The 122929-nt window shown below is 49.2% G+C and overlaps 3 protein-coding genes across 13 annotated transcripts; 1 reads left to right on the top strand and 2 right to left on the bottom strand.

The window, feature by feature from the left end:
- The first annotated feature begins 26920 nt into the window (after nt 1–26920).
- Nucleotides 26921–42672, top strand: LOC111857035 (PDZ domain-containing protein 4-like). 2 transcript variants are annotated; one of them, XM_023837482.2, is made up of 8 exons: nt 26921–28053; nt 28210–29595; nt 36896–37167; nt 37642–37732; nt 37959–38057; nt 38299–38361; nt 38567–38668; nt 40082–42672. In XM_023837482.2, exons 2-8 carry the CDS (start codon nt 29536–29538, stop codon nt 41759–41761), a joined length of 2367 nt encoding a protein of 788 aa, XP_023693250.2. In that variant the 5' UTR covers nt 26921–28053; nt 28210–29535; the 3' UTR covers nt 41762–42672. The 2 variants fall into 2 exon arrangements, with proteins under 2 accessions (XP_023693250.2, XP_023693251.2); XM_023837483.2 differs by having other exon boundaries at nt 26921–29595; nt 37959–38006.
- Nucleotides 42673–42752: 80 nt separating this feature from the next.
- Nucleotides 42753–57791, bottom strand: kdm5c (lysine demethylase 5C). Of its 3 annotated transcripts, XM_072715216.1 has the most exons (28): nt 57116–57786; nt 55613–55760; nt 55071–55148; nt 54876–54998; nt 54379–54549; nt 54085–54222; nt 51380–51436; nt 50315–50438; nt 50033–50235; nt 49768–49926; nt 49568–49687; nt 49326–49484; nt 49063–49244; nt 48811–48973; nt 48615–48734; nt 48208–48402; nt 47590–47771; nt 47385–47509; nt 47106–47253; nt 46947–47031; nt 46339–46736; nt 45584–45722; nt 45325–45504; nt 45133–45234; nt 44238–44889; nt 43951–44150; nt 43678–43830; nt 42753–43572 (listed from the first exon to the last, which is right to left on the bottom strand). In XM_072715216.1, the coding sequence occupies exons 2-28, from the start codon at nt 55754–55756 to the stop codon at nt 43564–43566; spliced, it is 4509 nt and encodes a 1502-aa protein (XP_072571317.1). In that variant the 5' UTR covers nt 55757–55760; nt 57116–57786; the 3' UTR covers nt 42753–43563. The 3 variants fall into 3 exon arrangements, with proteins under 3 accessions (XP_072571317.1, XP_023693248.2, XP_072571318.1); XM_023837480.2 differs by having other exon boundaries at nt 45133–45504; nt 57116–57791; XM_072715217.1 differs by lacking the exon at nt 51380–51436.
- A 1624-nt stretch (nt 57792–59415) lies between these two features.
- Nucleotides 59416–109521, bottom strand: iqsec2b (IQ motif and Sec7 domain ArfGEF 2b). Of its 8 annotated transcripts, none has more exons than XM_023837479.2 (17): nt 108332–109521; nt 106607–107697; nt 88974–89162; nt 85739–85810; nt 70622–70892; nt 70168–70536; nt 68934–69982; nt 68154–68315; nt 67507–67629; nt 67239–67405; nt 66961–67100; nt 66556–66681; nt 66343–66442; nt 65847–66008; nt 65249–65455; nt 63631–63680; nt 59416–63093 (listed from the first exon to the last, which is right to left on the bottom strand). In XM_023837479.2, exons 2-17 carry the CDS (start codon nt 107014–107016, stop codon nt 61906–61908), a joined length of 4785 nt encoding a protein of 1594 aa, XP_023693247.2. In that variant the 5' UTR covers nt 107017–107697; nt 108332–109521; the 3' UTR covers nt 59416–61905. The 8 variants fall into 8 exon arrangements, with proteins under 8 accessions (XP_023693247.2, XP_072571310.1, XP_072571311.1 ...); XM_072715209.1 differs by having other exon boundaries at nt 109334–109521; XM_072715210.1 differs by lacking the exon at nt 85739–85810.
- Between the last annotated feature and the right edge of the window lie 13408 nt (nt 109522–122929).

Below are 122929 nucleotides of genomic sequence, written 5' to 3'. Positions count from 1 at the left end.
AGAATAGCAGATAGCCGGCTTGTACCCTGAATTCGCCAAGCTTCAGGTATTTGCACTTTGTGATGATCTGAGGAGACTTAATTCTAACAGCGAGGTCTGACTGACTGGTTCCTTTAGAATGTCTGACCGCAGATTGTGCCGTTACAGTAATGGTGTCATAGGTGTTGTTCAAGGGAAATTTTCATAAATCTTTCGTAAAAGCCATTATTCCGAATCGGCCACAAAACTATGTGGAGCTCCCAAAACGGTCAGGTGGAACATATGTAATGCAGACTTGAGTTATCAGATATATTTTTTCTTCTGTTGAAAATAATTAATAATAATCAAAAGGTAATTATTATTTGGTCATATCAATGTACAATTTAACCAAATGTTTATGTGATCGATTTAAAAATATATATTTATGTATAACTAGGTTCTCAGTGAAATCACAAGATTGCATTTTCCAATATAGAATGATACACTCAGTGGCCACTTTATTAGATACACCTGCTCATTAATGCAAATAGACATGGGTGTAAATTATGGGGGCATATCCCCCAATATTTGGAACCAGCCAATACAACAATACAACCCCCTGCTCAGCCCAAAGTTATGCCCTTGCAAACAGAGAATCGTGCGGCTACAGTTTAACATATATACAGCACACAGATGGGGTCAAGAGGTTCAGTTACTGTGCAGCTAGGAATTAGAACGGCTAAGACACATGATCTAAGTGATTTTAAATGTGGTGTGAGTATTAGTGCCAGACACAGAGTTCCTGCTGCTCAGACACAGCCACCCACCTGAGAATCTCACTTACTACAGTGTACAGAATTTACAGAGAATGGTACAATTTACAAAAACATCCAGTCAGCCTCAGGTTTGTAGCTGAAAAGCACCTTGTTATTAAAAGGGATGATAGGAGGAAGCCCAGACTCATTTAAACTAACAGAAAGGCCACAAGTGCAAGGATAGCAGCTTGGTGTAACAGTGGTGTGCAGAAAGGCTTCTCTGAATGCACATGTTTACTTTTGAAGTAATTCTGGAGACAAACGTTGGTCCTATGTGGTACATCATAGGAGAACCTAATAATGTGGCTACTGAGTGTACAGCAGACTGTAAAAAATACAACTAACAATTATAGCAGAGGAGAAAATAAAATAACAAAGAGAAAATAAAATACCAGATTGTTCACCATGGCCTTAAACTGTCAAACGAAGGAGCGGGATTTGTACTCGAGACTGCTTAAGAGATTTGTCTGCAGTACGGCCCGGATGACCAGGAAAATGGTGACAAATGGGGACAGTACGAGCACTGTGGGATTCGTGAGTCCTGGAGACACATTCTTCTGATTCTCTTTGGCTTTCTGACCGATTTCCAAAATGAGGAGATGAACTCTGAGTAGGAGAGGCGAAGATGACATGTGGAACAACGGAAAATGAACTTTCGCCGAACTCTAAGAGAACTGGACTCGAGCTGAGAAGGAAGAGCGCACAGTCCGCTTGGAACAGCTCTGGGGGCTGGAGGGGGAGGGGGTGTCATTTTTTATTTTATTATTTCCAGAGGATTGAAGGCAGAGAAGTGGCCAGGTAGTAGATGTTGGACTGTGGAGAATAGGTTTGGGGATTGGGGTTTTTAACAGGGTGGGTAGAGGGGGAGCCATGTTTTGGGGTGTTTAATACAAACAGCCTGATTTTGTAAACAAAAGAATAATGTTTCTTCAGGCATACTATGTTTTGTAAATTCTCTGTGACCTCTGTACTATCTAATGTGCATCAGATGGACGGACTGCTTCTGAAAATCACTATGTTTTTTTCATGCATGCATGTGTGTGTGTGTGTGTATGTGTGTGCGTGCACGCGCATGTGTGCGTGTGGGGAAAAATGACATGATGAAAAGGGTTGTTTTAAAGGGGGCTGTTGAGATAAATGGAGAGGATGTTTAAGGAAAGATGGGCCACAGACACACGAGCCTGAAAAATGTCCCTCCTATGGCTGAATCATAATTTAAAGCTTTTTAATGGAGGATTATCCCACCCTCCCTCTGAACAGTATTTACACATGCATTGGAAACAGTTGTGTCACACCCTGAGATTTGAAAGCCATCATCCATCATCAACATTATTCAGACATAAAGTCATTCCTTGCTGATCCGGTGCCCCCTCACTGCCATGTGACTGGAATTATCATGAACTTACGCTGAATTCACAATTCATGTGCATGCCATTCTGGGAACAGGGGGTGGGGGGGTTCGGTCTGTAAAATATTAGCTTGTTTATCCGAAAGCAAGTGCAGTTCATCAGTTAAATGTACCTGTCAAGTTCCTCGACACTTCCTGGGGTGGCTGTGTGAAATGTGAAGACCAAACTGAGGTCAAGTTAAAATACAAAAAAAAAATGTGTTTCTTCAGTTATTACAACCAGGAGCTACATTTTTCATGGTTTCACGTTTGTGGTTTGCTAAAGCTGTCAAACTGAGTAACACCGAAGCCACACGACGTATGACAGTGTGTAAAGTGGAAGCTCTTGTATTTTAGGTTGAGTGCTTTTTTTTTTCTGTACATCTAAAGGTGGATTTTTACCACTTGACAATAAAAATCTACTTTTGATGCATTTTTGACAAGATTTCTATGTTGTTTGTTATGAAAGCGGTAGTCACAGGTTCAAACTATTTTAGAACTTCACTCGACAAATCGAAACGACGCTTAACTGACATTCAGCCTGAAGAAGAAAAGCCCAACCCAAGGCTTACAAGATGACAGAAATGATACCCAAGAAAAAAGAAGAGAAACATTCTTTATGTAGCATTTTTACGAGGCGTTTCCGCCCCACATACTATAGTGTTACCCTGTGAGCAGAGGCACAGCGGGAGTCAACCTGGGACCTTTGATCACTGAAGGTATGGGGATTGTCAGAGAGGGAATCAGGTGGGAAATGGGGGAAGAAAAAATGTCCTATCCTCCTGGAAAAAATGGGAACTGAAGTGGACTTCATCAAACGCATTCCCTTTATTCTGGGGAGGGCAACAGCTGCTTTTCCAAAGAAGGGTTTGTAGACTGGGGTCCCCATCTTCAGCTTCATGGCCGCTGTGGATATGAGCGTTAAAATGGACATAATTCCCTGCTGACTTACAGAATTTTTGCTTCACAGAGTGGTTTCTCTGATGCCATTGGGAACTTTGTCACTGACTGCCTGTTGAAGCTGAAACTTGGAAAGTTAGTTTATGGAATGCAGCTTGTTTTTTTACAGCTGTTATTTTCAAACAGCACTTCCTGAACTAGTAGGCCTATGTGTAGAAGAGACTGGACACCGATCCAAAGTGTTACGAAGTGGAATATGGCCCCGAATTCTGACTTCCACTCAAATTAGAGTACACTACAGCCCCCCACACACACACACACACACACACACACACACAAAATCAGAGGTCATGTCACAGGTTATCGCCTCCATAATGTCTCTGAGGGTCACATTTAACTTATCAATGCCCATTAATCTGGCTAAGACACTTGTCAGTGGAGAGGATTCAAAAGCAGAAAAACAGGCGACACGTACGATTTGCTTTGCAAATTCATAATCCAGATCAGGCCTCCATACCTGGTTTTAGGATAAATACTTAATACATCTGTTAGGAAATATCCAGCAAAAAATTGTAAATATGTATAATTTATTAATATTAGCAAGGTCATCCAAACTGATTAGGGTCTGATTAACTGCAGGGATGGAGCCTGAGGTCCTGCTGGGATTTGGAGAAGTGCGACCATATCTCCATTCCCAAAGCTGGGTAATTCAGGTCCAGAGAGTTAAAATCCAGACCAAGATTTTGATGTAACCAACCAGCTGAGCATAAAGAGTCACAGCCACAGAGTACTCAACTGGTTTTTTTAAATAAAATCCCAGTCTGGACTTTTACTCTCTGGACCTGAATTACCCAACGCTGTCCATTCCACAGGAGATCCTGACGTGACAGTGAGGTGCCTGACCTCAATTCCTCATTAGTCTCAGCCTTCTTTATGGTTGGTGCCTTTAACACAGATCTTCACAATGCCAGTGGCACCAACATGCACACTGTTCCGAAAAGTCATTATGAAGTATCATGCCCCAAAAAAACCGAACCAAGAACATTGCTGTTGACACCATGCTGGCGATAGAGCACTTTACTCTGTATTCACTGGCATGATTAAGGGTGACCAAACATGCAACAGTGTGGGGACTGTCAAACGGTACAATCTGGAATTTTATAGACAAACTTATCCACAGTCAACTGGCAGACAAACTCACGTTTACAAATCAGCGCTCGCACAAAGGCACCGTTCAAAGCGCTTGACATGACATATTAGTGAAAATTGAGGTCTCCATTGCAGTACACAAACACAAAAGATCAACAGTGAATAAGTTTTAAATAAGCACTGTGTTTTTATCAGCGGGTGGCAGCGATTTTCCAGAACGATGTTCGATTGGAAAGCTGGAGCAGAGCTAACGGGATTGTTGCTAGGATACCAGCCTAAGTGCATTTTCTCTGTCTCTGTTTACCAGTGCTCCATGATGGATGTAGAGAACCAGCAATTGCACAAATTTATATTAGAATTGTAAACATCTTAACACTTTCAGATTCTACATAAAATCTGAGATGAGTATGAGTAGCCTCTTAAATTTATTATCTGTTTACTGTTTGTCAAACAAACAACAGATGGGTGCTGCATTCTACGACGACACTAGCTAGCAGCTACTTAGCACCAGTACACGCAGGGCCAGCCCTTAGGTGACAACCTGGGGTCTAATGTCTTTGGCCCACTGTGACCTGCCGTAGGTAATCCAAATGATATCTAAGAAAACCCTTCAAGAGGCGCAGGGATGCTAAAGTGGTTAGTGCTTATTTTTGCTGGTGAAGTAGGACTTAGGTATCACCCATCCTTTATATACTGCTCTTCAATTATGATATGTGTTCCCCCTATTTCATGAGTATTTAACATGGGTGGGCAGTTTGTCCCTATGGCCTGAATGAGGACCATGTTTAAGAAGAGCTTCAGTAGTCAAAAGCATACAATGCCTATTTAAAGCTTGGACACACCAAGCCGCCTACAAAGGAGAGTGATGGACTGTCGCATCACATGACCTGGCCACATGACCTAAGCACATTTGAAATGGTTTTGGAGCTTGACCAGAGAGTGAAGGAAAAGCAGTTAATGAGTGCTCAGCAGCTCTCTCCAGAACAATGCACGGCATGCGGGTCTCTCCAGAACCGTGCACGTCATGCAGCTCTCTCCAGATCCATACACAGCATGCAGCTCTCTCCAGAACCGTGCACGGCATGCAGATCTCTCTAGAACCGTGCACGTCATGCAGCTCTCTCCAGAACCGTGCACGTCATGCAGCTCTCTCCAGATCCATACACGGCATGCAGCTCTCTCCAGAACCGTGCACGTCATGCAGCTCTCTCCAGATCCATACAGGCATGCAGTTCTCTCCAGAACCGTGCACGGCATGCAGGTCTCTCCAGAACCGTGCACGTCATGCAGCTCTCTCCAGATCCATACAGGCATGCAGCTCTCTCCAGGACCGTGCACGTCATGCAGCGCTCTCCAGATCCATACAGGCATGCAGCTCTCTCCAGGACCGTGCACGTCATGCAGCTCTCTCCAGATCCATACAGGCATGCAGCTCTCTCCAGGACCGTGCACGTCATGCAGCTCTCTCCAGATCCATACAGGCATGCAGCTCTCTGTACACCCTGCTGTTACTTCTCTGCATGTTCATTTGATAGTAATGGAAGGGTGTAAAGCCAGTTTGTAGGGGGGCTGAGTTCTTCCTCATTTACCCTCAAAACAACTTTTATACAGGTGCTTCTAGCAGATAAAACATATAATACCTGTGATCCACAAAGTAAACTTTTATCAGTAGAACGCGATTCTGATGACAAATATGAAAGGATGGGCTTACATGTAAGTACTGAAATTATCAAAAACCTCTGTAAACATTACCCAACAAGAAAGACTCATGAATTACAACTGTTTCTTAGTAATGGTTTCTTTTACACACCAACCTCAAGGAGTAAAAATGCACGATACATTGGTGAACATCAATTTTGCCTGGTTTTTGTTAAAAATCAGGATATTTGAATCAGTCCCATGTCTTGATCTTGGCTATTGCTGGTGTTATGACAATTTGTCCCGCCCTTTAGAATTTGTGCTTATCTACTGTCAGGTCTATCGAATCATGCTACTGTAACAGGAACATGCTACCACTTCAATAATAATGGGTAGGATATTTTTATAGCCATATAACCACGCATTCAATGCAGGTTGTAGGGCTAGTCCATCCATGTTTTCCTTTTATCCAGTACAGCGGTGCAGTTCTGTGTGCTATTTTTCTTGAGAAAGCTCTAAGCCTTTAAGCTTTTTTTGTGACAACAGCAAACACAGCTCACTGTCTGTGCGCAGGTGACCTCCAAGGCTAACAGTCGAACATATTCACCTTAGATCTATAGGAGTATGGCATTTGCACACTTTAGTCATGTTTGGAGAAAAAGCTGGACTTGGATTAAAAGGCAGCCATGGACATTTGCCCATACAGGTCCACCATATATACCTACGATAAAATTTACAAAATTTTTCTTAGCTGGGGGGTGAGGGTGGTACCCCACAAAAAAATTTGCCCACCCACAACCCCATCGACCCACCAGGAAAATGCCCAGTATGCCAGATGGCCATTACCTCATTAGGTCGGATGATGTCACAAGGCAGGACCCAGTAAATATGAAGGAAAGATCCACAGTTTAAATCTCAATGCAAGCTTTGATATGGAGTAATAAGAGACAGTTATAATGAAAAGGCGTGGACGTCAATCATCTCCTTCCTCAGGAACAAAAATCAGAATGAAACACTTAGCATCTCTGTTACATTTTAACTGCAACACAGGACAAGAACAGGAGACTGCCCTTCTCAGCTGAACGACAGTCACTTTATATAATCAATAAAAGTGTGAGATCAGCCAACTTCTCAAGCTTAAAGGTCCATCAGCTCTGGAGGGAGCGGTTCATCTGCCTTGGTCGGTTCCAGGGCAACCTCACGTAGTGTGAGCATGGCTACTGTGCAGCCACCCAGTGAGCTCACCTTCACGGCAGCCATTGGTGTCCTCTCCTAATCCCTTATCGGGGTGTAGGCCAGGATTAGAAGCCAGCACCTCTTCACCTACTGTACTGGTAAAGTCTCGCTTCTCTGCGCTCCTCCATGCACACACCAAGGCCTAAATTTTCACAGACTTCCATTTGTTTGCCATATCAGCAAATCCTGCCTAGCTACAGAACCAACCCCCCCCCCCCCCCCCCATTTAATTAGATTGGTACCATCTAATTAAAGGAAACTATTTATGAATTCGTTGAAGCTGTCAGGGAATTCATGCTGTATTTAGGTTTGTACCCCAAAGGCGCGACACTGCACACCTGCTCCGCGTTGTCTTGGCAACCAGGCGACAACCTAATGTTGGCGAATTCAGGGCTAACCTGTTACATTTTTAATGGTACAGGAACAAACCTCGCGATATTATGCCGAACCCGAAACCTTCTCCATCGGCGTCCGTCGGTATCTACCACAAATAAACAGAGAATTCTGGGAAATAAAGCGAGACAACACGGTCTACCCAGCCACCTTTATATAAGCGGGTCTATCCGACGCTGAAGGAGAGCGTCCAAGTCTCTCTTGCGTTTAAAATTCGCATGATAAAATTTTATAATTTGAAATGAGATAAGATTAACATCACACGTCAGCCTGTAGTTTGCACACGTTGACACTAGGTGTCACTGTTGTCTTTGTATATAATGAACGAACACCGAAGCTTTTGGTTGGAGTCCCTTTGAGAAGCCTTAAGAATACAGAGCTACACTTAATATGGCGATTTGAATAACTAAGAAAGTGTTGTTTTACACCAACAGCCTTGATGGTGGGCGAGTCAGTCATTTTCTAATATAGTTTTCATACGTTACAGAGTATGTGTATTTTATAGAGTAGCCTATATATTTGTACACATAGCCTATGTCATTTTTTCTAATGTATGAATATTTCAAATTTCAAATATTGAAATGCAGATCAGGGACCTCCTTCACCCGCTGATCTGCAGTCTATGTGTTTTATTCTATTACTGTGTGTATTTTTATCTCTACCATTATTTTTCGAGCTACTGGATGCCTAAATTTCCTTCTGAATGAATAAAGTATCTATCTATCTATCTATCTATCTATCTATCTACCTATCTATATTTAAAAGGATCTAGGAGATTCCTTTGAACGTGGTAAAATTGGGAATGTGTGGAATTACTGCATTTGTGGGTAGTGGGGACAGGGTGATGACACAAATCTGTGCCTTGTGCTACCCGGGATAGGCTCCAGGCCCCCTGTACTGGATCAGCAGTGGGAAGATGAATGGACGATGATCCAGAAATACTTGGTCTATAATTAGTCTATAGCTGTCCTGTGATTACACAGAATATGGGAGCCAGTTCTTCAGCCCGCGGATATACAGGGAAAATTACATAGACTAATTGTGTCGTTCTTGCACGATTTGTTATTATTGAACGAATATTTTAAACGATCGAAATGATTTCGCTTATTTCACGGACTCATTCAATTCGTTCACTGAGTTCACAACCAAGATTCTCTTTCGCCACCCGCTGGTCTAACAACGGACAGACATTTGAAAGAATCAGTATGACGACTGATGTGAAATTCTATAAGGTCTATAAAATCCATCCATTTTCGGTAACCGCTTGTCCTATCCAGGGTAGCGGGGGATCCGGAGCACAAGGCAGGGAACAACCCACGATGGGGCGCCAACCCATCACGGGACACACGTACACCCACGGACAATTTGGTAACTCAAAAACATGCATACTCCATGCATATGGAACCCGGACGGAGACTCAAACCCTGGTCCCAGAGTTGTAAGGCAACAGTGCTAACCACTGCGCGACTGTGCCGCCCTGGCCTATAAAATATATAGGCCTATTATTTCGAGTTATACATTACTTAAAAGTACACCGTTATTAACACATTTTTAATAATACACTGAAAAGAATGGTCATTTCCATCTCGGTTTCTGCGACATTAATACACAATCCCGCGCTGCATTAGCGCCGCCTAGAGGCATGTGGTCATACGGCTGTTACATGACTTCAGTTAATAGCGAATAATTAATTACAATTGGACTATGGTCCTGTTTAGACAAAAGCTTTCCAAAAAGAAAGGCTCTGCGAAATAAGGGCAGATTAGTGGCAACAATTCACTGAGAGGGGACTGTGTGTGTGGTTAATTGGTTGGGCTGGCTTATTTCCCTATCCGTGTTCATTTTTCTGTATCCTTTGTGTATCTACCTGCCTCTTTCCGGCGAGGATGTTTTTTTCTACATCAGGGACTGGGTTTGATATTGGTACCAGTATTGAGAGCAGGCTGGCTCGATGCGCTGGTGTTTCCCTATCACTGCGCGTCGCTCCTTTGCTTATATCAGCATTATATTAATAATGCGGGCGTCGAGACCCCTACCCGCGCCTGGGTTTGCGCTGAACCTGCCCCTGTTTTATCCCTGTTTGATACCATCCCCGAGCGTCTCTGTGTGTCTGCACTCCTCTACCTCTCCTGACATCGGTGCTTTAAAGTCAGCGTTTAAACGCTCCTACAATACGGTTTCTGCTTGTTCCCGTCTGCATGGAAAAGCCCGTCTTACTGTCTCCAAACGAGCTTTCAGCCGATCGTCTTCATTTCGTCACTCCCTTTGTTACCTTTCGCATTCGTGTCCCGCAAGTTCGTGACTGTTCACCGAACATGCTGTCACTTCATTTCATCAACTTTGATCTTTAAACATTTCACCAAAACAGAATGATTAATAACAGCTAGGTCCGATTAACGTGTGAATTTAATGATTAATTTACGCATGTAAAAATAACCTTAGGATACTACTACGCCGTCGTACCACACCATAGGCGCTGAATTTTATTTTGCTATACGTACCGGTGTGTCTATCGTTTATACTATCATACTATGCCATTTACATGATGTAATTAATCATTTATGGATGGTTATTAATTTAAAACGGTGGAATCTTTAATCACACCTAATACTTAACAGGCGAAGAATGATGTTAAGCGTTATCTTTTGCCGTAATTGTCAGACAGTCAGGACTGAAGATTAGGGACACTTACAAATGCTTATATTCAAACCTACTGGTTAAAAAAGTCTTTGCTAAGCTTGTTGTGTTGGGCACTATGTAAACTAAAGTTAAATGAAATACAATTTTTCCATTTGTGGGAGAATTTTTAAATCAGGGGCAAATGATTAGAGAGTGAAAATGGGTTGTGGTCTGTCCCCTGTGGTAAAAGGTGTGAATTCTCCGTGCTCTGGAGCATATAATGAGGAGCAGAGCACTGACGGTCCCAATTTAATGGAGCAGTGTGTGTCGACTGCGCCCCCTTTCACAGCACAGCAGAGGACACCCTGCAACCCCCACCCCGTTTCATTTCCTTCATGTGTCATTTTTTGCCAAATACTTTAAAATTCAGAGTGAAATCCATAATGAAGCTGGTGATCTTTGTGCTTTTCCATCATGCCAGTCTCCAGCCTCTCCTAGTTGTCAGGTTTCTGCCCCCCCATCCTTGATTGGCATCCCCCCCCCCCCCCCAGCATCACCTAGCACCGAGCCACAAGGCAAGCCACCTGTCACACCATCTCATCATATTCCTTCAGCTTTAGGCAATCCCCCCCCCATCAGTATCCCCCTACCTGCCGACTCTGCTCCCCCTGCATTTATCGAGGGAAGCTGGTGTTATCATTGTTTCCCCTGACTTCAGCAGGCTGTCTGGCTGCTGCTCATCTGCTCCAGCGATAAGCCAGTGTCTGCCACCTCCGTCCTCAAAGCTACGCACCGCGGGGGCCCCTCGCTCTCCCTCTCCTTTCTGTGTAAATCTTCCTGGAGATGAAAATCACACGGGTCACTTTCAGCTTGGTAGTGCCATTAGCTTCTCTACACTGTTTTCTTTTGGTTTTGGTTAATGCTTCCTCTAACCCTATCCAGGTGTTAAGCTGACATCTACGGTATTACTGCTGTATAATAACGCTGTTCCTTTTAAAATCACAGGCCTCCTGCAGATTTTGGTCTGGGTCTATGAAAGCGGGACTCGAGCTTTCAGTTCTCTCTACATATTTTCCCTGTCTTCTTTCTCCCCAAGAGCCTTATGCAGCTGTGGGTCACATGACCACTGGTGTGATTCTGTCTGTGTGACCTTGCTGTATTGTCCGCCCCATGGTTTGAATGTGGGGCTCTATATATACACCACACTCTGTGGCCCTAGGTCCGTAGTTTTTCCCTTTCCCTAACATATAGTCTCTCTTCCCGTTGGACCCCTTTGTTCTAACACGGTGTCTCCATGTGTAACATGTCAATCAGGACATAGATCTGTTTCCCAGACCTGCTCGAAAGCTGTCTCTCCAGGCCAGGCCTGTGCAGCTACCTTTCTGACAGTAATGATTGCTTTTTGTCCGCCATTGCCGTGAAGCTGGTGTTTTCCCGACTTCCTGCACCATTTCCTGTAAATATTTGATGTTCTGCATGTCTGCTGGGCAGAGACCGAGAACCATTCACACTTTGCAAAGTTAATTCAATTCACTGGCTCCACCCAGTCAGGAAGTGTTTGAAGAAATGGCCCACAGCCAAAGAACATGGTGCAGTCTCCAGTTTAGCTCTCTGTACCCCGCAGGTGTAATAAAAAGGTTTTTTTGTTGGCTGAGGCCTGTGGCCCGTCTCTGACTTCCAGCCCTTTCTATTCGTTAACTTCCAAATCACTGAGATTCAGCAGTTATACGTGTCTGTGAGGGATGGCAGCTTAAAACCACAGGGGTAGCGGAGCTGGCTCGCAGAAAGCACGTGTCTGGCCGGATCGGCACGGTCCGCCATCTGTTATGCCCATGGCCAAATGCATGCTGGGATATAATGGTGAGTTTGGGGAAAGAGCAGAATACGGGAGGAAATGGGCAAAGCCTTATGCCTTTCATAAAATGTTAGCCAAGAGCATTAGGGTTCGTCTTAACAGCTGTAACAGGTGGCTCTTCTCGAAAAGAGATACGTATAGTTTTTAACATGTAAATTTGAATGTCTTGGGTTTGGTGTAGAATCACCTGCTAATTAATATTCCATCCAAGTAAGCTGTTATAAGGAGACTTCTTGTCAGGTGGCCGGGGCGTGTCCCTCTGCGAATGTAGACCAGCTACAGGCGGATACAGTCGCACAGTGTGTTGGTTACAATTATGCTGACAGAATGTGCAGACAGAAACGCAAGAGCTGCTTGGCTGTGTAGCTGGCTGTCAGGGGGGGGGGGGGGGGGGGGAGGAGGAGCTCCAGCAGATCAATACCCCATTACGCAGCCTCTCTCGCAGTAACTCCCCGTCATGCCCTGCACCTCCACCCGACTCTGCATCAGGCTAGCGGCCGCACCTCCCACCCCCCCCCCTTTCCCTTTTTATCCACCTTTGCCGCTCTGCTTTTATAGCGTGTGCAAATTGTCATTTTCCCTCCACCTCGTCCCTTATCTCTCTCCATCTTTCCAGGCTTGTCTTTCCGCACATCTGCGAGTCGGGGTATTAAGCAGTCCGAGGAGGGGACGTGTCGTGAGGACAGCCAAGGCGAGGAGTAGGATTTTGTCCGTGTAATCGAGGTGGAGCTGGAGATGGAGGGAGGAGGAGGGTGGGGGGAAGACTGGGGGAGGGGAGAGGAGCTGAAATGGTTTTCTAATGGTGCTGTGTTGGCTCAGAGCCGCTCAGCACGTTACGTTGACAATGCCACCACGAGCACCCCTATGATTGGCCAGCGCTGGGCCCACTCCCCAGACAGCAGGGGCTAGGTACTGTGATGGTCTGAAGCCAGCAAAAGTGGGCTAATGATCAGGCTCCTGGCTGTGTGTGTAGGAACGCGGCCTTGTGGATGACCGAGTGGCGGCATGTTCTGTACGACTCAGCCACGTAGCACAAGAGACCTTTAACGAACCCAATTACGCGTACCGGTCAATGGAGGCGCATGCCTTCCAAGTGCGGCGACGTGGGCAATTAATCGCAGCCGAATAATTATATGTTTTCTAAGCTTCGGTGACCTGAATGCAGCATTGTGTGAAAAATGGCTCGATGGATGGACAAGACTGGAGGACAAGTATCTCTGCCCTCTGACCTCCTTACTGTTGAGCTCTTGGTGGGGATGGGTGGGGAGTGGGAGGTGGTGCTCCAGAAACCTTGAGGGGGGAAAACGAGAAGGGTGATGCCCGTCATGTCCAGTTTATTTATTTATTTATTTTATTTTTTTTTGGGGGGGGGGGGGGGGGGCATACTCGCCCTGGAGGCCTACTGTAAGCGCACAAGCCCGGACCGGTCTATCTATCGAGTGACGAAACCCTCAGGTTTTTAAAGTAGCCCCTCACCTTGAACTGTAATAAAGGCAGGGGGACAGAGGAGGGGGCTGTGGGCGGTGGAGGGGGGGGGGGGGGCACATATGGCACCGTGTCACCTTCCAGAGAGCAGAAGGGCTGCAGCACGGGGCGGCGGTACCAGAAAGCCGCCTTGTCAGAAGGCGGACGGACCTCCCGAGATGCTGAATTAATTCGGGCTCTGAATCGGCAGCACTGATGGGGAGGATCCAGAGCTCCTGACTGAGTCATTTTCACCTCTGCATTCTGAAGAACGGCCATGTGAGCTGGAAGGTTTTTCTTTAGTGAGCCCTGAACAGGCTGGATGCCACAGCAGGCAGTGAAGGGCCCAGCCAAGCAGGCAGTGAAGGGCCCAGCCAAGCAGGCAGTGAAGGGCCCAGCCAAGCAGGCAGTGAAGGGCCCAGCCAAGCAGGCAGTGTCGCTTCGGCCTTAATCGGGGCTGTCTAAATTTAATTACTTGTGTGATGTGTCGTGAAGGGCCCTGAAAATGACTGAACTGCATCAAACGCAAAGCCTTTGCAAGAATACAGTCTTCAGCTTTATGTATAATTGTTTCGCGGTGGTGAAAGTGGCTAATTAGCAAGCTAATTAATACCTGCATCTGCGGTATAATTGTGTTAAACTCGCTGGTGGGGCTCGTTCATGGTTCGTGCATTCTTAAACACCGTTTCCCTTTTTCCAAACAGAAAATACCGGCATATGGAAAAGAGTTGGGTCAGCTTCTTTAAGAGTGCAGTGTATATAAATGACTCATTAATGTGTGTTGGGCTCGATCTGGATGTTTTTCTGACTCGTGCAGTTGGCTGCAGGAGAAAATTGTAAGGGAGCAAATTAGCTGTTTCCTTAAGCAGGGGGGAGGAGGACTGGGCGGCAGTGCAGAACATTAAAGGAGTCAAGGAGGCTGTGACTTACCCTCTATGGGGGGGTAAACAGTATAGATGGAGGAAGAGATGGAGTCAGCAGAGAGTGTCGGGTGGGGGTCATGTCTGCATGGCTGAGAAAGTCGACCTGGTGGGGTTAGGGTTAGGAAAAGGGGGGGGGGGGGGGGGGGGTTGGGTTTTGTGGGGGTGTGGAGACTGAACACAGGAAATACAGTAGGAGAAGTTCAGTATGGGAGAACAGAGCCGGCCAGCAGTCAATGAGCGTGATGAACAGAGCTGAGGAAGAGGAGGATGAGGAGTCTCTGGAGGCACCATCCACAGCTGTTAAGCAGAAGGTGAGCTGAAGCCTTAAAGCTGTTTTAACTTCTGGAGCAGGGCCTGCAGAGAAGGAGGGTTTAGTATCGGCACCAAGCAGTGCCGACACCAGCTTAACATGCAGACTCTTTATTGCTCTACAGCTACTCTATTACAACTGCATGGTGTGTTGAATGCAAAGAACTTCAGGTCAAGCCCATTCAGTCACACTCATAACCCTTACTTTACATTCAGTGCTGCAGTTCTGCTCTTCAGAGATGGAAAGCTCCCAGATTGGGAAACTGACCATGCAAAAGATCACTGGGATTAAGCAGTGAACTGAAGCTGGTTCAATGAAGGCAATCTTAGGGCTGGAGTGCTGTGCTGTGCGGAGAGAGAGTGAAATCCATCAGGCTCCCTCACCGCATTCATTTGTGTGCATCAGATGAGAAAACGTTCTCACTCCATTAAGGTTCAGCGAAGTTTAACGGCAGAACGACCTGGTACTGGGATGGGGGTCCTATGAGGATCAGCGGATTATTCTTTTGCCTTCAAATAAGCAAGCCTGCAAGCCAAGGTGGCCGTTCTGTGTAAGAGGCGACTATCTGTGTCATTAACAGAGCATTCTTACCCAGGACTGGGGGCGTCAGTTTGGTTTGTTATGCTCAGAAATCATGTCACCATGTGATCTCAGAATGTTTTTTTCCGTTTGTTAAAATTTCATACTCTGCTGTATTGCACCTCTGTGCCCAGAGCCCCCAGCTGCCGATGTGGTAATGCAGGAGTGGGGGGTGAGGGTGGGGGGCCTGCTTTCCCTCTGTTTTCCTCTCCATTTATAATTTAGCGGGCTTTATGGCCACAGATAGGCGATTAAGTTACACCAGAGGGTTTACATCCCTTATGCAAATGACAATTGCACAGTAATCCCTCAGTTACCCTCTGCTACAGAACATGTGAACACGCTAGTACCTCAGTTACCTTCTGCTACAGAACATGTGAACACGCTAGTTCCTCAGTTACCTTCTGCTACAGAACATGTGAACACGCACGCTAGTTCCTCGGTTACCCTCTCTGCTACAGCACACATGAACATGCTAGTACCTCAGTTACCCTCTCTGCTACAGCACACATGAACACGCTAGTCCCTCAGTTACCCTCTCCTACAGAACACGTGAACACGCTAGTTCCTCGGTTACCCTCTCTGCTACAGCACCCATGAACATGCTAGTACCTCAGTTACCTTCTGCTACAGAACACATGAACACGCTAGTCCCTCAGTTACCCTCTCCTACAGAACACGTGAACATGCTAGTTCCTCGGTTACCCTCTCTGCTACAGCACACATGAACATGCTAGTACCTCAGTTACCTTCTGCTACAGAACACATGAACATGCTAGTACCTCAGTTACCTTCTGCTACAGAACACACGAACACGCTAGTCCCTCAGTTACCCTCTGCTACAGAACACGTGAACACGCTAGTTCCTCGGTTACCCTCTCTGCTACAGCACACATGAACATGCTAGTCCCTCAGTTACCCTCTCCTACAGAACACGTGAACACGCTGGTTCCTCGGTTACCCTCCCTGCTACAGCACCCATGAACATGCTAGTACCTCAGTTACCTTCTGCTACAGAACACATGAACACGCTAGTCCCTCAGTTACCCTCTGCTACAGAACATGTGAACACGCTAGTTCCTTGGTTACCCTCTCTGCTACAGCACACATGAACATGCTAGTACCTCAGTTACCTTCTGCTACAGAACACATGAACACGCTAGTCCCTCAGTTACCCTCTCCTACAGAACACGTGAACATGCTAGTTCCTCGGTTACCCTCTCTGCTACAGAACACATGAACATGCTAGTCCCTCAGTTACCCTCTGTGCTACAGAACACATGAACACGCTAGTCTCTCAGTTACTCTCTGTGCTACAGAACACATGAACACGCTAGTCCCTCAGTTACCCTCTCTGCTACAGAACACGTGAACATTCTAGTCCTTCAGTTACCCTCTATGCTGTGGCACACAAGAACATGCTATTTTTTTACCCTAATCCCAACCATGACACTCTTTACCCCTACCCAGCCCTAACCTTAACTATAAGTAACCAATCTAAATACAAGACTTTTGGCTATTTTAGTTTTTTGATTGTACAGTGGTACCTCAGTTCTCAAACTCATTAGAACTCGAATTTCTTAAAAGTCGAACCAACCAGTTCGAAAAAAAAATTACCTAGCTAGGACTCTCAGCGGAAACAAAGGGTAACTCTTCAGTCTCAGCCTCGCATTCGCTGTGATAGCATCGTGCATGTTTACACTAGCTGAATACATATGTCACGATCCGCTCCGTTCGATCCCGATGTGTGCCACGCCCACCTCGTTACCTCATGTGATTACCGATTGTGATCACCTGTGTCCTGTTATTTCTGCCTAGTCTTTTGTATTTAGTCCTTGTCTCAGTCTGTCTACCCAGATCCGTCATTGTAGTGTCAGTGGATGTACGTGCCTGTCTACCCTCCGTGGCTATTAAACCCTGTTTGTCCGACTTCACGGCTCCATTCGCCTGCTTTCCTGCTCGCCCGCCCCACAGTCCTGACAACATATAGACAGTAGAAATACATTTAGATAATGATAGACAGTAACAGTAGTTATTATTATATAATAAAATACATAAAAAAATAAACATTTCTTATTAATTATTTTAATATTAATAATAAACCATTAATACATTTAATCATAATAATATTGTCTTGCCGAGCAGGGACGGAACGGGGACAAAGGCGCAGACGTCAGGGTACGGGGAATATGGGGTTTAATTACAGGTAAGGCAGGCAAAACGCAGACGGACAATACAGTGACCGGACAGGGGAAACAAACTGAAACACGGACGAAATACAGAGGACTAATGACAACAACCAGAAACAGCTGATCACACTGCGATCCCACACGAGGATAACGAGGGGGCGTGGCACACGGAAGGAGCAGTAGGGGCAGGACACATTGTTTGGATACATTTATTTTCTTACTTTACAAATTACTGTTTTGATAAATGTGCTTCGATGTGTTTAGTACAGTATATGCTCTTCTTGTTTTATCCGGTTCATTTTGTGTTTACATGCTAAAAAAAAAAACATATTAAGGTGTAATTTTTTGTGGCCGGGAATGTCACGCCCTGCTCCGTCCGCTCCTGATGTGTGCCACGCCCCCTCCTTATCCACGTGTGCTTTCCCGATCGTGCCCAGCTGTTCCTTGTTAGTTTGGCTTGTCTGCTGTATTTAGTCCGCGTCTGAGTCTGTTACCCCAGATCCGTCATTGATGTTTGTTGGTGTCTCTACCCTGTTGTCCGGAATAAACCCCGTTTGCCTGCACTCTCGGCTTGCTTCGCCTGCTTCCCGGTTCGCTTGCTCACCTACCACAACAGAATGACGGATCTCCCCAACGCACCTCCGCTGGTCGAGGACCTACACATCGACCTGCTCCAGGAGGTGCTCTACTGGCTCCACCAGCCGGAGGTCCGGGAGGACTCCGGACTACTGGACTTAGCCAGCAAAAGCGGGACCCTCCTTCAGGAGGTAACCCCGCTCACGGCGGCGCCTGTCATGGCGGAGGTTCGCGAGAACCTCCGACAGCTCGTCAACAGGGTGACGGAGAAGCGGCTTCGGCCGCTCGCCCTCTCCGAGACGACCCCGCCGCCATCGTCATGCCCCAGCCGCAAAAAGAAAAAGAAGCGGAAGGGGAAAGGAGAAGCAGCCGCCCCGACGCTCTTCTTGGGGGCTTGCTCCTTACTCCCCGCCTGGGATGACACCGCCGCTGCACCGCCTGCAGCAACAGCGCCTGCTGATGCTGACGCCGCACTGCCCGCGGCTGCGCTGGCTGCTGCAGCTGCCGCCGAGCTGCCCGCGGCTGCGCTGCCTGCAGCTGCCGCCTCTCTGCCCGCGGCTGCGCTGCCTGCAGCTGCCGCCTCTCTGCCCGCGGCTGCGCTGCCTGCAGCTGCCGCCTCTCTGCCCGCGGCTGCGCTGCCTGCTGCCGCCGCCGATCCGCCCGCAGCTGCTGCTGCTGTTGCCGCCGATCTGCCCGTGGCTGCACTGCCTGCTGCCGCCGCCGATCTGCCCACGGCTGCGCTGCCAGCTGCCGCCCCCGATCTGCCCGTGGCTGCACTGCCTGCTGCCGCCGCCGATCTGCCTGCAGCACCCCTTGACCCGCCTGTCCAGCCCGACCCGCCTGTCCTGCTTGACTCGCTTGTCCTGCTCGACCCACCTGACCCGCCTGTCCTGCCTGCTCTGCCTGCAGTCCCTGCAGCTGCCACCACTCTGGCTGCGGCACCCGCCGCGGTGCCCCCTGCTGGCCGCGTGCTGGCGGCGCCTGCTGCGGCGCCCCCTGCTGGCCAAACGACTGCAGCGCCTGACGAGGCGCCCCCTGCTGGCCGCACACCCAAGGTGCCCCTTGCTGGCCACATGACGGCGGCGCCCGTCCTGCCGGCACCTGAACTGCCTGACTTACCCGTCCTGCCCTGCTCGCCAGCAGCCACACCCGCGGCGCCCCCTGCTGGCCGCGTGACGGCGGCGCCCCCTGCAGCGCCCCCTGCTGGCCGCACGCCCGAGGTGCCCGCAGAGGCGCCCCTTGCTGGCCGCACGCCCGAGGTGCCCGCAGAGGCGTCCCCTGCTGGCCGCATGCCCAAGCCCGTCTCGCCTGACCTGCCCGTCCAGTCCGGCCAGCCCTGCTCGCTGGTCCTGCCCGTCTCGCCTGTCCTGTCCGGCCAGCCCTGCTCGCCGGTCCTGCTCGTCTCGCCTGTCCTGTCCGGCCAGCCCTGCTCGCCGGTCCTGCCTGTCTCGCCTGTCCAGTCCGGCCAGCCGTGCTCGCCCACAGCGCCCCTTGCTGTCCACTCGCCTGTCCTGTCCGGCCAGCCCTGCTCGCCGGTCCTGCCCGTCTCGCCTGTCCTGTCCGGCCAGCCCTGCTCGCCGGTCCTGCCCGTCTCGCCTGTCCTGCCCGGCCAGCCCTGCTCGCCGGTCCTGCCCGTCTCGCCTGTCCTGCCCGGCCAGCCCTGCTCGCCGGAACTACCTGTCTTGCCTGTCCTGCCCGGCCAGCCCTGCTCGCCGGAACTACCTGTCTTACCTGTCCTGCCGGCACCTGAACTGCCTGTCCTGCCGGCTCTCGACCTGCCTGTCTCGTCCGTCCTGCCGGCTCCTGAACTGCCTGTCCTGCCGGCTCTTGGCCTGCCTGTCTCGCCCGTCCTGCCCTGCTCGCCTGACTTGCCCGTCCTGCCCTGCTCGCCTGACCTGCCCGTCCTGCCCTGCTCACCAGCAGCCACGCCCGCTGCGGCGCCCCCTGCTGGCCGTGTGATGGCGGCGCCCGCTGCGGCGCCCCCTACTGACCGCATGCTCGAGGCGCCTGCAGTGGCCCCTGCTCTGCCTGCGGTGCCCCCTGCTGACCGCTCGCCCGTCCCGCCTGTCTCGCCCGTCTCGCCTGTCTTGCCTCCGGCTGCATCGCCGGCTGCTACCGCTGCTCTGCCCGCGGCAGCCCCTGTTGGCAGCTCGCCGGTCCAGCCCTGCTTGCCTGTCCAGCCCTGCTCGCCTGCGGCTCCGCCGGCTGCAACGGCCACGCCCGGGGTCCCGCCTGAGACTCTGACTCCTGTCCCCGTGGGGGACCTTGAGTGGGACCCAGGTGGGCACCGGTCTCCTACACCGGTGCCCCCGAGAGGAGAAGCCCGGCAGGCCCGCCTGTCTGTGTCCAGCAAAGGGAGGGGACACAAACGTCGGGTCCGGGTCCCGCCCTCCCTGCCCCCTGGCTCGCCCTTGCGCCCCCTGGCCGTGGCTCGGTGGCTGCCTGCGGGTCCTGCGGCTCCGGCTCGGCTGTCGCCTCCGGGTCCCCCTCCGGTGCCTCGTCGCCCGCCTGCGGTCCCTCCGTCGGCGCCTCGTCGGCCGCCTCCGGGCCCCCCCGCTTCGGCTGGGCGTCGGACGGCGCCTTCCCTGGCTCCGGCTGTGCCTCCGCCTGCTGCGGCTTCCCCCTTTTGCCTGCCTGCGCCGGTGTTCCCTCCTGCTCCCTCCTCGTTTCCTTTGTCGGTCCCTCCGTCTGTCTCCTTGTCCCCTGTGTGGTCCCCTCCTGCTCCGGCCTCCCTTCCGCCTGCGGCCCCTGCGGCTGCCTTCCCTCGCCCGCCTGGGTTCCCTTGGGCTCCCCTGCTTCCTCCTCCCTTTCCTTCCGTCCCGCCTGTTTCTGCTCCTCGTCCCTCTGTGTCTCCTCCGTTCCCTTCTGGTCCCTTTGTCCCGCCTGTCTTTGCTCCTCGTCCCTCGGTGTCTCCTGTGTTCACTCCTCGCCCTGTTGTTCCTCCGTTTTCTGTCCCCTCTGGGTCTCCTTTCTCTGTCTGCCTGTCCGCGTTTCCTGTTCTTTGTCGGGTCCTGTCTTTAGTTTCGTCCTTGTTTTTGTTCTGTGTTTCGGTCTTGTTCCCTGTTCTTCGTTGATGGTTTTTGGTTTTGTCTTTCAGGTCCTGTTCCCCGGTCTCGTCTCGTCCGTCGCCTCCTCTCTGGCGCGCCCGGAGTGCGCGCCTTTGGGGGGGGGTTCTGTCACGCCCTGCTCCGTCCGCTCCTGATGTGTGCCACGCCCCCTCCTTATCCACGTGTGCTTTCCCGATCGTGCCCAGCTGTTCCTTGTTAGTTTGGCTTGTCTGCTGTATTTAGTCCGCATCTGAGTCTGTTACCCCAGATCCGTCATTGATGTTTGTTGGTGTCTCTACCCTGTTGTTGGGAATAAACCCCGTTTGCCTGCACTCTCGGCTTGCTTCGTCTGCTTCCCGGTTCGCTTGCTCACCTACCACAACAGGGAACCAATTAATTGATTTTGCATTATTTCTTATGGGGAAAATTTGATCACAACTCGAACTTTTTAGGATTCGATCCGGAGTTCTGAACGGATTAATTTCGAGTTCTGAGGTACCACTGTATTCACAGATTTTTATTAAATTGAGGTTATTCTTGTGGGGACTAAAAAAAATGTCCCTACAAGATAAAAAGGTTTTTATCACTTTGTGGGAAAACTTGCTGTGAGAATTGAGAGCCCAAGCCCCCCCCCCCCCCCTCTGGAATATCATCAAGGAAACACCGTCAGCTGGCCAGGATGTAGGTTCCCGTCCCAGAAGGTGCATCGCTGTACCTTTAATTGTGGTACGTACCCCTCTTAAGAAAGGCTTCAGTAGAGACCGACCCAGCAAAGTACACTGTTCCATCCCCTGCAGATGGCTTCCGCCTGCCTCCCATTAGTGACTGACGAACGTGGACAAAATGCATGACGCTGTCACCCCCCCCCCCCCGCACCAAGCCCACACGGTCGTACTGCAGATCGATCCTGGCCTTCCAACGAGTAAATTAATAATGACCCGTGCCCAACACCAACAGAATTTTAACAGTGTTTACCTCTATTTCATGCTGGGATTTGGGTCGAAGCAGAGAAAACAGGTGAGGACCTCACAGCAGCATCCTGCTTGAAGTAATGTCCCTTAATCTCTTTTAATTGCATGGCCTGCCACTCCGTGTTCACCCCTGAGACACTCATGCTTGTTGTTCTCTCCCCCAGGGAAGCTCTTCTCGCCTTCCTGAGAATGGCCATTTTCTGTCTCGCCTCACTCTGCTTGTCCTGCACGCGTGAGGGCAGCACCCCCGCACCCAAGACCGGGCCTTGTCGCTCCCAGACCCCCACATCCTTCAGCTCCTGCCGTCTCGCTCCGTTTCGGTTCGTCACCCTGTTCGCCCTCATCTTCCTTTTTTTTCCGTATCCTTTTGTCCACTGCTATTTTTAAAAGACTGAGTCAGGATCCATTTCGCTACAGATTCTCACTGCTGCAGTCGTCAAATGAGCAGAGAACCTGAAAACACCCACACGCAGAACCTGACAGCTTCAGCGAGACGCGCCGGGTCGATGAGCACCGACTGACGGCGTCACCCCGGACACCTCCTCTGCTTTGCCCTAATAATCAGTACGCTGCTCAGTGCTTTTAAGCTGTGGTTTAAATGTAGATGTCCCCACCTTGCCCCCCCCCATATGTGTATTTTGAAACCTTGAGCACTGAGGGAGGTGTGTAACTGTCATAGTATTCTGGAACTTTCTGATTCAGAACACGTGGCTTAATGGTTAGGGAAGTGCACTTGTAATTGAAAGATTGTTGGTTCAAATCCCCGACCAGCAACACACCATTGAGGTACCCTGAGCAAGGTACTGTCACCAAGCACTGCTCCCCGGGCACTGAATTAGCTGCCCCCTGTGATGTCACATATGGGTTAAATGCAGAGGACACATTTTGTTGTGGCGTGTCAACAGTGATCACTGATCTTCAAATTCAGTTATTATCATTCCAACCATACAGCGCTACACATATGGCAGAATGAAAAGGTGTGTCAGGTGTTTAAGTGATTTATTAATGATGCACATGGCCGTAATGAATGTCTTTTCACTCCACCATATGTGTAACGATGTATGGTTGGAATGACAATGAAGCCAAATCGGAAACTTTCTTTGTGGTACAGATGACTGGGAAATGCCGTCACCAGCACCTATTAGCAGGTGGGAGGGGCGGCTCACCAGTCTGAAGACCCGCAGCCCTCATGGGATCTCAGGGAACGCTGGTGGAGCAGGGCCTTGGAAAACAGATCCAGAGACACACAGTGATTTACGCAGCTTGTTTGTCTGTTGAAGAAGCAATGATAAAAAGGTACAACAGAAGTTCCCTTTGTCCCTCTGACCTCACTGAATCCTGTCCAAGGGAATGTGACTTAAATCCTGGATGTAAAACCACAGCTTGTTAGAGTTTCTGTGTTTTTGATGTGACTGGCTTTCTGTGAGATCACGGCACTGTGTGTGTGTGTGTGTGTGTGTGTGTGTGTGCGGGGGGATTATGTTTATATTACACTGTGGGGACCAAATTGTTGGGACCATTTTTCAGGTTCACAAAAAGATCTGTAAATGCAATCAAAAAACTAAAAATGGCAAAAGTCTCACATTTTGTTTGGTTAATTATGGTTAAGGTTAGGGCTGGGTAGGGGTTAAGGTCGTCATGCTGGGATTAGGGTTTTCCCTATAGAAATGAATGGAGAGTCCCCACAAAGATATAATTACAAACCTGTGTGTGTGTATGTGTGTGATGGTCTTGCCTCCTGGACCTTAAGAGCTCTTAGTGACGTTATAGATCTGGTTCTGAAGGTCGCTTCACTCAAATTAAACAAGACTTATTCCTCTCATTGTCTCTGTCTGGGTCCTAGAATTAATGTCATTACTGGCTTCGCTATGTGACACTGCCAACCATACTCTAGTCATCACTCCTCCCAGGAATCTGTCATGTCATCTTCAAGGTAGCTGACATGCTAGCGTTGTGTGACGCCTTCGCTGGATCGCCTGTCAAACGCGCCTCTGTGGTTGGGCCCCCTGCTGAGAGTCAAACAGGCAGACACGCACGCTGGCAGAGTGCTCCTCAGGACACATTAACCTGCTTTGCATGCTGTTCACACACGGTATCGGCGCCAGTCACGCTCTGTAGGTTAAAAATATGCTGCGTGCTGCTCGCGCTGAGTGCGCTGGCTGCGTCTGGCCCACAGTCAGAGGGGGAGAGAGAGAGAGAGAGAAAGGAGGGCCCGAGGGAGAGAGGAGGGCCCGAGGGAGAGGAGGAGGGCCCGAGGGAGAGGAGGAGGGCCCGAGAGAGAGAGGAGGGCCCGAGGGAGAGAGGAGGGCCCGAGGGAGAGGAGGAGGGCCCGAGAGAGAGAGGAGGGCCCGAGGGAGAGGAGGAGGGCCCGAGGGAGAGAGGAGGGCCCGAGGGAGAGAGGAGGGCCCGAGGGAGAGGAGGAGGGCCCGAGGGAGAGAGGAGGGTCCGAAGGAGAGAGGAGGGTCCGAGGGAGAGAGAGAAGGGCCCGAGGGAGAGAGGAGGGTCCGAGGGAGAGAGAGGAGGGCCCGAGAGAGAGAGGAGGGCCCGAGAAAGAAAGAGGAGGGCCCGAGGGAGAGAGGAGGGCCCGAGAGAGAGAGAGGAGGGCCCGAGGGAGAGAGGAGGGCCCGAGAGAGAGAGAGGAGGGCCCGAGAGAGAGAGGAGGGCCCGAGAGAGAGGAGGGCCCGAGGGAGAGAGGAGGGCCCGAGGGCTCCCAGCACCTGGCAGGATGCGCTGCTGTCCCACATCGTCAAACAGTGCAGAGTCTCTATATTAGTGTTTCCCAATCCGGTCCTTGGAGACCCGCAGACAGTCCACGTTTTTGCTCCCTCCCCGCTCCGAGGGAGCTTGGAGGGAGCAAAAATATGGATTGGCTGTAGGTCCCCGAGGACCGGATTGGGAAACACTGCTCTAAATGCAGACAAGCTTCTGGCTAAACACAGCTGGACGTGAGGCTCAGCGATCCCTGAATGTGTGCGGTATGAACACCACACGCCGAGCTCACTATGCTGAACTACATGTCCTACCACTGAATAGACGCTTTGATCGTACAGCTGCCTGCCTGGGAGAGTGGGTTGGTATGCGTCAGCATGGTTAGCGCCAGCAGTTAACAGGTTAAATGCGATACCGCATCGTGGCACTTTGACTAATGTGAATCTGCAGTGCTGACATGCGTGAGCGCTGCAGCAGACCGCTGACGGATTGGCTGTTAGCGCAGCACGGGCCCCTGCCAGCATCAGTACTGGCTATGCTTCCCAGAGCCAGTCTGTTTGTGCTTTACATCTCAAAGTGCTGTTTCAGGAGCTGAAAACGGTCTATTTGCTTAATGTGAGAAGGAGCCAGGGAATGAAATCTGTCTACGTCCAACGCACCTTTCATGAGCAGAAATTTAATACTGCCCACTTGAGCTGAGTTTGTAAACTAGAGGTAGATATCAGGTTAGTTTCCATTTCTCGCCTGAGGAACGGAGACCTCGTCAGATCCTGCGGATTCTGAGATACGGCAGCAAAACGGAGTGTTTTAGCAGAAGGGCTACGAATGCAGGAAGAGCAGTAGACAGCCTAAGCTGGGCCTTCTGGTGCCACTGGGACGGGATCAAAGAGCATCTCTGGGATCCCTGGGAGTGTTTTAATGGGCCGTGCCGATGTGCCGAGGAGCTGAAACGGTGGCGCAGAGGCGAAGCCTCGCTTGATGTCTGATCCACTGAGTGGCCGAGAGGTGTGCTTTTGAACTGCCCTGCTCATTTTTAACAACGTCTCTGAGCTGGGGGTGGGGGGGGGGGGGGGGGGGGGCGAGGGCTCATGCTTTTTATTAAACCGTGAAAACATATGGAAAGTGAAGGAGGAGCTAAGTCGAAAAAATGGGAAATTTAAAGCAGTAAAAGTCGTGTAAAAGCATTCAGACACAGACGGGAGGATGGTGTGGCTGGGAAGGGCATAGCCAGAGCTCAGGGGTCAGGGATCACCGCGGCCAAACAGGCCTGCTCTCACCACTAACCCTGCACATCCCAGTGCTTATCTGTGAAATGTACTTGGCTTCTTCCTTGTTCTTTCGTTCCCTTTCACGAAGGAGGGTGTCAGGCTGGCTGGTCGGAGCCGGGAGGCAGACGTGCTGCTCTGGTCACACAGATCCATCTCCTCTCTGGCTCTTTTTACACATTTCTGATGACTGATCAGTTATTCATCTCTAGCTCATTATAATTTTAAAATGAGTTTTTCTATGACAGTTATTTTAAGACGTACAAATATATAAATCTACTTTAAAAAATATAAAAGATGCCTACAGAGGGAAGAGTCATCCCATCCCTGCAGAAATCTGTTGCATATTGCAGTGTCTCACACCTGTTAGCGTTACATGGATACATGTTATTCCCATGGAAACCTCCTACCTTCTTCTGTCTATATATGTCAGTCTTCTCCCAGGATTATGAGTAACCAGAATTCCAGTTCCGGACATGTGTCCTGGGTGCTTGTGCACCTTTTGGCCCTGACCAGTTGCCCATTGAAACTGGTCCTTTTGTTTTACACTTTTCCTCCTGGTGACTGTAAACCTGTAAGCATGGCACAGGCACTGAATTCGCACGCCCTTTGTCTTCAGACTGCAAGCTTGCAGGGTGATTAGAAGATTGGGGATGCTTGGAGCCTATGTTCTCGCCATCACCGTGGCTACATACTCCTGCCCTGTAGCGTCTGGTGCTGTCAGACGGACGTCTGTGTGCTGGAGTTATTGTGCATGTCGCCTCGCAGCCGCAACAGAAACATAGGCAGGGGAAAATGGGGAAAGAGAGAGAGAGAGAGTGCAGGAGTAGAAGGAGGAATAGCAGAGGGAGGGAGGAGGAGCCAAAGGAGGTGATGGCAAAAAAAAAAAATGACCCCACCCCACCAGAAGAGGGGGAGCTGGAGAGAGAGCAAGCGCCAAAGGGAGGGGGGAGGGAGTTGAGGCTGGGAAATGCTGGTTTCTGTTGCTCTTCCAAGAACATAGGACCTGCTCCATGCAGCGTGGTTTGCTGTCTTCTCACAGCAGCTGCCTGGGCATTTTCCAGCCATCGGATCTCACAGACCGCGTTCCAGGAGAGACCTCTTCCTTTTTACATTCTATTCTGCTTTCTCTCTGCTTTCCTGTGCCTGATGGTCCTCAGCTGATATTCCAATCATCGAATCGTCTGGATTCTTGTCTTTGACAACTTGCTTCTTCACGGGCTGATTTGATGCCGCATGCTGCTGCTGCAGTGTGTAGCCCTGCACTGGCTTGCCTCTTCTGACAGTCTTGCTGAACGGGATTAATTAGCAGCCTCAGGAAGACAGATGTGCTCCCGGAGAGGGGGGACAGAGCGGACGCGGATGGAGCCTCCCTCGTCGGTCCTGGATGATCACTGACTTCTTGATCCCTCTGCGTTCTGCGAGCTTGAGGAATGAAGGATGTTGGACCCCTGGGAGGCTGCCTCTGAGCCGTGGTGTGCCTCCCCCCCCACACCCCCCTGCATCGCTTTCTGCCTTCAGTGTGAGCGGGAGCCTCAAGCACAGGGCGGTGTGCCTTCATGAAGGAGTGGAAGCTGACTGGAGAGGCGCCCGCGTGCCACGCAACCACACGGAATTGTGCCCGCGGTCTGGCACCCGTTAAATTGCTCTGCGTTGAGCCTTCCGTGCCGCACGGCATTACCACGCACCTCCGGACTCCCGCAGAGCGGAAAAATCACAGGCAGCTTTAAACGGGGATTGTTGTGATTCTGCCTGTGTGCTCTGAGCTGAAAGAGCATGTTCACTGGCTTCATGTAAACTCTCCGGCTGAAGACTGAGCAGACAAGAACATGGTGAAAGGAAGGCAATTACCTTACAGGCGTTTAATTCCTGAGAAGACAGCCGACAACGGTGGTGTGGCTCGGAGCAGATGAGATGCCGTGTGGGGATGATGTTAACGCTTAACGAGGGCGATACGGGAGAATGCCTATGGGAGAGACGGGACGGCACCTGTGAGACTCGGACGGGGCACGGCGCAGGCAAAACTGCAGTCTCTGCAAGAAGATGAAAGCGCTCATAACGCTTGCCCTCGTGAGTAATTAAATAACGCTCATTTCTGCATTTTTCTCTGGGTGTCCCTGCTGGCTGCGAGCCCACAGTCTGAAGTGCCCCCCCCTCCATGAGCTCGGAGGGGCAGCCTGCTGAATCTGATATTGAATTCTAGTCAATTTTTTTTTTTTACTTCAGCAGGTGAAGCAGCAGCTTTGGTACCATCTCACCAGGATTGTAATTAAATTAGAGAAGGAGGACCACAGGTGAGAAGCTCATCCTGCATATTGTTGGCAGTTTTGACATTAAATAAGCAGAGGAAGGAGGCTGAAAATCAGTTTCCCTCCCATTGATTTTGTTTGGTGGTGCCGCCTGGGAAGGTTTGGCCCACTGCTGTCCCCAAACCGTCTAAGCGTGACAGTACAGAGGAGACACGTGCTCCGCCGCAAACGCGGCCCTTGAGGGAGCGTGTCTCGTTCAGGACTGTCGAGGTGGAGCGCAGATACCTCGTTACGTCTACATACGGTCTACCTGCCGTCAGAAGAGCACTGGGGTACAGAGTCATGTAAATGCAGAAACAGTGGCTTTGATACACAGGAGGAGTACAGCAGTCGAGGGACTGAAATCACACCGGGACCCAGGAGGAGCGGCTTCTGGAGAAACTTTTCTTAACCCCTTCAAAGCCACATGGGATTCAGGCTCACTGTTTAAACGGAGTCTGTGGGAAGCCTGCTGAGGATTATGGGAGATCATCAGGAGAGGAAGGAAATTAAAGCTGAAATGGTCTGAGCTAAAATATAGGCTGCTGAAGGGACTCGCGGAGCCTAGTATTACAGAATGTGCTGGAAGCATTGAGGGCGTGGCCAAGCATAAGAGACAAAACAGGTTCACCTGAGGAATGAGAACCGGGAATATAAAGTAGGCGTAGGACAGGGACGACAGAACATATCCATCGACACGAAGGAAAAGCTGAGACTGCTGGAGGAGGGCGTCCTTATGTACGCTCACTCTGCTGTTTGAGGACATGTCGTCTTCCCCTGCTGCTCATTACTCCAGCTCCAGCTTCCTGTCTTTCTCCAGCACAATGAGATTTTTTCATTGGCGAAAAGTGAGCCACCCTCAGTGAACATACCATTACGCTGAGTGTGAACTCTCCTTTATCCTTCAGATTGCATGAATGTATTGCCTTTTTAATTAAATTTACTCATACAAGAATAATCTTCTGTGACCAGCTCATAAGGAAAGTGCAGATTAATATAAGAACTTTGGCCCAAGAAACGGGACAGAAGGCTAAAAGCTGGCAATGATGTTCAGCATCATTTTCCGAAGATGTCTGCAGAGGAAGTGCTGAGGTTCCTTCCTGGTTGCTGGGATTGCTGCTGGATTCTGACCACCTGCTAGGGAAGAAGGAGAGAGCTACAGACAGGGTGTGAGCTGTATGGCTGTTTAGCCCTGTGACCTGCGCACTTGTGGCTTCCCTGGGTCCCTCCACACCTCTGCTGAGAGACGACAGTGCAGGGCACCATGGGGTGCAACATGTGTGTGGTTCAGAGACCAGAGGAGCAATGCAGAGTCACGTTCCAGGTGAGATAGACCCTCCTGTCCTCCTGTCCCCCTCCCTTTTGGTTCCCTTTCCTTCCTTCTGTCCACCTCCTTCCTAGTTCTCCTTCCTTCCTCCTGTCCCGTTCCCTCTGGTTCTGTTTCCGTCCTCCTGTCCACCTTCCTTCTGGTTCCCTTTCCTACATCCTGTCCCTCTCTCTCCTGGTTCTCTTTCCATCCTCCAGTCCCTCTGCCTTCTGGTTCCTTTTCTTTCCTCCTGCCCCTTTCCTTCCTCCTGTCCCACCCACTCCTGGTTCTCCTTCCTTCCTCCTATCTCCTTCCTTTCTGCTTTCCATTCCTTCCTCTTGTCCCCCTCCCTTCCAGTTCCCTTTCCTTCTCCCTTCTCGCCTTGGCTGGCTCATGAGGCGGCCCTGCCAATCTCCCAGGCCGCTCTCCCTGTGTGATTCCACTCCCTGCCATCCCTGTGTATGCCAGCTGTAATGCTTTCTTGGTGAACCGCTCTGTTGAGATGGCACTGTCAGTCAGCAGGGAATGACCACAGGGCGACCATGGTGGAATGAATAAGATCATGCTGAGAGTTCATGGGGTCACAGGGGCACCCTGATAACTCTGTCCCCTGTCACTGTGCCTCTGCCGAGTTCATTCACCCTTTCAGCTGTGCAGAACCAGCATAATGGGCTTAAATGGAAACGTGCACAGTAGGCTGGATCGCCAACAACCATTGGCGCGAATCAAAACGTGCACACAAGCGAGCACTTATTAATCATAATCAATGAGATATACAATAAGTGCCCCCAATGCAGTCAAAACAGCTGTGTCAGCTTTTGCAAGTGCTTATGTATTAGCAAGAAAATGCATCCGCACACATGTGTAAGTATATAGCAGTGGACCAACTGTAAAAATTTCAGTCGTTCAAATGAACATAACACCTTTGAACACCTGTTATTTATATAATTTTGTATTGCTACACACAACAGGATTTAGGATTTAACTCAAGTGTATTAGTCTAAAAGATTAGGACAAAAACCATGTTTGGTTGCCACGGTTACAGGTTCAGCAGGAGAGATTATGAAAACAGGACCCAGTGAGTCTATGAACGGCAGGATTGCATTACATGTAAACATATATTTACGATATTTTAGAAAGATATATTTAAAAACCAAGTCCAATAAGGCCAGAATGTGATTTAATTCTCTTACCCTCTGGTTCCCTGTTATGTGTGTGATTGTGGGCCAGGCATAATGAAATGAAGGATATTTGGTCTGTTTTGGAGTGTGGATTGTAGTGCTTTCAGAGAACAACATGAGGGTCTCTTCAGGGACCTGCAGTGTGCCTTGGACCTGCCTGAAAGCACAGCCTGGGTCTCCATTTTGTTTCCCTGAGGCTTTTCTGCTGGAGCCTGGCCGGTGTGCGGCTGCTTTTTGTCTGAGACGTGACGACTGACGGTTTGTGCTCCATCAAGCCCGCCGGGAAGACTGCACCCCCCGCTTAAATACTGGAGATGGTACAAAAGAGAGGCGAGAAAACGGGTGGAGAGAATCAGGCTGAGGGAGGGGATGGGAACATGTGTATCTGCATGTGCCCTTGAATGTCAGGGGTAATTGATTTCTGCCCTTCAGAGGGCAGCAGTGAGGGATGCTGAAGAAGCCGGTGGTGTACAATCATGGAGCTTTCCGGCTGTGGGGGCACCGTTTGCATTTGTCCTGGAAGTAAAGTTTGGCAGCCTCGTCAAATCTGCGATTTGAGTGTCAGTGCAAGGTTCCGGATCCTTCCGGTAGGTTGAGAACAAGAACGCACGTGTACGTCGGAATTGATTCATCGTATCTGCCGTCGGCGCTGCGGAAGCTCAGTGTGAGCCGTATGCTTAGGGGAGCTGAGCGCGTAAACAGGGACATTCAGGCGTGTAAACTTAACTGGCGGGGGGGGGGGGGCTCGACTGTGCCCCCTGCGGCCAGGCTGCCGGGTGCATGTATCTGTGTCGGCCATCTGCCCAGGCCGCAGCGTGTCTTTCAGGTGGGCGGGGGCGTCTGCGGGGGCCATGGCCACGTATGAGGAGGTGCGACTTTGCGGCCCTGCTGTGCGGAAATCGCTCCTCCTGTCCGCTGGGCCGTGAGGCCTCCACAGGGTCATGAGCAAGGCAGCCCAGCGTATCGCGGCGCTGATTTAGTCCTCAAGGTGTTCAGCATCATCCTTAAGTGTCTGAGCTGAAGCTCTAAGCGTGGCGTCCTGCTGACCAGCCTCCTTTGGCACGTGGGGAATCATACGTGTGATTTAATACTGTTTTGCAAAACATCTCAATGCTGAGCATCTCAGCCAGGCATTTGAAACTGATCACAGACTGTCCTCGACTTATGTCTAGGCCTCCGTTCGGAGAGACAGAACGTACATCGAAATGGATGTATGCAGGAATAGGATGGATAATTGCACTTTTAGGTGTGAGAATGAGACTGGGACACATGTGTGAGCCTGGGATGGCTGCAGCACTTTTTCACGGCACGTATTTATGGCGTAGAGCTGCACCAGGCAGCTTTTACTTTTCTTTTCATTTGGACATATGTGTGAGTCATCTTAAGATACATAGATTGTTAATCCTGATCTACTTATTTGGTACCTATGATCCAATAAAAATTTACCTTTACTTGCGGGGGCACAAATAATGTAGTATACTCTTAGTTAATGTATTAATGAACCAGAAACAAAATGTTAGTTACGTATCGATTCCATGTTTGTTAATCTTTAATCAAGCATAACGGTTTATGTATTTTTGTTCATGATTTGTACTTGAGTAGTAACTGAGTAGTAAAGCGTTACTAAATATTTATACCTGCCAAATCTGAGTCCCAATCCAGTCTTTTAATAAATATTTAAATATACATACACATGAAGTCGACGTCGGTAGCTTCTCCGTTTGCCTAAGCCTCATAATTTCACGGTATTCTTTGTTACATTATTTCTGCAAGTGAATAATTAGATTAGTTCTATTAAACAATGCGCTTTTGCTACATCCTCTCGAAAAGAATGGCTTTGCAAACATTGCAAACAACAATTGGGCTACTCAGAATTTCCAATTTAAAGAATTTCCACATGACTGACATCATGATATTTTGTAGTTTCAAACCCTGTGCCTCAGGCTTACTGCAGCGTGTGACGGAAGCTTACAATCTGCGCAAATTGACGTAAATGGGGCGGACACGGGTAATTAAATAGACCAAGCTTTGGACCGGGCTGTGATCGCTGATGCCAATCAATTAAAAAAACGCCTGGGCAGGCCCTGTTTCCGATCTTTCATATCATACGAATCTGTTAAACACTCAAAACCTGAAGTTTGTGAGTTTAAGCCCCATACTTGTGGGTTTGGGTCACTAAAGTGCACTATTAAAAAAAAAAATCTCTGCATAATGGATAATGAAGGGAGTCTTATCTCAGCATTTATGAGTTTACTTACTGTGCAAAGACACTTAAGAACGAGGGCTGAGTGTACATGCTCACACAGCGGCACATGTGTTTAAACACTCGTCTGGCACGACAGAATCGGAGCGGCTCAGTGAGCACAAACAAGGTACGCTGCCATCCTCCTTCTGCCTCCAGATCTACCTCTCCATCTGTCTGCCGGCCTTTGCTCTCTCTCTCTTTCTCTCTCTCTCTCTCACTCTCTCTCTGGGCAGTGTAGAACGTGTCTCAGTGGGATACCATTGCCATGGCAACTGAAGTCATTAAGGACACTAATGTGCTGTTTCGCACTGAGACAGACGCACACGCACACGCACAGATTCTATGTATAGGCATGGAGACACACATGTGTGTAAGCAGGTGTGTATTTCCAGCCACATAAACAGACCCGTAAGTCTGGTGACTCACTGACGTGATAGAAGCATACGGGCAGCTACGCCTTTCCCTCCGCATTCTAATTACCTAAACATGGCTCCCAGATTTCCCTGAGTAACTTAGACGTGCATCAGAGGATTGCATTCCCGTTCAGTCATTTTCCTGAAAGGAGGATGCATCTCTCTTTGTAAGGTCTACCCCCCCCGCAGAAGCATGGCTTTCCTCTCGGGTTCACGCCGCACACGTCTGCTCTCTCTATTCGGCGCTCGTCCACACGCTGCGCTGCCGCCATCCACATGGACTCTGCCTGCCTGTCTGCATTTACAGTGCACACCCAGACATCGCCGTGACGACCTGCTGCCCACTGCCATGTGTCTCTTCGTCCACCTGTGCATGTCTACAGGTTAAGTGGACGGCAGGGCAGAGGCAGGGTTGGGCTTGTCTGCAGGGACTGGTTCTTTCAGCCGTTCCAGCTTCGCGCTGGGGGACGACGGAGAACAATGCGAACGGAAACAGGAGAGAACGGATGAGGAGAGGAGGAGTAATATAAAGACAGCGGTCAACAGGAGAGGAGGGTGGATAGCAGGAAACAGGTGTGGATCAGGAATGATAGATGGAGCCTGTTTTCCCCTGTAGGAGATGAATGCACCAGATGAGGGAGGGTATGAAAGCTGGGAGACGCAGGTGCGGTGCCTGAGTCTGCGGCTCCTTTTCCCAGGGTGGGGAGTTTACAGCGATTTGGCACAAAGCAAGTCGATGTGTTTTTGGACTTTAAATTTTAATCTCTGCTGATGTCGTGGGAGAAGCGGGTGGAAAAGCAATTAAATCAAATGTGAAGGTTAGAGTGGGTGGGGTGTAAACAGAGAAAGACATAGAGGGGCGGGGGGTGGAGAGGGTGGGGATGTAAACAACAATGTGTAAAAGGGGTGAGGATGTGAACAGGAAGGTGTAAAGTGGTGAGGATGTAAACAAAAAGGTGTAGAGAGGCTGGGGAGGTAAACAGAGAAAGGTATAGAGGGACGGGGGGTGGAGAGGGTGGGGATATTGTTGCAGTTGTCCAGACTATAAAGCCACAATCAAAATAACATACCCTAAAACAAAGCCATTGAGTCAGCACTCAGTCTGGGACCCGCAGCTCTGGAATAGATGGGCTTCATGTGCTTTATTATCAGCACATGATGTAAACAATTAGCCAATTATGGGGAAGGTGGGGCTGAGACCCTGTCTGCCAATCGAGGCTCAGTCATTGAATATTCATGAGGTGCAGCACCAGGTTGTCTTGGCTCCGCCCCCACACTACTGTCTGCATAAACATGCTGCAGACGGCAGCTTCGGTGGTACCATGAAATAATTAACATGGAGAAAACACGAAAATGACCAGAGGGCTTCATCAATCCCTTGACTCCAGCCGCAGAAATACATTTGCTGGGCAGCCAGGATTGTTTGAAATGAAGAAAAAAAAAAGAAAGTAGAATGTAACAATGAAACCAGGCATACAGTCCCCTTTCGTTTTCTGTGTTGAGGTGTAATGAGCTGCTTGTGGCTGCAGTGGGCATCGCATGATGGGCACGGTTCTCTCTGCGTGATGAGGGCGTGGGGGGCGCTGACACGGGGCTTCAGAAACCCAGCTGCTCCCCATTACACACAGTACTCACTTTTCTGCGTTCTAGATAAACCAGAGACCAACGGAGAGGTCACGCGGTACAAAGTTTGGCAGGTAAACATGGAAACGACACTGCAGTAAATCGCATGTTTAACACGTCGCAAAGGAAGTGGGCCCTCCGAGTTGCTCGTGTTCGTGCTTTTTTGCTCATTCGTTCCACTGTGTTTTGTCAAAGTGAGATCTGAGGAGTAGCTGAAATGAACTGAAATCACAGCCGACATCAGTGTAGAAAGGCACTTCATCAGCGCCGTCCTGGGGGGCGTCTGTGCCTGGTCTCCTCTGGGTCTCCCCTTCATTATCGCTGTCACGTCCCCGCCTTGATTCCCCCTCTCCGGACACCCCCGCCCCCAGACCACCTGCTGTGTCGCCTCGCGCACTGAAGGTGTGACGGGAATAGCAAAGCACAGCCTGACCCCCCCGCGCTCCCAGCACCCTTAAATGGATACGCCTCCACAGCCTTAAGAAAGGCATCTTCCTGTAGTCTACAGAACCCGAGGCGGGTATTTGGGCTGACACAATATTTATCCGCTAGGCCGGCCTTTATTAGTCAGCCTTTTATTTATAAGTCATAAACACAAGCCCCATCTCCGGTTCATTAGAAGGGGAAAACAGTAACACATCCAGTGGCAAGCTGGATAGGGAGGTACAGGCTGGGAGCGTTTTGACAGGAAGCCGCAGTCGGGGCTGAGAGTGAGCCTGGGCGGTTTATACTCTCAGTGCCGCCGTGCGACCAGAGCCGACACACACCGCGTTCTGGAGGCCCAGCAGCTGCAGAGAGGCTGCCTCTGGAGATGGCTGTGCGTCAACAAAGGGGCTGGGGGGGCGGAGGTGGTGGCTCAGAACAAACATCAAATGGCCAGCTTTGACATTTAGGAAGAAAGCAGTTACATAAATAAATCACTGCATCAGGGGAACTGACTCTAGACATATTTGACTTTAGTCATATTTATAATTTCTCCAACTGAAGGGGGGGGGGCAGTGGCAGAAATTCTCTCTTGCTACTGGGAAGTAAGGTTGGCCCTAAGCACCTTGGAACTGGGACTCCGCCCCCCTCACGTATTCCCGTCAGCTCAGAAAGTGTGTGTGGGGGGGCTTTGTACCTGGGAAAGCTAAGCGCTGGTCCTTTGAGGCAGGCCTGGGGGGGGGGTCTGATGTGGGGTTGCCACCCGCCTCTTTTCCTGGACCTCATTCAAACCACAGCGGTGTTGTGGAGGAAGTCTGATGTGGTTTCACGCCCCAGTGGATCAGGAAGCCGCCTTCACCTTAAGGCTTAATGTTTAGGCTGCGATATCACCGTGGTGCCGGGCTGGCTCGGGGAAGCCAGGTGTTAATGTTCAGCGGAGAGAGCAGCAGACGAGGGTGCCAGGGGGCTAACCCCACACTCCTGCGTTGCCCATGAATATTAATGCAAGTCCTGTTTTGGGAACTCGGATTAGCGGCTGCTCGCAAGCCCACCCGTCTCATAGCCTTGGCCATGGGCCTCGGACTGACGGATTAATGCCGGATAATTCCGATTGTTTCCCACGGTGCGGGATAGTATGAAGCAGCCGTGGTGTTTGTACCCTCATGCATAAGTTCAGGATATGCATAAATGTGAAGTTGGGGGTGCATAAATGTGAAGTTGGGGGTGCATAAATGTGAAGATAGGGGTGCCCCCCATATCGGGGTGTGTCCGGACAGTTCACACTCTGGCCAATCTCAAAGTGTTCCCACCTCCCCCCAGCAGCCTGAGCACTTGGTTAAATCTGGACTTACTCTTCTCTCCTATTGTCCTCCATTATCTTGTGTGGTGCTGTAACCCTCATACCGTGTACATCACCCGTCTTCCCTGGCCAGGTGCACAGGAAGGACGCATCCCGCCTGCCGCAGGAGCTGACCGCGGAGGCCTTGCGCTCTGCTCGCGTGCCGCTGGCCCCGCGAAAGGGGCCACGCCGGAGGAACGGGCCGGCGGTGAATGTTGCCGTGCCGACGGTGCCGATGGCCAGCTGCGTGGACAGCGGCACCCAGACGGACATCACCTTCCAGCATGTGCTGCCCCTCGGCCGCGGGGGGCACCTGCAGACTCTGCCCCTGCCACCGGTCCTGGAGCCCAGCGAGCTGTGTGAACTGTGAGTGTCAGAGCAGACTTCCCCTCTCCCCAGATCTCACTGTTTACATCTCCACCTACCCTCTGTCTGTCCACCTCACTATCTGTCTCCATTGCTCTGTCACTCTCCTCTCTCCACTTGTCTGCGTCTCCGTCGCTCCTCTCTGCCTGTCTGTATCTCTGTCGCTACTCCTTTGTCTGCCTGTCTGCATCTCTGTCGCTCCTCCCCTCTCATCCTGTCTGCATCTCCCTCGCTCCTCCTCTTTCTGTCTGTTTACATCTGTCTCTCTTCCTCTGTCTGCATCTCCATCGCTCTTCCTCTCTCTCTCTCTGTCTATGTCTTTGTTGCTCCTCCTCTCTCTGTCTGTCTGCGTCTGTCACTCCTTCTCTCTCTTCCTATCAGCATCTCCGTCGCTCCTCCTTTCTCTGCATTTCCGTCTTCCTGTCTGCCTCCACCCACAGTGTCTTCCAACCCCCTTCTTTTCATTTTTCACAGCCCCCCACTAGAGCATGAGTACTATGAGGCCAACGACTACTTCGACATCTCCCAGCATGAGGTCGACAGACAGGACGAACTGGAGTACGAGGTGAGTATCCCTCTCCATAGTCTTCTGGACCTTTCTCCCCACCACATATTGCTTCTCCTCTCAGGACAGAATCCTTGACCTCCCTCACACATAAATCATTCATCCTGTTTCAATTCAGCATGCAAAAATGATTCAAACACCCTCAAAGGTGACAGATGATAAAAAAAATGAACTAGTAATTGAGAAAATTGGAAGATCATTTTAAATCATTTTTTTTCCATGCCAGGAGGTGGAGCTGTACAAATCCCATCAGGAGGACAAGCTGGGCCTGACTGTATGTTACCGCACGGATGATGAGGAGGACCTGGGGATCTACGTGGGGGAGGTCTGATAAAAGCTTGCTTGCTGCTTTAACAGTATAAAGTGAGGAGTGTCACCCTGCCATCCTTGTACCAGGATCAGGTTGTATTTGCAACTCCCAGGATGCACTGCACTCATTGGCTGCTTTGCCAGTGAATTTTCAGCAGGGTTTTTTTTTTTGTCTTTTCACTCTATGCTGTGAGCCCCCTACCCCCTCCCCCCACCTCAATGAACTAATGTATAATTGTTGGACACCCCCTCCCCAGGTCAACCCCAACAGCATTGCTGCTAAAGATGGGCGGATTCGAGAAGGAGACAGAATACTACAGGTATGGAGAAGAGGGGCTTCCGCTGGGCTGGGGGTGGGGTCACACCCCAGACAGGAAAATAGGGTGCAGATTCCAACCCATCATCAGGGGAATTTATTCTGAAACGTGAGGATTGAAATCTGGGTGCTCTGGCAACACTAGGGAAGATAAAGCTGGTGATTTATCCACATGGGTAATGATTGCTGCCCTGTCTCCCATCCCCCAGATCAATGGGATGGACGTACAGAACAGGGAGGAGGCTGTGGCCATCCTGACCCAAGAGGACCAGACCAACATCTCCCTACTTCTGGCCCGGCCCGACACAGAGGTGAAGACAACTGTGGGGGGCAGTCTGTGGATCCTCTCCACTGTGGGGCGACATCTCATCTCCACTCAGTCACCTCACCTGCCACTCATATCACTGCCTGGTACAACAGCCAGGTTTGTAAGCTGTTTGGAGAGCCCTTGCCTGGCAGGGATGGTGTGGTCAGGCCTCGGGATGTCTACATCTGCACTGTACAGGGCATCATTAGCAGGCCAGTGACAGCTGGCAGACTGACAGGTGACCTCCCAGCGGTGACATGATGAAGGTACCATGCGCTGGGTCGGTGACCGACGGGGTGCTCAGGGCAGGCAAGGAAATGGAGAGCACAATTCCTTTGTTCCCTCAAGGTCACTTTTCCAGGGAGACACATGGTATCCACCTTCCCCCCGCCTGATGTGCCGCCAGCCGCATTTACTGCTGAAGCGGCCGGGGGGTGGGACCATGTGACATGGCGTGACGGGTCGATAATCACACCTCCTCTGGTGGCCCTGTGTAGATACCCCAAATACCAACTGGGCGTGCTTGCACTTGTGATGTAATTAAAAGGTAATATATTACCCAACAGAGTGACGGACTGCTCTGCCTCATTAAGACGGTGCCGCTTTGTGGCTGACTGGAGATCCGGTGATCTTGCTTCTGCTGCCCTCTCCTCCCCATTCCCAGTGGACAGACAAGCAGGGCAGAAAATGGCAGGAGAATGAAATGAAGAGAAATAAGCAGCGAAAACAAAAGGAGCTTGGAAGAATGACTGAATAGAGATGGAGAGCCTTCAGGCTGTCGGGGAGCTCAGAGCGATTCCAATTAAACGCCCAATCAGTCAGACCCTAACGAAGCCTGTGGGGCAGATTCAGACTCCGTTAGGATTGATGTGGGACTGTTAAAACATCATTTGATGCTGTGCCAGTCTGTCAGCTGGGGCATAGGTGTGACATAGGGAGCAGGTCCACACACGTCCCGTTCGTACGTCACTGACATCTGTGTTTCACGCGCCATATTCCACATCTCACCACAGCGGTACTGGGGGGCCGAGGAGGAGACATTTTGAGCAGGATGGATGATGAAGGGTGAATATGTGAGACCTGGCAGAGTGGCCACATCCCACGAGCCAGATGGCTGCTGGGAAACCAGACTCCTGATTTAGCAAGTGGACCAGTAACAGGCACAGTGTCTTTGGGAGTCTGTCGCCCTCTGGTGGTTGCAAGCAAACTGAATTTTAGAGTCGCACCGTTATCTGCAGCCTAACACTTGACGAAAAAAAAACCCCTACCCCCCTTACTAAAAATACACCAACCAACTTCAGAAACACTATTCCGTATTTCTTTTACTCGTTCTTGAATTTATTTGATCCAATCACAGAAGCAGGGCTCTCTGAATCCTAACCAATCACTGGCTTCCTTTTTATCCTCTTTCCCGCAGAATGACGGAGAGTTGGAGCTGGAGTTGCAGACAGTAGTACAGGCTCAAGTCCTAGACACTAGCGTCCACCTGGCCAGCCCTCACAGGCTGCGGAAGGGCAGCCCCTCAGCGGGGGCGCGGGGTACTGTGGGGACGGAGCGACGGGGATGGCCTCTCCCACGAGACAGTCCCTCTATGCGGCATACCGCCCTGAGCAACAGCCAGGAGCTGGACAGCGGCGTGGGACGCACGGACGAGAGCACTCGCAACGAGGAGTCCTCGGAACACGACCTGCTAGCTGACGAGCAGACCAGTGCCTCAAACACGCCAGGCAGTGCGCGCAAGTTCAGCACGCTGCCACCGCCATACAGCCGTGACCTGCACCTCAGTGCCGATTCACTGCCTGGGCTGGAAGGTGGAGCCTTGGCTGGGGCGCACATGCCCATGCCCGGCCTGACGGATGAGGAGCGGGAGCGATACCGCGAGCTGCTGGAGATCCGGCGTGTCTATGGCAGCCATGCCGACAGCCTGCCGCAGCGGGAGCTGGCCCTGCTGGAGGAGGAGCTGCGGCACCTCGAGTTTAAGTGCCGCAACGTACTGCGTGCACAGAAGATGCAGCAGCTGCGAGAGCGCTGCATGAGGGCCTGGCCGGCTGAGGACGAGGACTGCGTCGCCGCGGGCAATGGCCCCGCACACCACGAACTGTCGGACATCAACGAACTCCCGGAGCGGGAGCGCTCAGACAAGGAGAGCACCAGCGCCTACAACACGGGGGGCGACAGCTGCCGAAGCACGCCTCAGGGCGGGGACAGACCCCTCCCCGTCACCATAGACGAGCTTGGCGCCCCCGAAACCCCTCCACCTCGAACACCAGGCCAGCACAGAGAAGCCAGCCAGGCACATGCCTCCAGTAGCGCTAATGGATATATGAGCCCCGTCCCCAAGTTCCGATCTCTGTCCCGGGACAGTGCCAACAGAGGGAGCCTCCCCGCCAATGGGCATGGCCCGACCAGCAGCCCCTACTTCAGCCGCCGCCAGCGCATGCCCAACCGCTTCCTGGGATGCGGACAGCTACAGGGCACCCCTGACCGACAAGAGGCCAGAGAGCATGGGGCAGGGGATGTGGCAGGCAGACCCACAGGCCCCTGGAGGGACTTGGCTGATCCGCCCACAGACCTTGGTCCGCCACTGCGCCCCCTTCCGCTACCCATGGTCTTACCGCCGGGGTCCCCACGCATGGAGTGGAAAGTGAAGGTGCGCAGTGACGGCTCGCGCTACGTGGCTAAGCGGCCCGTGAGGGACCGGCTGCTGAAGGCGCGGGCCATGAAGATCCGTGAGGAGCGCAGCGGCACCACGACGGACGACGACGCCGTGAGCGAGATGAAGATGGGCCGCTACTGGAGCAAAGAGGAGCGCAAGCAGCAGCTGATGCGTGCCCGCGAGTACCGGCGCCGCCGTGAATTCATGATGCAGAGCCGCCTAGAATGTCTGCGCGAGCGTGATGCAGACGGCCGGCCCGCCCAGCAGGGGGCGCAGCAGGACAGTGGCATCCTGGAGTTTAGCCAGAGGAGAAGCATGAAGAAGCGCAGCAGGAAGATCCTGGACAACTGGATCACCATCCAGGAGCTGCTGGCTCACGGCACGCGGTCCCCCGACGGGAAGAAGGTGTACAACCCACTGCTCTCAGTAACTACTGTCTGAGGAGGACCGAGAAGGGGGACAGGCGGGCAGGGGGGGAAGGCACAAGTACTGTCACCGTGAATCCTCTACAGAAAGGCCCAGCAAAGGGGCCCTGCACTTGGACAAGGATTTGCGTGGCAGTCTTTTAATACATGATACCCCCCCCCCCCCCACTCCATCTTGAAGTGGGAAGGGGGAGGCTTTGGGTTTGATAGACATGTAGACCTGTGATACTGTGGAGAGTCACAGTGTATATGTGTGTATGCATCAGGAGGCGTGTGGATCAGCACCGCACACAGGGGGAACGGGCACCTGTACAAGCTGGTCCAGCCAGATCCAGGCTCTCATCAGCTCTACTTGCGACACTTCATTCCTAAACGCAGTGCAGTCAGGCACTGGAAGCACAGTGGTAGCTAAGCACATTTCACAGCAGAGAGAGTAGAGCACCGTGTGGCTGGCTAGAGCACAGACAGGCACAGTCTGGGGTAACAACCACCCAGTACTTTTAAAGCACAGTGACTGGAGCTCACAGAAGCAGCAGCAGTTCAGGAACCCGTCTGGCTAAATGCCAGGTCGGACATTTCCTAGCAGAGGCGCCTCTTCTTAACCCACTCACTCTCTCCAATGGCTGCTTTTCCTCTACCAAGTATCGCCCTCAAGACTTCAAATGGCACTGAAAAGATGGTAGGCTGTATTAGTGTTTCCTTTTTAATTACTGTGAATGATCTGCATGGCATCGACGCTTAGATTGGTAAAACACCAGATGTGTTATTAACAACCCTGTAGGATTCCAGTTTGTGACAATGTGGTTTTTAAAATTTTAAAATCCTTTCTTTGACTTGAACATTTTGTTAACCTGTGAAATGCTTTTGCTTGGTGTCTTGGTGTTTCTGGATCATGGAAATGTTTTAAAATTAAACTTTTATAGACCATTAAAATGTCCAGTTGCTAATTCAAATGTATTTATGCTTAGACAACGACAGACTCACAGATGGACACAGGACTGCATGAGTCCTAAAACACTTCTAAACCTTTAATTTCCTAACTAGGAGGAGGGGAGGCAACATTAAATCAGAAAAGAACCACATCTGTAATAATATCAATAATAATAATAATAATAATAATAATAATAATTAATATCTGAACCAAGACAGAAATTCTGTTAGAACAAAGTGCTCAGGAAGAAAAGGTGGAAAAACCAAAGGAAAAAAGTAGTGAGAGGAGGAGGAGAGAAAGATAAGAGAATGGAAAAGGAGACGGCTTTGGAAAGTAGCACCAAATGCCTGCACGCTTCTTTAAACTTCCCAAACATTTTCTCCTTTGATACCTTCAGTAAAGCCCAAGACCCAATACAAAAAAATACGGTTACGAGCCCCCACCGTATGCTGCAGTCCGCGGCGGCAGGGGAGGGGGGCACGGGGCGGGGGGCATTACCTGTGCAGCTTCTGCTGCAGGTCTGACCCACACCGGGGGCACAGACCTTCACGCAGTCCGAGCCGAACTGAGAAGTCCAGCCTCCAGTGAAGGGGGGGGGGGGCGGCGCAGTTTCAGTGCTTCAAGGGGAAACAAACCAGCTGCGTGACTCCACAGCCCCACCTCCAAAAACACAGGGCCAGCAGCCCTTGGCACACTCTGGGGGGGCTGAGAGCAGTCAGTGGGGCGGGTGGGGGCTGGTGTTCACCCTGCCCTTATTTTGTTCCTTCTGTCCTGGGTGGCTGCGCTTTGTGTTTGTGTGTGTGTGTGTGTCGGGTGTGGGGTGGGGGGGTGGGGGGAGGAGGTGATTGGCCCATCCACCATGTTTTCAGTAAATCCATCATCCCCCTTCACAGGATCTGTGAAATACAAGCACATGAAAGTGTGGTTAAACCTAAAAAGTAGCCAACTAACTAGACCCTAGCAAAAAAAATGCTGTATGATTCCCACAGAATGTGAGTTACCTCCGACTGGGTCAGTGGGCTCGGGGGGTGGGGCTTCTTGCAGCCCAGGCCTTCGTCTGCCCTGCCCGCCTCCCGCAGCCGCTTCCTCTTCCTTTTGGAGTCCTTCGTTCGGCCCCCGCCTCGCCCAGCTTGCTGCTGCTCCTGCAGCTCTGCCTGCCGGACACAAGAGGGCGACATCACCCTTCCATTTAGCAAAGCACCTTAAACTATGCGCTCTCGACACACTTATTACAAATTTGATAAGCTCTAATCCCTTCGGGAGCTGTGCCTTACCGTTATAAGGGCACGCAGAGTGCGCAAGGGGGGGCGGGAGGCGGCCTGAAGCAGCCAGTGGATGGTCAGCGTCTGGTCCAGAGTCACCTCCAGGAGGTCCCCTTCCAGCTGTAGCTCTTCCAACTGGGACACGGCTGACGGAGACAGCTCGATTACAGGGCCCTGCAGGGAGGGTAACAGGTGCAGGAGTGCCTCCACACCTGGAGGGGGCGACATAAGAATATGAGCAGTATGCTTTTGGGCTGGAGCCCAGCTCCACTTGGAACCTGTGCCTCGCGCCTACTTGCCTGTGCCGTTGTGCGAATCCTCCCCGTCGCCATGTCCATTTTCACAGCGATTCGCTATCACTGCACTGGTGTCCGGGTGGGAGGGGCTTCCGTCCTCCAAGTCCTGCCCCCCCCCCTTGCCCTCCCGGAGCTCCCGCAGAGTCTCCTGCGCCCCCTGCAACTCGGGGTTTTCCAGCACGCTGCGGACCCGGCCCTGCCAGGAGACGGCCCGCTCAGTCAGACACTGTAGGGCTTCTCCCTCAGGCAGCCGCACTGGCAGCTTCTGCAGTGCCACCAGCAGAGCCAGGATGGTCTCCAGGCGTGGTCGCCGTGAGCGCCGGCACAGCGGGCACAGGAAGCCGACGTCCCAGTCCCACCAGCAGACTGGGGAGGCGGGCATTGAGAGAGCAGGGAAGGGCACACAGCCGGCGTGGAATCGGGCCTGGCACATGCGGCAGCGAAGGAGGGGCTCGCGGGGAGGGTGGCCGCACACGCAGATTGCGGTCAGGCCAGCAGGGGGCGCCGCTGGGCTCAGGCACGCACTGTCCTGCTCTCTGCCCTCTTTGTGCCTCTCACCCTCACACTCCAGTGACACTGACGTGGCCATGTTGACCTCACGGAGGCGCCTCATAGCTTCCTTCTCTCGTCGCTCTCCGTCTTTATACGCTGACACCTGGTGGACAGGTGGGAAAATGCAGCTCATCAGTAAAAGCTCAGCAAGAGCAGCTTGGCTGGCAGCTTTCAGGATTGATAATACACAGAACTGGCCAAAGAACCACCTGGCTCTTAACTGGTGTAATACTGCCAGATTCTACACCACACCCACCGAGGCCATGCTCACCAGACACCACACCCACATACTGTTGAGGGTGGAGCCAGCACAAAAACAGAGCATGCAGCTCACTGTAAGACTCACTATAGCTCCAGGGTCCCTCAGATCTTGTGCAGTGAGGCCTAGGCTGCCCATGTCTGACCGGCCATGCTTGCCTTGACCCCTCTCCACACAGGGGCATAGCACCTGCCATGATATAAAAGAAACAAATGAGGATAGAGTCCCTAGTAGGGCTGGCCCTGGGTGCCCACCCCCAGGCACTGTGGCCCCCATCACCTCCAGCAGGCTGTGTGCCGGGTTCTTCTTCAGGAAGCTCTTGCTGACCCTTTCCCTCCAGGCCTGGGCGCTGGCCACCTGCACCTCCAGCTGCTTCAGCTCCTCCATCTGCACAGGTAGGTCCCTACCCACGGCCACCAGGCCCTCCAGATCGTCCAGGCAGGGGTAATGCTCTCCATTCTGGGGGACATGGTGGGGGGGGGGGGTGTCAGTGAGCCCGCCATAGGGGGTGGAGCCTGTAGGACAGGCCAGGACTCACCTGGATCTCCTCCAGGTCAGTGACCCAGGCGCGCGCACGGCCCAGGCAGGCCTGCAGAGACAGGATGTTGGGCAGCTGCACTGGGATCACCGTGGCCTCACTGACAATGGCCTCCAGTGTAGACAGCGGGTGCTTCTGCCTGCAAGGGCACAGGAGAGAGCCGAGGACGAGCCCAGCGACAGGGCAGTTCATCAGTTTTCTGGGGTCTTATGCAGGACCTGGTGATCCGCTATACCTCTGACCGGTACCGTATGGCTATCCGACGGCTTATTTTGCCACCAGACAACACTCCTGTTATCATTTGCACTGTCTATGGGGAATAAGACGAACACATGTGCCTCCTGTCTGGGTCTATCAAAGCAAGACTAAAAATGATACTGCTTTATTTCAGCACTGACACCGACGGGCTACCCTCCGTAGCTTGCCCTTCTCTAGGACTCCATTTCCCATGAGTCCCATTAGCTGATACGCCGCTAGAGATTTTGGGCCCCATGAAAACACACCCAACCCAGGTCACTCCAAATATGCGCCAATTATTTAGGACCGCTGTCACTCAAGAACCCTTGGAACTCCCCCCCCCAAATTTACGTCACCCCTAACAACAGATCTAAACTAATGATTTTGTCTTGATACCAAATGTCAGAGAGGAGCCATGCTTCATAATGTATGAAACCGGAATGAGCCGACTTGGTGCTACTGTAAACAGGTCCGGCCCGTGCCGCGAACCAGACTGCAGGAGTCTGAGGGTACATCACCTGGCCTCCAGACAGATCTGCGCCTTCTCCTCCCAGCGCTCAGCGATGGTCAGCAGCTCCTGCAGCTCCGCCATGGCCGCCTCTACGGCGGTGCTCTGCGGCAGGGCCCGGCCGGCCTCCACCAGACTCCGCAGGTCTGTCAGCGAAGCCGGCGTGTGGCCGGCACTCTCAGCGCTGCTGTCCCGTGGGCCCAGCGCTCTGCGCACCTCCCCAAGCCAGCAGCCTTGCTCCAGCAGGCCCCTCAGAGTCTCACACTCCGGGGGTTCGCCCGCAAGAGTTTTAGCCTCCTCCAGCAAATCCTGCAGCTCCTCTGAATTGGCCGGGGCCTGGCTCCAACGTCCACCATCCAGAAGGGCACGGACCCGGCTCTGGAACTGCTCCACGGAAGTCAGGAGGACCTGGAAGAGGAGGTGAGCATCATAGGAGCAATGCTCCTCTTTCCAGGATCCCTTCATATTTCTGTTTTTGTTCTGATGGTCAGGCTGACCCACAGGGCAGAGCGAATCAGCACAGGCATTGGATCACAGAGAGAGTACCATCCAGGGCTCAGAGTTAATTATCAAGGAAAGCAGTCTGCTGATCTGACCAGTTAAGCTTAGGGGTCTCACCTGCACCTCGTCCACCTGAGTTATGACACAAGGAAGAGACTTCATCTTCTCAAGCAGGTCACGCAGCTCTGCAAGGCTCAGCATCCTGCGGGACACAAATGCAGGGTCAGTGCCATACCACCGCCCACCCTGGGGCCTCGAGCTAAGCCCTGTACCCACCTGCCGCGGGAGCCACTGATCAGCTGCCCACTGACGGCCTGGCAGTGCTCAATGTCACTCAAGGCAGCGTTCAGGCGCTGAGACACCTCGTTGTCGGGGAATTTCCTCTCAGCTGCCTCCGTCCTCAGCGCCTCCAGCTCCTCCACGTCTGTGCAAACATACATTTTAATTTTTGTAGAACATTGAACACTTCCAGTTTCCAAAACAAACAGCTTAAACTAATCAAGAGACTTCCCATAATGCTTTGCAGATAACCCAAATGAAGCAGTGCTTCCTTACCCGTCTTATTCCCTTCCTCCTGCTCCAGCGCCTCCTTTACCCGACTGGCCCAGGAATCAAAGGATTCGGCCCGGACCTTGAGGCGGTGAAGCATGGCTAGCAGTTCATCCAGGGTGTACCGGTACCTGGTGTGGAAACGGGACACGGGCATGGGTTTGGGCCGAGTCCCCAGACAGGACAGCTCTCAGATGCAGAGCCTGGGTACCTGAGGTACTGCTTCTCCACAGGACAAGAGCACAGGTCCTGCGTGTGGTGTAGGCAGACCAGGTGCTCGGGGCAGCCGCTGCAGGCCAAGGCTGACAGGAAGCACGTGGTCTTGCACTTGTCGCATTGGCGCTCATCGTCGGGCAGGAGCTCGAAGGCCTCACGCTCCGCTTCCACGATTCCCTGTTGGCACGGCGATGCGATCAGGCAAGAAACTGAGGCCAGAAGCAACATGCTGAATCCCCACTGGCTATTCTCACATGGGATGCTGGTCTACAGTAACAGTAGCATGACCGGAGGCATGGGGGGGTTGGGCAGTCAGTCGACCTTGGACTTCCAGAGATTTTTTTCCTCCCCACCTGGGAGTTTTAGGTTCCCTGTTCTCTGGCTTTCTTTATTTCTTATATATAATAATGGATGGCCACTCACTATTATCAAGCACCTTGGTGTGACAAAAATTTCTATATCACACTGAATAGCACAAGAATTCATTATGTTCCTCAGAGGACGTGGCACATGGTGAGAGCTATGAAAAGCAGTGCTGGTCAGCTTCGCGCAGCCCCTGGTGGATGGGAACGGGGTGCGGGGGTGGGGACGGCCCGAGATCAGTAGGCCCTACCCTCTCCAGCAGGTCCTTGCGCAGCTTCCGCTCCTCCTGCACGATGCTGAGCATCTCCCTGTGAGTGGCCGCTGCCAGGTTCAGGTCCAGCTTCTCCGCGCAGGCGGCCATCTTGCAGGCGAGCTCCTCGTGGGAGAAGACGCAGTATCTGCGCAGGCGCCGGTAATGCTCCACGCAGGAACGGCCAGCTGGGAGCTGAGGTGAGACAGACACGGCCTTTCAGGAGACCCAACCGTCGACCGAAGGTAGCCGGCTGTACCTTTAAATGCTCCAGGATCACTGAAATTTAAACTGCCTGAGTGATCCCTGGTACCCAATACGACAGCACTCCTATTACCTGCATACAAGGTCATGCAGAAGATCAAGACAGATACCAGCTGGGGCGGGGGGAGGAGGAAAACACTTACCCAGTCAGCTGTACAGAAGTTGACGGCTTCTGCAAAGTTGTACCCCTGATTGAAGCCAGCGTGATACGCCCGGGGAAAGGTGATGACGAATTCCCCCGCATACTGGTCGGTTCGGTATACCTAGCAGCAAAAGGCACCATCAGCAGTGACACAGCCTCAGGGTAGAAACTGGGCCGGGTCGGACCGCAATACCTACCGGGACCCCGTGGGCCATGAGGATGTTAGGGTTCATGATGGTCACCAGCTGGTGCAGCAGGTCAGGCTGAAACTCAAACAGCTCCGGGGTCAGCGTCTTCATGACGTCCTCCAGGTGCTCAGCCGCATCCGACGGCACGCCGTACCACGTCTTGGGCTCCCCCCTAAGGCGAGAAAGAGGAGGTGCGTCTGATATGGTTTGGGGGCAGGCGAAACGTGCAACGCGACACAACAGGACGCAGGACCTCAGTACCAGTGCAGGTAGTTGATAGAATAGCTCCAGTGGTCCTCGATGTGCCAGCAGAAGGTGGAGAAGCACATGCCCACGTAGAGCCAGGGCACCTTCATGCCTGAGATGTCGCCGTTGATGTGGCACAGGAGGGACTGCTCCAGAACGGGCATCACGTTCAGGTTCCAGCCGCTCCTCGCGTACTCCTGCACGTTAGGGCAAAAGGCAGCCGGTCAGGCAGGGCGGTTTCACCCTGGGCTGGGAGTGGCGAGGGAGCAAGGTCTTGCCTCCTCTTCCGGCGAGAGCTTCCGCCTCCCATTGTTGAGTGGGAAGCCACTGCCGAAGTCCTTGGAGTGGATGTCGGCGCCGTACTCCACGGTGACGTCCTCCTCGATGCTGCTGACCAGCCGCCAGAACTCGCGCTCCACCAGGTCGGTGGGAACCATCTGCGTGCCCAAGAGGGAGCGAACGGCATTAGGGGGAGCGCCCAGGCCTTGGGGGGAGTGGCACGGCAAGGAGGCACTCTTACATGGACGGGCATGTTGAAGTAGTCGGACTTGAAGGTGTCGGCCATCTCCCCGAAGCTCTGCAGGGTGTACTCCCGAGTGGCCTGCTCAAAGCCAAATGCCTCCGACGGCCGCTTGCACTCCTGGGGAGGGGGGGAGGGAGAGTGAGACACGTGTTGACGGGCCATTGCTCTGCAGCGGTGATGGTCCCAGCATGCCTCACCTCAGCCACGCATTTGGGGCACCGCCAGGCCCCCTTGGGGGGGTCACCCAGCGGCGGCAGCAGACAGAAGGTGTGGTAGTTGTCATCACAGCCATCGCAGAGGAGCAGCTTCTCGTCTTCATCTCCGCGACCACACATCCGACACACGAAGGAGTCCACCTGGAACACCGGCCACATCCTTAACTGCCACGCCCCCTGCTGTCCATGAGGCACGTTCGAAGATCACAGCCCATATCCACAGCCTAGGCCCTAGACCTGTCCTCACCAGCTGTACGTTGCTTGGATTCCGCCTCAGTCGCATGGTCATCTTGGTACATGGCTCGTCGCGTTCCTCCTCCTCCTCACTCGTCCTTCCCTCTTCCTCCTTGACAGAAATGGTGTGGGAAGCCTCCGGCCCCCCGCCCTGCTCCCCCGACTCTTCCTTGATCGTGGTGCCATCCCTCACGACCACAGTCTGTGGCAGATCATCTGAGAACCAAGAACACACATTCAGCGACAGTCTGTGACCGTCCTTGCACAGCTGCATTCTGGGAAAGCACTGCCTCACCTTTCCTCTTCACCCCCTTGTCTCGCGCCACCAGCCCCAGGCCCATCATCTTAGGCCCCGCCCCATATATCTGCAGTTTCTTCAGCTCTGGATTCTTCTCGATGTCCTCCTCCGTGGGTTCCGGCTGGAGGGGCGGCAAAATGAGAGTGAGGGAGCTACCATGTAAATCTGCACTAACTGAGGGGAGCTGGGGGAGGCTAATTCTGCAGCCTGAAGACACCCCACCCTAAGGCTGGCCTATCAATGGGACTCTTCAGCTACACCCCCCAAATTACCCTGAGAATGTGGATCATGGGAGTTCTACTCACACAAAATGATCTGAGGGCAAAACAAACAAAAAAAAGATTGGTTATTTCGCTGAACCAATCAGATTGTAAAGGAGGCAGCTCTAAGCAACTAGAGGAGGCAGGTCTAACCAATCAGATGTCTTGGCCTTGCCTCCTCTAGTTGTTTGAGCCCACCTCCTCTACAATCTGATAGGTTATCGCTGAACCAATCATTTTTCATTCTCCCCTCCGCACATTTGGTGTAAGTAAAACGAGCGAGCATGTGAAGCATTATCCTCTGACCCGTCAAAAATACAAACATGTGATTTCCTTACAGACCTACAGTCTTTATGGAACCTCATCTCTAACGGTTACATCTACATCGCAGGTGCGATTTCCTGTCGCTTAGGGGGCTTCCTTTACTTAATACTGGGTTACCTGCCGCACACAGACTGTCTGACGGGCGGCTGCAAACACACTCAGAGAAAGCAGGGGGAAAAAAGGCAGACAAAAAGGGAACCTGGCAGAGCGTATGCGCAGCAGGAAACAAAGGGCACAGCTTAAAGAGCACACAGGCAGGGAATCAGCCCACACACACTCACACGCACAAGCACACACGCACAAGCACACACGCACAAGCACAGCATCTCCAACTGATCAGAGTACGAGTGGCACGAATGAAGGAAGGGAGGAGCAGGAGACGAGCAGAAGGCTGGAGGATGGAGAGAGCATGGAAGAAAAGGAGACAGCAAAGGGGAAAGCAGAGAGGCAGAAAGCAGGACCGCGAGAAGGGCAGTACCGAAGAGGTGTGCTGAGAGCCAGCGGTGAGAGGGTGGGGGGGCAAGTCTTCAGGACCCTGCATGGAGAGACAACAACAGCAACAATGGACTGAGAGGACTAGAGGGATGAACAAACAGGAAAAGGGGGCGTAGAGGACTTACGAGGAAGTGAGAGAGGGTGGGGAAGTGAGTGGGGGAAGTGAGTACGGTGCTATAAGTGTGTAGGAAGGGGCGGGGGTGGAGAAAAGCCTCCCTCTGGATCCCAAAGGTGCTCATACAACATCTCCCTCGGGCATTTCAAAAGAAGCATGCTCTGCTTTATTCTGACAACTGTCAGTGGCGGAACGACATGCTACAGCACCACGGAAATTACCTCTCACACTTTGGGGCTGCGCACCAATCAGAGACAGCGTGACAAGCGCAACCTCATACCAATCTGACACAAGCTCTCAACAAAAGCCTTTTGAGGCTGCAGAATGAGCTTCCAAAAACGACACTGTTACCTTGCTGACTGTAGTCCACTAGCAATAAATTAAACAATGTTCCAAAAGTTATTGACACAAGACATACTATATGGCCAAAAATATGTGAACACCCAATTCTGTACAGGAATTACATAATTTAGTCACATCCATTACAGGCACAGGTGAATAACTAGGTGTACAGTTACGCAATCACCCGCAATAAACATTGGAAGCAGAAGAAGTGGTTGTACAGAAGAGGCTACTGACTTGGCACCATCATAGGATGCCATCTTTACAAGTCACCACGTTTCTGCTTTGCTAGAACTGTCCTGGTCAACCACAAGTGACTGTGAAGGTCAGAATGTCTGGGAACAAGTTCAGCTGACGTGTCAAACCCAAGTGGCAGGTCATGAAGTGGTAGGTCACGCAAGCTCACAGAAAGGAATCTGGGGTGGTGTTCCACAAACCAGGATTTCTCTTTCTGGGTTAACTTAAGCTAGAAGATATGCTTGTGTAAAAACAGTTTAGGTATGGAGCATTCCTATTGGGCAATTATAACTTCTAGCTTAAGTTAGCCCAGCTAACTGAGAAATTCTGCATCATGGAACTGACAATTCAACATCAAAACCCATCCTGAATGGCAACAAATTCCAGTAATGATCTATTTAATAGAAAACTTTCCCAGAAGAGTGGAGGCTATTATAAGAACCATGGTCTGACCAACATCAAATTTAATTCCCTTGATTTTGGAATGAGATGTTGGAGAAGCTGGTGTCCATACTCTTGGCCATATAGTGTATCAAGAAATAGACTGCTTTCAGTAAAATTTTCTCTCTCTGACATACCATGAAACAAAGAAGCAACAGTACTCAATGGTACTTTCCTACACCGAGGACGCTCAGGTCCACATCCATGATGCTCACTGGTGCTCAGCTCTATACGTATGGTACTCCGGTCTACAACCATGGGTCTCAGTGGTACGCAGATTCACATCTGTGGTACTCAGTGGTACTTTGTCCTACACAGAGGACACTCAGGTCCACATCCATGATGCTCACTGGTGCTCAGCTCTATACGTATGGTACTCCGGTCTACAACCATGGATCTCAGTGGTACTCAGCTCCACATCTGTGGAACTCCGAGGTAACTAGTCCTTCACCGAGGGCCCTCAGGTGCACATCCATGAAGCTCACTGGTACTCAGCTATATATGTACGGTACTACGGTCTACATCCAAGGTACTCAGTGGTACTCAGTACAGAGTGGATCTAACAGGGTGGAGGATAATTTACTTAAAATGCTGAAATGTTAAGCAACACATTTTAAATGCCAATTAAATGCAGTTATACACAGTGCTATACGGACAACACTGGATAGTTTTCCCTTAACCGGAGGCCCTCATTCTCTAGCTTACTGGATCCTCTGATGAAATTATACGGTTGGCGTCTCACCGAAAAATGAATTCAAAAACAGTGAAACCTGATTAATGTTGGCGGAGGCTGCAAGGTCAAGCCAAAAAGTTAGCACTGATGCTACATAGACAAGCACCAGGAAAGCAGAGAGTTTTAGCTGAGGGCGATCAGAAGGCAAAAGAACAGCAATGAGGCACGGACACCTAGGGCTGGGACACCACACCTGTGTCTACTGGCAACAGCTTAACCGACAACACAAGAGACACCTTTCAATCAGGTGACAGTAACCAGCAAAACAAGGTTATAACACACAACTGGTGCCCAAGATCCATTGTTTATAACTAATTACTAGGTCCCTGGAGACAATCACTCAAATTTGCATTTACGGTGGGATATGCATTGTATTTAAATATAGAAAGTACAAACTTGCCTGTCTTAAGCATAGATACAAAGGAATCAAGATTAATTCCACCAAAAATCAGGTTAAGGGGAATTTCACTGTTAGTAAAGTAGTGAGTACCATGCATCTGGAAAGGAGGGATATTAGTTAGGAGGTCAGTGAGGTAGACTGGTGGAACAGAAGGAAAATGTTAACTCAAAACAGTTTTACTATAATGCACAAAGTATTTTCCATTTAATAAAATAACCATTAGAGAATTAAGGCTTTTAAAGCTATGGTAGGTGGGATTCCCTTGTGCTGTCAATCACTGACCACTAAACCAATGGGAAAAAGGACTCAATATACTCAATGACTGATAGCATGAGACCACCTACCGCAGCCCCACAGCCCAGTATGACACCACCCATGCACATTAGCACTCCCCACAAGGCCCACGGGTTTGACACTTACGTCAGGCTGCAGCCGGTTGGCTCTCCGCCCGTAGCTGCTGATCTTCGACGGCTGTACAGATTGCCGCAGTGGAATGGAGTGAGGCTTGTATTCCTTGTCCACGTCCTCGCTGTCATACGGTCGCGGTTTGCACTGCGGCTGTGCAAGGGGGCGAGAGGAAACTTTACCACAGAGGAGCTTGGAGCTGTGAGGCCAGCCAGTAGAGATGCCACTCACACCCATCTTACCCAATTTCAAGGTGAGTGCGGGGGTGTATGCTGATACTCAAAGCATCACTGTACAGCTAGAAATTACCGGCAGGCTGGCTCCTGAGTGGAACATCTCAAACGGGTAAACAATCCTCTCATAGTGGGACCTTAGCAGCGAGCCGATGTTCTTCCCTGGGGGGTAGCCAAGCTTCTGGGCTATGCGGGCCCAACGCCGCTCCTTAGTGACTGACTCAAACCCCCCTTCATCCGACACCACCTGCGGAAAGCAAAAGGAAGCCAGGCAGTGACCTCACTGAAGGCCAAACAGGGGTTAGGAAAAGTCACTAAAGAGTTAACAGTTGACAAAAAACGTAAACAAAACATTGATTTAAAGGGCCATCCCTCCCAGTTATTACAGGCTGAAAACAAGATCCTCTTTACGATCTGAAACTTGCCTGTGAAGGCTTTTTGTCTTCCTTTCATCTCACAGCACACTCATTGTCTGTACATTTAACCATCTACCTGCCACCTTGCCATGATTTGGAAGCTCTCCTATTAAGCCTAACCCCAACAAGTGTGAGGAAATGCAGGCTGGCTGGGCACCTTGGCCAGGCTGAAGAGGTCCACCATGCGGCGCTCAATGTTGGGGATCTTCAGCGAGGAGCCCTGGATCTCCCAGAACTTGGCAATACGGTCCAAGTAGTTCAGCTTGACGCGCGTCTCCGCCTGTTAGGGAAGATCGGTCAGTGATCTTGCGAGTAAGGATGGGCAGCACTCACCGCAGTATGCAAAGCTCACCTCCAGCTCATTCAGCCTCTGGATTCGTGGCGTGAAGTGGAAGTTGTCCACCTCTACGGCGAACGGAGGCTGCCAGTCCTGCAAGTAAGAGAGACAAACAAAGTGTGTGTGAGAGTGGTTACACGGGGTGGGGGGGTGATTTTACAGCATCACCTTCTTCAGACAAAAGAGATGCTCAGAGTTCTGCTGTATGTGCATGACAAACAAACCAGAATAAAAGTACATGATCAACAACCATTGGGACAGTTCATAGTAATACTATAGCAAAATATCCAGGCACATAGAAATTATGTTAAAAACGGTCAGTCAGGATTTAACAGCCCAGCCAAACTGAGCCATTAAATTATTCAGGGCAACAGCTGAAGATCCTGGGTGAGCCAGAAGATTCCTGCTATGAACTAATTTTTGAAAAGGCCAGCCCTGCCCTAACCATAACCATAACCTAAACTATTACAAACCCAGTAAATACAGAAGTGGGGTGTGGGGGCGGGGAGGGGCCTCACACCACCTGCGAGAGGAGGGCAGTGCCCACACATACTTACGGGAGGGGGGCGGATCTTACAGATACCAGTCTTCTCGGCTATGGGCCGTATTTTGGCGATGTAGCCCAGGGGGTCTGTGAACTCCTCCCATGATGGTTCGAATACTGGGCACTCGGTTGGGGGAACAAACTCATCAGTGTCCATTCCTCTGGGAAAACAGGGTCGGAAGAATGTGGGTATAAAGATCAGGTCCAGTCCACAAGGGCGAGAGAGAGTCGGTACAGCATAACAGAAGCTGATCCCTACTGCTCAGGCCTGGCCAGCTGGTGCCTATGCATCACCCCCAGCCAGTGAGCCAGACCCCCTCTGCACCCTGTAACGAACCCAACTTACACACTACACTTAATTTATAAATGTTTTGATGCTCGTGTAAAACTTAAGGCACTGTGTTACTAGTGTACAATCCTCACAACACAGGCCACCTGCACTCTGTAGCAGGAAATGACATTTAAAATGTTTTTTCTTTAGTTGCCATTTAAACGTAACATTACTGTGTATTACTGTACACATCACTCAGTGCTAAAAATTACTGCACATCTTACAATACAGTACTACAATACTATATACAGACTACATTACTGTATATTACGCACTTATTACGATACGGCAGTTAAAAGGTAAACATGTACATTATACGTTCATTACACTATGTTTCTTAAATTACTGTAAACGAACCTGCGATTAAACATGATTTTTAGTGCAAGTCAAACACATTTTCTCTTAACAGCGTAATAATAAATATATTTATAATCTGAATAATACAAACGCATCGAAGTATTATGCGCCTTAATGTGAGGCGTACGTGTCTCTGGCTGATGGTCAAATGGCAGCTTCTCTGTCACAAATTAAAGCGACTCCGGGAGAAGGTGAATCCCATGGAGGGAAGCCTGGACCACGGCCGCATCCTCTCACACACTGCTTTGTTTGAATTGTATACAATTCTTTAAAAATAATAATAATAATAATAATAATAATAACAACAATTAAAAAAAACTAAACATCACCGTCCTCACCAAACCAAATCATCGGCTACTCGAAAAGCTAAGCGCGTCATTAAAAGTTACCGGATAAGAGGTGTCAACAGTTCAACTTTAAGAGGACAAACTCGTCAGATTGCCACATCGATTTAAGATAATGCACAAAGACACGCGGCAATTATCCCCAAAGGAGTAAAACTCCCAGTCAGCTACCCTTCCGCACAGCCAGCGCTCATGCTAACTAGCTAGCGGCGAAGCTAATAACCAGCTAAACGGCTAATCCTGCCGGAAATCGGATGAACGGTCGTTACATTCGAAGTAAACATAAATACATCGAAGTTAGATCTTTGCCTTAATATATACAGGCGCTATGTTTCTCACAGCAGCCCCTAATAAATCAGACAGAGTTTGTTTTTATGCGAGAAGATAGACGCTCCCGAGTCGGGATGTAGCTGAGGTGGCTACATTCGCCTCCCGGCTAACGTCCGACGGGGGCCCGGCGTCGGAGGGTACGGCGTACACTCACCGGCGGGGTCGCCGACACTCTGTCCGGCGTCGCGTTGAGTGAGCCTCGGTCAAAACAGCGGTTCTGCAGCACCCGAAGGCGGCCAGGCTGTGCGAGCTGGGGTAGCCGTGCCGGCCGTGCGCAGGTAAAGAGTACAACAGGGGGACTGGATCGTGCTCCGCAGGCGCCGAAACCTTCGCCCTGCCCGCCGCCCTTTTGGGACAGCCTGGGTCAGTGCTGTCACCCGGGTCTACAATCGGAGGCCCAGGGTCTCTCCGGCCTCCCCTTTGCCAGTCCTGGGGACGCAGTCCATTGCCGTCGATTTTTGAATTCGCTTGTTGCCACTTAACGTCTCCCGATCAGAAGTCAGCGTCCCCCGGTTCAAGCTGCCGGCATGCACCCGGAGCACACACACCTCTCCTGGATCGGTCGTTTGACTAGCCGGTTAACTCCTTAGCTATCTCCGTCCTGGTAGCTCAATCGGATATTTTCGATAAGTCCCAGAAAATCTATTCGCTTTGTCTCATTCGGTACCCTAATCGGATACTCTCCCCCCAAAAAAGTGTGAAAGATGCCAAAATCCGTCGTCAGCAAGAGAATAACTCCCACCGGCTCATACTGTCACCGATTCTGCCTCCCGGAGCCGCCATCTTACTTTCATCATCACTGTCTGTACACAACAGTAAAGATGTGAGCAGATAGGACGAGGATACACCATCCCTCGGTGGCCCAAACATCTGTGTGAACCCTGCACAGCTGTCTTCGCGTGTCTGAATAATATGTGCCTATTGATAAATGTACGTATCAGTGTATTATGTAGACTCGTCATCGATCATCAATAACTGCTTATCCTGTACAGGGTTGTGGTGATTATAATAATAATAATAATAATAATAATAATAATAATAATAATAAAAACACTAGATTTCATAGATCTTACTAGGTTTAATTAGGTGTTACTGTAATGTCCAACATAAGAATCACGTAACAACACTTTTTTTGTTTGACCTTTTTGATTGCATCAAATGACATGTATAATTTGTGTAGAAATTGTTGCAAGTCACTTGGTCATATGCAGTACATTTATTAACTATGTTTATTTTTAAACGTTTACCATAATGAGACTTGTACAGGCAGATAATTTTCCATGTGTATACTGAAATCAGTAACAAATCCATCTTTAAAATCTGAAGTCCATGGTTAGCGGGTATGCCAGGTACAAGAATTAAATGTGAACCTGTGGAACCTTCATAATGCTTTACTATCATCTTATTATCTCAAAGTGGAAGTGCTGCATGTCAGGGCATGCATGCTAGTCTCAGGATAGGAATTTAGTGAAATGTGAGTACGTCTTATATGGTTAGGAGATACTTTCACCCAAAACCACATACAGTACCTGGAGCAATTGGGGGGTTAAAGGCCTTGCTGAAGGGCCCAACGGTGAAGTCATTCTTAGTATTTGAACCAGCAACCATCTGATCTGGGTTATAGTGTCCCAACCCACTGAGCCACAGACCAGCCCCTAATTTGCTTAGACCACAACTGTGTCTTCAATGTACATCTGCATAGAATGATTCCAAGGACCATTGAGTGGCAGAGGACCTAAAAAAGTAGGAACATAACTGAATTGGTCTGGGTTGGGGGCCCAATGTGATATGCTTTCATGGGGCTCAAAATTTGTAGTGGTGCCCCTGCAGTAGGTTACAAATTCATGTTAACTCACTGAATGTCTAACTGGGTTAAAACAGATTTTTTTTGTTACCCTAAATAAAAAGGCTCAAATAAATAAAACAAACAATTGACATATGCAGGTTTATGTTTCATTCCAGTGCAGTGGATTGACTATCATTCTTTGGAAGAAAAAAATTGTCTTAGAGGTGTGAATACTTTAGTTCTGTTCAGGATCCTTGTGGTCTATAGTCCTTCTGGAAATAGTCAGATGAAATGGTTATCCATCCAAATGAGCAGGCTAGCTGCTTGAGTTGGGAGATGCATGCTGCATCTTTCATGTGTCACTTTGGCTGCTTCGGAGTACTCACCTAACTTTGGTAAAACTTATATTTTGTCAGTTTTTTTTATGTGTGTGGCCTTACCAACAGCTGTCCTGCAGATCACATGCTTTCAGTTTCCCCAGGCACTGAAACACTCCATGTAAGTAATGATTGCGGAAATAGCCTGAAGATGGAGGGTCCCAGCCTGCACTCTACTGAGCATTAGGAACAGGCTTCTGAATAACTGACCTGCGTGACAGTGCCAAAGCTATGGGGCCAGAGATGAACAAACAGCACTAAGACAAATGGAGAAAAGAAAGAACGAAGGCATTTTCACCGCAATGACATTTTTTATAATCTCAGAAGCAATAAATATTCACACTTCATTTATCTGTAATTTGTTCAACCAAAACTATATATACACAAATAATATTCCATAATAGCTCTTGCATTTAAAATATGAATAACTGCTCTAACGCACGCATACATACACACACACACAACTTCACAATCAGAATCCGGTGTCCCTCCCTCCAGTGAAATGGTCCCTTTGTCCTGCAGTCCCTGCTCACTCTCCCACACACACATACCTGTACTACAGAAACAGGTTACAGTCCATTCCATAGTCAATATTTAGAATTGCTATTATATAATATGTACATTCAGGTCAATAAAGATTCATTTGGTAGGAAATACTCATGCAATAAGGGAATAACAAAGAGACAACACTGACCAACCTCCCCAGTATCCACATACTCAAAGACCTACTTTTTGACTACTTCTGTTTACTGGTACTCTTCAATAACCTACTTCCTATTGTCTGCTTCTCTTGCATATAATCCAAACGTACTCCCCGCTCATGAACAGAATGGAGGAAGGTTGTGAGATGTGCAGCATGAATGAATTTTCCAATTTAGTCCAGTATACCTGTGCTCTGATAGACTAGTATATTTCACAGGGAGGAGAGCAGTACATCACTTGTGCTTTGAGTGTACCTGACCGTACTCTTTAGAGGATATTTTGAAGGTGAACGCTTCAGATATGTGTGAAGCTGCATGGAGTGTGATGGTTGGAGGTGATCGGGATGCTGGGAAAGGTTGGGGCTCCATGTGTGGTCAGGTCCAAAGTTGAGGAGGGGATGAATTACATGAGCCTCATTATGAATGCAGCTACTGTAAGTGTTTGAAAAATGTGTTTCCTGCTAATAGTCTTGCGTTCGACGCCACCCTGCCCCAACACACACTGTCACCGGCAGCTCTAAATAAGATAAAGTAAATAAACCGAAAAAACAGTACAGTCACTTCAAAGCAAAATGAAGAATTATTAGTAACAGATTAAACTATTTATAAATGCCATTATCATCGCCATCATCAATGTAACAAAGATCCTTCACGCCTGTTACATGTCATCAGGTTTTGAATAAAATCCAATAGTCAGAGATACAGTAAAACTAATGCTGTCAATTTCACTCATTTAAATCATTAAGAACATAGGAAAGGTTAGTCAAAATTCTTCAGTAATCTATTGTCAATTTAACATTGATTTACAAGCAAAAGATATTTCCCCAGAAATATGTTGGCTGTTCTGTTAAACACAGTTCAGCCAGATGTGTTCGATCTACTGTCTGTGTGTCTGTCTCCCACGTCCTTCTGAGCCACATCGGGAAATGTGGAGACCCCACATTGTCAATGTCAAAGCACTGTTCCTCTATGGCCGGGCTGCATCCCAGGCCAGAGCAAGCTGTACTCCGCTGAAGGAGTCCAGCAGCACCTCAGGCCTTTTGAAACAGCAACTCCGCTAGGAGACTTTACCCAGCTTGAAGCATGGCTTAAAAGATGGCTGATTAAATCTGGCCCATTGCTAGCGTTCACCACTCCTGCACTAATGAAATGGCACAGTTGGAGATTATAGATTTGCATTTACTAATGGTTATAATACTACCAGAGTCAATGCTTGAAGTTGACGTTCACTGACTTACTATCCTCTTAATAAGAGAACTGTTGTTATTCAGTCCTTGGCTCCTACACTTCACAGCCAGCGTGTTGCCTCCCCTGCCGGTCTGTCCCCTCTAAGTGGTCTGCTCTCCCTGTCCACCAAATCCTGTTTAGTTGGATGGGACCTGTCCAGCTCAGTACGAGTCTCCAAGATGCTCCGCCTTTCTTGGTACTGGTGGCATCTGCAGTCTGCCTGACGAGGGAGTCTGCCTCACCTGCGGGGACGGCTTGCTGTGTGCATGTGTCAGTGAGCGTCTAGGCATTGTATGTGTCTTGTATCTGCCACATTCATTCACAAACAGGTTAGCAGAGTTATTAAATGTGCAAGCACAAGGCCGCCTGTCAGTTTGCTTCTACATCGAGGCATCTGGGTGTCTCCCCCTTATCTCTTCGGACGAACAGGGAATCAGACAGAACTTTTCTTCCTCAGGCTCCAATTTGGCAACAAGGTGGAAGAAAATCTGTCTGCGTCCCTGTGCAGATCTCCATCCTGCTATGCTTTTGGGGAGCGCCCAGGCGTCGGGGCGACATGCATGCACCACCGTAGTGCCCGGCCCCTAATAACGAGCTACATCCCCTTCCGTGTGTGCCAGTCGTGCCCGCAGCTCAGCCCTGTGGTGAGTGATCGGGGTGAGGGGTAGCGCGTGCGTGTCGCCAGGGCTCTCTGCCCTCTACATGTGTGGGAAACGCAGGTGAAAGTAGCAGAGGCGAAGAAAACTGCGCTTTTTCCTGCTGGCTCCGCCTCCCTGGTCCACGACAGCCCTGTCGCCGCTGTTGGCCCTCAGCGTCCCGCCTGGGGTCCCCCGCCCCCAGACCAGCGAGTCCCTCAGACCACGGTGCTGATCCGATTGACGGGCTTGGATTTGGAGCTCCCCCCGGTACCGGTGCCGCTGCCCTGGGCCGCGGCCCCCTGACCCCCCTGTGGACCAGCTGCCTGCTGTGGCTGGCCAGGGTGCTGGGGGGGGCGAGGGGAGTGAGGCGTAAGAGGGGTAAGGGGGGAGGAAGGGGGGGGTAAAGGGGAGTGGGGGGGGGGAGGGGGGATGGAGGACAGAGGAGGATACTGGGGCAGATACTGGGCGCCCTGCGGCAGAAGACGGGCAGTGATGGGACCTGGAGGAGGTTGGGCTGGTGCGCCGAAGACGAAGTGAGGTGGAGGCACGGGGTGGGAACTGGGGTGCGGGGCGTGGCCTGGGTGCACGTGCGAGTGAGTGTGCGGCTGCGAATGGGCCAGCGTCAGGGGGGGCTTGCCAGGGGGGGCGCCGCCCCTGACTGAGGGTGTATGCTGCGCGTGGTACAGCGTGTACGGGGGCAGGGGCGAGTGCAGGGAGTGAGGTGAAAGAGGCACAGGGCAGCCCCCTGCCAGGGCCATGCCGGTATAGCGGCCCTGCATGGCATGCTGGGATACCGGCGGTGGCGGGGCGTGGGAGGGTGCGGGAGGCGGCCGCCGGGGGAGGGACCCCCGCTGCAGCGTGTGGTGGTTGGCCACCGGTGCGGAAGCTGCCTGGCTGGGCAGGGGCACGGTCTGCACGCTGTAGCGGTGGTGGTGCTGGTATGGGGGCGGGGGCTGCCCAGCGCCCGTGTGGCAGTATTGGGCGTGCAGGGCCTGGATCTTGGAGGGCCCCCCATCCGACTGGCATAGAGATGAAGGGGAGAGAGGGGGGGGGCCCCCGCTGGTGGGGGGGGGTACAGGGGCGGGGTAGTGTGGCCCCGGTGGGATAATGGGGCCCGGGGCCTTGCCGCGTTTGCTGCCGAACAGGGAGCCCAGAAAGGAGCCACTGCCCCCCCCAGTCGCATTCCCCATCCCGCCTTTCTCGACACTGCTGGAGACTGGTCCACCCCCTCCCGTGCCCACTGTCCCAGCAGCGTTGTGTTGTTGCCCCGGCCCACCCCCCACCCCCGACCCGGGGCTCAGGATGGGGCGGTGAGACCGGTAATCTTCGAGGCCATAGCAGCCCGACACCATCGTGGCCATGGGGAGGCGCTGGTGCGGCCGAGGGCTGCTAATAATGGATCCCTGTAGCAGAGAGAGAGGGGGTGCAGCGTTAACCGGGGCAGAGACTGAGCAGGATGTCGGAGGACACAGACAGCAGGAGAATGGGCCACACCCATGCTGTACCTGAGTACTAGCTCGCTGTTCATTGGCTTACCATCTGCAGGCTCCACCCACCTTTGGATCAGGAATCCACTTGCTTTCAGAATCAGTCCACACTGCAGATCAACAGCTCTATGTGCTATCGCCCTGCTTGTGTTCCATGCATCATTATATATTCCTGTTGCTTTGGTCAGCGCTAATGATGGTAATCAGACAGATCACTTGAGCACAGATAATGCTCTCGACAGCCACTGACTGGTGAGTTTTGGCGATCAGGGGCCATGCTACAGCCAAGACGCGCGAATAAAGACATGCAGAAGCACCCCGGTGACAGAGACAGACGTGAACATCACAGATGCTCTGGTCCACGGACATGTGGCATGCAGCGGGGTTTAGCATGGGGGGGTGAGAATGAGGTGGCAAAGGGCCATTCCATGGGCCCCGTCCACCCAGACTTACTTCGATGGTACTGTCCAGGGAGCCGACGCTGTTTCTGCGGCCCCGCTTCCCTGCACCCGACCGGGGAGAAGCCAGGTTAGCGGTGCGACACGCTGTGCTGAGCACGGAGTCTACGTCTGACTCTCACTCTCCAGAATTCCCACTGTTAGAGTTGGAACGTCACAGAGCCAAACCAAACTTCCCATAATAGCCAGCCTGACAAACTGCCTTAACTACCCGGATAATGAGTGATTTACAAAACCCATCTGATTGGGTATGTGATTCCAACACACACACACACACACACACACACAGACATACAGGAGGGGATGTAATTTACAGTAGGTGACTAAAGACTGGATATATATCCACATCACAGCTATACTAGCAGCACTGATGCACCGGTTAAATTTTCAAAAACTTTTAAGTGTTCAGTAATCATTTACTCATTGAAATGCAGTTGATTCAAGGGGCAAAAGTGTTGTTATGTAATCCCCCAGTTGTTATGTAATCTCCACCCTACACATGCTGTCACTGTCTGCAGTTCTGTTATCTGCCAGTAGATGGTTCCACACCACCATTCGACACACCAGCCTGGGCATTAGAACATGGGACTTCCTTCCACTTCAACACCCCATTCCAAAACAGCTTCTACTTCTGTTTGTTCATTACTGCCATAAATTTGTAACACAGGAAGAGAGCAGTTTCTCTTGACTCAGCTGTTTATTAATGAATTAAATATTAAATCATTCCTTAATCGTGCTGACTATCCTACTCAATTCATTTTGAGTACCACGCTCATTCATATTTAGTACCTTACTTGGTTTGAACATTACAATTAATTCTGGCTGAACGCCTCTTTGAGTACCACATTTACTGAAGCTGAGACACTTGCTCAATAATGCTGAGTATCATTCTTCAGGCTGAGTATGAATTCTCTTCAGTCTCAGTAGCCTTCTGGGTCTTCAGCCTGTTACTATGCAGCTAAAGGTCCAGCTCAGGACCACCAAACCACCTACAGACCAGCCTAAGGCTGACTGCTTTCATGTGTGATGTTTCTACTGCAAGTAAAGGAGTGAAAGGACACTGATGGCCTGGATGGCTGGTGACAGCTGAGAGGTGGGTGTCCCTGCATAGGATGCGTCCTTCTACATGAAAATGGGTCCCTCTGTTCCCAGGCGGAAATGCACAAATGATTATTTAGTGCAACAGATAATTGTTATGAGACTGAGTAACAAGCAGAGTTATACCATCTATAGTTAGATGGTATGAAATAATGAAATACTATGAAATAATATCCGCAGAGTAATAAGATCTGATATGGGTGCTCCACTCTCACATGTCAAACTGCAGTTTCCCAGCATATTTCTCAGAGTTCCCCTAATAATCAAAATTTAAATCAGACAACATCCTGAGAATGAGTGCAGGATGACCAGAAACCCTAACAGTGCCCCTCACTGGTCCAGACATAAAGTAGCCTCACAAGTGACAACAGGAAGAAGACAAATGTGCTGTGTCTCCCTGGACTGTGCGTGGCCTCCTCTGATCTCAGCTTTGGGGCAGTGCAGGTAACCTGCTTATGTTAACTTGCCTTTCCTCCCCTTACCCGCATCGGTGTGCGTGCCGGGTGTCGACCCACCTGTCTCGGACAGGTCCCTCAGCGACGAGCTGAGTGCGGTTCGCTTGAGTCCCTCTCCAGTGGAGTAGGTGTCATCCAGGCTGGGCCTTCCCAGGCTGCCGTTCACCACCTCGCTCTTCACACCTCCGCCTACAGTGCCTCCTCCAGCCAGAACACCGCCTGTCAGAAGGCTGGGCCTCATCACACCCTTCTGCTTCTCCAGCTCCGCTGTGGTGTGGGGGTGGGGGACACAGAGGATGAGGAGAGATGGGAGGGTTGGCAGGGGAAGACAGGACAGAATGACAGTAATCCATGGAGACACATACACTCCCTGTGTCCTGTACACATACGCGTTAGCGATGGCCAGATGAAGCTTCATGAACCATATTCTGTATTTTTGCCCCACTACTGATGGTGGTCTTGGTTTGCATTGGGGCATATATTGAACCCTTTTTTGAATAGAGAGCGCCATCTAGTGGGGTTAGAAAATACAGCAAATGGTTCATGAAGCTTCATTTGGCCATCACTAATAGGCACCTAGACACAGTTACAATCACAGTTCACTGCATGCACCTAAACACACTGATCACCCATGTTACACATACTTAGACACACTTACACTCCACTCTGTACTTCTCCATCTCTTGCACTTCTGCAACGCTCTCTCTCAGGTCAGTGGTGAAGCGTGTGCGATCTTGCTGGCTGGGGGCCGTGAAGACGATCAAGACTTTCCTCTCCCCTCCTGGGATGGCGGATGTGAGGCGGATGCCATGAGGGTAATCTGAAGGGGATGGGATGGTTCACAAAGTGTAGATGCACACATAAAAGCAATAATGAATATAATATATAACCTTCCTATATATGAGAAAAGCATAACAAACCGGACATTCTGTGGCCAGAGGGTCCAGTGCGAATCAGTTTTATAATTCAAGTATAAAATTAGATTGCACAGAGCACTCTCATTCCAACGCTCTTACAGTATGTACCACTTTAATGAGTCTTCTTAAAATACACATCAGCATCTTAAGTAAATTTGAAAGCATGGAGAGTCGTGTTTATCGAGCGGGCCCCCCGGCCAATGGGTGAGAAGCAGAGGCAGACACATCAGTCCTTACAGGAGTTCTGAAACATGTGGACCTGCATCTCCACAAGTGCAAAGGACTGCCTGAAGCTGTAGGTCACAGAATTCTTCTTCTTCTGGAAGATCTTTGTTACCTTCGCAGAAGAGAAACAACACATAGAAATACTGCAGTGGTACTCTCATTGATTTTGAGATCAGCAGTGATATCAGCATACACTAAGCAGAGTCAGGATAAGGACAGTCTCACCACCAGCAGGTCGTTGAAGAGGAAGACCTCTCGCTGGTGCACTCCAGTCCTCTGGGGACGGTTGGGGTCAGGCACCTCATACAGCTGGCAGCAGCAGACCAACCTGCGGTGGGGCAGTGACAGCACCTGCAAATGCCCCAAGCAGGATTGCTTATATCCTCACTGTAACCACCCGGAGCTTTGGTTCTGCTTCTTATGAGTGTGGGAACTGTACAAGTTCAAAAGCGCAGCAAAGCACAGATTGTGATCAATATGAAGCAGGCTCAGGATAAACTGCTGGATGAAGGTTTGTGTTGATGTGTGATCAGAACTTTTGAAGCTCTAGACTCCTTAAAGGTACACCACAGGCAATATGTGCATCATCAAAGCATGCACTAACAGACCACCCCCCCCACTTTATCTCACCGGCTTCTTGCCCACGATGAGTCTCTCCACGGCCTGCACTTGGGACACGTGGTCATCGTTGGTCCTCAGCTCCCACTTTTGGATGCGCTGGTAGATGCCCACGAGAAGGTCTCTGGGGATGTCCTGCCCATTGTCAACCCCTGAAGAAGAACATTTTTCACAGATTGCTTTATGTCATTTTGAGCTATGCTGCAAAAACACTCCGAAATGCTACATCTAGTGAAATGTTACAAGATGGGGGGGGAGGGGATATGTGACATGTGACTGATACACCTCACCTCGCAAGTTCTTAATAAAGTCCTCAAGTTTCATCTTCCTCTCTGGCTTCACGTTGGGGCTGTACATGTCCGTATTGAGGAGGATGATGGCAAAGGCCAGGATGAAGATTGTATCTGGGTTCTGAAACTGGCGGACCACTGCTGGGTTACACACGCAATACCTTTGACTAGGAGAGAGAAACGGGGTGGGACCTTGAGCTCAGGAGGATTTAGGTGAGGAGTGAAAATAAAAAGGGTGAATATGGTCACACACACACACTCCGCATACCTAAAAGCCTCCACAAGTCGCTCGACCTTCTGGGCCTCCCCCTGGACTCTAATCTGAGCCTGGAACTTTCTGAGTGCGTCGTCCAGGTCCATGCCTGAAAAGTCCATCTCATCCACCACACAGCTGAAAAACACACACGGACCTGGATCATACACACAGCTGACATCCAGCTCAGCCTGGATCAATGCACCATCTGAACCTCTTCCGAAGCGCGATGGCTGTGCAAGCATCATAAGCAACAAAAGTTACATGTACAGATGCCTTGCTTGTAGCAACTCACAGAGGAGAAGGAGAAGTCTTCTGTTTATAAAAACAGAACAACACTGTGGCATGAAGGAGAGACCCGAGGCCTTATCTGACACTTCCTTGTTTTCTTGTGAGAAATCATATTTTAACAACCAACAGGAAACTACTGTATGTAGCCACAAAGCCTAAGTTTCTTCTCTTAACTATTTTAAAATAATTCGGATAAAAGAAAAAAGTCTTTCCTCCCCTGTAATACTTTTCGGAGGAGCATCTTGGCTGCTATTCTCCACAGGTTGGTTGTGAGATCCAGGTAGACCTGTTCATATGTGCAGTCTAGGTATGGCACATGCGTGGCCCCCACGAGCTCACTGGCCAGCAACTTCCCCCTGCCCCCCACTCACTCCAGCACATCTTTGTTGAACTGCTTCTGTCGGTTTCCCAGGAACTCCCCGATCATCTGCCGACTCAAGCCCTTCCTCTCCAAGATGAAGCGGGCGATGCCCACTGGGGTGTCCGACACAAAGCCTCGCTCTATCAGGTACTGAATGCCCTTCTCTGGTTTCCTGGAACAACATTAGCACAGAAGAAGCAGCTTTTGAACACGGGAAAGTCTCACACACAGCAGAGAGAATAAAAACAAAGGATGCTTTGAAGACAGAGCTTCTCGCAGAGTGTGACGACTACTGGCTCTACATTTTCTGCATCATTTCAGTCAGAGGCCGCGAGCAAATTCTGACTGGAGGTTGTTTACTGTCCCCCCTACAATTCACCTGAGCACTCTGTCCCCGTCCCCCTGCAATTCCCCTAAGCTCTCTGTCCACGTCCCCCTGTGATTCCCCTGAGCACTCTGTCCCCGTCCCCCTGTGATTCTCCTGAGCACTCTGTCCAAGTCCCCCTGTGATTCCCCTGAGCACTCTATCCTCGTCCCCCTGTGATTCCCCTGAGCACTCTGTCCACGTCCCCCTGTGATTCCCCTGAGCACTCTGTCCACGTCCCCCTGTGATTCCCCTGAGCACTCTATCCCCGTCCCCCTGTGATTCCCCTGAGCACTCTGTCCACGTCCCCCTGTGATTCCCCTGAGCACTCTGTCCACGTCCCCCTGCGATTCCCCTAAGCACTCTGTCCCCATCCCCCTGAGTGCTAAGTCTCCATGTCCCTGCGGTACCCCTGAGCGCTCTCACTTGTTGAAGAGGTTGAGGCCGATACGGTACTGCCTCCTCTGAACCACGTCGTTGTCAAAGGCTGGCGAATCCCAGCTGTGGCGGCTTTCCCGCTGGTAGGTCTGCTTGCCCAGCGGGGGCAGCGGCTCCCGCAGACTGTCACGGGACGATGAGCCTGAGCTGCAGTTGATGGTCTCATTGGAGTTGGTGGTGGAGTTGAGCGAGTCATTGTCGCCGTCTGAGCAGCACGGTTGCTCCAGGCTGCCGGCCGGGACGGGAGCGGAGGAGGAGGAGGAGAGGGGCGTGGCAGGCGGCTGCTGAGGGGAGGAGGATGAGGATGGTGTATCTGGGTACTGGTGATGGTGGTGTGGGTGGTGGTGGTGGTGGTGGTGTGGGTGATGGGGCACCTGAGAGGGGATGGAGGGGTGGGGTCTGCCAGCAGCACGCGTCTGACCCTGGGCGGCTACCATGGAGCGAGCGCTGGTGCCATGCTTGAGGGTACCTTGGGGAGAGCCGCTGGGCTCCTGTTCGTAGACAAGTTGCCGGCCAAGGGAGCCGCGGTCGGAGCGGTCGCTCATGTCCACTGAGCTGTCACTGGGCGGCTCGATGGTGAGCAGGGGCAGGTGAGCCCCACGCAGCCGGTAGTCGCGGCACTCCGTGCAGGGGGTGCTCCGCCGGCTGTTGCTGCTGCCGCCGCCCTCGGTATCACGGCTGTCCTCGCGGATGCCCACGCCGCCACCCATGCCCCAGTACTCGGTGTCGGTGCTGCTGGGGGCCCTGTCCAGCGAGAGCGGGGACGACGGCAGCCCGTCGTCCATGTACAGCGTGACGTCGCTGTAGGAGGTGGCTGTGCTGTCCTCGTGCATGCTCAGGCCTCCCCCACCGCCCCTCTCGCGGTCGCCCATCCCCCTGCGCGATGATGGGTTGCTGCTGTTGCTCCAGATGCACTCCCCGTAGTCGTCGCCCTCGACTCCACCCATGCCCTCGCCTTCCCTGCTGCCCTCCTGTGAGTCATCTCGTCCCGGCCGGCAGGTGAGGGTGTCGTCGATGGAGTCTGCCAGGGACTTCACCTGCAGAGTGGAGGTGGGGATCCAGTAATGGGAGCATGCTCTTGGTTCATATATCACATCATTATAAAACATAGCATATCATTATGTTTAAAGGTACACATGAGGTCTATGACTTCTATCACTACACTCTGGTCTGGCTCAGCATGTCCTCACGCTATCCCAAAATGACAAAATTGGTGGCCTACCTGTTTGTTGAAGGAGTCATCTAGGTGTGTGTACTCCCCAGACCGATTCCCCTGCAGACGGGGCGGGGAACCACTGTCCCGCTCCGGGCCAGTAGGGGGGGAGCGGGACCGGCCATGCTGGGGAGGTGACGGCGGGCCAGCACCGTGGGGGTAGTGCTGCTGCTGTGTCACTGGCTGCCGCTCGTCAAAGGAATATTGCATGCGCATGTTGGACAGGATGATGCGGCGTGTCATGCGACTCTCAGAGGCGGAGCTGCGCAGCCGCTCGAAGTTCTTGTTCATGCGATACTGGCGGAAGGCCGTCTGGATGGTGCGTGCAGCCCGGCGGCTCAGGAAGTACCCGCCATACTTCCGCTCCAGCATCTCCACCTGAGGAGGAGTCAGCAGGGGTTAGCGTGTGTGACAGGGGCCTGCAAGCTCATACATAACCGTTGTAACCACTCACGGTGCGTACCTTCTTGTCCTGGAGGTCCGTGGATAGCTCATAGCTGTCGGACAACGTCTTGCACCGCTTGTTCTCTTCCTCCTCCTGCTTGCGCAGTGCCAGGCTGGCAGGTTGGTGGCGCGTCCGCTGGGACCAGGCCAGACTGACAGGGCTTGTGGCGGCTACGGTAGGGCCCCGGGGGGCATCGCCGCGACGCTCTGAGCTGCGCGGGTATGCCGCCTGGCTGCACGCGCTGTCCGAGAAGCTGCCCGACTCCGTGCGCTGAGGCTCTGTGTCCACGCTGGGGGGCATACAGAGAGAGGATGGTGTCAAAGGGACAGAGCAGAGACAATGACAATGTATAGGGGGACGAGGGCATTCTGGGGTGCGGCAAGGGCACCCTCCAGGTCACCTGACAATCAAATTAAATAAGAGAAGCTGGTTCTGCAATGGCACCTGGTTCCTGATACCTGCCCCGCCCCCAGTTCGAGCCTCTTTCCTGTGCTTACCCTTTTTGTTTACATCCTCTGGCCCATCCCTGCTTTGCCCCCAAACACAGCCTTTATTCCTTCCTCCCATGCCCTGCAGTCCTGTTCACAGTCCTGTCACACGTGCTTTTCAGACAGCCCGATACAAACATTGGGTAAAAAACTGAGTCACCAGCAGCTGGTTTACATGCAGGCAAAGGTTTTAGCAGGGTCCATGCCACTAACTGAGAATGCCTTTGCTTTGAATTTCTTGGTTTCAAGAGGATGTGTCTCAGAGGCTGTGAAAGTTTGCGCTTAACACACACAGTACCCACACCTTCCAATTTATGAGTAACCAGGAACCAGGAACTGGATGTCACAGGGACAGGTTAAAAGGTGTTTTATAACAGGATTAGTAGAAGGAAGTATGCGAATAAAAGTACAGCCGGGTGACACTGCACAGGCCGCCCACCCCAGGGAGTGTGCAAAGTGATGTTTCACCGGCAGATCAACATGCTGGGCCCTCCACACAGCCACAGAGCCACAACGCCATGGATCCAACCGGCCTTTCCTACAGCATTTCCATGGACACCCCGCTTCTGCTGCAGCGAGACAGGGTGCCAAACTCATCAGCCCCTCTGAATGCTGACGAGCTACGATTACAACAATGCCAAGACAGGAGAGACAAAAAGGCCCCTCTCCCAACGGGGAAAGGCCCTCAGTCTTTCCTCGTTCACCAGCCAGAACACCTACTGAGGCTTGGCTGCGTCTGAAACACACCACCGTCTCAATCATGTTCTCCAGGCTTGTCCAAACATTCTTATTCAAGAGTGTGTTACATTAAAAAAAAACAAAAACAAATGGAGGTTAGGTGGATTTTCCATATGCAATAGTCACACCCGCTCTAATTGTCCCCCGCCATGCATGCAGTCGCCGTGTCACTCACATGTAGGCGTTCGCTCTGCGTGGAAACCCCCATTTCCTGTTTGACCACATGTTGGCAACGTGCTTGACAGAAGCTGCGATGCAGTGTCCAGGCGGTCACAAAGAAGCCCTCCACATGCAGTCACACGCAGGCACACACATGCAGACTGGACTGCAGCCACGCCTCACACGCAGAAACTCTTTGGTGAGGAAAGTTCTGCCTTTGACGCCTAAAAAAATTATTATTCAGCAGCTGAGCAGGTGCCCTAGTAAAAATCTTACCCATGTATATAACAGTATATTTCAATTCATCTCAATACAAATTGGAAGTTTTTCCAAACAAAGAGTTTTTAAACAAAGCTGCTCTCAGTTCTGACTCCCTGCCGCTTCTGGTAAGCATTACACTCCCAAAGTTTGGTTAACACTCAGATGTGGTGGAAACGCCCATACCATGTAACACTGAGGGCCTGAGTCTGTGGACATCCCAACAGCATCGGTCACATGTCTTTTATAGCCTGGCACAAGTTCCAAAGGGTGTCTGACTTCTAGGAAAGGAAAACTAACCTCTAAAAAACTTATTTGGCAACTGCATAAAAGTTGTCTGTTCTCTCACAAAAGAATGCTCAGCTCTCAGAAATTACATCACAGGCTGGTGTTAAATAGTGCAGCTGATCTATTCACAACACTGACCCAGTAACCATAAACAAACAAGAGTTAGGCACAGATCAGACTGGAAAGACCAGGTTACAGAGTAACACTCAGGCCAGAAACAGACTTTGCAACACATTAGAAACACAAGCACCCCGACTACATGACTGTCACACTAAATGCTAAGACATGCACATATATTTTTAAGAAGGGTACTTTAACAGCGGCACACAGTCGGGAAACCGCACACACACCAACACGCACGCATACAGAGAGAAGCAGACTGCTACTCTTCATCTGTGCTGGCAGGAACCAGCTCAGGTAATCCAAAAGTTCCTCCAGTGGGAAGTCCCGAGCCTCTTCAAATCGCACTCTGCTGTCCGCTTGTGGGTCATATGGTCACATGCTGGAGAAAACCCCTCCCCTCTTCCGCCTTGCTCTCTCTCCCTCCGTCTCGCTCTCTCTCACGGGAAGGGGGTGGGGGCAAACTGCGCACCGGCTGACATATGACAGTATTCCTGCAGTGACAGGCAGCATCACTCCTGTCTCTTCCAGGGGTTGGACACGTCCCTGAGAGCCAACGTTAGGAGAAGAACGGCTTTCTGATGTTCCAACATCTGCTTCTTCAGAGCTGGTCAAATGTCTTATCGGTTTATTCAAAATCTTAATTTTATTCTGTCAACTGTCTGTCATCCTGACATAATAATCCTTACTGCAGCCATATTAAATATGTATGTATTTTAGCACAATTTAAGATTCATTGACAAGGTCCCTCAGTCTCCTCACCTCCCATTGAGATGTTTTTTTTTAAATAATCACACATCCATGCTCGATCTCCCTCTTTGACCTTCCCCCATTGCACTCTGTGAAGCTGCCTCACTTCCTGTCTTTGTGCAGTGCTGACTGACGACCAGGAGGACAATGGTGGGAGGAATGCAGAGCCAAACAGGCACTGGAGGGTGCATGACCCCCCGTCCTGCTAGTGGCAGACCACACTGCTGCAACAGCAACTTGACCATGAACAGAACGGACTTGCTGAGGAGGGATACAGAGGGACGAGAAGCAGATGTGTGAGACGTCTCATGGGGGGGGTCACTCAGGCATGGCTGAGGGCCAAACATACTAACTGTGCTTTCTGGCTGCCCCTGGTTGCTGGAAAGACCTTCCGGAAAACACTACAGCTGCTGTCAATGCCTTCCTCACTCTCCATCATTACTCTCCTGCAGAGCTGCGGCTCCCTAAGTCTAACAAGACTTGACTATTTGTGACATGCTTATTTGGCCACAGCTCATAAGAAGCACTCAGATGCAGGGGCAAGGACAGGCAGTCACTGAAGGCTGGATCTAATTTATGCTTCAGTACCATTGACTGAGCTAATCAAAAATAACAACTGTGATGTACTCAGGTCTGGGCTGAGGCAGCATCTGTCATCTACCTCTGCCCCAAACTGCTGTTTGTCCTACAATGTTTCCTTCAGCTATGAAGGTGAACCGGTTCTGTGGCCATATACAGTAGATCTTTGACAAGTTTCATGCCTTTCATTGCACTGACTTACTTCATGCCTTTCATTGCACTTACTGACAACAATAAAAAGTAGTGAACCGTGGTATCGAGTTCAGTTCAGGGTAGAAGATGCAAAGTTGCTCATTGGTGCCTTTTCTCACAAGAAGCAAGCTCGTCTTCATGAAACTCAGATCTCTTATGTCATCCGACCTTACATCCAAAGTGTTCATCCATTTAATAAATATTTATAATAGTCATTTTGCTCATATTACAATTTCTGGAATTTCTGGAATTACAGGCACTTCACTAAGGTGTTATCTTATTGGCACTAACTAAAGGAAAGCATTGCTGGGATCATCTTATTCGCATTAGCCAGCCAGCTATGCTACTGTGTTCCGGATTTATCTCTGAGCAGAATGTGGGGCCGCTGTTACACAAAGACAAGAAGAAGCATGTGACAGGTGATGATAGCTGCATAGCAGAGGCTAACATAATTAAAGGGCTCCATTTCCAGAATAAATATATTTATAGAAAACGAGAGCTCTGTGCCCAGGTGTAGACCGTTCAGGTGTCAGAACACATACAATTACTTACTGTCATGTTGTACTCTGATTGTCACCAAGCGGAGAAACACAGATTGTTTTAGAATAGTATAGGGTATATATTTAACTCAGTCTACAACATATTGAGCAATTTTTATTTCACTTTACATACATACACTATACTATACATACATTCATGCTTAGAATTGGTTTCTGGGGTTAGTAGGTTTAGTGTCAGTGACCATACCATACCATATTTTGAGACAGGTGCATCAAAATATGTCACATAACCACATGCAAAGCCAGTCCAATCATTATCTATAAGGAACATCATATAAAAAAGGTAAAATTGAATAAAACTGACATCCATTTGCTACTCATATGAATTTCCAGCTATAAAAGAATCCCTAAATAAGTCTTTTGTTCTCATGAAATTAATGAATGCAAATGTCTTGATAAGAAACCAAAACAAATCTAGGCTGATTGCACTGAGACCCTTAAACGGACAACACCCACACAAGCAGGCCCAAAGTTCATCTGTGACAGAGCAGATGACGTTGTACCTGCACTGTGGAATCTGAAAAGCACAGATCAAGTATGCCTGTCAAATAATAAAAATGTATGAATTACAGAGTGTGTCCTTCTCACTTAATTTGATCTACCATCTGTAGTGTTGCATACTTTTGTCTTGTGTGCTTGTGTGTAAACAGATCTCTGCTGCTTCTGACCATAATACTGAAAAGAATATATCAGGGATTACTGATGACTAGTGTGTGTGTGAGTGTGTGTATGCGTGTGTCCTGTACATATTACATTGTGGGGACCAAATATCCCCACAATTTGATTAAAAACATGTTATTTTGACATTGTGGGGACCATTATTTTGGTCCCCACAAAGGGAAACTCAATTTTATAAAAATCTGTGACTGCAATCAAAAAAATTTTAAATGCCAAAAGACTTGTATTTTGTTTGGTTACTTATGGTTAAGGTTAGGGCTGAGTAGGGGTTACGGTCATCATGTTGAGATTAGAGTTTTCCCCAAAGAAATTAATGGAGAGTCCCCACAAAGATATAATTACAAACCTGTGTGTGTGTGTGTGTGTGTGTGTGTGTGTGTAGAAGAGGAAACTGGCACGTCACTGCTGCTCATAACAACACTTCCTGAAAAACACACTGATCTGTTAACAGAGGGTAAAAATGAGGTCGAGGAGAAGGCAAACTGAACACATTCGATTCTGGGGTGTTATGTCTGATTTAATGAACATAACTGAGTGCGCTGGCTGAGCGGCCATGGAAAACGGATGGGTATGAATCAAGTATTTTATAGGCACTACCCAGTTGACAATAACACTGTAAATACTGCCTATTCCTTGGACATCGATCTTTTTCCTGTTATATTCACATTATCACTGCAGAGCTACAAGCTCACACACGAGAAATAAACAGAATATTACACATACTTAAGCATAAGCATCATGGAAAGCAGAGCGCGGAGCTGAACAGGTTCACAAACCTTCTGGGCCATGAAACAGGTAGATAAGAGGGGGAGAAGATGCAGAGGAGAAGTGCAAAGTGCTCCATCAATATGGAGTAGCAAAGAACAGTCAAGCCCTGGGCGGTATAGCGTCTCAACACAGAATAAAACAACACGCTGCCCAATACTGGTCAGAGACATTAAGCCATGTATACTGTAACACGCTAAACTGCCACAGAGACCCAGCAGAAAGTGAGGGCAGCTTGCAGTGGTCCCAAGTTGGCCACTACAGGACCGTCTCGATCTCCAGCACCAGAATTGGACCTTGCATGCTGTGTCTGTGTGTTATATGGGAATGAAGGATGTTTAAAGACCATAATGTTCAACTAACTTCAGTGATGGCGTCATCCCATATAAAAGATGGTCGTTTTTTTCATATTTTATGCACCTTAATGCACTGTGCCTTCTACACACACATTTCGGTGCGTCTCTAAAGTGAATCATGCTCCCGATTTCGGGTTTTACCATCTTTATCACTGTCCAGACTGTAGCATATTGAGCAGCAGCATAAAGCCAGCGGTCTTTGCAGATACATATTTAACACGTGAATATCTGCGATAGGGTCTAAAATGGAATGACTTGAGAGATAAAAGACTGAACGAAGGCTATATTTATTAGGCGTGGCCAAATAATGTCGTTAAAATTTACATTTATCGAATACACCATTTAAAATTTGACAGAATCGGTACTTAACAGTCTGATTTTATCAGAGTCAAATTTAATATAGATTTAATATAATAGTACTCTTCGCTATTTAGCCAGCAGGCTTAGGTAAATTAAACATCTTTTAAAATGCGGCATCGCTGCATTATCATGCGAGTGGCTAAGCGGGTCGGGGCGTTTCGGGGCAGGTGTGTGACGCCTCCCTTCATAATAACCCACCGTGCGATTATTCCTGAAGTAAGTCCGAATCGGCGACGAAGTAACACCCGTCTTTCCACCTGACTTCTTAAATGGTTATTTTTTCTCTTTTTAAACCATTTTTCTATATTCCGTCCCACTTTAAAAGGCTGTTAATTACAAACCTGTGTGTGTGACACACGAGACAGCACGAGACAGCGAGCGCCGCCAAACGCTCTAAAGCAATTTAAATAAATATTAATATAAACATTAGGCCTATTGTATTAATACACATCGTGTAGGTGCTGTGTTAATACGGTTTTGTTACCTTTGCATTAAACAGTGTGTAGGGAGACATAAGGAAGACTTTTCAAGGGAAAAAAATACAACAATGCTGTTACTATATCCACATTTCTGCCAGGGGCTAGTTACATAATAGAAATATATACTCACACACACACACACACACACAGAACGCATAACCAGTCCTGAGACTCCCCCATTTCCATAGCTGTATGTACAGTGTCACATCCTTAAGAGTGGGGGCACAGCTAGATATTTTGGGCCCCCTGACAAAATGACCTTGCCCCCCCCCCCACTAAAGTTGCCACTTTTAATCTGAAGGCCAGCATTTTACTTGCCAGTACAATATTTTGCATCCCCAGTCCCCTAGAAAGTGCTGCTTAGTTAAGTTACCCAGGCATGGAATTATGTGTTTGTACGTCTTTTCTCATCATAATATGATCTGCAAAGACGTTATATAAAGACAGTTATTCACTGTATATTATGTGCTTGTGTATGGATGTGAACTTTGAGACATTATCATCATCTTAGTAAAGTCTAAGTTCAGGTGTGTTCGGAGGGGTTGGCACACACACTCGATATTCACAGGGAAGCAGACACAGGCCCAAAAGCAAGGTCAGTGTGGCAATGGAAAACAGCTCATGAATAATGCAACAGATTTTTTTTCCCGAATCCGTGCATTTGTTTTGACCTTTTAAAATATGCATTATTATTTTTCGGGTGCCCCCCCATTTTACCCTTCCCCCCCTGCCTCGTGGTTCCACTCCTCCTTGGCCTGCCTTTCCCTGCTCCTCACAACCTATTTCCATCACTTTCACACTCACGTCGTGCCGATAGGAGAGGCGGATAAAGAGAAAAGGCTGAGAAAAGGGGGAGGGGGGGGGGTGGAGGGTTGCTTAGCGATGGCTGCGCAGAGACCATGTAGGTGGGGAGGCAGTTGCTGAAGTCACGAGCAGTGTTGCCGTGGAGACGCTGTCTCTGTGGACTTGAATTGATGGTGTAGGCTGCGGTGATACAAGCCCAGCACTGCGTACTGTAACACACACATTCAGATTTACACAACTGACATATGGCCACATTCCTATACAGCTGTCCATCTCCTTCCCACTAAATATTAAAGACAATATTACTACAGGTATACTACTGCACTGTGAGATATATAGAGTACATCACATAATGTAATACACTCCAGAATTAATCTTTTCTTACTACCAATATAGAATTTTTAATGCTGAAACTGAGTGTAGAATCCTGAAACTGAGTAAATTTTATACTATTTAAGACTACAATGAATTTTTAATTATCCATCTATCTTCTGACTGCTTATACTGGTCAGGGTCACTGGGAATTTAAATTATTTAAATGTAAATTTTCTCATGGGCTATAAGACAGGAATAATTTGATACAGTAACTAACGTTAGTGCTACTAGTGACTAGTTTTTTTTTGCATACTGGCTAGTTAATCACTCCATGTAGTCACCGTTGCCAAACATTTTATGAATAATTGCATATATTAATGTCCTCAGCCAATGTGAGTATTTTATGCAGGGGGGAGCAGGAGTGTTGTTTAGCCACGCCCCTTGGGAGCTGCGGTTTGTGCACCAGACAGAAAGAGCTTCATGAAACCCTGTCAACTATTTTACTAGCCTGCCCCCCACCCCCCATCTCTCTGACGGCTCCTAGGATCTTCACTGAACCTCGATTCTAGTCGTCTGACACCCCCCCCCCACACACACCCTTCCATCCCTGTGCTTCTCAGACTCCAGTAATTGCCTTGTAAGCTGGGTCTATTTTAATATCTCTGGCAGGATGGCCGCCAATGCAGCCTCACAGTGACATTTGTGACAAGACTAAAAGCTGGTTGTGCAAGAGGAATTGTTGCATCTGCAGGCCTTAGCCAGGTTGCCACAGTGATAGTCTTGGTCACTAGTTACATCTAACGGGTCCCCACCAGTACAGAGAAGGCTGCATGATTTAGTAAATATTTAACTATCTTACATTAATTCTTTGGCCACAGAAATTGTCTGCCCCCCCCCCCCCCCCCCCCCAAAACACACATGCACTACCTGACCATACCCAGCAGAGGGTGCTGTGGGGGTCATCTCTACACAGAAGAGCCAGCTGCATGAATGCTAAAATTATTCTGCTAAACTAATGCAAATTGTCTGGTCTGCCAGTGCATCTCTCCATTACTGACAGCTTGAGTCAAAGACAGGATATTCGTAATTTCCCATGCTCAAAATGGGAAATTAATTGGTGGTAAAAAAACAGATGAACCAAATGAACCAAGCATCCTTCACTCGCAATGTATGTATGTGTATACAGTATATTCTCAAGATTTGGTGAGCTTGTCATTTTTAAAACTTAAATTAAATCACAAAAATTCAGTAAAATCCTGGAAGACAGAGTTATATAATGGAATTATTCATAGACCTCGATCCCCATCACTTTGTTTAAGAAGTTTTAATAAGTTCACATCTTAAGTAATAATGACAACAGGAAATAATAAAGAAACTTATAACACAGTAAAGGCTCAATTCTTTCCATGATTATTGCCATTCGATGAAATGGTTAAAATTTTTGCCAGCATGCAATTACCTCTGTAATTATTCTTAAAAATCACATTAAATTACATAAAGACCTGTGAGATAAAGTACTGTAGCCTGGGAGAAACCAGAGAAGCAGACTGGCATTGTGGAACTGGTGGGACTGGCAGTGTGAGGTGAACTGGAAAGCACTGTGACTGCAATAGAAAGCCGTTGGCTATCCTGGTCCTAGTGCCCCCAGAGTCAAGCTCATTCATTATTGATCACCTGTCGGGCCAAATTAACGGATTGATTCCTGACAGGTTCAAGCAGAAACAAAACAAATTCCATATAACAGGTCACTATTAGCCTGTGTGCCTGTTCTTGTAATAAAGAAGTGATGGCAGGTACTGGCTGGACGTACAATAACTCAAAGTGTTTATATGAATGAAACATAAATCATGGTCTGGTCCTTTAAGAAGAACAACCATACAGATGATTGAAAGTGGGAACATCGAAACAGCCTGGAAACAGTCTTTGAGAGTTCTCACATTTCTCCATACTCAGCCCAGCTGGCCCATTGAGTCAGGGCTGAGATGCAGTTATAGCGCCATTTGAACTCTAAGCCATCATTACGGAAGAGCATTCACCACGGCCCGGAGAGCGACACCATCACAGAAAATGAAAGAAGCCGATAAGCACTGATAGTTCTGCAGTGTGACTGATCGCTCTCTTTCAGTCCACTCCCAGCGCCCCAGAATGCCTTCTTGGGACATTAAGCTGTTGGTATCAGCTTTGCAAACACTTTCGATCAAAAATGAAGAACTGTCTCATCATCACAGCAAAACACAATTTCATACCACCCATTTCACATAGTTGAATATTTCACCCTGTGTACCAGCCCTGTTTCAGACAGCTTAATATTTCACTCTGTACTGTAGTGGACACTTGTCAAGGTTACCCTTAAGACAAGGTTAATAAAGGTTAATCTTTAAGACAGAAAACACCTAACAGATGATCAATAAATTATTCTTTCATCAAGTCTTATCCAGTACTATTTAACAAAACACAGCCTGTGCTTAACGAGCATTAAACTATAATTAAGATGGATTGGATGGTGGTAAATAAACATATCCATGTGGACCAATCAGAGCAGATAACACAGCCCGTCCAGCGTGCTGGGGTGCAAACACTGTGTCACCCACGTGCAGATACATGGACATTAGGAGCAGTGGACCAACCACCTACTTAATCACTAAGGAGAGCAGCACACAGCCCCTTGTGCTGAGATACAGCCCAGACACAGAGAAACAAAGAACGAGATATCATAGGGTCCTTACCGTATAGCACAGCCGCGGGGTCACTCACCAAACGCCGGGGCTTGATCAGGAACACACCCTCCTCTTTCTCTCTCTGTCTGCCACTGGCCCTGTCACTCGCTCTCTCCCTCGCTCACTTGTTTAGCCTCTTTGTCTCTCTCTCAGTTACTCTCATGCCTGTTCTTGGTATGGCTATATTATTGACAGCATTTTGATAGCATTTTGACTCAGTCAGGCAGTGAATCTCTGAAGTCCCCTGGGTGCACACGCACACACACACACAAACACACAGGTTTGTAATTATATCTTAGTGGGGACTCTCCATTCATTTCTATTGGGAAAACTCTAATCTCAACATGACACCCTTAACCCCTACCCAGTCCTAACCTTAACCATAAGTAACCAAACAAAATACAAGACCTTTGGAAAAATAATTTGTCCCCACAAAGTCAAAATAATAGGTTTTTATTACATTATGGGGACATTTGATCACAATGTAATACACATATGCCCACACACACATACATATATATACAGATATATTTAACATACCCTGCTGTACATAACTCAATTAACTGCTGAACCTAAAATACCTAAAATAACAGCAGTGAAGTCATTTACACTTAAGGAATAGTAAAACACTGTAAGAGATAATTACTGACAGGGGGGGGGTGATGATCAGACCCAGAAATGGGAAAAGAATGAGCAGCCATTTTAAGATAGGTGATACAGTGTGGCAGAATACCATATTACCATGTCACAGAGTACCATGCTACATTCACTCAGTCACATGTCAGTACAGACAGAGTATCACACTGCATTCACTCAGTCACACGTCAGTACAGAGTACCACACTACACTGGCTCAGTTACACGTCAGTACAGACAGAGTACCACGCTACACTGGCTCAGTCATACGTCAGTACAGACAGAGTGCCACGCTACACTGGCTCAGTCATACGTCAGTACAGACAGAGTACCACGCTACACTGGCTCAGTTACATGTCAGTACAGACAGAGTACCACGCTACACTGGCTCAGTCATACGTCAGTACAGACAGAGTACCACGCTACATTCAGTCAGTCATACGTCAGTACAGAGTACCACACTACATTCAGTCAGTCATACGTCAGTACAAACAGAGTACCCGCTACATTCACTCAGTCATACGTCAGTACAGACAGAGTACCACGCCACAACTGCTTGCTCTCCTGTGATAAGTTCATGACCTGCATAAACACCAGCTATTTTGTATTTCTGCCACACACATTTGCACTCAACTGGAGGTACAGTTCCCATCATATTAAAGACGTACTGTCTCTGGAGGTCATCAATGTAATAGCAGAGTAGTGTTATACATCCTATAAGCAGTGTCACATGTCATGTTTATCGTACTGAATTCTTCATCAGGAGAGGTTTGCCCAAAAAGCCACTCTTCAGATGCAAGAGGAGCCCTGAACCTGGCTTCCCTTGAAGAAAGACAGATATGACTGATTTAATTCTCCTTCAGTAACTGTATTCCTGCCTTTGAGACTGTCTTCCAGAACCTTTTGAAGAACATAACTGTAAACAAGTCTGAAAACTGGAGGTTGGGAAGTTCAGTTCTGTCTGTGTTCTCCCTAAGAAGGCCTTAGGTTACTCCTCTGTGTCTCCTTGCCAAGATCGCTGTCCCTGACACTATCAAGCAGCAACAGTCCAGAAATCTCAACACGATATAAACCCTCTCAAGGAAAAAGACCTCAAACAAGATTCTGTGAATACAGGGCTAATGCTCATCACCAGTATACCTGCTAGTCTGGCTTCATGCATGTATGAATTAAATACACCACCTGCTGGCACCACGTATGTACTACACTGAGTGTGGAGATTCTCTCATTTGACTCTTCAAGGATGAGGCCACATCATGGAGCCACATCACTTTTCTAAGCCTTGTTCATGCTCCTGCCTTAGCTATGATTTTACTCAGAATCCCATGATCCTTTATTAAGGATGGGGTACTATAATAATATAATACACATACTTATGGCATAGAAGCTCATGTTCTCCACTCTTAAGCCCACAATCTGAGGTCTAGCACACAGTTTACACATACATACTGTATGTTTTATTTCTCTGACTTTACATTTTGTGCCATAAACTCTTTTCCACATTTTAGTACAACCTACCCTTAGTAAAGCGTGCAGAACTGTATGTCCAGGACACAGGGAGGTAATCAGATGGGCCAGAGAATGGCATGTGGGGTTCAGTAATTTTACGTGGCATTTTTAGCTAGCACTACCTTGGTCGCATGTACAGCATAAACAATGGCAACAGCCAGTCAGGTCAACAACACAAAACGTTGCAGACAATGACACTGGGAGACCCTCCAACCCCAGAGTGGTGGACTGGGTTACCTGTACATGCATTTCTTAAATGGATTCAGGAGCAAAAACTGAAGGGCTGGAGATACAGCCTCCATGTTTCATAGATCTTGAGCTACCCAAATGCTCTGCCCATGATGCTGGCGAAATCTGGACCAATTAAATTGCAAGCCTTCTCCACTCCGTGTAATCTGATTGGAGGTAACTGGACACCTTCATCGCTCCTATTAGGGCAATTTCAACACTGTCAGTCGATTCCATAGCCTAGAAACATCAGTGACTTTGTCATTGTCATTGTCTTCTATTATTAGTGAAAGCGGTCCTTGTGTAAGCGTTCCAACTGCAGAATCTCTGGCACGGATTTCTGGCCACAGCATCTGTCCAATTCATTCCGGTTTAGATCTTCAATAAATAACTGTTTGGTTTGTTTCAGCTATTGACTGAATTAATTTCATAATTCAAATTGAAATAACAACATATGCACGTACATCTGTCCATACATCTTCTAACTAATTATTCTGGTGAGTGTCACAGGGGTACATGGAGCCTATTTCAGGCAGTACAGGGCAGGGGACGCCCTAGACTGGATGCCCATCCATCCAAAGGCACACAAATATGTAGACACAATGGGCTGAAATACCATTTAGCTTAACTGCATGTCGTTAGATTGCAGTAAGAAACCAGAGTGGCCCAAGAAAACCCACACAATACAGAGAAAGGGCAGTTTGGACCAACAACCACAGAACTGTGAAACTACAGTGCCACCCCCTGAACCACCATGCCACCTAGTGAAATATTTACGATACTGCAATGTTACACAACTGCTACATATACAATGAGAGCAATGGCTGTTCAAACTGACACAGCGTCAGGAAGTGTGTCGCTGCTTTGAAAGCCGTGATCATGCCGAACCGTCAGTTACGTGACGTCAGAAACGCTCCTACAGTATGCGGCTGATATGTAAATGTCACGGATTCTCCGCCTGGAGCTCTGCAAATGCCTGCTCGATTTTCACGGACGTGATAAACGCCGCAAATATCTAAATGTCACCTACTGTACACTACAGTTTTGAACAAGCAAGAATAATCAGCTTATCCATAATAAAGGGGACTCAAATTTCAATGCTATGCCGAGGCTTAACTGGGGGTTTTCACTACAACGTTACTGCCAGAGGTATGTTGATACAGATACAAGTAGAGACAGACTTATGGATAGATGTGTCGTTACCAGAGAGCTTTGTCTCTCCTTTACTCACAAATGCAGGATTTCTGAGATAATAGAGCTCTGTGTCTCGCATCGTCAGTTGGCCCATATGCTCTTGCTGTCTAACTTGTGACACCATGGAATATCAGTGTTTCAAAGAGGACAGTTTCTTCAGCTGTGGGTGATCAGAGCCAGAGCAACGCAATCTTCACTGCTTCTGTTTATGCTAAATAAGCTGCTTCCCAATCCTTTCTGTGTCAGGATGGAAGAGCCCATCTGCACATGAAATAGACAGGAAGGCGGCTCCCTAAGACGCATCTCTTAGTAAATCTGGCCCTTCCTGGAGCGGAGGGTCTCCAGAACGCTGCCGGGCGCATCCGAGATGTTTAAAGTCACATCAAGTCATTAGATATCACAGGTTCGTGTTCACATCCCGCACCTGTCCTAAAGGATTGAAGACGAAAAAACTGGAGAGCCATGAGAAGGGTCAGGGTCCTCCACAGCACCAGATGTCATGCTCTCCATAAAAGAACATATCGATGTTGGAAAACACCACTTCCAGCAGAGAGGACTCACTGCAATATTGACCAAAAACAGTAGGACCAGGTGTTTAGGCCTGAATAATACACAGTATCTGAGGTACATTTTGCCTAAGAGAACATCTCTTTGCGAGGGGAGTTTCTCTTTATATCATTTATTCTGTACCTCTCTCAAGACAAAACCTGGATAAATAGCACCACGGTAATTAGGGGAGAAGGACATTGATGCTAATAGGAGACTAAAAATAACTGGAGGAAACTTAAGGACAAGTAACATTAGTACTTGAAGTCTCATGGATCTATAAACAATAGTCTTTGTCCAGAAGGTCGGCTGACAGCTTTTATTCATTGGCCATAGTGATCTGCTCAAAGTGATTGGCTGGAATAACTTGGTGGGTGGGAGAGTGGGGGGGGGGGGGGTAGCTGATCTGCTGATTACCTAGAGGAGGGACTACTGCACTTGAAGGTGGGGCAACACAACTGATGGACGATGTCATCATCTTCCTCTTCTCTGAGAGAGACAGACAGGGATGGGTAGAGACAGGGAGAGATAGAAGTGAGATGGACACAGGATGAATAAGACAGACAGAGAAAAGCTGAACGTTGAGCAGATGGCAGCGGAAAAACAAACAAATAAACAAAAAAAAAAAACAGAGTAAAGTAGAAACTCAGTAGAGGACCGTAAGAAGATATCCCATTTTTTATGCTCTTACGTTTACTTCTCAACTTCATACCCATTCAGGAATCACCGTAACAACATGCTCCAACCTCATAAACAAAGGAGAGCTCAGGGGTATTGAAGGACGGACACCACCCTTGAAAAGAAATCAGCCTGTTTCTGCTAAATCCAGCAGACAAGGGCTCAGCGTGTATGAAGACCAACCAAAGAGCCTTAGGATCTTTCCTGAGCTTCTATCGTTTGAGGGAGATCACAATAGTGGCAAGTGGCCTACAGTAATGTCACAGGGGTATCGTGGTGTATGGACATGGGTAGCAATCTTGTTCTGTATCACAATCACACAGCAGTGATCACAATGACAAGCTATGAAAGCCAAAATAACGGTATTCTCAGGGTGAGGGGACACACTGTGCTTATTACCCTAGATTTCTGCTCATGTTTGGTTTGCTGTTCATTCAGAGGTTCATGTCCAGGTTTCATAACTGCCATGTGGCACTGAAGTACCAAAGCTGAGAAGAGGCTCAGCAGACGTTCTTACGATGTTCTTTCTGAACCGGAAAACACCACTTTCAGCAGAAAGGAACCACAGCTGAGCTGGTTCGCCCAAACCTAGTAATGAACATCGTTATGAAACACACTCTGCCAGGTGTTCAGGTCTGAATAGGCACTTCAGCTATCGCGTCATCTGTATGTTGCTATTCAGAATGATTACGGTGAAGACTGAGACCTCCTCTCACATTACCTTGGCCTCCTGCTTCAGTAGCCTTCCAAACCAACCTTAAATGGGACATGCATAGCAAGCGGCCAGCAGCTTCCTGCCAACGCAAAGTTCCTATCTGATCCTTGGCCAAGAAATCGGTGCCGAGATCTCCTGATGACCTGGAACGCAGACTTTCCACTTTCTCTCCTGTTTCACATCCTACTTTCAGAAGAGCATCCATGACTCACAGCCAGTAGAATGTCCTTCCTCCACAGATCTCCATTACCAGTGATACACATCTTTTCAGTCGGTAAATTTCTGACAACACTGTGGTTATTTGTACAAAATTTTGCACTGAAATATCACAGGAGTAACCGAACCTTGATAACAGGGGCATCTAGTAAAAGTGTATCTGCCTGGAATACAATGCCCACAATTTTATTTTAAAAGCCAAAAAAGGCTTTCCGTCCTTAAACAAACACACCCTCGAATAAAATACCAGAATAAAATACCTTTGCTTTCTCAAGTCCAAAATAATAACTTACCAAGCAAAAATACTCATTCACAACCAAAAATTGCACCTTCTTAAATACACATCATCGTAATAATTATTGTTGTTGTTATTATTTATGTAACAAGTGCTGCTGTCAAAAGCAACTTATGGCATTTGACTTTACATATCCGTTTTAGGTCCCCCACCTAGGGTACAACAGCAGAATTCTGCAGGTAGCAGCACCCTTGTGCTAAATCCACTACGCTACCACCTGTCCGAGTATCCGGATCATAAATAATGTTACTGTATTACTCCCCCATTTATTAAATCCAAACTGACATCTGCAGACAGTAAAACAAACGGCAATTAAGTGTCAAGAGGTAAAATGTAACTATACATTATATATTACATTATATTTTATTGTAGATTATATTATTGATTATATATTGCACGTTCAATATTATATTATCTCACTATCCACCAGGTGTCAGGCTTGCTACAAAGACTGCTTTGCCAGATAAATATTAGGCTTGGATCTCACATAGACCATATTAAAATGGAAGTGGGATCTTTTTAAATAGCTGCTAAACTGTTCCAGCATGTGGAGTACAAAGATACTGGTGTTGCCATGTTGTTATCGAAATGAGAGCCACATTCCTTCCCTTTTCCCTCGGCTGTCCCTTTAAACACGGAAGGCTCATCACTAAGGAGGTGTCTGACATGCTATTCAGCCTGTTCCACTCACAGCACTCAGCGCTCGCAAAAGGGCAGCTTTTAACCATAGAAGCTGTGCTCTTTGTGTAGGCATGGCATCTCTGGGACAAAGCAAGAGCATGCAGATCAAATAAGGGTTTGAGGGCAGGGGTGGAAGATGGAGAAAGAGCAGGACCACAGGGGAACGGATGGAAAGGAGCTGTGTGTGTGTGTTTGTGTGTGTTTATGCTTGTCTAAGCTATACAACTGTACCTGCCTAGGGTATATGTGAGCATGGGTAAATATGTGTAACTAGGTGTGGGAGCTGTGTGCATGTGGCGTTTTCCAAAATGAGACCCGGTCTGGTTTCTTTGGCTCAGTCTCACAGCACATGCAGTGCATTGTGGGTAAAGGAACACCTAGAATATAAATGCAGGAGTGATGAATGTGCCTTTGATTGTGGTCCTTCACTTCTGCTCCCCTTCAGCTGTGAGGCACTCATCCATCTCCTCATCCCGACCGACGCAGAGCGGCGGCACAGAGCCGCCGCAGAGTCTGAGCGCGTCTCACTGCTGCTCTGACTGCAGGGCTGCTCTGATTGGCGGGCTGCTCTGATTGGGGGGCTGCTCTGATTGGGGTACCCGTTTGATCCTTTAGTAGCTTCAGGTTGAATCGGCACACTGATGAGTTAGTACTAGCATGGATGCTGTCTAAGGAGGCATCCGCTACGATCCAAAGAAACTCTGGGGCTGAGAGAATCCGCCATGTGTGACAAGGATGGCGGGTCCCTGGCTGACTGGGACATCAGCTCGGTCTGGGGAAATCTGGCTCCCGAGCAGTGGGAACCATTTCCACTTTGGGTGAGGTGTGCATCTGCCATTCGTCAAATTCCTTGTGCGGGACGGTGGTCGAATACCTCAGCATTGACAACAGAAGCCACCAGCACCCAAGTCAGGTGGAAGGAGATGTGCGGCAGCCTTGGGGAGATGCACTGCATGCTTCTTGTCTGGTCCACAGAGTTGTAATGAAAGATATGGAGGGGGAGACTGTGACCTGGGTAATGGGGCACTATAGTGTTGGGGGGTTGGGGGTTGATTCTTGGCCCTTACCTTGCCTGCTCCGTGTGCTTGGCAGAGGGGGGGCTGCGGGCCGACCTGGACAGACGGGGCCTGGAGTGGCTGCAGTGATGATGCCTGCAGTGGCTGTTAGCTGTCAGATTGGGGTGAAGTAGGGAGGAAGCAGTAGTGGCAGAAGCTTTGGTGGCAGTTAGATTGCAAGGGGTGGAATTAGAGGACAACCTGACACAGAGAAAGGAAGAGAGAGACAGAGACCGGCACGTCAAGGGAGAGGGACGACAGAAGAAGACACTCACATTAACAACAGAAATACACGGAGTAGAGATTGAAACGAGCACAGTGACACCTACAGGACAGGAGGCCACATGGCAGTGCGGGCCCGTGGAAGATAAACAAGAGAACAGTAACGTCAGGTGTCCAAAGCTTCATCTTTTCATACAAGCCACTTAGACAGTCTGCAGTTTTATCCCTGGTTGGGAATTTCACCAAGCTCAGAGATGCACCAACAACGGCCTTTTTGGGGACCAATCTAATAGGTTTTAGGCTGGCTTAGCGCGGAGACCCATCCCCCGCTAGTGGCCCGCTAGAGACCGCCGGTCCCAGCCTCAGAATGACTCCGAAATGCTGACTCATCAGTCCCCTGCCCCGATGCCGTCCGCTGACCGTACGGCTTAGAAGCATTTGGGGCAGCACAATGGCCTCGGGACGGACCCTGGTCGAGTGAGCGAGGCCTCTGTGCTGGACACGAGCAGTTAGCAGGCTGGCAGGCCGACAGCTCAGAATGAGGAGGTGAGAGGAATCGCTGAAGATTAAAGATACCACCCACCTTTACAGGGCGTTACATAACTCCCTGCTAAAATCGAGCTATTGTGTAAGTCCAGAAACAGGCAAATATCCTGATAAACTCCATTCCCAGAGCAGATGAGCCAGCAGCATGCTTTTAATGCAGAAAGTATTAAAAATATGGCCATTTTTAGCTGGGTGAGAATCTAATACTTCAGTATTTAAAAACAGTTTTACATACATTACAATCCACATTCTCTCTGGTACCGGTTCTGCCTTGGAGGACCAGACTTGGGCACTGGCAGATATTTTAAGTAATGTTTAACAGTCATAGCATAAGATGGGGAGTGAGTATGGGGAAGGCACTAACTATCCTGCCTGATACATGAACACAGCCCAGCCCCAATAGCGGGGCTGACAAGGCGAGCCCACTGTCCTGTGTAAATCGCTGGGTTCTGTGCTTGGCTTCTTTGTATTTGTCTTTAATTGCCTCATTTATCTGGAAACGACCGAAGTACCAAAGTCTAGTTTATGCAATAAAGTATTCTTTACCTCTGCTGAGCCAGCATGGTGTTCTCCAGTCTATCAAAGGCCACATGACATTTGGGGCAATATCTAATAATTATTCAGATATGTGATCATTGTACAAAAAATCTGGAGGCACAGTGTGGGGTGCCCACACCAAATTTTTGATTTATGTAATCTCAAAATTCTCATTTTTCACGGCAGCTTACGCTAAGAAACGGAGGCATTTGCATCATTTTCACGGGGTATAAAATACCGCCCTCCTGTGGCCGTTTGCCTGCACTGTCAGGTTTTCTTGATCGCTGCATTCATTAGGAGCACTTTATCGCCAGCTGTTCCTGTGACGAATGTCCTAATCGGAATCATTCTCTCATTGCTTTCACCTTTCGTCTGCCTAAACCCTTTCTGTTAGGAGCAGTTCCGGGCTTCTGCTCTCAGTGGTTTGGGTCGCACCATGCAGAGGCTCTGGGCTGAGCCAAATGCTTTAAGTGCATCGTATGCTGATGGCCAATGGTCTGTTTTTCTTCTGGTCTTTTCTCTGCGACGTCTCCATGTTCCTGTCGTGAATCTCGTCCTGGTTTGCTGGCACCAAGGTGCTCCAGGTCTTACGGCCCTTTCTTTAAGAAATGCGCTTTAAAATTGCATTGTTATCATAACCTGACTAATGATCATCCTGTCTCAGTGTTACCATCTCATAACACTGCACCCGCATCAGGGGGGCTGGTTATTTATAACCATAATTACCCTTGTGATATCTTCACCCGTGACACTGGAGAAAAACATAACCGTGGGCAGAAAAGGGACAGCGAGCGGTGGCCACGGGCACACACACACACACACACACACATACACACACACACACACACACAGGTCAGACTGGGGAGCGTGAGCTGGCCAAGCATATACACATGAAGAGCAGAGGACAGGAAGAGATCACAGACAATAGAGGACAAGTAAACAAACACAGTGTGGGGGCATCGATAGAGGAGGAAAGATATCAGCAGAGTCTGGGCCAAGAAGAGCAGAGCCATGGGCCAGAAGAAGGAAGAGAAGGTGTGTGCCAGTCAGCCAATGAGAATGAGACGTTGGCTGAAGGTGAGGAGGGTGGGAGACAAGCCAGTTTGAGAGGAGGAGTGGTCTGTTGGGGGAGGGGGGGGTATGTGTGAGAGTGCATGAGACCCCCCCGCGATGAACATGTGTTAATGTAGGGGGATCCCTTCTTAGAAGGCCTCATCCTGTAACCCTCCCTGTTACCAAACCGGAGAACATCAGGGTTTGGTATCTGTGTTCTAAGTTAGCATCCAAACAGGCAGCAAGCCTCACTGGGAACCAGGAAAAAATATGTGAGTCTGCCATTGGCTCACTTTTGAGCATAGAAAGAACCATTATCCTTCTTCAGTGTTGAACATTACCTGCTCTTCAGTTTGAGATATATCTCCACCTGGAGGCTCTAATGTGGATTCGGTGAAGCCGCCTTTATAGACCCTCTCCCCGCATCCCCAAAGCCATGGTGGTTAGTCCTCTGCCGCTCGTGCCCATCACCAGCAGTGAGCGTGGGCGTTGCATAACAACAGTCGCACTGCTGCAACGATTCCCAGAATGCCTCAGTAAGCCTCACCCTCACACTGTCTACAGCCATCTCCTGGTAGAATATTAGCAACGGCAAATATTCAGAAACAGAAAATATGTCCTCTTGAGCACAATGCAGGTAGCAGAAGTGTCAATTAGTTATAGAGGGCTGCGTGCTGGCGTGCGGAGCCGCGGAGAACATCAGAGGGGTGCCGGGGTATTCTGTGTCCAGCCCTGTTTATTTTACATAGCCTGCGTTCAGCAACCCTATCTCCTGCCCTCCTGAGCATCGTGCAACATTTTCTCTGTAGGATTTATGGTGTGTTTCACTCACCTTCTCTCACATGAACAGGTTCTGACACTGGGAGCCAGCCTTAAATATTAACTGCGGGGCCAGGGGGGATATGACTGTCAGCAGACACACAATGTCTTGGGAAAGGAGCTAAGGAGGTGAGAGAATCTCCATCACAGCTGAGAGCAAATCTCTGCTGTTTACTTTAGAATAGGGTCGTAGAATGAGCAGTTTAGGAAACTGCACTGCAAAGGATGAACATCCCTGTCGTGCAATGTGGTGCGTGTTACCGGCACGCCGCCTCACGGTCCGAAGGCCAGCGTGGATTCAGGTGTAAGCACGGCCCCAGCAAGCCAGCGGATGATGCGGCCGGCGTTGTGCTCATTAAGGAAGTCATCTCCCGCTGATCACGCCTGACAAGACAAGCTGGCTCTCTGGGGCGAGAATAAAATCTTTGCTCAGCAGAATAAGATGATTTTTAAGCGAGGTATCTACATTACAGAAGGGAGGCGTCTCGACACTCCCTGGCCTCCCATTTCGTCATCTGTGAAAACTTGCTTTGGGAAAGTTCGGTTTCAGCATTGAAACTGGGCAGCTCTTCTCCGGTGGGTGTATTGGGTGTTTATTTTAGGTGCTACACAGACACCCATCAGCCAATTCGGTGAAGTTCTGCAAAGTTCTGTAAGAACCTAACCTGTTTCCCTCAAGCCCATGTGCACAGGCTTCACCGAAAGGCAGTAGCTGTCCGTCCAAACGCAGACCATCTCCCTGTCAGATGGCATCACTGCACACCGTTTCACGAGATCCCCCTCTCCCCGAGCCCTCGTCCTCCGCTTCTCTCCCATTCCCTCGTTCCAGCCTACCCCCACAAGCGCCCCACGTCGCTCTCGCCCACGCTGTTCTTCACGCAGGCACCTGCGAAAGCCCACCGTTTTTCCACGGCAACTGCGGGGGCTTGTGTGTGTGGGCTCGCGGGCTGACACATGTGAGGTCACGCGCTCTCCCGCCGCGTGAGGCGCTGCAGCGGCAGATCGGCCGCGTCACTGGCAGCAGGAGGCATTTTTTATAGCCGCCTGTCAGGGAATCGTCCTGCTCGTGACTCTCTGTACCTCTGGGCTTCCTGCCACCACAAATGCAGAGGCACAGAAGCAGATGAGATGGATGAGAAAAGATATTTCAGAGAACAAAGACTTCTATTGCAGCCCCTACAACACCTTACCCTACAACAGCCTACCTCTACAACACCTTACCCTACAACAGCCAACCCCTACAACACCTTACCCTACAACAGCCAACTCTGCACACCACCCTACAACAGCCTCTCTCTCTCTCTCTCTCTCTCTCTCTCTATATATATATATATATATATATATATATGAATTTTTTAAATTTTATATAGAGCATGGCATATAGTGATACTTATCTGCCCTTGGCATGCATGCACGTTGCCTTCCTCTTCAGCGGTACAACAGTCTTCTTTTCATTCCGACAAAGTACCTGGAAGAGTGACCCCCACCGCCCCCCCTCCCCCCCCAGAGGAGAGGCACGCAGGATTCCCACTGACCCCCACCCCCCACCTCACTGGTTTTATGAGCTTCTGGGGAACCTGCCAAAATTGCAGAGCACAGCAGGCCAGTCCAGCAAAGTCCTCCCTCTCGTTATCATTCTTTTTCTCCTTTAAAATTGCAGCTTTTTGGTGCATTCAGCTGAGCTCGGCAAAGAACAAAAACGTTCGTATTTATTACAAGATCTTTCTTCATAGTGACCAACGGTCAAATCATGACCGGCGGCCATCATCTGGAATATGGAAATAATAAGCCTTAATAAGCACGTCCCTTTATCACCAGGTCTCCTGTGTTATTTAATAAACCAACAGATGTTAAGAAGAGCACCTGGTGAACAGAGCAACAGGGATTCAGTCCCCTCCAATCCTTATTCATTCAAAGCACTGGTACCGAACAGAAAAATCAGCAACCGACAATCTCGAAGCTCACAGGATTCCTGAATTCACATTTAATAGACACCAACAAAATAGGACTTACATTACAATGTGTGTTGCTATTGGCAACTAACAAATGAAGGCAGCAGTTGCCACAGTAACAGAAGGGATAGCTGCTTTTGGTACACTGAATATTCCCTGACAGGTACTGTTACACCAGGCAATGCTCTGTGCCCCAGATTTGACCAATGCATGATGATTACCCTGGAAATCAAGAAACACCACAACACATAGATGGCCCTTCGAAAAGCTTTACCTACTGTCCGGTTCTAGCTAAGTCTTCAGGGATCAAGAGCTGAAGCCACAAGGAAAAGGAACAAAGGAGCGAGTGCATATTCATCTCAGCTGCATGTCTTTGGACTGTGGGAGGACCAAGAGGGAAGCCCACAGGCACAGAAAGGGGCTAGAGCCAAAACCACAGAAGCACAAAGAGAACATTCAAAACTCCACACACAGAGAGCTGAGGCTGCATTCTAATCCAAACAATATAGATGCATCATATCTTAGTTAGCATATCGGTATGTGCGTTACAAACCAAGACATAGGCATCAGTCCGATGTATCAATCTTGGTCGATTTTGCCAGCTAATACATAGATGTTTGTCAAGATTCAAAGTTAGCAGTACCAGAGATAACGCCATAACTAATAAAATAATAGGATGATGGATTTCCATAGTGAAGGTTGGCGCCCCCTGCCAACTGCTACCTTTGCCAAGGCTATCAAATGGGCTTCAACCAGCCCTGTAGTGCTGACTTGGGAGACTGTAGTGAGGAAGAATGAGCTCCACTATGGAAAGCCGCTGATTGTCCAGTGCGATCATCTCCATTATTTTAGTAGTTATGTCTTTAGCTCTGATGCTGTGTCTTACTTTGATTGTCACCAAGGGGCTTGAAAAAATGGGATATAAAATTGACATCACGTGGTTGTTCTATGCCAGCACTCCTGAGGGCTCAGGTTCTATTAGGGCTGCTGACTTAGCCAGGCAATTTCACTGTGTCTTGGATGGTTCCTCCCCTAGAAAGTTAGCACCCTAGGGCGCCTAATGGGTTGTTTGGCCCTGCCGCCACTGACACCAGATTCGCTACAGATTTGTGGAGGTCAGAGATTAGCCAGTCATTGATACCGGTTATTGGTATCTGTAATATTAGACAAACATATATCAGTCATCGACATCAGCCAAAATTTCCACGTCGGTTCAGCACTACCACACTAAAACAAGGTGATGAAATCTCTCAACACTGACAGAACTGGGGCTGGAACAACCCAACATACTGATGTGGAGAATATGCAAACTCCACATACACCAAACTTAAATGCAGTAATCAAAGAGCAGCTTGTGGGAGTTTTACTTACACAAAAATGTTCTGAGGGCAGAACGAAAAACAATTGGTCCAGAGAGATAACCAATCAGATTATAAAGGAGATGGGTCCAAGCAACTCCCATGAGCCTAAGAGCAGCACAATACTCCTGTGCATTATGGGCAGTGGCAAGGCGGAATACCAGCAAGTCAGGGGGTGGTTTTTGGCTCAACAGGCCCATGATTGGAGAAGTGCTCAGTTCCAGTCCTCAGACTGACAGACTGGTGCCACCGTTGGGCCCCAGAGCAAGGCCCTAAACAATGAGAGTGCCACACGCCAATAGTCCCTGCGCTTGGAGCCCCTTGCACCTGTACTCACTTCAGCAAATGGCAAATAAAGCATGATTTTCATTTCATAGATATAGTATTGTTTCATTAGTTAAACTTTGACAAAAGCTTAAACTGTTTTTGATGTGCTGACCAAGCCACTCCCTGCGTTGATCCAACTCAACAGTTTCATTTCTTTTTCATGAGTGAGAAGAGAATGTGAGTGAAGATCTCGACTAGGAGAGGAACCCGTGGGGATGGCTTATTCAGGAGGTGAACGTGGGTGGTATCATGGGGGCGAAGGAATACAGGCTGCAACCACTGGAGGGAATGTTCTCCGCTTTTTACAGAAACCATATTTTCAGCACTTCAGCTACCCTCCTTCCACTGCTCCTTCAGCGTCTCCATTTTCTCACCAAATAATGGCCATGTGACAACCTGAACTGAAACTGGGCAACATCTCCCCTTGGTAGAAGCTGGACTGGATGGTTCCTAAGAAACTGGAGAACTTTGCTCATGAAACTGCAGAAAACCAGATGGACGATTATGAGTCAGAAGAAATCAAACACCCCATAAAATAAACCACCTCAAAGCTAAAAGGATGGTTTACTGCCTTTGAGTAAATGATTATTTATGTATAAGCACATAGATCTATAAGTCTATACTTGTTTCCTATGGCCAAGCTTGCTTCAGCAGGACCTGGATCGCTGCCTGGACCTCACTACATTAAATCAACACGAACCGACTATGCAACCCAGTGCATTTGGCAACTTACAAACACAGAACTGTTTCCTCCTATGTAAGTATGAACTTCCTGATTCCAGAATTCAGAGATATGACAAAAACTACTGAGCTTCCGATCCCCCACACGAGTCTCAACGTAGGAGGACACAGGAGGAGGAGGTATATCTTCTGGAATGACATCAGCGAGCAAGATTTCATTTTGACATTCACCACAACGTAAAACACGAGACGGAGCTCAGCTGCATTTCTTCCAACATCTGAATCCTCTACAAGGAAACTTACAGCAGATAGTAGGTAGGTAAAATTTAAATGAGAAATTAGAAATGACACCAGGAGACTCCTGTTACTCAGGAAACAGGAGAACACAGCAATTCCGAAGAACATTTCCCTCCAAAACGACAGGTAGCTATGGCAAATATCAGACACCTAGAGGGTGATGATTGCATGAGTTGGAATGGTATTACGACAAGCTTGCAAACTGTCGTTTTCATTAATTTGGAGATGGATTGATGAAGCGACTTAGGGAAAACGAAACAAGCAAACGATCTGTGGGTAACGCCTCAGACACTCGGTCAAACATTCAATGACCATCAAACTAGCAAACGACTGCAATGTGCAGGACCTGCTGTCAGGCATAGGTCTGTTTTCATAATTTAGTAAAACAAGAACATTGACAGCAGGGGTGTCTTGGGAAAGGAGCTACGGAATGCCATTCATGTCACCAGAAGACCTGACTGCTGGGACCACATGGTCATCTACACTAACTGAGCTTACCAAGTCAACAATGGTTTCAAAGGACCTACAATGAGATCCATCTCAGTCAAAGATCAAAAAATAATGCAAGAAGAACCAAGCCAGTTCCGGACCATCGGAGGTTCTACAAATGGGCCTTCTACAGTCATCTGCCATAGCTAAGCACTCCATTGCATGAGATGCATCACCGCAGTGGAATTTCAAAGACTCTATTACATCTGCTGCGGCCGTACCGTCCAAATCACGAGCTTCCTGGTGCCTTTGGTGTGTACAGACTGGTGTAGATTGTTAAAGCGGGGATGACGCCCTACGAGGCTGCCTTCACTTAGGAAGGTGTGTCAGCTGGAGACACATGAAGGTGAAGTTCAGAGCAAAGGGAAGAGGAACTTACCGAGAAAATAAAGGGCTGACGTCAGGAGCAAAACGGCACATGGATGTGGCAACTGCAGGGCGCATGACTGGCGGCCTTTTTGCAGCCAATGTGTGCCTGGCCTGCATCAACTGAAGGGCAGACAGTCATGGACCTTTTCACCGTGTATGTCTGCCTCACCTGCATGACCTGCAGGCCGCACGACCGGGGGCCTTTTTGTAGCCGATGTTTGCCTCGTCTGTGTGAACAGCAGGGCAGACACTCTTCGCTTTCTTCGAACAGCCAAGGTAATAAACAAACGGAAACTATTTTAAATGAAAATGCAGAGGATCACAACACTGAAGACGAAGCACAGCTGCTGTAAAACACCGTGCTGCCCTTTTCGCTTTTAATTGGTCCCATTTCTCTCATTGCAGCTATGCTGTTTGCAGTAAAGCCATGTTGTTTCCTTTGTTGAGGCGATTTAACTGTGGTATCTCCTTTAATTAACATTTCTGCCCGTGCATAAGAAACTACACCAACCACTGACCATGCAGGCTGGACTTCACTAGGCAATATTGTGTTTTGAAGATGCTCGTTAACACTCTAACGCCACGGACGCTCACCCACGGACCAAAGTACACGTGCCTGCTCGTGCCGCTGAAACATTCACCCCGACATTTCAAAACATTTCTACACAAAAGATTAATAATTGCTGGAAATGGACAAAATGAGAGAGAGAGAGAAAGAGAGAGAGAGAGAGAGAAACAAGATGGAGGTAACGAGAGAGGGGAGAAAAAAGGGAAAAAGAGGAGGGTGTTTGTAAGACAGAAGCAATTTGGATAGATTCTGACTCATAACGGCAGCAGGAGGAGGCAACGTCCAGACTACAGCGGGAGGAGGCAACGTCCAGACTACAGCGGGAGGAGGCAACGTCCAGACTACAGCGGGAGGAGGCAACGTCCAGACTACAGCGGGAGGAGGCAGATTATACAGCGGGTTTAATCTGGCCGAAAAGTGTCCGGGAAACAAACTCATGTCAAATGGAGTTTTAGGGAACATTCCGGAAAAGACGCCGCCAGCGTGGCGACACTGACGTCGGAAAGTGGCTGCTCATCCACGAAGCCGGGCCCAGGCGGCGTCGGCATGCCCGTGCTACAAGCTGGGGGGCCCAGGGGAGGTGGATAGGGGGGTTTATACCTTCAGGAGTGACAGCCCTGGGGGGGGTTAGGAGTTCACCACCAGTGCAAAACAAGGAAGAACGTGCGCTGGTGGTTTAATCTCGCTTACGGCGAGCTCACAATCCCAAACAGCCGTGCATGCAAAACCACCTCCAGGTAGCTTGTTATGATCCACCATGTCTATTGGATAGGATAATTGCTAGTGTAACAATTTAGGGTTATCATCATAATAATTAGATCAGTCATAAATGTTTAATGTTTGCCAGATATTTAAATCTTGAGACAGAGGACCGTGATCATAGGCAGATGACTGTGATGCATGAAAATAAGGAAATTAGTACTGAATATCGATCCCCAACGGCAGTTAGTTAGATCCCACGAGAGAAAACAGCATGTGATCCCGACAAAACGAATGCATACAGGAAATGACACGCGCACTGCAAGTCCCAAGGGACGGGACCGGAAATGCGATGTGCTCAACGCTGCATGAGCATCGTTATTAAAAGGAAATTAGGCACCAAATACCAGACCTCAAAGAATCACGGTGCGTAATGACCCCACTTCTCGGTATCTCTGCTCGCTTTCTGTCACATAAGCGACACACAGGGAGAGGCTCTGGCTTATTCCCCTCCATTACTGGTGACTGCTCCCTGCCTGCTGTTTGACAGGCGTCGCAAATGCTAGTGCCGTCTCTGCACAGACATCTGCAGCTCCGCCTCGGCCGTTCGCCTCTGACTCTGTTCCAGGAGCTGCCCGCCCCCGAATCCGCATTTATCCCCGCGTGCTCAGTCACTGTCCTGCATGATCGTCACTTTGCCAGAGGCGTGCAGAGGGGTCGAGGACCTCCAGAAGTGTAACCATGTATCTTGGCAATAACAAAAAAAAAGAAAAAGGCCTTAGACACCATGACATCACAACGGAGAGGCAAATTTGTGAACAAGCACATGCAAACACACGTGTCAGGCAGCGGTGTTCCCCGTCACGGTTCATTATGGGCCTTGACATCCCCAGCAAAGGGAAGCAAGGCTCATCCCCACCCAGAACTGCAACACCCATGACAGTTATTGCAGGATGGGAGAGCGTTATCAGTTATTAGGTCATCCAGGTACAGTACTAATTAAAGTCAGGTCCGGCCAATCGAAGGTGAGCCGAGCAGAAGGATCGCAGCGAAGCCGAGAGCAGATCCATTCAGAACAGCTGTGACGGGGCGGCCGTTTGATCCAGCAGCCTCGACCCCCTGCGATCCCTCTAGAGAAGCAGGCAGCCGGTCGATCGGCTGGGAAAGGCCACAGCGTTCCTGCCCGCGTGTGACCGCTTACACATCGTGTGCTGCTTACACGCTCATTTCCCCTGCACCCTCTGAATCAACGCAGATGGATTTGGCTCTGCTCTGAGTCCTCCAAGGATTGACCGCTCATTAATTATACACTCTTTGCCTTTCATTGAATACTAGCCAATGATTGGGCCGATGTCACATAGACCGATGTCACATAGACCTGCACAGAACTGTCGAGCTGGACGACAGGGACGGTGCTTCTAAAAGCACGCTGCAGAAGGTCCTGGTCAGGGTTCAGCTGCTGGACCAGCTCTTACACGGAGGGCGGCTGAGCGGAAACACCAGCAGGCGCAGAGCAAGCCCCCCCTCACCTCCACCGGAGACAGCTGGCCCCCTTAACAGAGAGCCAAGGCAGTGTGACACTCCACAGCCGAGACTGGGCCTCTAACATGGACACTGTCCACCTTTCATGTTCCCAACAACCTGTCAGGCAAATTTTGGGATGCTAGCAAGGAGCCAGCCTCTGCTCCTCCAATCAGCGAGCAGCCAGCCTCTGTTCCTCCAATCAGTGAACAGCTGTCTGGGATAACGGCAAACAATTGGCAGCCTGAGAAGTAAGATAACCTGACACTGGCTCTCTGACAAATGCAGGACAGCGGTCCGATATAAGGAGGGGAAAAGAGCGCAACTGGACTGAGGAGGGATACTGGGAAAAAATAAACAAAATAAAACAATAAACAAATAATAAGCAATAAACAAGCAAAAAAAAAACAATAAACAAACAGTCCCTACACTTCAGAAATGTACAGTTCAGAGGATCCACAATTCCATTTACAAATTTATGCTTACAATTTAAAAAATAGTGCATACTTTTAAAATACCTCATTTTCCCTTTTATAAACCTCATTTAGATTTTGGTCAGGGAGTATAATATATATATACATTTACATTATAAAGACTATATATTTAATATGGTAGTATTGTACTTTACAATGTTGATATCTGTATTGAAGCCCCCCCCCCCCCCCCCCACCGCAGGAAACCTGCATGATGATGACCAAGGTGGGGCGATGGAAAGGGAGAGTGATGAAGGGAGAAAGGAGAGGAAGATTTGAGGAGGGGGGGGTCAGGAGGAAGTTGGGGGGATGGGCAGCAGAGGGAACTGGGGGGGAGGGACAGGAGAATCAATCACATGGCGGGTCGCTGTGAGCTGGAAAATCCAGCAAGTGTTACGGTCAAAATACAAATAAGCAGATAAGTGAAAGTCACTGTCAGGGGTCCCCGACACCCCATGTCGTGCGGAGCCTCAGAAATGGACCTTAATCACTGCATGGCCAAGCGGAGGGTTATTCCACGCAAGGAGCCCCTGTTGCCTCAATACTGCCCAAATAAGAATTTTAACTAAGCCTGAGCTGCCCTGGATGTGAAGCGTGGATAAGGAGCTGCAGCATTAGCACGAGTCCGACTCAGCAACGTGCACTGTGCCCGCTGACATCTGGGCGAGCCGCGGCACAGCGAACCAGCACAGACCCACGCCCACATTCCCACAAGCGCAAGTGCTGCAAATAGCCCCGCATCCCGGGGGCTCGGCGTGACAGCGTGGCGGAACGCCGAGTCTGTCTCCCTGCCTCCGTGTCGCTCTGCCTCCCCGTGGGGATCTGAGGCCCGGTGTCCAGGCTCTGCTGGACAGAGCAGGCAATGCTTCTCGGGGTTCCACACCGCTACAGTTTTTGGTTCTCCTCCGCAAAGACGTCCGCTCCTCCGCTCTCTCCTGCTCTCCGCTCACCGATACGGGGACAAAATTTACACAGACAAATCGTCACACAAAATTGTCTTGAAAAGCATTTGACGGAAGCAGAAAGGTATGTTTTAAATCACCCATGTTCCCCAGTGAAACTAAAAATCCTGTTTGCTTTGAATGGACTGATCCAGAATCCAACACGGTTTAGAGACAATTACATGATTACTGAGGCTGTTTTCAAAACTGCTTCATGATTTGCTTCAATACAGATATCAACATTGTAAAGTACAATACTACCATATTAAATATATAGTCTTTATAATGTAAATGTATATATATATTCTTTTGATCCCAGTAATTAAATTAAGTAAATTATTCACCATTCCAATGTGGTTTAATCGCACATTTCAGGGTAAAATTGATACAAAGGTTAAAATCAGGTATGTTAATCAGTTAAATCACTTAAAATACAAAACTTAATCCTGGCTGGAATTAAGCTGAAAATCAACATTCCAAATAGGTTATGTATTTAGTTGCTGGGGGGAGATTTATGAAAAAGCAGATTGAACAGAAATGTCCTTTTACATTTTTTGCAAATTACACTTTAATGCTTTTTAAATATTTCCCATTATTTGTACCCGGTATCATTACTAAGAAGTTTAAAGGTAAGCTGGTGAGCTGCTGATGGGTGGAGAGGGAGCCGCTCTCACTTTCCGATGGCTGGCAGGGCTCTCAGAGAAAAGGCTTTAATTATGTGAATGTGAATTTACACACATGCAGCCATATACTCACACACACACAACCATATACTCACACACATACACATCCATATACTCACACACACACAGCCATATACTCACACACACATACAAACACATACAGCCATATACTCACACACACACAACCATATACTCACACACACACACACACATGCAGCCATATACTCACACACACACACACACATACAGCCATATACTCACACACACACAACCATATACTCACACACACACACACACACATGCAGCCATATACTCACACACACACACACACACATGCAGCCATATACTCACACACACACAACCATATACTCACACACACACACACACAGCCATATACTCACACACACACACTTGCACACTGTGTCACATACAGTCAATCAGACAATCTGCCTGTCTTACTCTCTCACACATCTTGTGCCCCCCCTGCCCAAAGAATATGTGCAAACCCTTTCCAGCGCCCTCAGTCTTGTGAGGTACCAGCTGCCCCCCCACCCCCACCCCCACCTTCTCTCCCATACACTCCCACTCTATTCTTTCTCCCCAACACAATGGCATAATTAGCACCGTGCTGCGCCTCAATGCCTTTTCATCTCCCTCCCTGTCCCTCCCGCCCACTTGCCTTCTCTGCACTCGTACACCGCACCGCTTCCCGCACCTCCTCCTCTGCCACTGCCCACCCCCCAGCCCTGCAAAACCAGTGGACAAACACGTTTAACCTGCTTCTAATCCACCCACAAGCAACTGGCTTGGTAAAGGGACATGAGAGCTACGTTCGCTAAGAACAGGAAACCATTAGGAAAACTGGGCAACATACCATAAAGGAAACCATAGAGGAACTCAGACAGGAAACCGTACCAGAAACCAGAGAGGAAATCAGACAGGAAACTGTACTGGAAACCAGAGGAAATCAGACAGGAAACCGTACCAGAAACCAGAGAGGAACTCAGACAGGAAACTGTACTGGAAACTGGAGAGGAAAAAATACAAGAAACTATACTGGAAACCAGAGAGGAAATCAGACAGGAAACTGTACTGGAAACCAGAGTGGAAGTCATACAGGAATCCCGTACAGGAGACTGAAGAGGAAATCATATTGGGAACCTGAACAGGAAACTGTACCGGAAAACAGAAAGGAAATCATACAGGAAACCATACCAGAAACCAGAGTGGAATCATCCAGAAATCTGCACAGGAAACTGGAAAGGAAATCATACAGTAAATTGAATAAAAATTGTATAAGAATCTCTACAGGAAACCATGTGGCAATTGTCGAAAAAAACTGTAATGGAAAAAGCACAGGAAAACTGACTGGTGAACAGACAGAAACTCATACAGGAAAATGTCTAGGAAACCATACAGGGAAACCTAGAGGAAAGTGCACTGGAAAGCACACAGGAAACTGTACTAAAAAAGAGACAAGGAATCATAGAGGAAACCATATCAGAAAACACGCAGGACACTGTACAGGAACACGCTTGGGTAAATGCAGGGACCGGATTCTCTGCTCCTGATGCCATTGTCTTTCCTCACTCTGCCTTTATGCACTGTGGCTTCCTAATGATGTGGAAGTCCTAATCCAGTCCTGTCAGTCAGGGCTGTCAAACTATCCAGCTGCAGCTGTTCCCACTCCAGGGGCCTGTGGCCTCAGCCCCCCCCGCCCCCGCCCCCGCCCCCACTCACTGTTAGACCATGTTCCACATGGGGAACGAAGGCTCACTGGGCTGCCAGGACACGGACGCACACCCCCCCCTCCACCAGGGCCCCTCTCAGCAGATCGCCACACTCTGCCAGGCTTTTCTTAGCCGTGAAGAGTCGGGTCCTCTGCAGCTCACCTTAATCCTTTGTTCTGACGCTGTTAAGGTATGTTATCAGACAGTCGTGTGAGGCTGCCTCTACAACCTGCCGCCTAATTCAAATAATAATTCCTCAGGGACTTAACTCCCCCTCACCATTTCCCTCTCACTCTTCCCCTCTATCTCACTTTCCCTCTTTCTTTATCCTCTGTTCCCCCCCTCTATCCCCTCTCCCTCTCTTTCAATCTCACTTTGCCCCTTTCTTTACCCTCTATTTTACTCTCTCTTTCCCCCATACTCACTCTCTCTTTCCCCCATACTCACTCTCTCTCTTTCCCCCATACTCACTCTCTCTTTCCCCATACTCACTCTCTCTCTTTCCCCCATACTCACTCTCTCTCTCTCTTTCCCCCATATTCACTCTCTCTCTTTCCCCCATACTCACTCTCTCTCTTTCCCCCATACTCACTCTCTCTCTCTCTTTCCCCCATATTCACTCTCTCTCTTTCCCCCATACTCACTCTCTCTCTTTCCCCCATACTCACTCTCTCTCTTTCCCCCATACTCATTCTCTCTTTCCCCCATACTCACTCTCTCTCTCTCTTTCCCCATACTCACTCTCTCTCTCTCTTTCCCCCATATTCACTCTCTCTCTTTCCCCCATACTCACTCTCTCTCTTTCCCCCATACTCACTCTCTCTTTCCCTCTTATTTTCCTCTATTTCTTTACTCTAGTTCCCTCTTCCCCCTCCCTCTACCCCCCTCCCTTTCTCTCTCACTTTGTCTTTCCCTCAATCTCACATTGCCCGTTTCCTTATTATCTATTTTCCTCTTTCCCTCCCTCTATACGCTCTGTGTGTTTCCCTCTTACTTTCCTCTCTCTCTCTTTTACCCTCTTTCCCTCTTTCCCCCCCCTCTCTTTCCCTCTCTCACATGAAGCCCACACAGCATAAGGGTAGCCTTACCGTTTTCCATGCACTGCTGACAGATGCCTGACAATGGAAGTCTCACGCTGCTGTTACACTTCTCACGCTCTGTTTGATCCTGGGTAAGGGCACCACCCACATCCATATGCAAACACACAGAACATCACACACACCAACTCCTCCAGCAGCTCAGAAGGTTGCTGGTTCAAACTCCACGGCTGACAGACTGATGCTGCCATTGGGCCCTTGTGCAAGGTCCCAGTGATCTGGAGAACAGCCACATAATCAAAACCCCACTGAGGTACTGACCCCCTCATTGCGTTCAGCCACAACAGAGAGGCTGAACACAGGATTCCAGCAGCTGACGGGGGCATGACCACCATGCTAACCATTAGCTCAGTTTAAATGACATAATTGGCAGCTAGTAAGAGTGTGGGGCTCCTTATGTGTCAGCCTGAGCATATGCCTGTAGGACACACACCCAGCTCTCCCTCCTAAGGCCATCTGACAGTTTAACCAATGAAAGCATGCAGCTGCAGTCAGACCCCCAGAACATGTGACTAGCATGGCTTTTAAACAAAATAACATTGCAGTTAACCCACATAATCCAGGTCACAAACCCAGCTCTAAGATAAACACCAAAACATCCACAGATATCTCCTAATCAGTTTGTTTTTTTAAGTATTAAAATATTTCCAAACACTCCCTAGTGTGTTTTTTTTCAGGTAAGATTGTAATCGGTAAAATAGTTTGCATACAGTCAAAGTTTGAGCGCAGTGTACATCTGTGATTGGCTGCTTTCCAAGCGCATGCACAAACAGCAGCCGCTCTCACCCAGTTGACAAATCAGGTCGTGGGCAAATCAATGTAAACAGAAAGCAACAGATGGGCACCATCATCCACCAATCAGAACACAGTTTGTTCCCAGACCCAAACCGCAAGGGCCTCCCACATACATGTAAACCTCCTGAAATAAACTTCCTGCTGTGCCCCTTTCAGATCGTATACTCCTGAAATGCCACCCTTCGATGGACACCTTGGTAAATCTATGACATCTGTGCAGTCTCTTCATCTCATCACCAACACACACAGCCATGACTTAATCAACACCCCCCACCCCTTCTGAAATAACCCCCATTGTTTTCCTGCGCCCAATTATCCATAAATATCCTTGGTGCTAATACATGTTAATGACCAATCCAGATTATTTCACACAGATAAAACTGTCAGTTACCAACTGTGACGAAACTGGTGTAAATGCTGGTTAAAGTGCATCCTAAAGTCGCCAACACCTATATCAGCCAATGCAGAGAATCGTGGGAGAAACTCACTGTCTCTGGAGAGTCTTGGCATGACCGGCGCCGGAGCAGTCGGGTCGGTTTGGCCTCCCCCGCTCCACTGGGGCGGAGCCACAGGAGAGGCCGCGAGTGAGCCGGGCGTGGCCACGCCGCTCCCGCGCAGGCAGGGGCGGAGGCGGGGCGGAGTCACCGTGCGAGTTGGTGGGGAGGGCGGCGTCGGAGCCAGGCTGGGCGGAGCCAGAGACGTCGGGCATGCGTGGCCGGCGGTCCAGCCGCAAGTCCTTGTTCTCCTGGTTGACGCGGTCCAGCTGGACCTCCAGCTCCTCAATGCGGCGCCTCTGTGTCTCTAGGAGCTTCTGCTGGCTCTCGATGATGTTGTTGAGTTCCAGCAGGTACTCCACTGCCCGGTTTGGGCTCTCTGGGCTGCCCTGGCCCGTTTCCATGGTCAGGACCTCAGCTCCAAGTCACTGCAGCCGTGGGCCAGGATTGCCCGGGCGGCGAGTCCTTAGTTTCCCCCCCCCCCACTAAGAAGTGGGGGGGAGAAGAATCGTACAGCGAAGGCTGGAGAAGAGCAAAAGCTGGCTGTCCTCCTAACTTGTCCTTGGTCTGAGGTTAATGGGAGTTTGGCGGTCAGGTTATGTTTCCAAGCGTATTTTCACGTTTGTATCAGTCCAAGTTACCGTCTGAACTACAGTTACTGCAAAAACATCACGGGGGGGTGGGGGAGGGGGTGAGTTTTGGGTGGTGGTGGTTGGGGGGGCGGTGTTTTCACTGCGTCTCAAAACCACAAACCCCAGTTCCCAGAAAGCATTTCATAGCTGCAGTGGGAGAAAGAGCTGGAAGAGCCAGAGTGTTGAAGCCTATGAGCACTGCATCCTCAGGCACGGGACAGAGGGAGGCGTGCGGCAGGAGGCGGGGGCAGGAGGCGGGGGCAGGGACGCTCTGCTCCTGTCATGGTCACCCCTCCAGCTGCTGGAGCACGGTACGGGAGAGGGGCCGCCGGCCGGGGGGCACTGGGAAGTGCGCTGCAGCCCTCGTCTCCCCTTTCCTCCTCTCCACATAATATCTCCCAGCAGCTGTGGAGCCTCCAGCATCTCCTCTGGTCCTGCTTGAAAAGCTGACACCTGGAATGCAGTGGAGAAAAAAAATATGTTGGAAAAAATATAGCCCAGCTTCCAGAATATTCTGTGGAGAATCTTCCTCGGTATGAGTAGTAAGAAATAGATTGAAATGGGAACACTGTGTTTATCTATACTGGGTAGATATTGGTGGTGAGGCTCTGCTTGATAGGGCCTTTGTGGGGTGGGAAAAAATACACTATGTTAATGTGTGAGGTGAGAAGATTATGTAAGTCTGTCAGTTGTGTAAGGCTTTCTCTCAGGAAATAGGCTTCCCAAGTTCTACAAGCTGACGGATTTCTTACAGTAGGAGTTGCCTTTGCAAACACAGAAATATCCAACCCTATCTCAACTCCTGTCCTGAAACAAAGGTATATCCACTACCATACAGAAAACAAAAATATGGACCAAAAAAGTGTCTATCATACAAAAAAAAACTGCTTAAGAGCTTATCACAGCCTTTTATTTCACTAGTCCTATCTGTTGATCTTGATGTACTTGTTCTAACCGGTTTTCGCCACGCTTCCCGATACTATGGTACAGAGAGGAATGACGAGGTATTCACACACTCCTAAACAAACCCTTCACACACTCCCGACGCAGTCGTGTGCAGATCCCTCAGGTATTCCCTTATACTTACCCTTCCTCTTCCTCTCACGGATCCCCGCGATAGGATGTGAAGCCATACATTAATTGTCGGAAAGCCCCGGCGATACGGTCATCCGCGCACAATATTGTCGGGAGCCGAGCGTGCATGCGCTGCTGTCTCATTTAGGTTGAATGGCTCCGTTGTGATGGGGATACCCGCCGGAGTCCGACCAGTCCCAGCGCTCCCAGCGTGAACTCCTCTGCGCCCCCGTCACTGCGTGTGTATGTGGATGAGTGTATTCTATCCTCTAACTTATTGCTGCTGTCCCTTCTACTAAAACAAGGCGGTCTTCTCTGGTCTTATCCCTTTTCGAGATGTAAAAAATGCAGCTTTTCAGCGCCGTCATTTGCCAACAGAAGACGCTTCCGCAGCAGTTTCTACTGCAGAGTATTTAAACTCCTATCCGAGAAGTATCCTCCCCCCTTCAGATCGCGCCTCCTATAGCGTATAGCCGTGCTATTATCTCTCTGGTTATTTGGATTTTTAAATTTTCATTTGATGTGCCCTACAGTCTGGCGACTAGCAGTCCTGACATATCACATTTTATATAAAATGTTGCAAATGCAGTTTCTGAAATGAAAAATAATATACTATTTACAATGAAAAAGACGCAGAAATGTCGTCTTTCAAATGAAGCGATACTAGTATTTTAGGTTAAATGTGATACCCAAGACGAGGAGACTCAGATATAGTGTTTCGGATGAAACGCAGGCGTGCCTGGTGGTCCCTTTCCGCAGCCGAGGGTTTGATATCATTTCGGTTTTCTTATAATAGTCATAATTATCATCGCGACTCGATCCGCGCAGTCATGTCCGCGGCACACGTGTAAAACTGTCCCGCGTTTCTCTGTCTTCAAGCACAAAAGGCGAGTTAAAGTCCACTCGTGCTAGGATCGGTCCTACAGTAGCATGGGAGCGCTGGAGGGGGACCAGGAGCCACCGAGGTCCGCTAATCTCTCCACCTCCAGCAGTACCAGCACCAGCACCGTCGCACCTGCTTCCCGCAGAGTTCCAGGGAGGGGGGCTGCCCCCTATGCCAGTGTCCGGCGCCGACAGCCCGCGGTACGGTGGCACCCTGCCACCCTGCGCATCATTTCGCCTCCAGCTGACCACTTGTGGTGTGCTGAGGGAAGCTCTGTGTGGGATACTACTTCACCGTTCGCATGGCGGCCATTTGCTCTCTCTCTCTCTCTCTCTCTCTCTCTCTGCCGATTCTCCTTTCTCGTATACAAAACAGGAGTTTGTGAAACAGGATGTGTGACGCGTTATTCTATCTAAATACATTAAATAAACACATGCGACGGCATGCACTAGTGTTCTGTACACACACGGGCCTTTTACTCAGAATATTCACCAAGGAGTTATGCTGGTTTGGGTTTAAACGTGTGTAACATATAACAGTTCAGGAACATCTAAGACAGAGAGAAAAAGGCTGCAGTTTCTGGAGCTGAGACAAGACTGTGGGTGAGCAGCGGTGTGCGGCAATAATGGAGTATAGGAGCGCGTGCACACTGATACCGTAGACAATGCTGACACTAATACTGCAAGTTCCCACCAAAGTAGGTACTGACACTACAGACACTGGTATTGCAGCCACTGCAGACAGCAACACTGCAGGGACTGATGCTACAGGTGTAAATAAAGCCAGGCACTGACAGTAAAGACGGTAATACCGCACGAAATGACACTGCGGGGACACTAAAGCTGCGGCTACCAGCACTGCGGGGACTGACACTGCATACGCAAATAAAGCCCGCAAATAAAATCAGCCGTCAATACTAGAGAAAGTAACTCTGTAGGTTAACATAAAATATTGTGCAAAAGTGGCAGGCAGTCAAAAGAAATGCTTAAAGCTATTTATCTGGGTAATAAGTGCACATCTGCTCAGAACAAAAAACGCAATTTAACATTGGAATATATGAAAAATATGTTCTGATACAATAAGTGACACAATAAAAATTGTAAAAATGTCTTCTATTCTCTAAAAATTGTTGATATCTAAATGGATGGCCAAACCCCAGCCGTTCCATGTGTTAATTAAATTTCACCACCAGCTCACGTAATTAACTTAATAATTAATTAATTTAAAAAGTCAAAGAGATATTGGCCGTGTTCACACCTGGCATTAACATGCGTCTGTGCATGCGTCTCGACTGACCGCTTATAATCTTATCTCACTTTCCCGCACTTTCTTTAAATAAGCATGTAAATCACTTCCGTATGCAGAATCTGACGAACATTAAAAGAAATATAAGAAGAAATCAAAAGCTATTTGCGCATTTCAGGGTAACCAAAACGCTTACAATACTTGTATCGAACGCCATAATACTCAAAATGAAATAAATGTATAGTATCTATAAATAGATAAATCAATAAACAAATATTTCAATAGTTAATGTATTTTATTTTTTAATAATTCCACAAAAGATATTTCATGTTTGCCTTCTACGTATAATTTTTAACTTGTATTTCCTACAATGGTGTGATTTTCATTAGACAGTCATTATTACAAAATATCATTTCAAAAAATGCAAATGTGATTACTTACAAAAAACTATATTAAACAATATAGTTCAACTTTTCACGTAGTAGACATGCATTTTTATACCGTGTTAACATACTACAAATGTACCTGTTAAAAACGTCTTTCAATACTAAGATTCATTCATTCACTCATTTTCCAACCCGCTTTATCCTATTGGGTCGTGGGGGGTCCGGAGCCTATCCCGGAAGCAACGGGCACGAGGCAGGGAACAACCCTGGACAGGGGGCCAGCCTATCGCAGGGCACACTCACACACCATTCACTCACACATGCACACCTATGGGCAATTCAGTAACTCCAATTAGCCTCAGCATGTCTTTGGACCATGGGGGGAAACCAGAGTACCCGGAGGAAACCCCACGACGACACGGGGAGAACATGCAAACTCCACACACATGTAACCCAGGCGGAGACTCGAACCCGGGTCCCAGAGGTGTGAGTGCTAACCACTGCACCACCATGTCGCCCCTTCAATACTAAGATATACACCATATTGGAAAAAGTATTGGGACACCCCTGCAAATCATTGAATTCAGGTGCAATGCAAAGCCTTGGATGCAGTGTTGTAAAGCACGCCACCACTGGACTCTAGAGCAGTGGATATGTATTTTCTGGAGTGAATCACGCTCCTCTGTCTGGCAATCCGATGGATGAGTCTGGGTTTGGTGGTCGCCAGGAGAACGGTACTTGCCTGACTGCATTGTGCCACGTGTAATGTTGGCCCTTAGGTCCAGTTAAAGGAACTGTTAATGCTGCAGCATTCAAAGCCATTTTGGACAATTTCATGCTCCCAACTTTGTGGGAACAGTTTGGGGATGGCCCCTTCCTGTTCCAACATGACTGCACACCAGTGCACAAAGCAAGGCTCATAAACACACTCTTAAACCTTGTGGACAGCCTTCCCAGAAGAGCTGAAGCTGTTCTAGCTGCAAAGGATGGGCCAACTCCATATTAAAGCCTATGTGTTAAGAATGGGATGTCATTAAAGTTCACATGTGTGTAAAGGCAGGTGTCCCAATACTTTTGGCAATGTAGTGTGGTTTTCTATTCAAGGGCAAAGGGTCTGTAATGTATTATGTTGTTTGCCATATGATAATATTTTGACTTTTAATCATAACCAATGATGCTCAAAAGTTTTGATAATTTCAACAAAGAGGTTCATTGTATCACTGGTGTGGGACTGAATTTCCGACCAGGAGTTCAAGCCCCTGAAAGTTCAATATAAAACTATATAAACCGTTATAATATTACAATGTTACCATTTACAAACCATTTTCTAGGCTACTGAACGAACATTGTTTCCTACTTCAATTTTACCATAATGTAATTTTTACCGGCACGGTTCACCAATATTAATAAAATAAATATTAAAATGAATATTCCGTGCGTTCACACCTGTAATTATAGCGCTGTCCACTTTTAAACGAATCACCAAGGAGGCAGGTTAATACCAGGTGTGAACAGGGCCATTGATTCGCTATAGGAGGCGCGCTAGTGGTTGAGTCAAAAAATACACGTGTGGATTGTATGGTCGCTACAAATAATGGGGTGATTTTAGAGGTTTTGTAATGGGTAAGCTAACACATGTTGACAGACATAATAGTAGACCAACATTACATCTTTTTTGCCTGCTTGATGTGTCATCACCAGAGGCTCTTAGAGTTTAGTGTAGTATTTACATTGCTTCATACCTGCTCCTACATTACTTTTAGCTGTGTTAATGCTATGCAGGTGGTGGTGGTGTGTGTGTGTGTGTGTGTGGGGGGGGGGGGGGGGGGGTAGGTTCACGGTGTACACAACCTCTCAGCTGTGGCCGACACCATTGGCTGTTCCCTAATCACGGGCCTCCAGCTTTCATGCTGCTCAACATCTGTTTACGGTACCAGAGTCCACTCCAATGTCACCGGGTTATGCAGGACGTTTCTGTTTTCACGTAGCCAAGCCCAAAATCTCATGCCTCCATTTTACAGAAAAAAAAATGTCTAAAAATTCCCCCAGGAAGTGGAAACCATACAAGGACTGCGGCAGTTTTTTGTTTTCACAGTAGCACAGCAGCCGGGGGAATGATGCTGAATAATTACAGCCATTTAGGGCATATGGTGAGAGGGTCATCTGTGGTACTCCTTCTGACTCCTGTTGAAATGAAAAGCTTCTCCCATCACTCAGAAGCTCAAACACATTTACTTATCAATGACAGATCATCTCCAGCATCATCCTCCTGGAAAACAGGAAGATCTTTTCAAAGTCAGAATATTTGACAGTGCCTGTGTCCTGCTCGTACATGAATGTGTACTACTCTTACATGCCTGTGTCCTGCTCTTACATCCCCGTATCCTACTCGTACATGCCTGTGTCCTGCTCTTACATCCCCGTATCCTACTCGTACATGCCTGTGTCCTGCTCCTACATCCCCATGTCCTCCTCGTACGTGCCTGTGTCCTGCTCCTACATCCCCATGTCCTCCTCGTACGTGCCTGTGTCCTGCTCTTACATCCCCGTATCCTACTCGTACATGCCTGTGTCCTGCTCCTACATCCCCGTATCCTACTCGTACATGCCTGTGTCCTGCTCCTACATCCCCATGTCCTCCTCGTACATGCCTGTGTCCTGCTCTTACATCCCCGTATCCTACTCGTACATGCCTGTGTCCTGCTCTTACATCCCCGTATCCTACTCGTACATGCCTGTGTCCTGCTCTTACATCCCCGTATCCTACTCGTACATGCCTGTGTCCTGCTCCTACATCCCCATGTCCTGCTCCTACATCCCCATGTCCTCCTCGTACGTGTCTGTGTCCTGCTCCTACATCCCCATGTCCTCCTCGTACGTGCCTGTGTCCTGCTCTTACATCCCCGTATCCTACTCGTACATGCCTGTGTCCTGCTCCTACATCCCCGTATCCTACTCGTACATGCCTGTGTCCTGCTCCTACATCCCCATGTCCTCCTCGTACATGCCTGTGTCCTGCTCTTACATCCCCGTATCCTACTCGTACATGCCTGTGTCCTGCTCTTACATCCCCGTATCCTACTCGTACATGCCTGTGTCCTGCTCTTACATCCCCGTATCCTACTCGTACATGCCTGTGTCCTGCTCCTACATCCCCATGTCCTGCTCCTACATCCCCATGTCCTCCTCGTACGTGTCTGTGTCCTGCTCCTACATCCCCATGTCCTCCTCGTACGTGTCTGTGTCCTGCTCCTACATCCCCATGTCCTGCTCCTACATCCCCATGTCCTCCTCGTACGTGTCTGTGTCCTGCTCTTACATCCCCGTGTCCTGCTCGTTGGTGCGTGTGTCCTGCTGGTAGGTGCCTGTGTTGACTGCTGTATGGATATCTGCACGCAGCGTGTACACCCATCCCCTTACACATCAGTGCCTCTTCACTAGTGCTCGCTCACTCGCCCAGAGCATACGCCATGGCCCAGCACACGGTTGCCGTATGAGAGGCAGAGAGTGTGCTGAGAATTCGCGTCCCGCCTACACCAATCGGACCTCATTATTCATGTGTTACAAAACGAGCTCTCTTCTGCGCTCTCTGCGGCTCTCCTCCGCCTCTCCAAAGATACGCTCAACCGCCGGTATGAATACATGATCGATGTGTGCACACAGACCTCACGGCTGAAAATGAACATTGCTGCAAAAATCAGACAGTCCAGCATCGCGAGTAATGAAAAATGCTACAAATCTAGTTTGCTAGGGAGCAAACAGAAGGTACTGACTCTCCATGTGCGGTACCCCCCCCCCCCCCCCCCCCGTGCTGCCTGGGATGGGGCGTGAATCGTTCATTGGTAATGGATAACCTGTGGGAATGGGTGCAAAAGGATCGTGCAGCAACAGCTGCAAATCACTCCTCCCTGGTCATTACTGTGTCTCCAGCAGCCTGTGACAGACTGCGTCAAACCTGGTGACACTTCTCCATCCTCGAAAGTTTGCGAATGTGAAATGAGAGTGTGTAATGCATCCTTAGTGTGTATTATTACAGCGGAGTGCGTGTCTCTGCTGCTGCCCGTCCCATCCCTGGGACCGTGCAGCCTGCCCCGGTCCTTCTGGGCAGGTGACCAACAGGCTGAGTGTCAGACGGGTGAAGGCAGGGCTACAGGCAGCAGTGCCCCTCGGGGCAGCCTGTCGGTCTTGTCAAGGTGCCACAATGTGGGTCTCGACCTTCACAGTTGCTTGCTCAAGACTCATGTCTCTTTTGTGTCTTAGGGCCATGAGGCCTGTATTTTACAGTTTGGCTTTGTAGTTTATGGTTTACTAGCTTATCTTCTGCGATGTTTGTCCCGGATTAGCCAGTAAAATCCTGCTACTTCAGTGCTTTATGACTTGGTTGTTTAATTTTATGAATGCATTTTGTTGCCTTCATGTTGACGCATGTCAAAGGACAAGTCGTCATCATCATCATCATCATCATCATCATCATCATCATCACATTGCTTCTCCTGGTGAGTGTCATGGTAACCAGGTCAGCCCAAACCTCCTTTTCCAAAATCACTAAATCTAGCTCCTTCAGAGGGATTCATAGATGCTCTCCAGTCGGCTCGGAGATGTTATCTCTACAGAATGTCTTGGATCTGCCCTGGGGTCTCTATCCTGCTCCTTTTGTACGCCAACCCAGTGGCGTCTTATGATGCCCGAACCACTTCAGATAACTCCTCTAAACCTGATGGAGAGACAGCTCTATTTCAAGCCCCCCCTCCCCAGATCTCTGAACTCCTCACCACGTCTTGGAGAATGAGCCTAGAAACCCTGAGGAGAAACCTTGTGTGAACAAGCTGAGGTCAGGGGTGACCGTTACACCACGATGGATTACATGTGTCCTGTGTCAGACAGACCTGCACAGTACCACGGTCCATTCTGTGATGCTTTTATTTTGTCGTAAGACATTACAAAAACACCACCTTGGAGAATCATGCTAAATAAAACCAATGGCGGCTTGGAAGCCAGTCAGCTTTGAATTAAGATTCAGGTTTCAAACTCCCGTTATTTAGGATTACATAAGGGCCTCTTTAGCTGCTTCTGGCTCGTCTTCACTTTCAGATATTGCAGAACTAATCCCTCGACTGCAGTCATCAGGGAAGTGCTCTGCGCTCAGCAACGGGTTAAATCATTTAAGACAAGCCTTCACTAGCTCAGGGGTATGGCTGCTAATGATCTTCTTTCATCTATTGCTGTCAGCATGGTGAGCTTTACCTTATTTTAGAGACATGAGTTGTTCTAATTATGCTCCTTCTGAAACCAACCAATAATGTGCATCTTTGTCATTTTTGATTGATGGTTCAGGGGGTCGATGAATAAATTGGGGTTGAATATAATATCAATTTGGCGTACATATTCTCAAAAATGTTACTGTTTTGTTGCATTGATTTGTGCAGTTTCTGTCTGTTAACCAATCCTTTGTACACGCAGCTGAGGAGTACCGGAATCGTGATGAGGCAGGGGTCCATATGAGCGATTTTATCTGACCCAGTGGAAGCTTGTGAGACAGGAAACGGGGTGAGAGCTGCTGAAATCTGGCTGTTCCATTGCCCACAGCTGTGCCCTCCAGGAAAATGTCCTGTTGAGGAACAGTGTGTTCTCTCAGCCGTGGGGTAGCAGGGATAAGGCTGCCGGGGAGGAGAAACCAGACGTGATGTTGGCTGGAGAGACCAGATATGGCCGTCCTTAGGAAAGACAGAGTGCTTTACTTCATTATTGTCAGGGGAGACGCACTCTAGTGTTGCACTATTTTTAATCAGGAAGAATAAAAGTATAATGAAAACTGAGGTGGCAGGAAGTCAAAACGAGAATCCAACAGAGCCCACTTCGAGGCTTTGGGATGACTGCTTACCGGAAAGATCTAAGAAATGTGATTCAAAAGAGCAACTGTCATTCTTCATCGCAATGATGTCATTTTCACCTTGGAGAAATGGAAGAGACAGATCTCAGAACAGATTTTCTGTTCCTCTTGGCCCCCCAGCACCGGAGAGCTGTTGCCAGACAGTTACCGCCACATTCTTCATAGCCCCAGTGCGTTCAGTCATCAAGGGGACGCATTTGTCAGCTGTCAGCGGATAAAAAAGGAAACACACCTCTATATTACGACAGGTATTTACCACAGGTATACCTACTGCATTCTGAACATCAACATATGTGTAATATGAATAAGACACCACAACAGAAAATCTGTAATCTCGCAAGCTTACGAACATTTCATAATTCAAAGAACCACTTCAGTCCAGAATGTATATCATATGAACAGATTATCATTTTCTAAATAGAGCGGATATGCATAAATAAAATGGCCTACTGCTTTTTTGGGATAAATGAAAAACTGTGAAATAATATGACCTTTCTTAATATCACGTGCTTTGCATGAGCCCCACGCTAAATTCTAATAAATGGGAAACTTAGCATCATTATGTGACAGCTTGCGTTTCACATTGGCTGTAATTTCATTGCTTAGCTATGCACAGAAGGAAAAAAAACACCTCAATAATGGTTCTCTCCAGCTGGCTGGGCGGCCGGGGGCATTACCAAGTAAAGCCTTGATCTCTAATATCTTCTCTGGCAGATAATTTTTAGCCTGCGTAATGAAGCTGTTATGAAACCACCCCAAAAGACAGCAGCCATTTTATCTGATTGTCAATAAATATGAACAATGTCCTCTCTCAAACCAATTTTCCCCTCAGCATATGCCTGTGTTTTCATTTCAGTATGAGTTTGAGGTGACGCTGGCTTTTTATTGCTGTATTCCAGTTTTCTGCTTTTCTCCCACTTGTCACATGACCTGCCAGCCCGTGGACACGCAGACTAATGATGAGTCTTGAACTCATCCAACCATCTTTCTTTTCCATGTTTAGGAAGCCCCTCACTGTTGCCTGGAGAAGACTGGGCATTTTGCTTTTCTCTTGATCTTTATTGGCCAGGGTTTCGCTGTTTGCATGGCTCCTTTGCCTTTGTCTCGATCTGATTGGACCATCCCCCTGACAGGCTTCATGTCTGCAGCGTTTCCATGGCCACACTTTCCATTCGTGGCTTCCCCTTCTGTGGTGAACGTTACTCCCCCAGCGTGTCCAGTTCAGGTTCTTTGGCCTTCCATTATGGGTTTCATCTTGCCCAACTTCATAATAAATTTGGTTTAACTGGGCTCATAATTGAATGGCAACTGTAATGTTGTCTATCTTGAAATCTCTCAGTGATCAATGGAATATTTATCTACCCATCCATCTTTTAATTGCTTGTCATGGTCATTGACGGGGAATATTTTATAACTTCTAGCTAATTTGAATGCTAATTAGCAGCATCGGTTAAGGTACACAAATGAGCTTTCGAAAGCTTTCACCTGTAACATCCTCTTCTGTAATCTTCAGCTCCTAAATGCTATTAGTGGTGACATCTAGAGCATTTTGTAAGTGACCAATCAAATGTCATTAATTAAAGTGGTTGGAGATCCAATCCCATTTAGCAACTCAGCTCCAAAGGACAGGCTTGCACAAATGTCTCTGGCTTCAGTCATGACTGAGCAGATGGTGGAAGCGCTCGTGCCACGAGGCATTGGCAGGGCAGGGCAGTGCAGGGCAGGATGGACCGCTCTCCCAGTCATTGATACCTTCGCCTGATGCCATCACCTGCCTCAGGTCTTTTCCCCTGCATCTTGCCAAAATCTGAAATGGAAAACCCAGAGATGAAGATAGAAGGAAAGGGAATACCTCGCACGGGATGGAATAATATGTGGAGACACTGGGAATGCTGAAAGCAGACACGGTGCCATTGGGCATGGAGGAGGAAGAGATGGAAGCTCCAGGATGTAGAAGCCATAGGCAAGCAGGGGAGGAATATGGGAAACCCAAGGTGTCCTGCCCAGGCTGGCCCTACGTGTCTCATCTAAAGATCTTGGACATCTCCGAGTTAGGTGGAGCTCAGTGTATGAGCGTTGTGTGTGGGTGTAAGTGGGTGGAGGGGCCTCTGTGTGAGCTGGGGGTGCTGGATGTGTGTGGGCGGAGCTTGGACACACAGCGAGCGGCTCCTTCCATCCTCGCAGCCCTCCACTGCTCATTCCCGACATGCCAACAGGAGATCCGGACCCAGAGCATTCCCTTCATTCCCCCATCGCTGTTCTGATTCCCCCTGCTTTTCCAAAGGCACCTGTCCTTGGTGTCAGAACCCATTTCACATGCTGCCTCGTCCTCTCCGCTCTTACGCCATGTTTATTCTTTAAATTGTTCCCCTACAAGCTCCGCCCCAGACGCTCCCCTTGCTCCTCATCACCACTAGCTCTCGTACCTTCCTGGGCTGCACGTTTCCCAGCAGGCCACTGCCGTCAGTGCAGTGATGCTTACCATGGCAACGGCAGAAAAATCACCACACTTCCTAGCAGATACGCAATGGCTGGTTGCACTGCTATTATTTTTTTCTCTTTTTGCCTTCTTTCCCGTCCTTGTCTTTCCCTATCCTCTTCATTCGCTGTCCTCTTCTTCCATATGTCCTTGTCTCCTCCCTGTCCCCTTCTTTCTGTTTTCCATTTCTATGTTCCATCCCCTCTACTCTTTTTCTTGCGGAGAAGATCCCCATCCCAGCCGTACACGAGAGTAGCGATGCTGTCTCTCAGCATCCGGCTTTGGTGTAATTCCTGTCTTTAAATTCAGCCTGAAACTAAAAAACACAAAAATATTGATTTTGTCAGTTAAATCATGAACGACCATTTAATGGAGGGACTTGGCGACCTCATTGTCTGTTGTCTCCTACCTGTCCATCCTCTCCGGCAATCATCTTTCCCTTCCAGAGGGCATGACCCCCCCCCCTCCCGATTCCACCAAAAGAACAGATATTTAGCTTTCATTATCTACTCCTATCGTCCACAGAAAGGCACAAAGGGGTAGGGGGTGGTTGTACAGGGGACCTACAAAAGGTCATTTTTACCCTGATCCATGTTGTTCCTGTTCTAAAACAGCCTGCACCCTGCCAATGCCCCCCCACCCCACCCCACCCCAGGTGCCTATCTCCAAATGGATAGCTGCGAGCGTGATTCCTGATGCCAGCCAAACAAACCCCACAGAGAAGGACAGCAATTTTAGCTTCCCAGCTCCATTTAGACCTCCGAAAGGTCCCTCCTAGCCTCTGCTTTTCCAGATTAGCATCAGAGACAGTGGATTTTTTCGTTTTTCTGGAACATAACATTCAGCTATGAGGTACAGGGACTCCTAACATGTCGCCTTGTGCTCAAAATGGGGGGCTTCCAGAGTGCTGTCAGGTCTGATCTGCTGTTTACCCTTAACACTGCACTGAGTGCAATCGGTAATTAATGCAGCTGTTTCCCTTTGATGCAGCCCACATTTAGCGCTAGTTCCAGCTTTATTATAAATGGGATCCTCACACCAGCCTGTGAATCATTATATGTTACCCTAGTGTTTCCCAATCTGGTCCTCGGGGACCCACAGTCAGTCCATGTTTTTGCTCCCTCCGAGCTCCCTGGCAAACAGTCCACAGTTTTGCTCCCTACCGGGAGCTGGGAGGGAGCGTGAACTGTCTGTGGGTCCCCAAGGACCGGATTGAGAAACACTGTCTTACCCATATGTGTCTTTTCTCAGCCTGAGTGATTTAATTAGAATTACATGTCACATGAAATTATGTCCCAGGAACTTCGTTCAGCTTTGATGTTTTTTGTTATCACCCCACTAAGGCAAGACGCAGCAAGGGGTGTCTAAGGGAATGACGTAGGTCAAAGTCAACTGAGACTGTCACCAGAAGATTAATGTCCCCTGAAGATTGCTGTCCCCTGTTCCATGTCCTCCTGCAGCCTGCATTAGTGGGCACTATGTGGGACAGCCTAAGAAGCGGTGACTAGACCTGTGAACATTGCTGGATATTTCGGATAAAGGCAACAAACAAATAAAAAAAAAATCCAATTTAGATTAAACCCACAGGTATTTGGTGCTAATATCCACGCTTGTATATTTTCACATCATAGACATATAAATAATAATTTATTTAGTAATCAGGAGCCAGCAGAAAATTAACTCAGGGAAGCAACACACACGCATAAAGAGTAATTTATTCACCATTTTACAGACGGGCGTTAGATCATGTGGGAGGAAGCTGGAAGATACCCACATGAGTACAGGAGCAGTACGCCGACTTAACACACTTGGGTTTGAACTCATGACCCTGAAGGCATGAGGCAGGAAGGCTTCCCTGTTATTCATACTGTATGTGCGCCGCCCTGCTGGCCAGTTTCTTTACTGAATTGGATCACCTCATTTAGTCAGCCTTATCCATTTCATCAATTCTGTCTTATAACCGGGGGGGTGGTGGGGGCTGCACTACAGCTGAAAGCCTTTTATAAACTTGGTTTTTTTTTTCATGAATCCTCCCCAGAACACCACATCCATTCTCCTCATATGTCTAATTTAAATAAAACCCACAAACACTTCTCATTATTATTTATCTCCGAAAATGCACTTTCCTGCACATTTCAGGAAACCGCAGGACTTGTGGCTCCCTGTGTTAAGTAAATACCCCTGATGTCTCCCAGTTACCCTCCTGGGGTATTTCACCAAGAGCTACCAGGTGAAAGGGAGACATTACGTAAGAGCCAATCCTGGACCGGATGAAGGGATGAACGAGGGATCAGGAGAGACTGACAGGGAGGGAGAGAGGGCAGATGAAATCAGAGGGAAGAGTGGAGATGAAGGGATGGTGAATCACAGGCATTCAGGACACTCTGCCAGAGCCCACACACTGCCTCCGGAAAGAGAGAGAGAGAGAGAGAGAGAGGAGGTGGGGGGCATAGGGTCAGGGGAGCAGCACAGGAAGCAGGGGGGAAGGGCAGATCATTATATCTTACCCTGACTGGGAGCCCCCCTGGCCAGGGTGAGTGGACATTCTGTCACATTTCAAAGGAACAGCTTCCTAAACCCCCTTCCTGTCCAATCTGACAAATTCATCAACAGCCTCTTGTGTGAAGAAGATCCAGTTGTCCATCCTCCGTGTTTTTTTTTATTTATTATTTTTATAAGCACTTGACAAAGCGTTGGGTTTAGCTCCATCCCACACCTACCACCAGCATCCTTCCTGAGGTGTGATTTTTTTTTTTCCCAGCGAGACTGAGGGGGCGGCAGGATCCGAGGACACTGCTGTGGTCAGGTGCAGCCGCTTCCGCATCCCAAACCTCTCACGTCAACAGCTGCCAGGGCCGGACGCCAGCTCTACCCCGCCGATGCAGGCATCTTCTCGCGGACATCTCCGGAAACAGATCTGCCAGTTTCGCCCATCTCCTTCCCCCATCTCCATTCATTTTAGCCTCACATAAGCCCCTGCCCCACTTACACTGCGGTTTCTACTCCTCCTGGAGTTGTTTTTATGTCTAACCGTTGATTCTCGCTTTATAAAAATTCTTTTTAACATATACAGATAAATGTCACTACCAATTTGATTGGCCAGGAAACCTTTTAGAATGAGTTTGAAGAAGGTTTTTTTTTTCCCCAGAATACACTTTGGAAGTTGCCCCAGAAGAGGTTGTTGCCAAGGAAACTAATAGGGAAAATAGCCCTTCCATTAATGTTGCGGTGAGTATGGCAGTGTGAGTCAGTGCAGAGACTGACGAAACCTACAAAAAGGGGATTTAAGAAGATAGCTACTGTGAAGGGGGTTTCGGGGGTCTTGGTTCTGTGTTTGTGGGGGTTCTGTAAATATATTGATTTGCTATCTCTGAGGATTTTGTTTTAGCAATGTGTTTTAATCTGGGTTGAAGGTTTTCAAAAATTAAGATAATTCATTGAAATAAAAATATATTGAAATAAAAAATCAAAGGTAACCATTTATAAAAAAAATTTTATTCCGCGTTTTCTCTGTTCTGTTATCTCAAAACTCGTATCGGCCCCCCGAAACACAACTTTCAACTACGAGGAAATGTGAAGCATTCGTTGGTTGTGAATAATCTTTTGTCAGCAGACAAATGGTCACTGTTCAGTGAACATCAGTAAACTCACCTCTGTTCTTCTCAAAGCTGCGCTTAGGGGTTGAACTGAGATAGACATGCAATGTGTGGAGTACTGCCCTCTGCTGG

Source organism: Paramormyrops kingsleyae, chromosome 8 (assembly GCF_048594095.1).
Source record: "Paramormyrops kingsleyae isolate MSU_618 chromosome 8, PKINGS_0.4, whole genome shotgun sequence".
Classification (NCBI taxonomy): Eukaryota; Metazoa; Chordata; class Actinopteri; order Osteoglossiformes; family Mormyridae; genus Paramormyrops; species Paramormyrops kingsleyae.
Note: the sequence above shows the minus strand (reverse complement) of the source record. Positions and strands in the feature narration are given on the sequence as shown.

Excerpts from the sequence above, each read along its gene's own strand:
- iqsec2b (XM_023837479.2), bottom strand. The coding sequence starts at position 107,016 with ATGGAAACGGGCCAGGGCAGCCCAGAGAGCCCAAACCGGGCAGTGGAG. Across the intron at positions 67,630-68,153 it reads TTCAACAAAGATGTGCTGGA|CTGTGTGGTGGATGAGATGG; the intron begins GTGAGTGGGGGG and ends TGTGTTTTTCAG. Across the intron at positions 63,094-63,630 it reads CCCTGGACAGTACCATCGAA|GGATCCATTATTAGCAGCCC; the intron begins GTAAGTCTGGGT and ends TCTCTGCTACAG.
- LOC111857035 (XM_023837482.2), top strand. The coding sequence starts at position 29,536 with ATGGGGTGCAACATGTGTGTGGTTCAGAGACCAGAGGAGCAATGCAGA. Across the intron at positions 37,733-37,958 it reads AGGACGAACTGGAGTACGAG|GAGGTGGAGCTGTACAAATC; the intron begins GTGAGTATCCCT and ends TTTCCATGCCAG. Across the intron at positions 38,362-38,566 it reads AAGGAGACAGAATACTACAG|ATCAATGGGATGGACGTACA; the intron begins GTATGGAGAAGA and ends CCCATCCCCCAG.
- kdm5c (XM_023837480.2), bottom strand. The coding sequence starts at position 55,756 with ATGGACACTGATGAGTTTGTTCCCCCAACCGAGTGCCCAGTATTCGAA. Across the intron at positions 48,735-48,810 it reads TCATGGCCCACGGGGTCCCG|GTATACCGAACCGACCAGTA; the intron begins GTAGGTATTGCG and ends TTTTGCTGCTAG. Across the intron at positions 45,723-46,338 it reads CAGATCTGTCTGGAGGCCAG|GCAGAAGCACCCGCTGTCTA; the intron begins GTGATGTACCCT and ends GTGCCCTTGCAG.